This window comes from Talpa europaea (assembly GCF_964194135.1).
Source record: "Talpa europaea genome assembly, chromosome: 5".
NCBI lineage: Eukaryota > Metazoa > Chordata > Mammalia > Eulipotyphla > Talpidae > Talpa > Talpa europaea.
This window is the reverse complement of record NC_140071.1, coordinates 52,014,775-52,158,953: the sequence shown is the minus strand read 5'-3', so window position 1 is coordinate 52,158,953 and position 144,179 is coordinate 52,014,775. Positions and strand designations below refer to the sequence as shown.

The 144,179-nt window shown below is 38.4% G+C and overlaps 7 protein-coding genes across 10 annotated transcripts; 5 read left to right on the top strand and 2 right to left on the bottom strand.

Moving 5' to 3' along the window:
- Positions 1-10,047: 10,047 nt before the first annotated feature.
- Positions 10,048-40,898, top strand: SLC30A5 (solute carrier family 30 member 5; the record flags this gene model as incomplete). Its single annotated transcript, XM_084233081.1, has 16 exons — positions 10,048-10,245; positions 17,848-17,970; positions 19,357-19,423; positions 20,801-20,886; positions 24,299-24,386; positions 27,992-28,079; positions 29,294-29,370; positions 30,231-30,401; positions 30,928-31,216; positions 31,385-31,593; positions 32,228-32,385; positions 33,238-33,367; positions 34,150-34,348; positions 36,081-36,307; positions 39,457-39,585; positions 40,728-40,898. Exons 1-16 carry the CDS (start codon positions 10,157-10,159, stop codon positions 40,896-40,898), a joined length of 2,301 nt encoding a protein of 766 aa, XP_084089207.1. The 5' UTR covers positions 10,048-10,156.
- A 17,369-nt stretch (positions 40,899-58,267) lies between these two features.
- On the top strand, positions 58,268-65,051 carry CCNB1 (cyclin B1; the record flags this gene model as incomplete). Of its 3 annotated transcripts, XM_084232874.1 has the most annotated exons (9): positions 58,268-58,288; positions 58,878-59,048; positions 59,142-59,306; positions 61,460-61,642; positions 63,036-63,194; positions 63,382-63,618; positions 63,894-64,034; positions 64,680-64,790; positions 64,944-65,051. In XM_084232874.1, the coding sequence occupies 9 exons, from the start codon at positions 58,268-58,270 to the stop codon at positions 65,049-65,051; spliced, it is 1,296 nt and encodes a 431-aa protein (XP_084089000.1). The 3 variants fall into 3 exon arrangements, with proteins under 3 accessions (XP_084089000.1, XP_084089002.1, XP_084089001.1); XM_084232876.1 differs by lacking the exon at positions 63,036-63,194; XM_084232875.1 differs by lacking the exon at positions 64,680-64,790.
- A 6,133-nt stretch (positions 65,052-71,184) lies between these two features.
- On the top strand, positions 71,185-88,091 carry CENPH (centromere protein H; the record flags this gene model as incomplete). The annotated part of the gene is made up of 9 exons (XM_084232946.1): positions 71,185-71,309; positions 73,150-73,205; positions 78,722-78,770; positions 79,092-79,166; positions 80,437-80,493; positions 81,720-81,783; positions 82,098-82,149; positions 85,341-85,504; positions 87,999-88,091. 9 exons carry the CDS (start codon positions 71,185-71,187, stop codon positions 88,089-88,091), a joined length of 735 nt encoding a protein of 244 aa, XP_084089072.1.
- A 4,712-nt stretch (positions 88,092-92,803) lies between these two features.
- On the top strand, positions 92,804-100,329 carry KGD4 (alpha-ketoglutarate dehydrogenase subunit 4; the record flags this gene model as incomplete). 2 transcript variants are annotated; one of them, XM_084233222.1, is made up of 4 exons in its annotated part: positions 92,804-92,845; positions 98,358-98,421; positions 99,617-99,798; positions 100,312-100,329. In XM_084233222.1, the coding sequence occupies 4 exons, from the start codon at positions 92,804-92,806 to the stop codon at positions 100,327-100,329; spliced, it is 306 nt and encodes a 101-aa protein (XP_084089348.1). The 2 variants fall into 2 exon arrangements, with proteins under 2 accessions (XP_084089348.1, XP_084089347.1); XM_084233221.1 differs by having other exon boundaries at positions 99,611-99,798.
- A 2,976-nt stretch (positions 100,330-103,305) lies between these two features.
- LOC311170755 (ubiquitin-ribosomal protein eL40 fusion protein-like) lies at positions 103,306-103,683 on the bottom strand (the record flags this gene model as incomplete). The annotated part of the gene is made up of 1 exon (XM_084233181.1): positions 103,306-103,683. The coding sequence occupies one exon, from the start codon at positions 103,681-103,683 to the stop codon at positions 103,306-103,308; it is 378 nt and encodes a 125-aa protein (XP_084089307.1).
- A 1,574-nt stretch (positions 103,684-105,257) lies between these two features.
- CDK7 (cyclin dependent kinase 7) lies at positions 105,258-119,756 on the top strand (the record flags this gene model as incomplete). The annotated part of the gene is made up of 12 exons (XM_084234214.1): positions 105,258-105,326; positions 105,644-105,703; positions 107,680-107,713; positions 108,757-108,824; positions 109,307-109,375; positions 111,052-111,162; positions 112,930-113,048; positions 113,499-113,598; positions 114,122-114,208; positions 116,234-116,383; positions 119,174-119,321; positions 119,728-119,756. The coding sequence occupies exons 1-12, from the start codon at positions 105,261-105,263 to the stop codon at positions 119,754-119,756; spliced, it is 1,041 nt and encodes a 346-aa protein (XP_084090340.1). The 5' UTR covers positions 105,258-105,260.
- A 3,991-nt stretch (positions 119,757-123,747) lies between these two features.
- On the bottom strand, positions 123,748-143,382 carry CCDC125 (coiled-coil domain containing 125; the record flags this gene model as incomplete). The annotated part of the gene is made up of 11 exons (XM_084233622.1): positions 123,748-124,056; positions 124,912-125,042; positions 127,309-127,483; positions 128,569-128,676; positions 131,185-131,300; positions 131,888-131,970; positions 136,517-136,602; positions 137,493-137,570; positions 138,598-138,684; positions 139,845-139,903; positions 143,079-143,382. 11 exons carry the CDS (start codon positions 143,380-143,382, stop codon positions 123,748-123,750), a joined length of 1,536 nt encoding a protein of 511 aa, XP_084089748.1.
- Between the last annotated feature and the right edge of the window lie 797 nt (positions 143,383-144,179).

The following is a 144,179-nucleotide window of genomic DNA, read 5'->3' as shown; positions in this document are numbered from 1 at the left end:
TGTCATTCTGGGACAGTTGAATAAGTCATATGCCAAAGCAACTGCTTGTTCACATTCCAAATGTCCTGCCTCATTATACACAGTCTTTACACCAAGGTGCCTGAAGTGTGGGCCTCTATAAGCTTTATCCTACTTGATTTAAAAAATAATATAATAAGAACAAAAAAAATTTTTTCCAGCACAAGTTTAGACCAGTATCTCAAATATGATTATCTCTGTCTCTCCTTCCTTTTCCACATCTATGGGAGATTTATGCTTTATTCTTAAAAACCTAATTACTTAATATATAGCTCTTTCTGACAAATTTTGTCATTCATCAAAGTTGTATAATTTGATTTCTTTATTTCCCTTATCTGTTTCAGATTTATAAGGCCCACGGGGAAATAACTGCTTTTCACCAAGAAACATCTCCATCAATTTCATACCTCAGATGCTTTGCTCTTATATTCGGGCCTCAATTCCAGGAAAACTTCCTAACATTAGAAATCTATTAAACTTTCAAATCCACTCATTTTTGACATAAATTGCTTTGGAATTTTTCAACCCACTGATTTTTTTTATTCCAAATGCCATTCGTCCACCCAAAAGCCAAGACTGCCTTTTCTTTTTCTCATTCTTTTTTCTTTCTTTCCTTTTTTGATTAAAAAAAATAATAAAAATAATAAAAATAAATAAAAAAACTTGCAGATTGCCTTTTGACAATTTGTTGTCTAGACCCAACAAGTTGTAAACTAAGTGGGAAAAAACCCACACTCATTCTTTCAGTGACTATATTTTTCCATAGAAATGATTTCCTTAAGCCTCTACTCCAAGTATGTACCCTAAACTATGTTGGTGGGCTATTGGCACAGATCCCCAATCCCTGAGTGATTCTGGTTGCCCTGTTTATTTGTGTTATTTTCAGAAGTGTCCGCTATACTAACGTGATCTGAACTGAAGAATATGATACAGTAACTCACAACAGTTCCCGTCCATCCTCATTCTTCCTAGATACATCAACTCTCTAGACTTGCACTTTCTGTCCTTCTCTGAAAAGAACAGAAATAATTTATTTTCTATTTAGAGTTAATAAGCACTTATGGTAAGATCTTTGAATTGACTGTCTAACAGAAGGAAGGGGAGGAACTGCCTAGTTAGTCCTCCTACTAAATTATTTCTATGGTTTCAAAATTGTTCTCAGCATTTCCAACATCATGTGTGTGAGTGAATACTCATTCCACCCCCATGTCACGAAATGGAAAACTTTCCTTAGGTAGCTTATAAAACAGGAGGAGAGCAGTGCTCTACTGATCCTAGTAATCACGCAAAATTACAGAGGTTGTTGACAAGGGAAGAATTTAAACTTGGTGGATTCAGATTCAAATTCAGCATTTAAGCCCACATTTCAGCCAAATTCATTAAAGCTGTGATGAAACTGCGTTGGGCAACCCTCCGGATGAAATAAACCAATGTCCCTGTTTATATTTCATGCATTTCAAAAATAGATGTGGCTTGCATCACATCCAGGATGAAGGAACAGCTCCTAAAACTGATGAAAGAACTGCTCGAGAAAGCATAAAAGTTTTGGGTTTCTAAAGAAAAAAATAAAAACTTGAGCTTATACTTGTTTCAGAAAACTTGCAGTGAGATTTAAAAGAAACACCAAAAAAAAAAAATTAATGGATGCTTCAGAATTAGTTTCTCACTAGGGCATAAAGAAGGGTGCTACATGGCTCCAAAAATCTACTCAAAGAGACCTGTACAGATTTCCCCAATTTGTGACTATTATAATATGTTCATCTTCTGATGTTTACAGTAAAAATAAGGCCAGAATTATGAAGATAAGAACTTTGACTAAGGGCCTCCCTGGTGGCGCAGGCAGTTGAGTGCCGCACTATGAAACTGTCTGCAGCCTCTGCAGCGCGGGTTCGATCCCGGCCAGATGGCGATAATCCCACATAGCAATGCAGACCTCTCCTATCTCACCCGCTGCTCCCCTCAGCAGTGTATTTCTTCCAGTCTGCCTGTTCTGTTCCCTGCTCTGTCTCCTGTGAATCCTCTCACCCTCCCACGCATCTGGGCTGTACCCTGGTTCTTGTATAAAAATAAATAAATCTTTAAAAAAAAAAGAACTTTGACAAGACTTATATGAGATTACAGCATTCGAAGTATAATTTTATATAGTATTTTACATCATAATTTTATATAGTATTTATATAGTAAGTGTAAATTTATATAGTATACAGCCATATGGGTTGTTTGGTCAATTTACAAACAATTTTGACAACTTAATACTATACAAATATAGCTTTCTGAGTCACTTCTTTATATAGAATCAAGGTCCAAGGCAAGAGTATAATCCCCCAATTTTATTTTTGTTCCTATGAGAAGCTAAGATTCTGTTTGCTGTACATCAACTTAACAGAAACTTCCCAGTTCACACCCATCACAAGGATTTAACTTACATATTGTATATAAGTTAAAATAAGGCAAAGTAAACCAGAGTATCTGTGACTTAGGGCTGTGATGTCAAGGCAACTTCAGCTTACCTCAAGTACTGGGGAAATACTGTACATTACATAGAGAGTTAAGGAAAATAGGAATCTCGATGATACACAGTATGAAAAACAAACATAGGTAGAGTCAATTTAACACAGGGTGAGAGTTGTCCTTGTGGAAACTGTTTTCAGTATGCACTGGGCCAAAAGACCCTTGAACTGCGCCAAACAGCAATTCTTTCAAGAACACTTGAGAACCCAGCAGCAGAAGAGACAACCTGATCACAAAGACTGATGATTTATGTACTTTAGTCAGAGGACAGAATCAGTAACCAATTATGGATAGCCAAGAAGAGTTTAAGCTTGTTAATGCTAATTAACTCTTCTCTACTTACCTCACGAATCCCTTTGCTTCCCATAAAAATCCCCAACTTTTACCTCTTCTCAAGACACATTTCATAAGATTTCCACCTGAAAAGTGTATCACCCAAAATGCAATATTTTGATCCAAAATAAATGCTCAATTGCCTCTCACTTCAGCTTTTTATTTTTAGGGGGACAATGACCAGGAATCATAGGCACAGCTGAATTGGACAGCAGACGACAGCCCCTGGATGCAGTTACCAAACTGGAAGGCACCAAAGCAGCAGTGGTGATGAGGGACCCCAGATTGCTTTAGCAGCTCTTTTCACTGACATGCTATCGTTATGACTCAGCAACTCCCTTTTCCTGCTTCTCTAGCTCAACTGCCATCAACCAAACACCTCACTCTGAATATCTTTTCTCTACCTCATGGCTTGTTATTCATAGCTTCTGCTAGCTCGTGATTTCTACATCTTGGCATCTGTGTACTGCCCTCCATCTGCAGAGCCCAGATCTGCTTCCATTTCTCTCTTTCCCTTTGTCACCAGAACAAGTTCTTGAGAGAGAGCCCAATGGTTCTCAAATATGAATATGGAATCACCAGGAATACAATGCGATTAACTAATGTTACTTCAATAAAACTTTTTTTTTAGGGCCTCCCCGGTGGCAGAGCGGTTGAGCGCTGGGTTGCGAAGCTGCCCACAGCCTCTGCAGCGCAGCTTCGATCCCCGGCTGCTCCCCGGCCACCGGAGGAGGGTCCCACATGGCGCGCAGACCTCTCCTGCCGCCCGCTGCTCCCCTCAGCAGTGTACTTGGGTCCTTCTGCCTGCTCTGCTCCCTGCTCTGGCTCTGGTGAATTCTCTCACCCTCCCGCGCTTCTGACTGTACCCAGTGCTTATATAAATAAATAAATAAATCTTAAAAAAAATAAAAAAGAAAACTTTTTTTTTAGAATTAGTTATGAACTACTACAATTTCTAACTCTTGGCAAACCAAGGTATTTGATGATGAGAACAAGAGAGGCTCTCAAATCCAATTGCATGCAAAGGAGCAAGTAAATTTTCTCTGAAAAGCAGATGTGCTGGAGACAGGGAAAGCCAAGTACATACTGACTTTAGAAAAGGTCATATATAACTAGTCTGTAAAATGGGTGCTGTAAAGACTAGTACACACTATTGTTCTTGGCAGTAGAACCACAGAAGAGAAGACAACAAATCTGCTTCCTCCACTACTCATTCCATGTTGTGATGCTCCTCCTTCCTTTTTCTGCAGTTTTGCAACATGCACTGCCTAAATTTATGGTGGTTTGTGTTGTATTATATCGTCCTCTAGTGGTTTCAAAAATTTCTCCTCTTCCTTTTTTATCACAGTGCCCAACAAACACATGGAGCTTAGCAAATGTCTATTAGGTGGACTGAACTGAATGACAGAGATCCCATGTGATGAAGATGAATACGTGATAAGATCTGCCTCAGCTTCCCCAGGAGAATGTGTATTCAACTATCTTAAGCTCAGGCTACTTATGCCATCATTGAATTTCCTTTAAGGTATATAATGTAATAGAGTTTGCTGTTGTTTCTTACACAGTTTCAAGGAGCTTTTTTTGGGAATGCAAAAATTCCAAGTGATAACTATAAATTCAATATTAATAAGAACAAATATAGCAAGTTGAAGTGTTGAAAACTGATCACTGTTCCAGAATATTATGACCATAGGTAGTGCACAGTAAGCTTTCCATCTTAATAGTAACATATATGTTTTGGATATGTAGCTGTTCATTTGTAAACTTCTTTCAACTTTCTGTATGTTTGAAATTTATAATAAAATATTAGGGGAAAATAAAAACATGTAATCAAGAGACTTAAAATGTAAAACATTGTGATACAAACACTTATTATAACAAACTTATGAAATGTGTATCTATATAGATACTTTTAAAATGCAGTTGTACTTTTTTCCTGTAACAGGTTTACGGCCAGAGTACAGGTGTCATGAAAGCCACAGCTAAACTAAGCCAAAATGGGAAGGGAAAGGAAAGGAGTCATAGCAATATGATCATCATTGGAATGTTGACTGAGGCAAGTCTACCACTACAGGTCATCTGATCTACAAATGTGGTAGGACTGACGAAAGAACCATCAAAAAAAAAAAAATTGAATGGGAGGCTGCTGAATTAGAAAAGGGATCCTTCAATTATTCCTGGTTCTTGGATAAACTGAAAGCTAAATATGAGCATGGTATCACCATGATATCTCCCTGCACAAATTTAATACCAGTATATACTATGTAACTATCATTGATGTCCCAGGACATAGAAACTTACCAAAATATGGTGGCAGGTGCATCTCAGGCTGACTGTGCTGTCCTGTTTGTTGGTGCTGCTGTTGGTGAACTTGAAGCCTGTGCTTCCAAGAATGGGAAGACCCGTGAGCATGCCCTTCTGGATTACATATTGGGTGTGCAAGAACTAATTGATGGTGTTAGCAAAATGGATTCCACTGAGCCACCCTACAGCCAGAAGAGATATGAGGAAACAGTTAAGGAAGTCAGTATCTATATTAGGAAATTAGCTACAGAATTTAGGATATGCCTGTCAATTTTTCAAGAAGCCAGTTAGGAGTTTTGTAGGGATTGCACTGAATTTATAGAATAATTTGTATATTATTGATAATTTAATAATATTACATCATCTTACCAAAGGACAAAAGTTAACCAGTAATGAAACAATGTGGATTCGGATGTGATTCATTGAGAGGAATACGAAACCACTTCTGTGGTATTCCTGCCAAAAATGCATATCCTAAATTCAATAATTAGGAAACATCAGACAAACCTAAACTGATAGACATTTTACAAATAATTGTTCTGTTCTCTTAAAAAAAATGTCAAGGTCATGAAGAAAAAAGAGAGAGCAGGAACGGTTACAGATTAAAAAAAAAAACAACTCATGAGATATGGCAAGTAAATGCAACACTTGATCCTGTATTGACTCCTGAATCTATAAAAGACTTTAATGAGAGTGCCTCCCCAGTGGCGCAGCGGTTGAGCGCTGGGTTGTGAAGCTGCCTGAAGTATCCGAGACGCCGGTTCGATCCCCGGCTGCTCCCTGGCCACCGGAGGAGGATCCCGCATGGCGCGCAGACCTCTCCAGCCGCCCGCTGCTCCCCTCAGCAGTGTACTTCGGTCCTTCTGCCTGCTCTGCTCCCCGCTCTGGCTCTGGTGAATTCTCTCACCCTCCCACGCTTATGACTGTACCCAGTGCTTGTATAAATAAATAAATAAATCTTTAAAAAAAAAAAAAAAAAGACTTTAATGAGAAACCGTGTCAGCTCCAAAGGTCTCCAGGAGATACACTGAGACTTCTGTTAGACTACACCACTTATCAACTTCTCCCTCTGCCCAATTTTTGTTTCCTTTCTTTCCCTATATATTTGTTAGTCTCAAAAGCACACCTTTATAAATATCCACATACTAAACTATTTCAGCGTCTGCTTCACAGAGGACTCAACCTGTAACAAAAAAGAGCGAGCAGATTTCAATGAGCAAAGATTGAAGGCGGGGGAGAGCAGTAGTCTAGGCACGGAAAATAGTTTGAATTGTATTAGAATAGTATTAAAATATAAATAGCACAATTGAAGAAAAGGGGGCAACTAGAATCCAGAGATCACAGGGCAGCTTGATGTGAGGTAAAGCTGTAAAGACAAATTGGGGCAAGTCCAGGCAATATGTTGTTGACCATATTAATGACTTGAGTTTTTCTTTTTTTTTTTTTTTTTTTAAAGATTTATTAATTTATTTATACAAGCACTGGGTAGAGTCAGAAGTGCGGGAGGGCGAGAGAATTCACCAGAGCCAGAGCGGGGAGCAGAACAGGCAGAAGGACCGAACTACACTGCTGAGGGGAGCAGCGGGAGGCAGGAGAGGTCTGCGCGCCATGTGGGACCCTCCTCTGGTGGCCGGGGAGCAGCCGGGGATCGAGCCAGCGCTGCAGAGGCTGAGGGCAGCTTCACAACCCAGCGCTCAAACCGCTGGGCCACCGGGGAGGCCCGACTTGAGTTTTTCTTAATAGTAATAGAAAGCCACCAGAAAGTGGGAAGGTAGAGTTCAGCAGTCTAGAAGGGCAATAAGTGCATTGTAAGATTTTCACTTGAAAAATATTAATGTAGATGTGAGAAAGAGATTGGAGAAGGGAAAGAGTGAACTTGAAAAGACTAGTAATGAGATTAGATGGTAGCCTAGACTTGAGGGTGGTAATACAGATGGAAAATTTTAGATTGATTCAAGAAATATTGACAAGGTTTAAAAAAAATGACATGACTCAGTGGTGAACTGAATAGAGACCACTAGGAAGGGGAGGTATAAAGGATGATACGTAAATTTTTGGCTTACTAAACTGAATGGTGCCATCAATGAGATAGAAAACAGAAGAGGATCAGGGAAAGGCAAAGAGAGGATTAGGGGAGAGATCATGAGTTTACTTTTGGGCATAAAGAACTTACTTGAGCTTCCATTGAGACAACTGAAGGTGGGATTCTGAAAACCAAGGAAAGAAAAGGTTTCAAGACAAGCAAGGGGCCTCCCTGGTTGCGCGAGGGGTTAAGTCTCAGCACTACAAATCTATCCACAGCCACTGCAGGATAGAGTTTGAGCTCCCGGGCAGTTTGAGCTCCGGGAGCTGACCCACATGGCACTCCATATGGCACAGCAGACCTCTCCTGTCTTTCCCACTGCTCCCCTCAGCAGTATATTTCAGCAGATCTGCCTGTTCTACTCCCCACTCTGTCTCACTCTCTGCACCTCTTTTTTCTTTAAAGATTTATTTATATACGCATACAAGAACTAGGGTACAGGCCAGAGGTGTGGGAGTGGAGGGGGTGAGAGGATTCACCAGAGACAGAGTGGGGAGCAGAACAGGCAGACTGGCTGAAAATACACTGCTGAGGGGAAGAGCGGGCTACACAGGAGAGCTCTGCTGCGCCATGTGGATAGCCCCCTGGCTGGCCAGGGATCGAACTCCTGCTACAGAGGCTGCGGATAGCTTCACAGTGCTGTGCTTAACCCCTAGCACCACCAGGGAGGCCCAATAAATCCTTAACAAAAAGAAAAGAAGAAGAGCAAAATCAACTCTACTGAAACTACAGAAAGATGACGTTAACATATGGCTGAAAAATATCCCTGAGAGAGATGCTTCAGAGGAGGGATGAACATAGAACCCAAGCAGATTGGGATGAGGAGAGGAAGAAAAAAAAGCAGAGGTACTTCCACCACAAAAAAAAAAGTATGAAATGTACTTATATTGGCATAAACACACACATACACACAAAGTGGAGTTATCACTAAGTCAAAATTATCAGCTGAATTCAGGCTCCACTTGGATGAAATTTAATCTCAATAAATGTTATTTTACTAGTTCCCTGAACTCTGAAGGAATTAAGCTATCTCTGTGAAAAAACAATAGTTACTTCTTACAATGCCATTCTGATAGAAAACAACTCTACAAATAAATTGCTACCCAAAAATTTGCTACAAAAAAGTCCCTTGGTGAAAATGGGGAATGTTACCAGATCCACCCCCCCCCCCCACTTTGGACCAATGACTATCACATGAAGCAGGCAAACGATATGGATGTTTTAATACAAATTAAATAAACAAACATGCTATGAAAGATCCTGAATTAAAACCCCCCAAATAAAAGACTGTAAACCTGAAACCTCTATATTGTAAACTAATACTACTTCAATTTTTAAAAGTTTAATCAAAAACAATTAAGCCCACAAGACAGCTGCTGGAATATTATATCTTCACACTTATTTCCCTCAAATCTGGAAAAAAAAAATGTGTCTTCACCTTTTAAATACAGTATTCTACACAGGACACATAAGATGTGTCTACCCACAATGCCCTTCTCCCATGTCCAAAACCTTATCCAAGATCTAGGTCATATTTTATCTGCGAGTCTTCTGGTTATATCCATGTCACACCTTATTTGACCTTAGCCTTTGTGCCTTTCAAGTGTAATCTTAACAGCCAGGGCTTGCTCTCAAATTGCTAAATAATTTCTACAATAGATGATGAAGTTCCAGCAGAGACTGATTCCTCATTTTTTTACATGTTATTAAGACCCTCTGTGTATACTTTCATTAAGTATAATATTGCCAGGCCTCCCTGGTGGCCTAGGGATTAAGTCTCAGAGCTTCCACCACTATGGCCTGAGTTGGCTCCTGGCCAGGGAGCTAACACACATATGGCGCAGCAGATCTCTCCTGTCTCACCCGCTACTCCCATTACTAGTGTATTTCAGTAAATCCACTGTTCTGCTCCCCACTCTGTCTCTGGTGAATCCTCACCCCCTGCAACTCTCGCCTACACCCCAGTTCTTCTACTCAAAAAATAAATGTATAATATTGAAAACTAATCATCCTTTACACTGCTCAAAACATCATTTCATCCCGGCCCCCAAATTTCCCTATGAGTAATAAAAATAGCTAACATTTACTACGACATATCATTCATATTAACTTGTCATGTGTTAACATACATAATCCTCCCAACGACTTTATGATATAGGTATTACTCCTACTTTACAGCTAAGAAAATTAAAGCACATAAAGTCCAACCGACAGAATTAATAAGAGGCAGAGCCGGATTCAAATCAAGAGAAACAGGAGCCCACTTCCTAACTTTTTGGCAACAGAAAATAACCCTAACAGACCTGGGCCTACCTGGCCTGGTTTTGCAGACGTGCCTGGATTAAGCATCACAGTTTAGCAGGCAGAATTTAAAAGAAATGCTGTTCAAATTAATCATACATTGTGCATTTCTATGCCCCCACCTCTACGTTTCATGAACCCGCTGAGTCCCTGACCGCCTATAGGTGGCGCGGCAGGAACAGGTTTGTGCGCAGGCCTCTGCGTTAATGGGCGGGGCTATTGGGGGCGAGGATTCATTACGTCACCCCCGGTGGGAGGAGCCTAAGAAAGGGCAAAGAAAGGCGAGTAATTTGTCTTGCGCAGGCGCAGGGCTGGGCACTCCCCCGGGAGTGAAGGCTGCTGGGCCGATGACGTGGCCGGGCGACGTCTGCTGCTGTGCGCCTCCTGGGAACCCGGCGCTGCCGGAACTGCCCGCGGCCTAGTCGCGACGAGCGTGTGCTTGTGAGCGGGAGTCGGGGACAGCGGTGCTGCCGGTCCAACTTGGGGGGACCCTATGCTGCCATGGGGGAGTGACGCGCCTGCGCCTGCGCCCGCTGTTCCGCAGTAGCCGCGAGACATGAGGAGACCTCGCGGCACGGGCAGCAGCGGTGGCTCCTGAGCCCCGGGATGGAAGAGAAGTACGGCGGGGACGTGCTAGCCGGCCCCGCTGGTAGCGGTGGCGGGGGCCTCGGGCCGGTGGACGTGCCCAGTGCTCGGTAAGGGACCGATCGGCTCCCGCTTCCCGAGCTGCTCTCTTCCGCGCCTGCGCTCGTCGGCTCGCTCTCGGACCCGGACGGCCGCTGCCCGGGACTCCAGCCCGGTGCAGGTGGAGCCCGCATCCCTACCGTCCCCCTGACAGCGCGGAACGCCTGCTTGGTGCAGCTCGCGCCCCAGAACCCTCCGTCCTCATTCCCACTGCTTCCAGGCCGCCCGTAGCTTTCATTGGCTCATCTGTTGCCCGCTGCAGAATGAATCCTCCAGGTTCTACTTGAGGGTGTTTGGTTTTCAAGGCAAGGTTTCAAGGTTCTAAGGTTTCCAGCCATAGAACTGCCAGCCAGTTCACGGGAGAGCTTTTTCTGATCTATGAAAAATATTTCTGTTTTCTGTTTCTCCCTGAAATAGTTTGGTGGCTCCTTAACTTTTCTGACGCCTCTGCATGACTTAGGGATTAGTGTCATCATTGTCTCTTCTGGCAAAGAAACCAAAGTACAAACAGATGAGCTTCGATGGTCAGGTTAACCCCGCACATCAAGAATCCAGCCCATCTAATTTTCTTCTACTTTTTGGTTTTATTTTATTAATAAGAAACGTGGTGATTGTTAAAAAAAAAAATCAAACAGTCCAGAAATTGATAGAGTAGAAAAGTGAAAAGTCCCCTTTACCTCTCTCCACAATGCTCCCTTTAATCCACAAGAGGTAAGTACAGTGACCACTTTCAAATGTGTCCTTACTGATCTAATCCTGAGTTCTAAGGTAGTGTCAAAGATGCATAAAACATGGCCCAGAAATTTGGTTGGAACTGCTATTCATTGCTTTCACTTTTAATGAGGTGGTTTTCATCATTGAATACTTCCTTTGAAATTTAAAGATTATTTTGACAAAGGCATATCAGATATTATTTACTGAGAGCATGACAACTAAATGAAATAGGGATTCTGGTCTGGGTTTGGTAGTGCAGCAGATAAATTGCTAGAGGACATTACCAGGTCAATTGACAAAATTGGACTATGGACGATAGATTAGATTAAAGTCTTATCTATGTTAAATTCCTTGAAGTTGATAACTACTGACTTTTATAGGAGAATGTCCATGTCTTTAAGAAATACAAGTGTTTAGGGGTAAAGGAGCATGATGTATTTAGCTTACTCTTAAAGAGTTCAAGGAAAAAGTCTGTTTAGAAAGAAAGAAGGTAAATGGGATGATAGATTAAATAATTAGAGAATCTAGATAAAGGGTTCACTATTTCTGCAACTTTTTTATGAACTTGAAATTCCTTTAAAGTAGTTTAAAATTCTTTTTAAATTCTTTTTAATCAGCTTATTGTCTTTAGATGTGGTGTACAGTTCTTTGGCTACTTATTTGCATTGTGTGTTTAGTAGAACTGGCCTATTGTTCTTTGCAGTATCAAATTCAACTCAACTGATTTTTAATAGATTCCAGGTAGCAAGAGTTTTCCTTTATATGGATTAAAACTCAAATAGCAGTTATAATCTGCAACAAAACCTGACATGTCCCTTTACTGTGGATATTTTTATGCTTGTGTTCACAAATATGAATTGTTTTAAAATGCTTCTATTTTAGCTCTGTAAGTCCTCTTTGCAGTAAAGAGCAGAGGTGTTAGCCAGCATTTATTAAGCACCTCCTGTGTTACAAGAGCTTTGAGTACAGCATCTTACAATCATTACAACAGTGCTGTAGACCAAGATAGTGGCATCCTTATTTCCCACATCAGGAAACTGAGAAGTAGAAAAACTAAGTACATTTCCCAAGGTCTCACACCTGGTAACTGAACTAGGAATCAATAACCCTTTGCCTTGTGAATAGTGCCTTATATTTAGTAGACACTTGAATTTATTGAACGAGTTGAATTTGAGTTACAACATTGAATTTTTCCCCCTCAGGAAATGTGAGCTGTTGCAGTAGGCAAAAGCTAAGGAGGTTTGAACTTAAACCTGAATTCCATTACATCCAGAAGTTCAGTAAATTTCAGGTTCAGAGTACCAGAGATTTTCTAATCCTTCACAGAATAGACCAGTGACATTTTTGATGAAGCTAGTTAATGGAAAAAAATGATTTATAAATTGGGAAGGTGGGTTGGAACTGTAAGTCGCCCAGAAGGTCAGTAAGTTGCTGAGAGCCACTGCCCCTTAGTGATGGACCTTGCTCACCACCACCCCACCCCCACTCCCATCTTTTACTCCTAATAGTAAATGAAGATGTTCACTTTTTCTCTCTGCAGCATGAACTGGAAATGTCTATTGATTAGTATATGGTTACTTGACCTTAGATAGTGTTTCATCTTTAGCCCAACAGGAATACTTTAACTGGGACTTTAAAATCAAAGAATCCAACTTCTAACTAAATGTTAAAATAGTTTTCCTAACTTAATGATGGTAACAAATGATCATCAATATGTATTTGGTGAAAAATCACACCGCAATATTGAAATATGCCTACAATGATAAATGTGAATGTATCCAAAATATATGTATGTTCCTATGAAGAGATAAAGAGGGAGAGGTAAGGAAGGATATACCCAGTTGCTCACCTGTTAAGAAATTGGGAATGATTTTATTTAAAACTTTTTTTAAACAACCAACTACTTGGGAATTTTGTGATCTCTCAAAATTTAAAAAGGGGATAAAGATAGTAGTGTCAGAAAGATAATAGTAATGTTACCAGGAAGTATTTTACCAGTTGCATATGACTGAGTCTTGCCATTCTTCAGTGTCAACTTTCTTAGTTTTGTGATACTTTAACAAATATTATCTGGAAATAATTTTACATGTTGCTTCACCTTTTTTTAATGTAATTTACTCATTATAATGGCTTACTAGAGCATCACTTGGTGAACTGAACTTATATACAAGTCATTTCTTCAAAAACTTCCTAGTACTAGTATTTTGCATTTACTGCTCTCTGTAGTTTGACATACTCTTTCCTGGTTTCATAATTCCTGCTGCCTTTTTAATGCACAGCCATCTCAGATTCTGAAGATGACCTTCTTTTCCCAGGTTCAATTTAGTTGTTTCCATATCGATTCCTTTAGAACTCTAACCTGTGTCACATAAATACTTTTTGCCTGCTTTTCTTAAACCTCAAACTCTTTGAAGGCAAGATCTCTATTACATAGGTATTTAGTGTCTTGGATAGTGCTTAGAAATGTGTTTTGTTGTAAGTAACCAAATCAAGAGAACTTCAATAGGAACCTGGGCTTGCTACATAAAAGAAACGGGGGATTGTTGGTAATTGTTCCACCTCAAGGAACCAGATTCTTTGTCTTTGCTCTCTGCCCTTTGTCTGTATTGGCTTTCCTGAAAAAAAGTGTTAGGAATAAACTTAAAAGTGTCGTTATAGTAATTGCTATATAACACCTGAAATTTACTGAACTTCTGGATGTAATGGAATTCAGATTTAAGTTCAAACCTCCTTAGGGCTTGCCTAGTGCAACAGCTCACATTTCCTCAGGAGGAAAAAATTCAGTGTTGTAACTCAAATTCAACTCGTTCAATAAATTCAAGTGTCTACTAAATGTAAGACACTATTCACTGTTCAGGATTGTTATAAAATGAGTAACTTTTTCAGATGATGTTAACATTCCAAAAACATTTTTTAGATAAATTTTAGATAAAAGTTCTCCCTTAAAAGCAGAAAGAAGGCAGAAGTAGTAGTTCCAGCTGCAGTTTGCCCTTTTACCAGGAAGAGAGAAAGCATATCTGAATGTACCCTGTCAGGCTTCCCTTAGGTATCATTGACCGCATATGACATCTGGCATTTTATGTAAGTAAGCAAGGACAATTTGAAGAATTGCTAAATAACACCCTAGAGGATATACAAGACTCTTTGCTCACATCAAGAGTTCCTACAATGCTGTGATTTTTCATTTACTTCTATTTTTCCTGGTCTTTGTGTTTTGTTTCCCCATCTAGTTGATAGTGTTATTTTTTCTGTCCTTGAGTATATCCTGCTGCCTTATTTTTACACCTACTTAAGAGCTTAACAAGTAAATCGTGAGGTTTTGAGCTTCTCCCTTACTTACTTCATTCTTTTCTTTTATTATGAAGTCCTAACTGGACTGCTGCTAAGTCAAAATTGCCAGTAGCGGGCCTCCCCGGTGGCACAGTGGATTGAGCGCAGCATTGTGAGGCTGTCAGCAGCACGGGTTCAATTCCCGGCTGGCCAGGGAGATTCCCACATGGCGCAGGAGACCTCTCCTGTCTCGCCCGCTGCTTCCCTCATCAGTGTATTTCAGTCATTCTGCCTGTTCTGTTCCCCACTCTGTATCTGGTGAATCCTCTCACCTTCCCACACCTCTGGCCTGTACCCCAGCTATTTTATAAATTAAAAAAATAAATCTTTAAAAAAAAAATTGCCAGTAGCTTGTATGCCGCTGGTGTAGTATAATACTTTACTAGACATTACTATATTACACAAGTGTAATTAGAGTTAGCATTCTTTGGTAAACATTCTGAGCACAAAGTATGCAAGTCTCTATGTTAGGAACTGTTAAAGGATTTCTAGCTCAAATGTTATTTTTATTGTCTAATTATGAATTGCTGCCATCATCAGAATATTTGATGTGTTAATAAGTTAATGTATTTAGCTTCTATATGACTTTTTTCTCTAGCTTAAATTGGTCAAAATGTAAATTAACGTTAGGTTTAAATATGCATTTTGTCTTTCATATTTAAAGATGATTTTACTGTACATGTGGGTCAATGTGAATGCATAATTGGGAACAGTTTTGAAGATGGGAATCCTCAATGCCTCTTGGATGAACTTTGACTTTCTGTGTTACATATTAAGAACATACTTCAGAGATGTGTTTTTGAATCCAGCTAGTACTCTTGGGGTTCAACTGTGCAATCTGAGTGCAGGAATTGGGTTAGAGAAACTCTAAATGTTAAAAACTCTTAATGTTAGTGTTCCTTTTTTTTTTTTTTTTTTTTGTGGGACCCTCGCCGGCAGCTGGGGAACGAACCAGCACTGCAGAGGCTGCGGGCAGCCTCGCAGCCCAGCGCTCAACCACTGCGCCACCAGGGGAGGCCCAATGTTAGTGTTCCATTTTACTGGTACATATGTACATTTATTTTCATACCTAGACATTAGATAGGGATTTGGTAGATTTTCCATGTTGTAGATGTTCCATGTTGCATGTTTTTAGTCAGGGTACAGATAACAGAGAATCAAATAAACTTGATTGGGGGGGTACTATAATGACACTTTTAAGTTTATTTCTAACACTTTTTTCATTGAGATATATTTTACATGCAGTAAAATTCATAGATTTTAAAGGTACCAATTAGCACTTTTCACAAATGGATGCCTGTGTAACTTTCATTACAACTAAGCTCTAGTACATTTTCATCACCGCAAAAAATCTGCTTGATCTTTTAAACGGAAATTGTAATGAAGTTTATAATATTCTACAGGTGAGTTAAGTAATAATGTCTATGCTTCAGGATGTGACTCTGTTGTTCCACAGTAGCATTTTTATTAACTTCTAGGTGACTAATCACCACATCATTCAAATCCCCAGATTACACTATCAAAAGGCACCCCCAGATTATGTTCATAATTTTAAAAACTGTTTTGCACCAAATCTAATTTAATTTAGTATGACATTGTCCTGACTAAAATCAGAAATGATCCATCCTAGATTTCCTAGGAAATGAACCATCCTAAATTTCAAGGATTGAAATTTAATAGTTGCATCAAAATCTTCCTAAGGTACATGTAAACAAATTACTGTTTATTATAATTTAGCTCTCTCTTATCGACTGAGTACCATGGTCCTTGATGATTCACACTCATCAATTTTTATACCACCCTGTAAACATTGATGCCCCCATGGTGTATCAGATTGTGACTTTACTGTTTGACTTAGATTTTCTTCAAACTTATACATCTGCTTTTAATGTTTTTATCTCCCATTGGTAGAGACTTCTCATTCCTGTCAGTATATAGGCCTTGTATATCCTTTAAACCTCCTTTGTAGTGTATTACCATCTAGTTGATGTAAACTTAAAATGTGATCTGCTGAGTGGCTACACAAGATAATCTATGGGGAGGGGATATTAAACTTTCTCATCCTTTTAGCGTTCTTTTTAATATCTAATTTATGTTTGATAGCATCTGTAACAATATGGAACACATGTTTATAATGTACAGATAAGTAATGGGTCTCAAATATATTATTACTAGAGATATATGACCAAAGAAGACCAGTAAGCTAGAAAACAGATTGATGCTTCTCTATTTTCTAGTTTCACTTTTGGGAGCTCTTTTTTCTTTTCTTTTTATGGTAGCTTAATTTTTTCATGGATCTGATAATCTTATTTTTCAGAGTATTATTTATAGTTCTTTACCTATCATTTTCTGTTATCCCCTGAGATCTCTTTTAAATTGTTTGTTGTTGTGTTTTGTTTGCTTGGACTCTTATTAGGAACAGGATCTTGTTGATTCACCTTAAAGGATTAACCATGTTTGGCATTCATATTTGAGTGAGACCTAAGGAACTACTTACAAGACCTGTGGAGGACTTGTCCTCTTGTGGGCTTCTCCAAAGACAGGTTCTCCTGGATGTGAGAGCAATCTAGCTATGACATGTCACTCCACTGATCTCCAGGGTTGATTGGGCTGATCTTGCTGGCTAGGCCCCTTCGTCCCTCATGGCACCATGTGCATCCCTCACAAAGCTGCAGGCTGGAGCTGGGCACAAGAGGACTGCCTCCCTGGAACAGAGATGTTCCCGTTCCTTGGTCAAAGGTGTATGAGTAGCTATGCTCCTCTACTAGAACCTCCAATCAAGAAGGGTTCTCAAGAAGGGTTATCCTACAGGGAGATGGAAGCCTGACTGTTAGGATATCGGAGTTAAATGGGGGAAGGAGGTTAAGAAGGGAAACTTCTTTTAATCTCCATGATTTTAGCCCATTGCCTTACCCTCCCTTTCTTCTGTGCCTTGTGTCTAGATCTTGCCAGAGTAAGCCTCATGTCTTGTCATGATTGAAGAGGGATTGCTGATTGCTTCTGCTGGGTGGGAATCTGGAGATCTAACTACCTAGAATGATGATCTTTTCAGCTCCCCTTATGAGGTCCTTCCGATTCTTGAGTCTTTTCAGGACTGGCTGCTGTAAGGTTCTTGACTTTTCAGCGAGGACCCTCACTGCAATCACTTAGCAAAGCAAGAAGGAGCAAACCCAAGGCATTTAACATTCTAATGTCTTACTATAATGTCTTACTATTGTGTAATCTTTTAGGTTGGTTTCTGTTTTTTATTCTTTGTTTAGCATAAACGTTTAGATTAGAAAGCACATTACAAAATAGTCCAGGCAATTCAGTTAACCAAGAATATTTTTATTTTAGTTTGTCCTTTTTTTTTCAACAACTGTTTCTTTTATTATAGCGTTCATATGTACCAAAATGCTACTCAATGAGGATGGTGAATTTGCTTAGGTTTTTTTGTTTGTTTGTTTCATTTATTGTTTATATGAATTTATATTTCTATAGAGACTTACCTTACTTTTATGATAAGAAAAAAATTAGAGTGCTCTGTCATTTGAATGATATTGAAACTTGTTTCTGTTTTTATTTCACAGATTAACGAAATACATTGTATTACTATGTTTCACTAAATTTTTGAAGGCTGTGGGACTTTTTGAGTCATATGATCTCCTAAAAGTAGTTCACATAGTTCAGTTCATTTTTATATTAAAACTTGGGTAAGTGTGACATTCCCTTACTATTGTTTATTTCTTTGAAAATTCTATTTTAACTAAGTATCATTAGGAAACCTTATTTAGAATATTTTGTGCATTTTATTGCTCTGAACAAGTATTCGATACTTGTTTCTAAAAAAGTGATTACCTAAGGTTAAAGGTAAAAAGAAATTGATTTTAAAAATAATTGTTGTACTCGGGCCTCCCCTGGTGGCACAGCGGTTGAGCCCTGGGCTGCGAAGCTGCCCGCAGCCTCTGCAACGCTGGTTCGATCCCCGGCCGCCTGATGAGGGTCCCACATGGCGCACAGACCTCTCCTACCGCCCGCTGCTCCCCTCAGCAGTGTACTTCGGTCCTTCTGCCTGCTCTGCTCCCCGCTCTGGCTCTGGTGAATTCTCTCACCCTCCCGTGCTTCTGACTGTGCCCAGTGCTTGTATAAATAAATAAATCTTTAAAAAAAAAATTATTATTGTACTTTAATAGCTTGCCAAATATATAGTTTAGTTTGTGTTAATGAGATTTTTGCAAATTTATTTTAATTTCTGTCTTAATAGAAGATAGCTGGAGTCTCATAACTGCTTCAGTCTTATCTGTCACAGTGTGTCACATGAGCTGGCCTCTGAAAAGCTTCAATGTATACCCCTGAGAGCATAAGAGAGAAAAAGGCTAAGTGTGTTAGTTTTTTTATAAAAATAGTTTTGACCTCACAGACTCCCTAAAAAAGTCTTAGAGACTCTGGGGGTTCCCATACCGTACCACTGGTATAACCCAAACTTCCTGCAGGAATAGATTGTTGCCTGAAACTTGTTTGACACAGATATTCCTTATTTTCTAAGTTAAACCATGTCAGACTATGTCCACTATCTGTTCCCTTCATAACATAGTGTGCTCGTATAGTTCAAATTTTACATTATTCTGCATATAGTAAGAAATTTTATCTAAATAAGAATTCTCTGAATTTTGAGAATAACAGTGACAACCCTCTGTATTAATAAAAATCTGTTAAAGATTGATTTTAGTAATCATAGCTAGGAGATTTAGCATCAGTTTTTTGCATTTTTATATAACCATTTTGAGAATGTGAAATATAAGGACATATAATTCTTTCTATTTTAAGATTAGGTCTTACTAAATCTTGAAGAATTATTTTCTTTGGTATTTGACAGTATGAAAAATTATTTGTGTGTGGTTGTGAGGGCAGTTATAAGAGTTCCTAAAATGTTGCAATGAGGCCTTATTAAAATAAGTATAGTTCTCCAGTATGATTTCTTTAAAGGATAACATATTTCTCCAAGTTGTACTAAAAGGTGTTTAAGTGTTTTTAACTTAAAACCATACCCATATATGAGATTGATTAATATTAACATATTCATGTTTCAATATTTACAGGACTGCACTTCTTATGGTTTTGTTTCAAAAGCCATTTTCTTCTGGAAAAAGTCTTAGCAAACACCAGGTGAGTTTTTTGCATTCTTTTTTCTTCTAACAGCTTCCCACTCAGAGGATCTAGGATACAATGTTCTTTCTCTGATCAGGATTACTTACAGATTATCTAAGAACACAGCAGAGGATTTCCAGAGTTAACGTGCTCTTGACTTGTCCAGAATTGAGGCTTCAAGAATAAATTGGAATGTTTTAAAATGCAGAAAAAGGGTAGAAAAAACTTAAAGTATGCTTGTAATTGTTTCCTTTAATACAGGATCCTTATTCCAAAAGATGTACAAATCAGACATGGAAATATGCCCAAGAACCTATGTCAGAATGTCATTGGGAGACAATAAAGCATAGAGGTTAAATGAGACATCTAGAGTCAGACAAATTCATATGTTGTCAGTCCTCCTTATTAGCTCTTACTATGGCAAGTTACTTAATTTCTCTACCTTGATTTTCTCACCTGTAAATTGGAGATAGTAATACCTTCCTAATGGAGCTGTGGGGAATAAATAAATCAATACATAAATTTTTTTTTTTTAACAGCACCTGGCATTTAGTGAGTACATAGTACATATTAGCTGTCACCCTTATCATTATCACATTTCTCTTCAGGCACCTCAGGTTTAAGATTCCTAATGGAAATGTCCTACACAATTATCTCCCATTATCACCTCTTGAGACAGAAGCTACTTATACATATGATATTTTTGTTTTATGCCACAACTTAGAAATCAGTGCCAAGATTTTTTTAATTAGAATGGCAAATTTAAGAGGTGTCTGTTTTAGTGACCAAGAACATTTTTTAAAAAGATTACTGTTTTAAATCCCATCTTGGATGGTCTCACTTATAGCAGGGGGTGGGGGGGGACAGGGAGAGGAAGGACTAGAGTCAAAATAAGGGGGGGTGCAATTGTATGGGGAATATAACCATAATGAAAATGCATACATTGTGCAAAGATGAAAAATGATGTAAGAATTATAAAATAAAATATTTTTAATAATAAATAAATCAGTCCCATCTTGGCTTTTTTTCTCTCTTCAAATAAATGAAGCACTGAATATTCCTGATGAAAAAGAATTTAAAAAATAAAACATTGTTACTCGCTACCTAATGAGAAACCAATGGAAAAACAAAAAACACAGAAAAATGTACTTTATTTTAAAAGATTTCAAGTTCTAACAACAGATAAGAATATAAAAATGGAAAATAGAATACTGTCTTGCAACTCTAGACTTAGTCAATGGGATCTTAACATTTTCTATTTAATTTCAAAATATGTCATTATTTAGCCTTTAAAATATTTATGTTTCCATTAATATCTTTTCCTGTGTATCATTTGCGATGCTGAGCTATTGAGCAGAAGGTAACTGAAGTTTTATTTTTTGTTTCCATTTATAGTGGATCAAAATATTTAAACATGCAGTTGCTGGGTGTATCATTTCTCTCTTGTGGTTTTTTGGCCTTACTCTTTGTGGACCACTAAGGTAAATAAAAATACATATTTCAAAGGTTTATATGTCTTCATTTTGAATATTAGTTTTGTTCCACTAAATTTTATGTTCAATATTTATGTCAAATTGTGTACAAATGCTTCTATCACTTCTATAGCATTGGCTACAACACTTAAACAGAGAGAAAGAGATTTATTAGCTTATGGATTAGTTCTTTGGTGAATACCCTTAGTATATTATTTATGATATGTCACAGATATTTTTTTTTTTTTTTAATTTTCTAGAGGCATGTCTTATTTATTTATTTGTTTGGTTGGTTGGTTTATACATGCACTGGGTACAGTCAGAAGCCAGGAGGGTGAGAGAATTCACCAGAGCCAGAGCAGGGAGCACAACAGGCAGAAGGACCGAAGTACACTGCTGAGGGGAGCAGCGGGCGGCAGGAGAGGTCTGCGCGCCATGTGGGACCCTCCTCCGGTGGCCGGGGAGCAGCCGGGGATCGAACCGGCGCCGCAGAGGCCGCGGGCAGCTTCGCAACCCAGCGCTCAACCACTGCGCCACCTGGGAGGCCCTGTCACAGATATTTTACTAGTTTGAGTTGAGAGAGTTTGAGAAAACATTTGTCATAGTGGTGCTTTTTTGTTTTTTTAATCATTCGTAGGTGATCTTTTTAACAGCTGATTTTAGAAACTAAAAGTTCTACAATGGTAAACAGAATCAACAAATATGGAGGAGAACAAAATCTTTAACTTTTTTTTTTAAGGATACTTCTGAAAGTAGTCTTATACACATGGAAAATGATGAAAATACTTTGTTGTAAATAAGTGTGTTGGGAATGATATTTCAGTCATCAGATTAAGAATGATTCTACTAGATCTATGTAATCTTTGTTGTGTAAATGTGCCAATTCAGAGGAAGAAATGCTTAAGAGTCATTTAATATAATAAAAATTAATTGTAACATTTGCAACTATACATAATTATTCTTTTAATATTTCTATCTCTAAAGGGTTTTATTTATTAGATAAAAGTAAAAGAAAAAGTACCTTGTCATTGATGAGGAAGGAATATGAGGAGAGGTAAGGAGGAAGTTAAGGATATTCTAAAAATCTCTCTTAGAAAAAAAAAAATCTCATTCAGAATTCTGGAGAAGACAAAATAGAAAATGATAGGTAGGAAATACTGTATGAAAATTCCTTTCCCTTCTCAGAGGTAGTAAATTAGCTTCTGGGTTTGGGTCCCTTCAGCTTGTTAACCCTATACTTACTCAGACCCAGAGTATGCATAGTTCTAGATATCATATCCCTGTTTATGAAAGCAGCAATACCCTGTAGTAAAGGGAAAGCTGACTGGAATTTTTAAGCTTGGGAAGAGCTTTTTCAGTTTTTTCATGAACATGACTGAATGGTGTAGTATTTATTGCTTTTTATCTCTAATATTTTAAATTTCTTATTCATTAATTATGTCTTGGTTTGTATGTTATTAAATCGCTATTCCTACGTGTCAGGATAAGGAGGCGGGGGGGGCAATTCTACAATTCTTTTTTTTTTTTTAAGATTGATTGATTGATTGATTGATTGATTGATTAATACATACATACAAGCACTGGGTACAGTCAGAAGCACGGGAGGGTGAGAGAATTCACCAGAGCCAGAGCGGGGAGCAGAGCAGGCAGAAGGACCCAAGTACACTGCTGAGGGGAGCGGCAGGAGAGGTCTGCACGCCATGTGGGACCCTCCTATGGTGGCCGGGGAGCAGCCAGGATCGAACCTTCGCAACCAAGCGCTCAACCGCTGTGCCACCGAGGAGTCCCAATTCTACAATTCTTACTTGGCTCCATAGTCATCTTCCAGCTCTTGTAAATCCTCACTACCATCTGCTTCTCTGCCAATACTAACCCCTCTCATTCTTTTACTAAAACCATCATGCAAATTCTTGATTAAAAAGACTCATTTGGTGTTTCATAGCCTGTCTTATTTTATGTTAGTATTGCCCTGTTGACTTACTTATTTTCCTAAAATTATAATATCCCAAATATTAATAGGACTAAAGCTATCACTGTTGTCTTCTCATTAAACAAATTTTTGAGTAAAGAGTAAAAATGAAAATTTTTTCAACAAGTTGCTAAAAATCTTTGACTAGTTAGATCTATTAGCCCTTGACTAATAATTTTTTAACTTTTTCTAATATTTTATGTCTATAAAAGAGTAAACAAATATGTTTAAATAATAATAAACTGAACATTCATGCTTCCAACATCCAGCCCCCAAAATAAAACCATGTTTCTAAATAAAGATATGTTTGATTTTTATGGCAATTTTTTAAATATATAATTCATAAACTAACATTTAGTCTTTTGGTCTTAGACCATTTGAGCTGCTGTAACAAAAGTAACATACATTGGGTGACTTATAAACAATACAAATTTTTTCTCACAGTTCTGGTAGCTGGAAGATCCAAGATGAAAGTGAAGCAACTGGTGAGGGACCACTTCTTGGTTTAGAAATGACCATCTTTTTGTCATAACTTCACAAGGCTAAAGGGCAAAGTTGCTCTCTGTGGTCTGTTTTTTAAGGCTACTAATCCCATTCATGAAGACTCTACCTACATAACCCTAAAGCCCCACCTCCAAATATTGTTACATTCACAAGTGGATTCAACATATGAATTTAGAGAACAAGAAAACACAAACATTCAGCTACAGCATTTTTAAAGTGTACAATTCAGTACTTCTACAATAGTCCATCGAATGGCTACTCTGTATTATCAGTTCTCTTTTTTTTTTTTAATTTTTTTTTTTTATAGAGGCATGCTTTATTTATTTGTTTGCTGTTTTGTTTGTTTGTTTTGTTTATACATGCACTGGGTACAGTCAGAAGCGCGGGAGGGTGAGAGAATTCACCAGAGCCAGAGCGGGGAGCAAAGCAGGCAGAAGGACCCAAGTACACTGCTGAGGGGAGCAGCGGGCGGCAGGAGAGGTCTGCACGCCATGTGGGACCCTCCTCCGGTGGCCGGGGAGCAGCTGGGGATCGAACCAGCGCTGCAGAGGCCGCGGGCAGCTTCGCAACCCAGCGCTCAACCGCTGTGTCACCGGGGAGGCCCACGTATTATCAGTTCTCTTTACAGTGGACTTTTAGGTTGCTTCTGCTTTGGGGCTTCTGTAAACAGTGTGGCTATGGAGCAGTCTTTTATTTCCTGGCATACATATATAAGAAATCTGTACTGTATAATCCTGCAAGTTGTACTTTTGGGTGTTTTAGCCTCACCCTTTCTAGATAGATCATGCCAGTGTATTTTCCAAAGCAGTTATACCTATTTATTTTACAAATAATGTTTTATGAAATCAAAGAGAAATAATTTTATATTCTATAGTTGAATTAATGCTTCCTGATAAAGATCAGAGGAATAATAAAGACCTCATGAATAATAATGTCTTCTTTTTGTAGGACTTTGCTGCTGTTTGAACACAGTGATATTGTTGTCATCTCATTACTCAGTGTTTTGTTCACTAGTTCTGGAGGAGGACCAGCCAAGGTAGAATATTCCATTGTTGTTACTTGAAAATTGAAATTGTACATGTAAAATATTATCTGAAACAATTAAATAATATCTTTTAGCATTTAAAAGAATGCAGGAGCTATTTCTGCTAATTTCAGATTTTTCATGCAAACTTTTTTTTTAACTTTTAATTTTGAAATCATCATATAGTCCTCAAAAGTTGTAAAAATAGTTCAAAGAGATCCTGATCAAAGAGATCAGTTCAAACTGATCCGTTAGTTAGTTCAGTGGTAACTACTTACCCAGCTCAAGTAAACTATCAAAACCAAGAAATGAACATTGGTATATTCCATAGACCTTATTCAGATCTCACCAGTTTTATAGCATGTGTGTGTTTGTGTGTAGATTCATGCAATCACCACTTTATTCATGATAAAGAACTGATTTATCACCATAAAGATTTCCTTTATGCAGTACCCAAACCCCTCCGCTACCTCTTTTTTTTTTTTTTTGCTCCCACTCTTTTTTTTTTTTTTTTTTTTTAATTGAGACAATCTTGGTTACAACACGGTATATGAATTAGTGGTGTAGAATAACACCCTTCATTTCCGGGCCTCATTCTTAACCCCTGTTCATCATTTGTGAAAAATTCCTAAGAACTTGTTACTTTTATTGTCTGATAAACATTTATCCAACATTTTGCCAACTAGGCAACCCTGTTCACCTTAAGTAATTGAAGTATTATTCCTTTATGATAAATGAGTCAACCATCTGTAATTCTCAGTGCTTAAAATTCTAATATATCTATTTATAAAATTAAATGCTTTTTGTACATAGAGAATTGCCACAGTTACAGGGGAAAAGAGAAAGACAAATAAAATATAGAAGTCCCTGTTAATAAAAGGAGCTTTCAGGATACATAATAAAGGCCGACTTATAAAATGAACAAGATAGCATGTCTAGTAAGGCTGTGAGAAAACTACCCAGGTTATAGATTTCAAATTAGATCATTATTATTCAAGTATATACCTTGTTCATGGAGAGCTCCAAAATAAATGTCAAGTGAGTTGTTTTGTGGTGTTCAAAGATTAGTATATGTATACATAAAAAGATGAAATAAAATATACATGGATAATTGGTATCTTTTAGAAATGAACTTTCTGAACATAAAAATAGGCAGTGGGGGTGGGGGAAAGTCACATAGAAAACCCAGTACATTTGACTTCATAATGATTACAAGATTTTTGGGCCTCCCTGGTGGCCCAGCCGTTGAGCGCTGGGTTGCTAAGCTGCCCGCAGCCTCTGCAGCGCCGGTTTAATTTATTCTGCCTGTTCTGTTCTCCACCCTGGTTCTGGTGAATTCTCTCACCCTTACGCGCTTCTGACTGTACCCAGTCTTGTATAAATAAATCTTTAAAAAAAAAAAAGATTACAAGCATTCATATTACAGAAATCATTGGTACTAAACAAAAATTGTCACAAATTAAGTTTTACACTTCTTTTAAAATATGAATCTCTCGGGCCTCCCCAGTGGCGCAGCGGTTGAGCGCTGGGTTACGAAGCTGCCCGCGGCCTCTGTGGCGCCGGTTCGATCCCCGGCTGCTCCCCGGCCACCAGAGGAGGGTCCCACATGGCGCGCAGACCTCTCCTGCCGCCCGCTGCTCCCCTCAGCAGTGTACTTCGGTCCTTCTGCCTGCTCTGCTCCCCGCTCTGGCTCTGGTGAATTCTCTCGCCCTCCCGCGCTTCTGACTGTACCCAGTGCATGTATAAACAAACAAAACAAACAAACAAATAAATAAATAAATAAATAAAAACATGCCTCTATTAAAAAAAAAAATAAAAAATAAACCAAAAAAAAATAAAATATAAATCTCTCAACTTAATTAAAAATGATTATCCTCAATAGAAATAATCAAAGACAACTCACAAAAGAAATGCAGATGACTTTAAAACATTACAACAACAAAAATTTTGCTGCTCTGCTAATTCAGAAATTAGAGTATAGATCTTACATATCCTCTCATTGGTGTCAGTAATGAATCTGGACATCAATCTATGAATCAGTGTTTATTTCTGAAGCACTACAGAATTCTCAGTTGCCCTCTTAGTAAACAGATTACATTTTGCTCTACATATTTGAGTATAATTTATGTTGCCATATTCTAATTCTGTGAAAATTATAAAATTTAAATTGTGTGCTTACGCATACCAACTTGTCAGAATATCTACCACACTAGTGAAGAATTTACTAATATAGTGTAATCATGTAATATGTTCCTCACTTTTCATTTTAAATGTTTATGTACTGGAAGAATCTGGTATTATACTTATAAATTTGTAAATACAGAATATATTATAATGCTATTTAGACTACTTTTCTACCCATATTCTGAAGTATTTACACAAATTAGAATAGTATTTCCTTTCTAGAATTTTATTTTGTCAAAATACTTTCCTTGGAATAAGATCACAAACTTAAATAGCTTATCAGCATTTAAGTTATTTACTCTTTTACTAGACTTTACAAATGATTTTGTTAATTTCCTTAGCATTCCCTCTTAGCTCTTTTCCCCAAAAAGACTGGAGACTCGGATATTGATATTATTGTAAATTTACTGTCTTGTCAATCACTTGCATGTTGTAGAATAAATAAGTCCCTACTAATTATTCTTCAGCTACTTGGGCTTTTAAGCCCAGAAACAAAATAATATTTAAGATGATTAATTGTGGTATTTTTGTTTTAATAATTTAGCTGAGGTAACAATAGGATTCTCCACATCAGCTCCATATTGCACCTACCACAAAATAGTCCTCCATCATAGTCCATTGTGCTTCCTTCTTTATTCTTAATCCCACTCCACAAACATCCTCTTGGATGCTTCTGTTCTGTAGTCAGTTTTCAAGGATTAGTTTTAAAGCTTGTCTTTATCTGACCCTTGGTTTGGTTTCTCTATATTCCACATATTAATGACATCATCTGGTAGTATTTTTCTTCTTGTGACTTATTTCATTTAGCATTATCCCTTGTGTATGGTGACATGTCTGGCCATATTAGCAAGGAAACAATGGAAATTGCCATTATGTGTCTAAATGTCCTTAAAACATCCTGCAGAGGGCCTCCCCGGTGGCGCAGCGGTTGAGCGCTGGGTTGCGAAGCTGCCGGCGGCCTCTGCGGCGCTGGTTCAATCCCTGGCTGCTCCCCGGCCACCGGAGGAGGGTCCCACATGGCGCACAGACCTCTCCTGCCGCCCGCTGCTCCCCTCAGCAGTGTACTTCGGTCCTTCTGCCTGCTCTGCTCCCCGCTTTGGCTCTGGTGAATTCTCTCACCCTCCCGCGCTTCTGACTGTACCCAGTGCATGTATAAACAAACAAACAAACAAATAAATAAATAAATAAATAAATAAAACATGCCTCTAAAAAATAAAAATTAAAAAAATTTAAAAAAAAATCCTGCAGAATGTATTCTTTACTTTTATATCTGTTAGTACTATAAATGTATATTGCATAAGTTTTAATGTTAGATGTTATTTTTGTTTTAAATGTTTATTTGTAATAAAATAAACATTAGCGTTTAATATAGTCATGGTCTTAAAAATCAACTCTTGAAAAAGCCATCCTTAATATTATTTTCTTGTTTTCAGACAAGGGGGGCTGCTTTTTTCATTATCGCTGTCATCTGCCTATTGCTTTTTGACAATGATGATCTCATGGCTAAAATGGCTGAACACCGTATCCTTTTGCAATAAACTGGACTTAGGAATCTTGCAGAAAAAGACAATTGGCAGAATGGGAAAAGGAGTGAGTGAGTTAAACTGATAAAACATGGGTGAAATTGTCATACATTAATATGGGTATTCTAAATCAGTTTTCAAATAGTGAATAGATTAATTCTAAATTAAATGTTTTACAGCATCTTAATATCTTCTGTAGAACCCTAAATGTAGGGACAATAAAAGAATATTTTAGAATGTCCTGGTGGTAAAGAGAAACAATAAATGATTTGCCAGTCAATAAAATATATTTGTAATTTCGATGTTCACTTTAGTGATTATTGACTATAACCTTTGAGATTAAATAAACAACCTTTGGCATCTTCTTGCTTGAAACACAAAGTTCAGATTTCTTAGCCTAGTATTCACTCTTCTGTTCTAAATTATTTCCAGTTCATCCCTCACTCTTATCTTGTATAAATCAACTTTCCAGTCTAATATATCTATTCATTTTCCTTTGCAGATGTTCCATATTCTTTCCTCTTCACACATCTTTGCCCACTTTACTACTAAGTAATAGTAAGTGCCTTAAGTAAGTACTTACTAAGTACCTTAGTAAGTACTTACTAAGTATAGTAAGTGCCCACTTTACTACTAAGAATCCAGAAGACCATTTTAAGACTTCTGGTTACTAAAATACACTGCCCTAAAACCTAGTGGTTAATAATAATAATTTGTGAAAATGAAAGAGGGTAGCATAAGTTTGCTGAATCCCAGATTACTTGTGATACTATTCCCCACCCACTTTCCTGTGATTGCTCCTTCCTTGCTTTGCTGAACCTTATGTGGTCAACGACTTAGAAACAAATTTACAGCTGATTTTACGTGTCATTCTAAAAGGACTACCTTAATTCCATTGGGTAAGAGTCATCCAAGAAGGTTCCTTGCTTTTGTCTCTTTGTCCTATTTACAGTATGTATGTATATGTCTATTAGAGATGACATCTGTCGTTTAGGAGACAACAAAAGAAAAGCAGTCCATTATAACTTATAAATCTTGTCCTAAAATTAAATTTTAAATTATTTTGTTTCAAAAGGAAACTTACTGAGAATAGTCAGGTTTGGGACCCACAGACTAGTTTATAGTCAGCCCCAAATTATATAGCTAAAATTTCAAGACTTCTGGATTCAGAGTTAATATTTGGAATTTTATCCTATACTCCAACTCACTTAGCTGAAGGACATCATGACAGTGCTCTGACTCACATGCTTTACACAGCCATTGCCTTCCTAGGTGTGGCAGATCACAAGGTATGTTCATTTCTTTGTTGCTAACTTTTTTTTTTTTTTTTTTTTTTTTAAGATTTAGTTTTAGGGGCCTCCCTGGTGGCACAGTGGTTAAAGACAGCGCTATCAAGCTATTGCCAGCCACTGCAGCACAAGTTCGATCCCTAGCCGGCCAGGAAACAACCTACATGGCACAGCAGACCTCACCTGCCTCGCCCGGCTGCTCCCCTCAGCAGTGTATTTCAGTAGATCTGCCTGTTCTGCTTTCCACTCTGTCTCTGGTGAATCCTCTCACCCACTGCACCTCTGCCTTATACCTCAGTTCTTGTATGCGTAAATAAATAAATCTTTAAAAAAAATTAAAAATAAGATTTAGTTTATTTATGCTTACAAGAACTGGGGTGTATGCCAGAGGTGTAGGGTGTAAGAGGATTCACCAGAGACAGTAGGAGGCAGAACAGGCAGATCCACTGAAATACACTGCTGAGGGGAGCTGCAGGGGAGTCAGGAGTGGTCTGCTGCACATGTGGGTTAGCTTCCTGGCCAGGATCGAACTCTTGTGGGTTAGCTCCCTAGCCAGAATTGAACTCATGCCGCAGTGGCTGGTGATAGCTTGATAGCCCTGACACTTTTAACACCTGGGCCACCAGTGAGGCCCTCTTTGTTGCTAACTTGAAAAGATTCTGAGAAGTATAGCAAATAGAACTTTAAAAATGCATTTAAAAATAAGTAATCAGTAAATTACAGTTTTGCTTGCCATTTAAGTAATTCAATAATTTGGAATATGGGAAAAATTCTAGTTCCATTTCTCCAAATATTATGTATTTAAGGATTGAGTATTAGACTGTATGTTTCTAATGAGAGTTATCTAATTTTACTCATAGGGTGGAGTTTTGTTGCTTGTACTGGCTTTGTGTTGTAAAGTTGGTTTTCATACAGCTTCCAGAAAGCTCTCTATAGATGTTGGTGGAGCCAAACGTCTTCAAGCTTTATCCCATCTTGTTTCTGTGCTTCTCTTGTGCCCATGGGTCATTGTTCTTTCTATAACAACGGAGGTAAGAGCAGAAATTGATTGGTTGTCAGTAAAATGAATTGCTATTCCTTATAAATTTTAATTCAGTACATTATATCCTATTTCAATTTGAGGTTACATGTGTCTTAAATTATTTTTGGGTTTTCTTTGCAGTTTTTGAAAATTATTTGGCATTGAATATATTATTTATAGAAAATACAAATCAAGTACTATTACATTTATATATCCTTCCCTTTAGTATGGCCCAAAGAATCAGCTTTTTGAAAAAGCAGTTTAATACCTACTATATGTTAAGCACAATGATTTTGGTCACCTAGTATAAAATTATTAAACAATAATGCTTTTGTTTTTTTAATCACTTGGGACTATTGGGAAAATTCCAATATTTTACAGCTCTTATATTTTGGTATTTTAGAAATCATACTGAATCAAGAGAATATTTGCTTATATATAAAGGGATTAATCTAAGACATCTTATGAGATGTGAACTTTATACCCAAATAATATTGACAATTTCTGCTTTTTTTTTTTTTTTTTTTAATTTCTAGAGTAAAGTTGAATCTTGGTTTTCTCTCATTATGCCTTTCACAACGGTTATCTTTTTTGTCATGATCCTGGATTTCTATGTCGATTCCATTTGTTCAGTCAAAATGGAAGTTTCCAAATGTGCCCGCTATGGATCCTTTCCCATTTTTATTAGCGCTCTACTTTTTGGAAACTTTTGGACACATCCTATAACAGACCAGCTTCGAGCTATGAACAAAGCAGCACATCAGGAGAGCACTGAACACGTCTTGTCTGGAGGAGTGGTAGTAAGCGCAATATTCTTCATTTTGTGTAAGCGTTTTTCCCCTTAATTTCTTCTGTGAATTCCGATACTCAAATAATTTACTTAATTTTAAAATTTGTTCAATGCTTGCATTTTTGCTGACAGAAACTGTGTTGCGTTCTGGTAGCTTCAATTCTTAAAACTTTTGTAATAGTTTTTTTCCCTCCTCTTTTTAGCTGCCAACATCTTATCATCTCCCTCTAAGAGAGGACAGAAAGGTACCCTAATTGGATATTCTCCTGAAGGAACACCTCTTTATCACTTCATGGGTGATGCTTTTCAGCATAGCTCGCAATCGATCCCTAGATTTATTAAAGAATCACTAAAACAAATTCTTGAGGAGAATGATTCTAGGCAGATCTTTTACTTCTTGTGCTTGAATCTGGTAAGGATTTTAACTATTAATTGCCTATGTTAAAAGCTTAATCTTTTCATTTTGATAGTGCTAGCACAATTTTAGTAATTTCTAAATTTCTGATACAGAAAGTCTAAAATTACACTTTCTTTAAGTGCTGGAAAGATTGTAGGATCATGTTGAGAATATGTTAGCAAACAATGTTTGAGACATTTTGGAAGCATGCTTTATTATGCTATTTCATCAATAAATACAGTAATTTCTAAAGATAATCATCTATTCCTGAAGGAAATCCTCTTTATAACTCCATGGGTGAAGATTTTCAGCATAGCTGTCTATTGGAAAATAAACCTTTGAATCTCACTTCAGACCAAACTGCTAACATCTTATAGGCTGGTTTATTAAGTTGTATATTTAAATAAAACTATCTCCTTTTAAATAATTTATATGATGGATGTACCTAATTTAACTTTTTCGTTTCTTACAATTTATATGAAAAGATGTTTCTGGTATAAATGCTAGTTAAATAATTAAAGAAGCATATATACCTTAAAAAGGTTTGGGTGACCAAAGGTTAAAGTCCTCATGATTAAATTCTGGTAAATCTGTCTTGCAACAGTATTTCCCAACACACTCCTCCCCTATTTTTTTTTAAACATTTTAGCTTTTTACCTTTGTGGAATTATTCTATGGCGTGTTAACCAATAGTCTGGGTCTGATCTCAGATGGATTTCATATGCTCTTTGACTGCTCTGCTTTGGTCATGGGACTTTTTGCAGCTCTGATGAGTAGATGGAAAGCAACTCGAATTTTCTCCTATGGGTAGGTACACTAACTATCAAGGCAATGTAGCACAACAGAAAAATCTGAATTATAGATTCCATCCTATGGAATAAAATTTTATTACTTTTACTCTTAAGTTTTCAGCATTTCATTTTTTCTTAATCTGATGTGGATAAGAGGAACTGAACTAAGCATTTTGATAACTACTAAATGGTGGTAAGCTCAACATTATACCTCACAACAATAATCTTATGGGCAAGTAGTAAAAATCAGTTAAATATTGAGCTCTTTGCCCACCATGTTTCTTTGAATTGATGGAATGTGCATGGTCACTTACATCTTTAGATGTAAGAAGGAGTACTGTTAGGAGGAGTACTCAAAATTTGAAATAACTATACCTGAAGTAGATTTTCCCTGAGTGAATAATGCAGTTCAAATTTTAGAATCCCTGATTCTTGCAAGGTATTTTGATAAGATCTACCCTAAACAGACTGACAAATTCAGGACTTATTTTTAATTTTTATATTTTGAATGATGGATGAGCCAAAAATACAAAATAATTTTGGTACAAAGCAGAATCTGTATGCTATAACAAAAGATAAAAAAGTATATTAAGGGACGAAAGATAACTCTTTTTCAAAGGAGGGAGGAGAGAGAGAACTTCTTGCTAAAAAACTAGGAAAGATTTGTGTAGAGAGGAATGTTAAAAAAGAACTTTGATATTTAAAATTTCAACAAATATATATGTATGGAAGAATCATCCTGCATTAGATGTTTAAAATCATGATAATTAATTTTACTGTTTATGTAGTTGGATATCTTATTTCCTAAGTTTATTCTTTTAAAATATTTGCCATTTTTCTTTTTTAAAAGTATATTCTGCATTTTTAGGTATGGCCGAATAGAAATTCTTTCTGGATTTATTAATGGACTTTTTCTAATGGTAATAGCTTTCTTTGTGTTTATGGAGTCAGTGGCTAGATTAATTGATCCACCAGAATTGGACACACACATGTTAACAGTAAGTCTCTTTATTTTCCTTTTTGAGTTACATGTCATATAGCTTTTTCCATGCTACGGTTTAATTATTTGTTATTAATCCAGGAAGGTTTTATTTATTTAAACCAATATCCTATCTTATTGTCTTGCAACTGTTGAAATTTACCCTGTAATACAAAGGCAATTTTGGGTACAATTGATATTTGTTCTAGTAAGCAAAATAAACAAAAGAAAATCTTAACATTAATTGTCCCTAAGCCATCAACCAAGTACATTTTATTCTTAATCAATGAAAGCAGTTCAGATCCTGCTACTAGTCAACACTTTGATTTTTTTTTTTAGATTTATTTTATTTATGCATACAAGAGCTGGGGGGTGCAGCCAGAGGTGTGGGGGCAGGGGTGAGAGGATTCACCAGAGACAGAGTGGGAAACAGAACAGGCAGATCTACTAAAATACACTATTGAGGGGAGCAGCAGGCCAGACAGGAGAGGTCTGCTGCGCTGTGTGGGTCAGCTCCCTGGCCGGGCATGGAAGTCTGCTACAGTGGCTGCAGATAGCTTCATAGTGCTGAGATTTAACCCCTTGGCACCACCAGGGAGGCCTCAACACTTTGGTTTTTGAAAATTAAAGTGTTTCTTCTAAGAAACTATAAAATTAACACTTTTTAAATTTTGGGTTTACTTACTGAACTTAGATGGTTTTACTATAAACAGAAACCCATTTATGTGCTCTGTTAACTTTTAAATAGCAAATTTTTTTTTAATTACGAATTTAAAAGTTTTCTTTTCTCCCTTTTACTAGCCAGTCTCAGTTGGAGGACTGATAGTAAACCTTATTGGTATCTGTGCCTTTAGCCATGCCCATAACCATACCCATGGAGCTTCTCAAGGAAGCTGTCACTCTGATCACAGCCATTCACACCATATGCATGGACACAATGACCATGGGCATGGTCACAGCCACGGAGCTGCAGGAGGAGGCATGAATGCAAACATGAGAGGTGAGTCCTACCTTTCAGTAGTGTTCTAAATTGAAACTGTTCATTTGTATTAAATATTGGACTCCTGGTGCAATTTTATTTTTGAAAAACAATCTGGGGCTTTAAAAATGTGTAAAGTTACCAGTAAGAATGGCACATATCAAAAAAACAAGCAACAACAAATGTTGGTGAGGGTGTCGTGAAAAAGGAACTCTCCTACATTGCTGGTGGGAGTACAAACTGGTCCAACCACTATGGAAAGTTGTCTGGAGGTTCCTCAACCTACTAAAAATGAGCTACCATATGACCCAGCAATTCCACTCCTAGGGATCTCCCCAAAGGACACAAAAACATTGATTCAAAAGAGCACCTGTACACCTATGTTTATTGCAGCACTATTTATAATAGGTAAAACTTGGAAACAACCCATATGCCCAAAAATAGATGACTGGATCAAGAAGATGTGATATATATACAATATGGATTATTATTCAGCAATCAAAAAAGATAAACTCATGCCATTTGCAGCAACGTAGATGGAACTAGAAGGAATTATGCTCAGTGAAATAAGCCAAAAGGAAAAGAAAAATACTGAATGATTTCACTTATAACAGGAATATAGGGGAACCAAATAAGATATCAGTATAAAAAAAAATAACAACAACAGTACAAAACACAACAAAGCAAAAACAGACAATTATAAATCAGAGACATACTGCAGGGGGGAGGAAGGAGAGAGAGAGGAGCACAGGGGACTGTGGTAATGGTGCACAGGTGCCTTGAGGAAGGAAATTCTATGGGGACTCAATCTGAGGGGGTAGGGGGAAGAAAATATTGTTTAAAAATTTAAAAAATTTAAAAAATTAGAAAAAAGTAAAAAGGTGTAAAGTTATCAGTAATGGAAAATGCGCACATTCATAGATTTCAAATTTTTAATAAATTATTATAATGATAGAGTCCTTTTCATAGTCACATTTGCATAAATATTACTTGCAAGGAAAACACTGAGTGTGCCATTATGATCTTTCACTAAAAATGAACCAGGAAATTTTCATCGTTCCTTAAAAAAGGGGGGGGAGTATTTATCACTTACTATATTGAATTATTCTGGTTGTTTAATTTTTAATGTAAATTTTGGATAATGAGAAAACTTAACTCATGTATGGTTTCTCAGAGGCTCTGTCAGACAAACCACACCATCATAAAGCTTACCATACTGTGCTATGTGGTCACCCACGTCCTTGCCTTTTTACCATTATATTGTAACAACCTTGAGGACAGTGGTTGTATTTTAATCATTTTGAAGTACCGGCCCTTACAGAGTGCCACATACACAGTAGTATCAAGTAATTTTTTTTTTTTTTTTTTACAGAGGCATGCTTTATTTATTTGTTTGCTGGTTTGTTTGTTTGTTTTGTTTATACATGCACTGGGTACAGTCAGAAGCGCGGGAGGGTGAGAGAATTCACCAGAGCCAGAGCGGGGAGCAGAGCAGGCAGAAGGACCGAAGTACACTGCTGAGGGGAGCAGCGGGCGGCAGGAGAGGTCTGTGCGCCATGTGGGACCCTCCTCCGGTGGCCGGGGAGCAGCCGGGGATCGAACCGGCGTCGCAGAGGCCGCGGGCAGCTTCGCAACCCAGCGCTCAACCGCTGTGCCACCGGGGAGGCCCTCAAGTAATATTTATAGAATGGATAAAAGAACTAAATTAGAAGTGCTTTATTTAATTGTTAATATTTTTATTTTTCTCTTTTAGGTGTATTTCTACATGTTTTAGCAGACACACTTGGCAGTATTGGTGTGATCGTATCCACAATTCTCATAGAACAGTTTGGATGGTTCATTGCTGATCCCCTCTGTTCTCTTTTTATTGCTATATTAATATTCCTAAGTGTTGTTCCACTGATTAAAGATGCCTGTCAAGTTCTACTTCTGAGATTGCCACCAGAATGTGAAAAAGAACTACATATTGCTTTAGAAAAGGTACTTTGTATGATTTCTTCTGTGTGTAATTATTTTCTGTTTAAAATAGCATTTGAAACTGAGTATAGTTGTCCTAACATGAAATAAACAAGATATGAAGAAAATAAAGGTTTTTTTAAAGAACGTAAAATAGACACTGAATAAATAGAAACATTTTCTTTTTTTTTTCTTTTTTTTTTTTTTAAAGATTTATTTATTTATTTATACATACAAGCACTGGGTACAGTCAGAAGTGCGGGAGGGTGATAGAATTCACCAGAGCCAGAGCGGGGAGCAGAGCAGGCAGAAGGAGCGAAGTACACTGCTGAGGGGAGCAGCGGGCGGCAGGAGGTCTGCGCACCATGTGGGACCCTCCTCTGGTGGCCGGGGAGCAGCCGGGGATCGAACCAGCGCTGCAGAGGCTTCGGCAGCTTCGCAACCCAGCGCTCAACTGCTGCGCCACCGGGGAGGCCCAAATAGAAACATTTTCTTAGAGAGGAAACTGCATGGCTAAGATGGTGATTTTCTTTCATGTAAATCTTTATACACTTGCTTTCATTGGGATTTTTGTCTTGTTTTGTTTGTTTCTGTTTTGGGGGAGATTAGTAGTCCAGTATTGGAGGCTTATTTGGAAGAGTTAATGTTCAAGAATAAATAAAAACATAAAAATTTTACAGAATAAACTAGTTAGTAGAATTCTGTTTTGTCATTATAAAGTTGTGCACAACTAACCAACAAAGTTAACAGTTTTGGGGCCTCCCCGGTGGCGCAGTGGTTTGAACGCAGCACTGTGAAGCTGTCTACAGCCTCTGCAGCGTGGGTTCGATTCCTGGCCGGCCGGGGAGATACCCACATGGCAGACCTCTCCTGTCTCACCCACTGCTCCCGTCAGCAGTGTCTTCAGTCCATTTGTCTCCCTGCTTTGTCTCTGGTGAATCCTCTCTCACCCTCCTGAGCCTCTGCCCTGTACCCCGTTCTTGTATAAATAAAAATCTTTATTTTTTTTAAGATTTATTTATGCATACAAGAGTTGGGGTACAGGCCAGAGTTGGGGGGGAGGGGTTGAGAGGATTCACCAGAGACAGAGTGGGAAACAGAATATGCAGATTGAGGGGAGCAGCAGGCAAGTCAGGAGAGGTCAAGGTCTGCTGCATCATGTGGGTTGCTCCTTGGCTAGCTGAGGATCAAACTCTGCAGAGTTTGCTGCAGAGGTTGCGGATAGCTTCATAGGTTGCATCTTAACCCCTTGCACCACTAGGGAGGCCCAAAAATAAATCTTTTTAAAAAAAGGAAAAAAAAGCTAAGTTTTGTTCTTGTTCAGGAGTAAACACAAAAAATTGTTTTAAAAATAGGTTGTCAGGGGGGCCTCCCCGGTGGCGCAGCGGTTGAGCACTGGGTTGCGAAGCTGCCCGCGGCCTCTGCGGCGCCGGTTCGATCCCCGGCTGCTCCCCGGCCACCGGAGGAGGGTCCCACATGGCGCACAGACCTCTCCTGCCGCCCGCTGCTCCCCTCAGCAGTGTACTTCGGTCCTTCTGCCTGCTCTGCTCCCCGCTCTGGCTCTGGTGAATTCTCTCACCCTCCCGCGCTTCTGACTGTACCCAGTGCATGTATAAACAAAACAAACAAACAAACAAATAAAGAAAGAAAGAAAGAAAACATGCCTCTATTAAAAAAAAAAAAAAATAGGTTGTCAGGGAACTTAGAGAATTCATATATATATGTGTGTGTATATATGTGTGTGTATCTCTCAAAGATGGCATTTCAGATCCTAATCAGCATTTCCACTTGGTGGAGAAGCAAAACTATATCACTATACCATACCATATAAAAATATATTTCTAGTGGATTAAATATGTAAACAATAAAATTTATAAAACTGCTAAAAAGAAAGAATATTTTAGTAGAGAAAGTCTCTTTTTCATAAACTTAAAGTAAAACCAGAATGTAAAATGGAGGGGGAAAAAAATCTAAAGGTTTGGGCCTCCCTGGTGGCGCAGAGGGTTAAGACACAACCTATGAAGCTGTCCGTAGCCACTACATCATGAGTTCGCTCCCCAGTCCCCGGCCAGCCAGGGAGCAACCCACATGGCACAGCAAACCTCTCCTGACTCTCCCGCTGCTCCCCTCAGCAGTGTACTTCGGTCAGTCTGCCTGTTCTGTTCCCCACTCTGTCTCTGATGGATTCTCTCACCCCACACACGTTCTGGCCTGTACCCCAGCTCTTGTATGAATAAATAAATCTTTAAAAAAAAAAAAAAACTATAGGTTTGATAACTGAAAATTGCCATTGACAGAAGATTCTGTTGACAACTATAAACTACAAAGGCTAAAAGAAAATATTTGTATCACATATAAACAGGCAAAGACTTACTGTTCACTATCCTTTACATCAAGGAAAAAAAATTTATAGAAAAATGGACTGAGAATTTAAACAGACAAGTCATACTCAAATTCTGATCTTCTAGTGAAAAGTTGGTATCTTGAATGTTTAAGATACAGCATCTTTATCCACTGTTTCCATAATATGTTATTTTCTCAAGCCTTATCATTAATGAACGGTACATCCCACTAAAAAATATTTTATTTCATTACAGAAAACTTCAAATTAAGAAAAGTACCCCCCCCAAAAAAAAAAAAAAAAGATTACATATAATTCTACGGCCTGGAAAGAGACATTTTTTAAAGTTGTTTTTCTATATAATTTTTTTTAATAAAAACAAAAAAAACTGTTGTGCTGTTTTGTAAAAAGGCAATGACAAATTTCATTGTTTGGGTAGCCTATAAAATATGTTTAATCCCTTCTCTTTGATAATGGACACTGTCATTTGAACATGTTATCTCTGCATAGAAAGTAACATGAATGTGTGTATCAGCATACTATATCTAGTATTTCAAATAGGCAAAGTGAAAATGGATGTGCAGCTATTGAGTGTAAAGACATCTGTAATCCTATTCACTTCCCTGCCTTCCCTGGTAACATTCCCGACTCATAATATTTTACACAATTTTAGTTCAAGCTAGTTGTCCCCTTCCTATTCCTTTCTCACTTATGGGCTCTGTTTAGTTTAGTTTTAATCTACTTAATAGTGATTCCTAGATCAGAAAGATTACTTTGTGTTAAGTAAATTAGCCTTTAAGACCATTTATATCTCCCTCCCTTTATTTAACAGATACAAAAAATTGAAGGATTAATATCATACCGAGACTCCCATTTTTGGCGTCATTCTGCCAATATTGTGGCAGGAACAATTCATATACAGGTCACATCTGATGTGCTGGAACAAAGAATAGTACAGCAGGTAATAATCTTTTGTTTTTAAAGTAATTTTAATTGAAGTAATTCATGCATAACATTGCATACACTCTAAGTTCCATACCTTCAATTGTTATTTAACTGTTTAAAAACACCCATCTTTTAGCTAGCCAAAGATAACCTAACTTTTTACTTATATCATGATTTGTTTTATATTCTGAAATGGTTAAAATAAAGTCAAGTTGTAGAAATTAGAGGGCATGCTTAATTTACATTTTAAAAAAATTCATTTATGGGCCTCCCTGGTGGTACCAGGGGTTAAGTCTCAGCACTGTCAAGCTGCTCCAGCCACTGCAGTGTGAGTTAAATACCCACCAAGGGAGCTAACCCACATGGCACAGCAGACTCTCCTATCTGGCCCACTGCTCCCCTCAGCAGTGTATTTCAGAAGATCCACCTGTTCTGCTCCCCACTCCGGTGACTCCTCTTACCACCCCCTACCCTCTGCATCTGGCATACACCCCAGTTGTTGTATGCATAAATAAATAAAAATAAAATCTTTTTTTAAAATTTAATTGATGGGGCCTCCCTGGTGGCGCAGTGGGTTACGACGCAACTTATGAAGCTATCCTCAGCCACTGAACACGAGTTCAATCCCCAGCCAGGGAGCAACCCACATGGCGCAGCAAGACCTCTCCTGGCTCTCCTGCTGCTCCCCTTGGCAGTGTATTTCAGTCACTCTGTCTCTGGTGAATCATCTCACCCCCCGCTCCTGTGACCTGTACCCCAGTTCTTGTATGCATAAATAAATCTTAAAAAAAAAATTTTAATTGATGATCCATCTTGATTCCAAATAGGTTATCAATAAGTTATAATGATAGCCCTAAACTGATATAAATTTCTCAGGGTATGACAAATATGGTAAAGATTAAAATAGTTCCTGTATTACTATTCTTGACATACCGAATTAAGAACAATAGCTGTTTTCCTTTTCTGCTTTAAATGTTAGGTCAGTAATTTTACTGGACTTCTAAAATATCCTATCTAACATTTGACTAACTAAATAATAAACCTCACTTTAAGGATTCATCTTTGATTGTAGTTATATAAATATAATATCAATTAGTTAAGACATATGCACTGAATGTATTAATCTAAATTCTTCTAAATGTGTGTATTTTATAACAGGTTACAGGAATACTAAAAGATGCTGGAGTAAACAACTTAACAATTCAAGTGGAAAAAGAGGCATACTTTCAACATATGTCTGGCCTGAGTACTGGATTTCATGATGTTCTGGCAATGACAAAACAAATGGAGTCCATGAAATATTACAAAGATGGTACTTACATCATGTGAGATAACTTGAGAATTACACCTGGAATATGAACAATGAAGATTAATCGACCCAGTTATTTATAATATTGCCAGGAGGAAGAAAATTGCACATAATTGTACAGAAACATTTTGCTATATGTGAAAAAATTTTAACACTCCCTACCATTGGATCAGGAATATTTCTTAAAGGAAATTAAAATATAGAATGAAGCATTCATTGTACCAGTAAAAAATTATTTGAATGATGTGTATAGTAAGAATCTTAAAATTTGATGAACCTGATGTATTACATCATCTTTGAAAGTGAACATATAATGATGGATTTTAGTGAAGACCAAAATTACTTCTGTGTGTTTGCTTTGTTAGAAAGCACCTCCACTGTAAGTAATGTATTTACATGTTTATTACAAAGACCCAAATGAAAAATTTTTAGTAAATTTTTGCATAGTCCTAGAATAAAATAGGAATAAAGGTTCTATATTTATGGATTTTCTGTATATAAAACTGGTTTCTAATTATAACTTAAATCCATTCAGTAAGTCTGTATTGCCACTTTAAATGTAAACTAAATTATTTGGGAGAAACTTCAACCACTGATCTGAGATAAGCAGTAAAAATAGGGAATTATAATATTACAATTTTTTATGTATTATAAATCCAACCACTCTGTAAAATAAATTTTTTTTTTACTTTTGGTAATATTTGCAAATGAATAATTACTTTGTTAGGGTAAAGAACTTATACTAAAAGTTGTGTCCATGTTATTCATTTACCTTTCTCCTCTAAACCAGAATATTCCATTTCTTGTTTTGTATCTGGCATTCCAAGTTACTTATCATGCTGGTATCCAAGTAATGCTGGGCTTTTCATGTTTTCATTTAGCTCCATGTGTTATAGAACAGTAAGTGGACAAATTCAGTAATAATTGCCAGAATTGAATTTTCTGCTTAATAGATGAACTCTTTTTATTTTCTGGAACATGTAGATATGTGAGAAATATCAAAGAATAGGTAGTTACTTTTAACTTTAGTGAGTAAATCTTTTCTGGAGATACTTGAGCACCGTAAAATCAAGATACTTAGCCTCTAACTACTTTATGTAGTAATATCTAATTTATATTTTTTCATTTCCATTTTACACTGAATATATAGTCTGAAAGACTGATATATATATATATATATATATACAGTTTTATGAACACCAAAGAATGTTGTTCTAAAAGAAACTTTTGAATACCTATTTATAAGTATCTGAGTATTTTCATTCTTTTTGATAAGTAGGATGAATTCATTTAGTATGGGTACTATTTTCTTGTCTATACCATAATGACAAAATGTATTATAAATCATATTTTTGTCATACCAGTTTTAATATGTGAGAGGTTTTAGAAGTTTATTATAAGTTATTTTCTATGCCTTGTCTTCTCTTACATATTTTCTGGTTCAAAATCTTCAATACATATTAAAATTTTTGAGTGGTGGGAAAATAATTGCATATCGATATTTTATGCAGTATAAAATAGGTACAATAAGTATTGCACCATTAAAGTTGTCATTTCCCTTAGAAGGCATATGCACAGCAGGAAAATTAATATAATTGAGAGATTTCAAGATGAGAAAGAAAACAGAAGCAGAAGGTTAAAGTGGATGCAGGTGGGAACCAGGAAAGGTCAAGTATTGGAAGCCCCAGAAAGTTGACTCCAGCTCATACAAAATATTTAACTTTAGGTGAATTAGCCTCTCCGGGTTTTTTGTTTTTTCCTCACACATAAAATCAGAATAAAACCTCAAATTCACAAGGTTATGAAGAAGAAAAGGAATAATGTATATGAAAATGAAGTGAAAGTTAAAAAGGGCTAAATAAAGTTGAGGAATTATTTTAAACCTAACTTCAAATGTAGTTTTCATTAATCTGTCTTTTTTCTTTTAAAATCAGCATTCTAAGTCAATAATTATATACTAAGTGTACTAATAAGTCTAAATACTTAAAACAGAAGCCTATTTAATAGATCATTTCCCTCAAAAAGAGTGGCAGTTGTTAAACAGATTAATTTCTCTCCCTTTCTCTCCAACCATTAGTTTCTTTCATTACCAATTTGGAGCTGGTGATTTCCCCTTAGAATAAACTTTACATCTTTCATAATACAGATTTATTGTCCTTTTACATAATGATTTTGTTCTAAAATTTTCTTGTGCTGTCTTTATCTGGTTTTGGGTATTGTTAAATAGTACATCATAAAATGTACATCATAAAATGTACTAAGAAATGCTTCCTTATCTTAGGGCTTGTTTGTTCCTCTTTTTCAAGTTGCTTGAGGGATATTTATGCATACAATAACGAGTTTAGGCCAGAGGTGCAGAGGTTGACAGGATGCACCAAAGACAGAATGGGAAGCAGAACAGGCAGATGTATTGTAATACACTGCTGAAAGGAGAGGCAGGAGAGGCCTGCTGTGCCTTGTGGGTTGCACCCTGGCCAGTGGGGGATCAAACTCCTGCTCCAGTGGCTGGTGGTAGCTTGATAGCAATTTCTTTAACCCCTGCGCCACCAGGGAGGCCTGATTTTTTTCTTCTTTTTTTAAATTTTATTTTTTTATTATTTTTTTAATTTTATATATTTTTACATCATTTTTCATTTTTGCACAACGTGTGCATTTTCATCTTGATTATAGTCCCCTTACAATCCCCATTCCCCCCTTGTTTTGATCCTACTCCCTCTGCCCCACCCTGTAGTGTTTCTCTGGTTTATAGTTGCTTGTTGATTTTGATTTTTACTTTATTGTAATTAGTCTTTTTCCTGGTCCCTTATTTAGGTTTTCTAAATTCCTACTATGAGTGAGACATCTGGTATTTTTCTTTTTCTTTCTGGTTTATTTCGCTGAGCATGATCCCTTCCAGCTCCACCCATGTTGCCGCAAATGGCATGTGTTTATCTTTTTTGATTGCTAAGTAATATTCCATTGTGTATATGTACCACATCTTCTTGATCCAGTCATCTATTTTTGGGCATTTGGGTTGTTTCCATAGCTTAGCTATTTTAAATAATGCTGCTATAAACATAGGGGTGCAAGTGCCCTTTTGAATTAATGTTTCTGTGTCCTTTGGGTAAATACCTACAAGTGGAATTGCTGGATCATATGGAAGCTCCATCTTTAGCAGGTTGAGGAATCTCCACATAACTTTCCACAGTGATTGGACCAGTTTTGCACTCCCACCAGCAGTGCAGGAGAGTTCCTTTTTCTCCACATCCTCGCCAACATTTGTTGTTGCTAGTTTTTTTAATATGTGCCATTCTCACTGGTATAAGATGGTATCTCATTGTAGTTTTGATTTGTATTTCCCTAATTACAAATGATGTTGAACATTTTAGCTTCTGTACAGCGAAAGAGACAGTAACCAAAACTAAGAGGCACCCCACCAATTGGGAGAAAATTTTTGCACATAACACTAATGATAAAGGACTGAGCACAAAAATCTAACAAAGAGCTGATGAGACTCAACAAAAACAAAGTAAATAATCCAGTCAAAAAATGGGCAATATTTAGGGCATCCTTGGTGGCGCAAGAGGTTAAGCACAGCACTATGAAGCATTCCGCAGCCTTTGCAGCAAGAGTTCGATCCCTGGCCGGCCAGGGAGAAACCCACATGGCACAGCAGACCTCTCCTGCCTCACCCACTGCTCCCCTCAGCAGTGTATTTCAGTCACTCCGCCTGTTCTGCTCCTCACTCTGTTTCTGGTGAATCCTCTCACCCCCCTGCATCTCTGGCCTGTACCTTAGCTCTTGTATACATAAATAAATAAATCTTTTTTTAAAATGGGCAATATTTATTTATTTATGCATACAGAGCTAGGGTACAGGCCAGAGATGCGCGTGGCGAGAGGATTCACCAGACACAGAGTGAGGAACAGAACAGGCAGACTGACTGAAATACACCGCTGAGGGGAGCAGCCTGCGAGTCAGGAGAGGTCTGCTGCGTCATGTGGGTTGCTCCCTGGCTGGCCGGGGGATCAAACTCGTGCTGCAGTGGCTGCGGAGGCTGTGGATTGCTTCACAGTGCAGTGCTTAACCCCTTGCGCCACCAGGAAGTCCCAATTTTTTTTTCTTCTTAATGTGGACTTATATTGCTATTATTTTCTCTCTTAAGACTGCTTTTGCTGCATCCCATAGACTCTGGTAATGGTGTTCTCTTTTTCACTAGTCTCAAAGTAAGTTTTGATTATTTTATCTTCATTTTTAGTTGCTATTAGGCAGCATATTGCTTAGTGTTCATGTATTTTTAGTTTTACCTTGATTTTTTTTTTTTTTGTAGCTGATTCCTAGCTTTGTGGCATTATAGTCAGAATACTGTCCTTGTAGCTTTACTGACAACTGACTTGCGTCCCAACATATGATCCATTCTTGAAAATGTTCCATGTACATTTGAGAAAAATGTGTATACAGATTTTTTGGATGGAATGTTCTTTAGATACCTGTTAAATCTTTTTGGTTTAGCTCCACATTTAAGGCTGTTGTATATTTAAGGCTGTTGTTTATTTATTCTTTGTCTTGTTGATCTGTCCATGGTAATAAGTGGAGTATTAAAATCCTATAGTATTTGTTACCAATATCTCTCATTAGCTGCACTAATAATTGACAGATATCTTAGTCCTCTTTCAGTGTATATATTATATGAGTTATTTCATCCTATATTAGATCCTTATCACGTAATGTGCATCTTTTTTAATTGAATGTCTATTTTATCTGATATAAGAATAGCTTTTCTCGACTTTTTTTTAGATTTATTTATTTATGCATACAAGAACTGGGGTACAGGCCAGAGGTGTGGGAGGATGAGAGAATTCACCAGAGACACAGTGGGAATTGAACAGAGTGGGGACAGAACAGGAGGACTGACTGAAATACACTGCTGAGAGGAGCAATAGGTGAATCTGGAGGGGTCTGGGCCATGTGGGTCACCTTCCTGGCCGGGATTGAACTCTGCTGCAGTGGCTGTGGATAGCTTCATGGTGCTGCGTCCCTTACGCCACCAGGGAGGCCCCTTGACTTTTTTTTACCATTTGCTTACGGTGTTGTCTTACAACCTTTACCTCTAAGTCTGTGCCCATCTTTATTGGTAAGTTAAATATCTTGTAAACAGCAGACTGTTGGGCTTTGTTTTGAATCCATTCAGTCACCCAACACCTTTTGACTGGTGAATTCAGACTATATTTAAGTGATTTTTTTTTGAAGATTTATTTATCTATACAAACACTGGGGTACAGTCAGAAGCGCAGGAGGGTGAGAGAATTCACCAGAGCCAGAGCGGAGAGCAGAGCAGGCAGACTGACGAAGTACACTGCTAAGGGGAGTAGCGGGTGGTAGGAGAGGTCTGCGTGCCATGTGGGACCCTCACCTGTCGGCTGGGGATCGAACGGGCGTTGCAGAGGCTGCGGGCAGCTTCGCGACCCAGTGCTCAACCGCTGCGCCACCGGGGAGGCCCTATTTAAGTGATTATTGACACATAAGTGCTCATTGCCATTTTTGCTTTGTTTTGTTTAGTGTCTTTTCTTATTTTTCGGACCTTTTATGTTTTATTTAGGTTCAATTTCCATCATCTCATGTGTTTACTATTAATTTTTTTGTTTGAATACTACTGAGATTAGTTTATGAGGGACTGTTTTTGTGACACATTGGACAGTGAGTTCTCAAACTCATTCTGATTGGCCACATTGTTACTCTCCTCCTTTTCCATGTTATACAACATAGGTGCCTGTTATCACCATATTTGTTATCCTGTTGCTTTATAAATAGCCCCTTTAATTTCTTTCATATACAGCTTGGTGTTGATAAGTTCTTTTAGTTTTTCTGTGTCAGTATACCTCCATACCCTTCTTTCTATCTTGTATGTTATTTTCACTTCAATAAATGATTTTTAGACTGGAAATCTTTTTCATTAAATACTTTCAATATCTCTTGCCACTTCCTACTAGCAAGTAGTGTTTCTACTGAACAGCCTGCTGATAGTCTAATTGGTGTTTTCTTAATTATCCTTTTATGATGTTTTCGGAATTCTGTCCCTGTCATTGACTTTCAACGGTTTTATTACAATGTGTTCTTTTGTCTATTATTTTGTTTGGTACTCTTTGGGCTTCTTAGATCATGATGTCTGGTTTACTCCCAGACTGAGGTGGTTCTTGAGTATTATTTCTTTAAACATATTTTCTATACCTCTATCTTTCTCTTCTCCTCTGGGATCACATGATACAGATGTTACTTCTCTTTAGGTAGCCCAAAGGGCTCATACATCATTTTCATTTTTCTTAATTCTTTTTTTCTCTTTGCTTTTCTATTTGTGTGTTCTCCAACATTTTGTTTTCAAGCTCACCAGTTCTCTCCACTGCTTGCATTTGTCTGCTGTTGAGGCTCTCTACTTTGTTTTTTAATTCAGCTATGATATTTTTAAGAACCATTAGTCTATTTGTGACTATCTCATATCCTTTTGGTCTTTACTCTGTTCATGTTTTATATCACCCATTGTTTTTTCTATTTCTATGCTCTGCTACCCTGTACCCCTCCTCAGGCATAGTCTGTAGTTCTGCTGGACTGAGACTTCTCTGGGGGTTTTGTTGCACCATCATTTATAACATGTTTTCTGTCTCTTCGTTTTTAGTTTTTATAAATTTCAGATTGCTGCCTTTGTCTGAACATGATCAGAGAACTGATTGGAAAACATCTCAGTAAGAGATGACATGCAGAAAGAAACCGGGGTAGTACGTTACCAAAGGACTGTTCCAGTGAGCATCAGATACTCAAGTATCCTACTTGAGTTGTGTGATGGGGTTCCACAATGCTTACCTTCCTTTAGGCCAGTTCCTTGGTCTAAGTGTCTCATGTAATCTTATGTCAGCTTCCACTTTCAGGCTGCGGTTGAGCACTGAATGCAGTACGGTGCAGGAATTGCAGTGGAGAAGGGTTACAAGCCAGGAGTTTTCTTTTCCAGGGCAGAGCATTACCCTGGAGTGTTTGCTACTATTAACAGGTAGTTAAACTCAAGTTAGTGAAAATGTTCAATTCTTGTCTCAGTGTTAGCCTTAGGTAAGGGAATGGCTGGTGCTTTTAATATCCCAGCCTCAGGCTACAAGTAGTAGCATTCTCTATGAGGAGTAATAGGTGCTCAATCTGAGTCCCTCAGGTACAGATTACGGCTGTTTTATATTGGGAGCTTTCACTTCATCCCAATAATCATCACTCTGCACCCCTGCTCCTACAGGTATCCAATTGTGGACTCGGTCCTAAATGCCAACTCTCTGCACCTGCCTTATCCAGCACAGTGCCAGTTCTCCAAAGACCTTGATGTGGTTGTGTGCCCCTCAGTCAATAACTGTAGAGGCGCCCTGCGCAGCATCTGGCACTTCTTCCTATAGGTTCTACTTCCACAGTATTGCTATAAACACAGGTCAAACTTTTCCTGTCCCTTATTGCTGGAACATTGTTTCTGATGTGTGCTACCATTGCCATTTACCTCTCAGGGTTATTGATTTCCTTCTGATGCAAATTATTTATGACTGTAATGAGGAGGCACACAGGCATTTCCATTCTACCATCATCTTGCCAGACTCCTGACCTCATATAATAGTCTTTCTTTTTTAAGTGTTTTTATAGTTTGCTAATAATTATTTATTTGGAAGTTAGTACAGCTAGGCACTGTGTTAAATACCTTACATAATCACAGGGGCATTTTTTCTCCTACTACTCTGGTGTTATCAATTATTAAGTTTGTTTTAACCCAGCTACTTCAACAATGTGGTATAGTTGACTAGATTTTTTTCAAGAAAAAATCTTGAAAAATTCCATTCATGACTATGTTCCATTGATGACTATGTTTCATATCAATTTAAAGACCATAGAGGCCTGCAACAAAATACAATAGATACATCTGTTAATATTCAGTTACAGAAAGCCTACTTTTTAAAAAATAACAATTTAATAGCTTATTTATGGTTTTATAAATATTCAGTAAGTTCATTCATACTCAACAAAAACTTACTTAAGTCCTTTATACCAAGACACTGTTCTCTGGACCTCCCTGGTGGAGCAGTAGTTTAAGTCTCAGTGTTATCAAGCTATCGCCAGCCACGGCCGCATGAGTTCAATCCCTGGCCAGGGAGTTGACCCACATGGTGCAGCAGACCTCTCCTGTCTCATCCACAGCTCCCCTTAGCAGTGTATTTCAGTAGATCCCTCTGTTCTGCTCCCCCACTCTGTCTCTGGTGAACCCACTCAACCCCCAACACACACACACCTCTGGCCTACACCCCAGTTCTTGTATGCATAAATAAATCTTTTTTAAAAAAAGACACTGCTCTGGGATCCTAAGAATAAAATGATAATAAAGTCCTGCCTTGATGGGGCTGAGGTTTATTGTGATCAAGAGGAGGAGACAGACTAATCTATAAATTTTTTAGGTTGTAATAAGTATTACTATGTTCTAGATGAGCACTGTTCTCAGTAATAAACATGTATAATGATTTCCCCATTTTGCTGATGCAGAAACTGAGGCCAAAAAAGGCTAATTAACTTGCCCTAAATCACATAACTATTAAGTGACAAAGACAACTTTCCTAGCCAGACATTCTGATTTCAAGTGAGGCTCTCTATAGATTTTAGAACCGTGGTGGTGCAAGGGGTTAAGCACAGCACTGTGAAGCTGTCAGCAGCCTCTGCAGCACAAGTTCCATCCCTGGCCGGCCAGGGAGCCATCCACATGGCGCAGCAGACTTCTGTCTCTCCCACTGCCCCCCTCAGCAGTGCATTTCAGTCAATCCACCTGTTCTATTCCCCACTCTGTCTCTGGTGAATCCTCTCACCCCCCACACACACACCTCCAGCCTGTACCCCAGTTCTTGTATGTATAAATAAATAATTTTTAAAAAAAGATTTTACAACCCGATTTAAGTAAGGCAAACAGTGTCTAGTATCCTAGACCATACGCTACTAATGCCCACCTTTCTAAACGGAGAGAATATTAAGAGCAAAAGCATTTGATGCTCACCATGCTAGAAGAACAGCAAGAAAACGAGTGTGAGAGCAGCAAGATTAGACATATGGTATAACAGGACGCTGAAAGCCTGTAGAGGGATTTGAGTAAGGACCTAATTTGAGGTGATGAGTTTCAAAAGGATCAAGCTAGGAGACTGAGAGTAGGAACAGGAAAAAGTTGGAAGGATTTTGCCAAAACCCAAGTGAAAAAGGATGGTGTTTTAGACTAGAAACATTTTCTTTGCCTCTTATTTGTTCATTTGAGATGTAAGGTAAAAGATGAATTGGACACAGTCTCTCCCTTCAATATGCTTATTACCATAGGAAAGATATAAATAACTATAATTCAAGATTTAGAGAGATTTGGTGCCATAGGTGAGTGGCAAAATCAAGTAAATGGAGAGGATACTTTTAGCTGAAAAGGATGAGGTTTCACAGCTGAAGTGGCATTTGATAGATCTATTGAACTGGCAGGGTTGGAAATGCAATGGCAAGAAAATTAATTCCTTCTGGAATGAATTGAGTAAGCCCATTAGTAGCTCAGTTTTGCATAATCCTGGCTTTTGGGTAGGTGATTTATAAACCTATGATTAGGAAGGTTAAGAGCAGGGGAAGGAAGGTAGTAGAATACCAGGTTACAAATTAACCACAGGCCTGTAATCAGATGAAGGTTAATTGTCTAGCCTGTAAAAGTGCATCAGATCAGTGGTTCAAAAACATCAGGTCATCCATCATTTTCATGCTTTGGCTTGGAGGTGCCCCACTTAGAGCCCACCATACTTGCTGTTCTTACTCCAGCATGCACTGATTGCTCTCTAGATCTACAGAACAGTGCCAATAGAGCACATTCTAAGTCCTGGGAGTTCCCTTTTTCTTTCTTTTGTGTTTTTGAGAACACACATCTTTTTCTTCATTTTTTTTTAGATTTATTTATTTATGCATACAAGAACTAGGCTGTAGGCCAGAGGGGTGGGGGATGAGAGTGTTGTCGTTTTTGGAGTCTGTGGGTTTGGAGTGCGGGGTTCTTGAGTTTACTCTAGGAAAGGTTTCACCAGAGCTCCCATTTCAGCAGCACGTGGCGTTTCCCAGGCAAGTTTCTCCACGAGAAAGAGATGTCAGTCATATTTAAAGAGCAGGTTTATTAGGAAAAGAGACAGAAGAATAAAGACACTTTCATAGACACAAGCGGGCAGAAAGAGCTGCTCCGAAATGGACAGGTTTGCTGAGAGAGGCCCGCATGGTTGCAGGCGGGTGGCTTTGAGGAGAGCTGGCTCCTCTGAGGGGGTCAGTGAAAAGAAGCCCCGGCAGGTACAGGTCACAGGCAGGCAGGAGGCTGCTGCCCTGCAGAGGGAGAGAGCTGGTGAACTGAAGCACCTGTATAGTCACAGGTGGGCAGACAGAGTGCTGCCTGTTGTGAGGGCTGCATTAGGTTTTATCATCTTCAGGGAGGAACTCATCTTTGTGGGTGAATGGTTTGTGCTCCTACAGCAGTCTGAGAGTTTCTGGGTGTTGGGCCTTCTGATCTGGACGTTGATGCCTAAGGGTCTTGGTTTCTATAACTGGGTTAATGGATTATGCTAATCCCTTCTACCCCTACCTCCTTGTGTGAGTTAGGCTCTTCTCCTGTATTTCCTTTCCTCCATCAAGAGGATTCACCGAAGACAGAGTGGGGAGCAGAACAGGAGGATCCACTGAAATACACTGCTGAGGGGAGCAGCGGGCCAGACAGGAGGGGTCTATTGTGCCATGTAGGTCAGCTCCCTGGCTGGGATCAAACTCATGCTGCGGTGACTAGCAATAGCTTGATAGCGCTGAGAGACTTTAACCCCCGTGCCACCAAGAAGGCCCCTCTTTTTCTTAATTTTTACTCTTATTCTGAGAGACTATACATAGTCTGGGAGACTAATAGCTTCCTAAGAAAGAGTACATGGGAGATAAATTTTTAGACTTTGTAATAAATTTTAGACTTTGGATAAAATGTTAGACTTCATAAATCTGAAAATGCCTTCATGCTGTCTTTTTTGCCTGGCTGTTTGTTGGTTTGACAGAATTTTAAAGGTTGAAAATAATTTTCCCTTATAATCTTCTAGCTTACAACATTGCTGTTAAAAGTCCAATTCCATTTTTATTCCGGATCCTTTGTATTATTTCTGTTTTGTTTCCTATTATGAGTCTTTCGTTGATTTATTGTGCAGTGCACTCAGAGATAGAGTCATGAAAGGCATGTCCTTCAGTTCTGGGAAGTTTCCATGTTATTTCTTTAGTAATTTCTTCCCTGCATTACCTCTGATCTCTGAATTTTTTCCGGAATTCCTATTAGTTGTGTTTAACCTTTTGCAATGCTACTCTAATTTTCTTATCTGTTCTACAGTCTGTCTCTTTATCTTTTAGTCCATTTTTTTCTGGGAAATTTCCTTAACTTTCTCTTCCAAACCCGGTATTGCATTTTTAATGTTTGTGATCATCTTTTTAATGTCCCATAGCTCTTTTTAAAATTTTCTTATGGATCTGTTATTTCTCTGATGATATGATACCTTTTGTATATATTTTTTTAGCTTTTTTTCTCCTTGAATTGTTTTTTCATTTAGAGTTTCCTTTATGTTTGTTTGTTTTGCTCTCTTTCAAGTTGGAGGATTTCCTCAAATGTCTGGTGCTTCTTGGCTAGCTGTTAATAGTTGAGAGTCATATTCAAATATTGATTAGATGCTCTGGGTCAGGGTGCAAGCATGTCAAAGGAAGCATAACTTTAAGGTGACCTAATTATTTTGTTGGGCACCCTTCTTAACCATCAGTACTTTTAAAACTTTTCTTTAGAATTGGTCCATTTTCCAAAGAACCATGCTCCCCTCTCACTTAGAGTGTGAGTTAAATCCAGCTGCCAACATTTAGGAGACTGAATAGGAGAAAGGACTAGAGGTCTCACTATTTGGTGTGAAGGATTTCACTAATTCCCTGTTAGCTTGTCTGGGCTTTGAAACTCAGAGTTCCTTTAGTTTGGCTCTCCAGAAAAAAAAATCTCCAGTCATCTGCCAGGACCAAGAAGCAGCTACAATGTCAACTGTGTAGGGTATCAACCAACTCTTTTCAGCTTCACCTATACCACCACTGTCAGAAACATCACAGGCTGCTGGTGCCTCCAATTCCTGAGACTTGCTGGCGTCTATAACATGAATTAGTTTGCATCTTGGCTTTTCACTGCCAGCTTAGATTTCAGTTTTCTTGGTCTGATACTTTAGAAGCTTTCCTGCTTCTAAATGGGTGTCATTATTATCTCTTCTCCCATCCTTGAGAGTTTATGCTTTTTTAAAAATCCTTTTACAGTCTTAAAGAAAGATGAAACAGAAATGTGTATATTCAATCTGCCATGTTAAAACAGTATTCCCTATGTAAAATACTGCTTTTTTTTTTTTAAAGATTTATTTATTCGTGCATACAAGAACCCGGGTACAAGCCAGATGTGCGGGAGGGTGAGAGGATTCACAGAGACAGAACTGGGAACAGAACAGGCAGGCTGACTGAAATACACTGCTGAGGGGAGCAGCGGGCGAGACAGGAGAGGTCTGCTGCGCCATGTGGGATTCTCGCCGGCCGGCATCGAACCAGCTCTGCAGAGGCTGCTGACAGCTTCACAGCGCTGCACTCAAGCACCTGCACCACCAGGGGAAGCCCTGCTTGACTCTTGAGTCATCACAATTTGGCCTCCTATCTCTCTGGTGTTCTTGCACAATTTTCTTAACTGATTTTTCCCACTTTGTTTAATCTTTAAATATGAAGAGCCCTGGGTCTTGCTCCTGGACTTCTACTCTTCTTTACATTCCTTTTCTAGATGACCTCATCTGCATCATACTATTTAGAGCAAAAGGAAACTTTAGTTTTTTTGCTGACCTCTCTTAGGAGACCTCTCCTCTTGTATATCTCTAAATAATCCAAAGGTAGCAGAATTTTTATCTACTACCCAAGCCCTGCTACCCATTAAAAACTACTCCTCTCTTAGTCTTCTGTTTTATTATTCAAGTCAAAACCTAGGATTCATCCTAGATTCCTTTCTGTCATTCCAAGCATTCAAGCCATCAATACCCAGCAACTCTATCTCAAAATACAATCTGAACTCATCCCTTTTTGACTTTGTAAAAATAAAATGCCTTAAATATAATAAAATAAAAAGAATGCCTTCATTCTATGTTATTTGGCTGTTGGTTGGACAGAATTAAAAATTGAAAATAATTTTTTCCATCCTAGACATCATCTTTTGCCTGGGCTCCCAGGCAAAAGTGGTTCCCCTTGCTTCTCTTCTCCTGCAATCTATATGTATATATTCTCTCCACGTTACTAAGGTAATCTTTTTTAAAGATACAAGCATGCTACACCTTGCCTTAAAACTCTCCAAAGGCTTTCAATGGCCTTATTATGACCCAGACTCCTTATCTTGGTTTCCAAGGACTTACACAATCTTTCTCTTTCCTAGCTCTTTAATCTCCCTATATTCCTCCCTCTCTATACTACAGCCACACTGGTGTTTTTTTTTTTTTTTTTTTTGAAGACCTGACAAGATCATTTCTATCATTGGATTATCAGAGGCTTTTCCCCTTATTTGGAATATTCTCTTTCTTGTCATTAAAGCCTCAGCTTAAAAGTCACCTTCTCAGACCATCTCTGATCACCAAGTACTTACCAAGTCACTTTCTTTTCATTCCCTGTTTAGAACCTAAAAATATCTGATTTTTACTCATTTTATTTATACATTTACTTGTTTAGTCTGCTCTCTCCTACTGGAATATAAACTTTATGACAGCAGGGATCTCATCTGTTTGATCAGAGTTGTTTGTTCAGAGTTGTAGCCCTAGCACTTAGAACAGTCTCTGCTAGGTAATTGACACTATAAACTTGGCCAGGAGATACAGCAGACCTCTCCTGTCTCGTCTGCTGCTCCCCTCAGCAGTATATTTCAGTCAGTCTGCCTGTTCTGTTCCCCCCTCTGTCCCTGGTTAATCCTCTCACCCCCCTGCACCTCTGACCTGTACCCCAGTTCCTATATGCATAAATAAATAAATCTTAAAAAAAAAATAAACTTGGCCAGGAGAGGGAATACTGGTGAGGAGAAAAATCATACGTTTTTAAGCATTTTTAAAGAAAGGATATGATCTGTGACACTTATGCTAATTAAGTATAGGTTGCATTTTCAATAGAAATGAGTCCATAAGTATGGACATAGTTGGCAAAATTTTTCAAGCTTGGCACTATTGTACTATTAACTATTTACAATTCTTTGTGGTAGGGTTGGGGAGAAAGGATGGACTGACCAATGCATTATAGGATGTTTAGCAGCATTTCTGATCTTTACACACTAGATACCAGCAGCATCCTCCCAGTTGTGATAACCAAAAGTGTCTCTAGACATTGCCAAATGTCTCCATGGGACAAAACACTCCAGAGAACTATTGGCTTAAAAGAAGTTCCAGTGCTCAATGGTCAGAAAGGGATCTGCAATTAGGTCTCATAAAGGCCTGTCATCCTAGGGTCAATCAAAACTTGTGACTTTTTATTAACTAGATAAAGCCATGGCAATTAAACAATTTCAACAGCTTCTAAGCTAATGCTGCAATGAGTACATTGGAACCTAGGGGAAAATATGATGTGAAACTTGCTCTTAAAGTGTCTCCCCAAGAGAATGTATTAGTTGCTAGAAAAAAATAATAGCTAAAAAAAAGCGGAGAGGCCTCCCGGTGGCGCAGCGGTTTAAGCGCAGCACTGTGAAGCTGTCCATAGCCTCTGCAGTGCAGATTCGATTCCCGGCCGGCCAGGGAGATTCCCACATGGCCCGGCAGACCTCTCCTGTCACTCCCGCTGCTCCCCTCAGCAGTGCTTTCTGTCTGTCTACCTAATTCTGCTCCCCACTCTGTCTCTGGTGAATCCTCTCACCCTTCCGCGCCTCTGGCCTGTATCCCAGCTATTGTACAAATAAAAAAATAAATCTTTAAAAAAATAAATAAATAAATAAATCTTTTAAAAAAAAAAGTAGAGAAACCATGCAACTCTAAACCAAGTGATAAAATTAAGCTTACTTATGGCAGACAACTATCAAGTATTTGCAGATTTGATGCACAAGAAAAAGATGTAACAGCCAGAAATGCATAACCTCCATTTCAATCACAAGAAATCATACATTACGATTTAAATCATAAGAACCATCAAACAAACAAAAATAAGAAAATTCTATTTTTTAAATAGTAGAAAGGGTTACAGTATTCTTCCAAACATCAGTGTGATAAAAGACAAACTGGGAACCATTCCAGATTAAAGGAGGCTAAATAGACAGGATAAACAAATGTAACATCTGTCCTGAGATTGGATCATGTACTGGAGAAGGGAAAGTGCTATAAAGCACAGTGTTAGGTCAACTAACAAAACCGGAATATAAAGTAGGTCAAATAAAAAGTTTTAACAAGGGGGCCTCCCAGGTGGCGCAGGGGTTGAGCACTGGGTTGCGAAGCTGCCCACAGCCTCTGCAGCATCAGTTCGATCCCCGGCCGCCGGGCGAGGGTCCCACATGGCGTGCAGACCTCTCCTGAGGCCCGATGCTCCCCTCAGCAGTGCACTTCGGTCCTTCTGCCTGCTCTGCTCCCCGCTCTGGCTCTGGTGAATTCTCTCACCCTCCTCCGCTTCTGACTGTACCCAGTACTTGTATTAATTAGTTAATTAATTTAAAAAAAAAAACAGTATTTGCTGCAACCCAGATTCTTAAAAAAAAAAAAGTTTTAACAAGGGGCCTCCCTGGTGGCTCAAGGGGTTAAGACGCAATCTATAAAGCTATCTACAGCCACTGCAGCACAAGTTCAATCCCCGGCCAGGGAGCTACCCACATGGTGCAGCAGACCTCTCCTGTCTTGCCCACTGCTCCCCCCAGCAGTGTATTTCAGTAGATCTGCCTGTTCTGTGCCCCACTCTATCTCTGGTGAATCCTCTCACACATAGGCCCCACCTTTGGCCTGTACCCCAGTTCTTGTATGCATAAATCTTTTTTTAAAAAAAGTTTTAACAAAATAGGGCCTCCCTTGTAGCGCAGGCAGTTGAGCGCAGCACTGTGAAGCTGCCCACAGCCTCTGCAGTGCCTGTTCCATGCACGCCGGCTGGTGAGAATCCCACATGGCACTGCAGACCTCTCCTGTCTCACTGGCTGCTCCCCTCAGCAGCATATTTCAGTCAGTCTGTCTGTTCTGTTCCCCACTGTGTCTCTGGTGAATCCACTCACCCTCCTGCACATCTGGCCTGTACCCCAGATCTTGTATAAATAAATCTTAAAAACAAAAAGTTTTAACAAAATAGATTTATAAAGTTGATAACTATACTGTGATTATGTAAGGGACTATCTCTCTTAGGAAACACAGAAGAATTGATAAAGAGTCAAAATCTATCTCTCTAACCCTATATAATTTACTCTCAAATGAGGGGGGGGAAATTGTGTATAGTAGAGAGAGACTGATGCAATAAATGACAAAAACCAAAAGAACCAAAATGTAAGGATAGGTAAATCTGGGTTAAGCGTATATGTATGTTCCTTGTAATATTTTTGATTGCAACTTTCATCAGTCTGAAATTATTTTCAAATAAAAAGCTAAAACAAAAGGACTGACTTGGGGAAGCAATTTGGTTTACGGATCTGACAGGTTAGGAAGCTGGCAATAATTCTTAAAACAATTACTGTTGTAGAAACCTCACAGATGAAAATGCACAACCTCTGTCTAACCTGGGATCCTGGAAGGATACCCAAAGTTTCTCTGAACTTCAGTTCCTCCATCCCAGGTGCTTTTGAAAAGTATATCAAAGGCTCTTACATATATCAAATACCGCCGTGGAGAGGCCTAACAAAAGGCAAGACTACATTCATAACAACTTCACAGCCACCCAGCATAAACGCATCGCAAACTGCAGCTGCTTCACTGTCACCTTCCCGGGGCCACCTGGTTCTGAGGCTCAGGCGAAGCGCTCTCCGGGCGGGTCCAGCTGGGCGGCGCCTCTCCCGGGGGCCCCCGCAGCGGTCCAGAGAGCGCAGGCGCAGAGTTAGGTCACGTGACGTCCCGGCCCCGCGTCGCGCGGAGCAGCCTCGCTCTGCCCCGCCCCCTCTCGAATGTCGTCGCGGGATCGCCCTGGAAACGCATTCTCCGAGGAACCGGCAGCCGCCAATGGGAAGGGAGCGAGTGCCACGAACAGGCCAATAAGGAGGGAGCGGTTCGGGGTTTAAACCTAAGGCGGGGCGGCTGCTCCCGGCGTGCTGCGGAGGAACGGCTGTTGATCTGTGGGTGCAGGTCCTGGGCTGCTCTGGGGCTCCTGCTCTGTTTTCGCCGCTGAGCTGCTGCCCGGTGAAGAGGAAGCCATGGCGCTGCGGGTCACCAGGGTGAGCTGCCGCGGGCCGTGGGCAGCGCGGCCTTCCCCGCTCGCTGCGTGTTCTCTTGCCCTGTTTCGCCTGCTGTAGTCGCCCTCCCCCCGACCCGGGGTTGGAGCGGCCCGGGGAGGCGATTTGGGGGTGGGGGCTCTTCCATGGTGAGGGAATTTGGGGAACGGAGGAAGGTGGGAACGAGCTGCACCGGCCTGGGATAAATGTTGCGGGGGGCGGGAGGTGGATGGACGACGGGAAACCTTTTTAAAAAGGTGATGGAGGGCCAGGGGGAAGCTACCGGCTGCATGTCTCCCTTCCCTGAAAGAAGGTGCCAGCAATTGAAGGCTTTTTCGATTTCCTTTCAAATGCAAATGCGTGGTATTTTAGGGCCGGCGGGGACTAATCTGGCAATCTCATGCTGGCAAATGGGATAAAACTGACTGGCACTGCCGCGGCGAAGGTCTGGGGGGGGGGGTCCCCTGTTTCCCCTGGGAATTCCTTTACTGCTGGCTTTCCTCCCGGGGGCCTCCCTTACCTCGCCACAATTAACCCTTGGCTTACTCTAACCTTGCTGGGTCAGCTCTCAAAATGGTTTTGCTTATTTCAGAACACGAAAATTAATGGTGAAAATAAGGCGAAGATCAGTATGGCAGGCGCAAAGCGTGTGCCTGTGGCCTCTGCTGCAGCTTCCAAACCCGGGCTGAGGCCAAGAACAGCCCTTGGAGATATCGGAAACAAAGTCAGTGAACAGCCCCAGGGCAAAATGCCTCTGAAAAAGGTAATTATCATCCTGAGCCAACTTGTCTTTAAGCGTTCACTGTCAACAGTGACCCTTCATGGAGAAACATTCCATTCTCCCTTTCATCTACAGGAAACAAAAACTTTAGCGGCTGGGAAAGTGATGGCTAAAAAACTACCAAAACCTCTGGAAAAGGCACCTGTGCCTGTGGTGGAACCAGAGCCGGAATCTGAGCCTCATCCTGAACTGGAATCTGAGCCTGTTAAAGAAGAAAAACTTTCTCCTGAGCCTATTTTGGTAAATTTATTTATCCTTTTAGAGGCTATTATAACTATTTCCTTCCATCATTTCTTTGATGCATAGAATAACATTTGAATAAATAGTAATAATAGAACATTGTTTGCTTTGCCATGCAGCAGGCACTGCCCAGCACTTTTACCTGCATTAAATCCCATGGTATTTACAGACACTTTTTTTTTTTAAAGATTTATTTATTTATGCATACAAGAACTGGGGTATAGGCCAGAGGAGCTGGGGAGGTGAGAGGATTCACCAGAGACAGAGTGGGGAACATAGCAGGCAGATTGACTGAAATACACTGCTGAGGGGAGCAGAAGGCGAGTCAGGAGAGGTCTGCACCATGTGGGTAGCTCCCTGGCTGGGGTTTGAACTTGTGTTGCAGTGCTGGAGAGAGCATCATAGGTTGCTTCTTAACCCCTTGCGCCACCAGGGAGCCCTTATATACACTCTTTTTAGCTAGTATTATTCCTCCACCTTTTAGATAATGGCTTAGAGAAGTATTTTTTCTAAAGTCACATATCTAATAAGTGGTACATTGTTTCAAACCCAAGTTGTCTGACTTTGGAACCTATGCTTTTAATTTGTCCCCTTTGTCTAATGGTGTTGATTAGTAACTGCTTTAAACAAAGATTTAGTTGTCTTTGGTATAAGCTATCACTACCCAGAATTTTTTTTTTTTTTTTTTACCAATAATTGTCTTTTGCCATCTACCCAGAATTTAACTGAAACAGTTTGTTCTCTTTGAGTTTTTAACTCTAACGTGACCACTGAATAGTAAACCTATAATATTGGAAAATATGAAGATGTAAAGGAGAAAGGAAATGTAGCTCTTCTAACAGCAGGTGAGATGAGTTAACAGCCTCAAAACACACTACTTTTTATTAAATATCAGGTATACAAATGTATTTAACCCTGTGAAGGAAAAACAGGTCATCTGGAAGAGGCTATTTTGCTAAAATTGGAATGACATGTATTCTGAACCTCTAATTTTAATAGTTTTGTTAAAACTGGTTATAAAAGTCATTCACTGAAGAACAAAGATACGTAAGGATTTTTTACATAAGGATAAGAGATTTGAAGCTGGTGTTTAGCATTGACCTGGACATAACTCATGAAACCTGTACTACGTGCAATCTTTAATCAGCCATATCAAACTACCTGAGATTTCCTTAAAAAGCCCTATACTAATTCTTACCTTTGTATCCCCTTTTATTCAGAATGCCATTATCCCCACCTTCTCTTATGTTTAGCTAATAATCTTTTCATCCTTTAAAACAGCTCAATCATCAACTACTAAAACTTTAACTTCATGCATACCTGCCATTGTTTCTAGAATTAATGGCCTTTACTTCATTTATTATCTCTTTTAAATGCAAGGCCCCTTGAGGACACCATAAAGCCAGTGCCTGGCATAGAGCTTGACTTGAAGATGTTCAGAAAATGTTTGAACATTAAGGTAAAGGGAGCATCTTGCAGGATATAATGAATGATAACAAAGTCAGTGTTTAGGGCCTCCCCTGGTGGCGCAGGTGGTTGAGCGCCACACTGTGAAGCTGCCTGCAGCCTCTATAGCACCAGTTTGATCCCGGCCAGCCAGCAAGGGTCCCACATGGCGTCATCACTCTGCCTGTTCTGTCCCCCACTCTGTCTCAGGTGAATCCTCTCAACTGCCCGCGCATCTGGCCTGTACCCCAGTTCTTGTATAAATAAATCTTTAAAAAATAAATAAGTCAGTGTTTAGAAATCAGGACAGAACTTATGTTTTCCTGAGCGGTGAGAAGTGCATACTTTGAAATAAAGACTAAAGACTGACTTTCATTCAATTGAATTAAATTTACATGATGCTGACAGATTCATTACCTAGCGTTTCCTTTAGAACAGCTTGAATAGAAATGTATTTGCTTTGTTTTTTATCTGTGAGTGCTTCGGTTCTGTTGAATTCAAACTGGCTCACTTTAAGTTGACATTTCACTTTCATAGTAATCATTTCCTGAAGAGAAATAAAATAAATTGGACAAGAAGGTACTTTTCCTTTGTGGTCTTTTCAGCAGATAGTCTCTTGAGTTGGTATCATTGATCTCATCTTCACTTCCAAACTACAGTGAACATTCCACTTTGCTGTTGTTTTGAGATATCACTCTGTTTTCAAGGTTGATACTCCCTCTCCAAGTCCAATGGAAACATCTGGATGTGCCCCTGCAGAAGAGTATCTGTGTCAGGCTTTCTCTGATGTAATTCTTGCAGTAAATGATGTGGATGCAGAAGATGGAGCTGATCCAAACCTTTGTAGTGAATATGTGAAAGATATCTATGCTTATCTGAGACAACTTGAGGTCAGTGTTACTACTTGAGTCTTGTTTTTGTCTAAACTGCATCTGGCGTTACTAAGAATATTTTCCATTCACAGTTTATAATTCAAGTAGGACATGAGCAGCTTTCCACTTTTAAGTTCTCCTTCATTGATTACCAAAAACAAAGTCACATGACAAATAGTAAAGTCTTTGTCCTTTAGTAAAGGGAACATTCAAAGTGAGATTCGGGGATGTGAGAGCCATCTGGCTGCGACATCTGTCACCCCATTGATATCCAGGGTTGATTGGGTGGGTGTCCCCTTCCTCCCTCACCACTCCATGTGTGTCCCTCTCAAAGCTAAGAGCTCGGTAGAAGAGAATTACCTTCCCTGAATAGAGAGGACCCTTCTTCAGTTAAGGGTATATAGTAGTTGTGCTCCCCTGTTAGAACCTCCAAATAAGCTTTCAAAGTGAGAGATGGTACTACCATGGCTCTTTCTAATAGAAAGTCCACAGATTGAATGATGTGTTTATATCCACCACAGTTTGGGTTTAAGGAGGATAATACCCAGGAGGTAGATAGTAGTGGAGAAAATGCTGAAAAATTATATTCACCTCCATCACAATGCATTGTGGGTCAATATGGATGATTTCTATGTGACATCAAGAGAATAATTCCTTGTGTCTTAGAGAACACTCAAAACGTAAGGTATTGGTTTTCTTCCATTTAATCCCATTTCTGAAATTTACTAGAAGCTAACAACAAACTATGTAGTTATTATCAAATTTACCCAATTGTTTGTTTATAATGCATTCATACCTCAGCATTCAGTTAACATCTTCAGTGTCTTGCCTGGTTCTTTCAGGCATCTTCATTTTTCTATAGGATTATCCTGCAAATAAGACTTCTTGCTAGCAGCACTAGTCAGCTTAGGGTTTCACTCCCTTTCTGGTGCTTTTTGAAATTTGTGTTCTAACTTCAGAAGAGTGTATGTATGTGTTGGTCCTTAATGGTTCTTAGCTATGGTGTTTTTAGGATTTGTACCTTGGAGCAGGAATGTGGCAAGGATGTCTGGCGGCTGCTGCTGTTTTCTCTGCTTCATAAAACCACAGGGTTTGGGCTTAGAGTCTTAACTGAAAAGATTTGAGATGATCATAAAGTGTCTTTATTGGAGCAAGTGGAAATAGGGTGTGTGCCAGCAGGAGCTCTGGTGAGTTCTGCCAATATGAAACACCTGTCACACTGTTCTGTTTAATACTTGCTTTCTTTTTCTCCTCAGTGATGAAGCTGTTTGTAGTGAACATAGGAATATGTATGGATTTAAAAATTGGTTGATCATAAATGCTGCAGAGCTATTGTGTAGGGACTATTATTTCTGGTCAGAAATGTGACATGGAGTCTTGCTGCAAAGAATAATCAACATTTCTTTTGCAGGAGGAGCAAGCCATTAGACCAAAATACCTACTAGGTCGTGAAGTCACTGGAAACATGAGAGCCATCCTAATTGACTGGCTGGTACAGGTTCAGATGAAATTCAGGTTGCTGCAGGAGACTATGTACATGACTGTTTCCATTATTGATCGGTTCATGCAGGTGAGCATAATTCAGTAATTGATGATTCTCACTTCTAGGGTCCTAGCTGAAAATCTGTCTTAGAGGATAGGGTATCATAAATTGAGATTTTGCTATGGAAGTGCCTTCCCCCCTCCTTCAGTGTTTTTATGTATGCTTTATCAAATACATATTACTTATTCTCGTACAATTGAAATTTACATTGCAGAATAATTGTGTACCCAAGAAGATGCTGCAGCTGGTTGGTGTTACTGCCATGTTTATAGCAAGCAAATACGAAGAAATGTACCCTCCAGAAATTGGAGATTTTGCCTTTGTGACTGACAACACTTACACTAAGCACCAAATTAGACAGATGGAAATGAAGATTTTAAGAGCTTTAAATTTTGGCTTGGGTCGCCCTCTGCCTCTGCACTTCCTTCGGAGAGCTTCTAAGATTGGAGAGGTATAGATTTCTTGAGAAACTCTTGGTATGGTACATTTAAGGAATACTGCTGGCCAAACCAATCAAATTTAACTAGCTAACCACATGAGGAAGTATAAAAATAATTGTTGTTTTTAGTCAAGTTGCATATTAATATTATTTTTAAGTCTTCCCATGGGGAATTGCATTAGAGAGTTAGTAGTCAAACATTTGTTTAAATATAGGCATACTATACTGCTTATTGCCAATAAGGAATTTTCTGAAAGTAGCTCAGTGACCTGTGGATTTTCTTCCAGGTTGATGTTGAGCAACATACTTTGGCCAAATACCTGATGGAATTAACTATGTTGGATTATGATATGGTGCACTTTCCTCCTTCTCAAATTGCAGCAGGAGCTTTTTGCTTAGCTCTGAAAATTCTTGACAATGGTGAATGGGTAAGCTCTGTCACACAGGAATAGGTCACCATAAGCTTTTACATTATAAAATGTGTTTGCCTGATTACAGAACTTTTTTTCATTAAATTACAATTTAAATGTCTCCTAAATATGGAATCTCGCCAGTGAATGATTAAAAATGGTATCTTAATTGTGATGTCTTTCAGTATAAAGTGTTTATATTTGATTACCTAATTTCATCTTTGAATACTGCTTTGAGAAAACAGCAACTGCTAGTCCTCATAGTTGGAGACACCCGTATTACTCAAATAACATCTTTAGAAGTTCATTCATATTCATGGGTTTAACCAATTCTCTTACCTGTCGTGTGCTACTGAGGCATGAAACTGAATGAGAGAGTTTGCCTCAGGTAACTTAAGATTCTAGCTTTGGGGTAGACAAATGAGCAATTACTATAGTGCAATTAGGTTTGAGCATTAGTTTATAATAGGTTTAAGCAGGGGATCCAGAGAAACAAGGAAAAAAGAGGACCTGGGATAGAAGGGAGTCTTAAGTTCAATTTGTCTTGAAGTTGAATTATAGTGAGTCATCCATAATTTAGCTCCCTACCCTATTGAATAACATGGAGGAATTTTATGAAAACTATTGTTAATGAGCATTTTTAACATTAACGTTTGTTTTTAGACACCAACTCTACAACACTACCTGTCATACACTGAAGAATCCCTTCTTCTTGTGATGCAGCACCTGGCTAAGAATATAGTCATGGTGAATCGTGGACTTACAAAGCACATGGTAAGTCAGTCAGCTGTGTACTGTAGAATGTTGGAAAAGGTGAAAATAATTGGCTTTTGCCTGCAAATGCGTATATTATTAAGTTGATATTTTAAGTGAATATAATTAGATCTTATGTTTTTTTCCATTAATTAGTATGCCTTTCTCTTTCAGACAATTAAGAACAAGTATGCGACATCTAAGCATGCCAAAGTCAGCACTCTGGCACAGTTGAATTCTGTAATAGTTCAAGATTTAGCTAAAGCTGTAGCAAAAGTGTAACTTGTGACTTGACTTGGGAGTACTATATCTTAACTTAACTTGACTTGGGAGTACTATGTCTGCAAATAAAATTGGCACCATGTGCTATCTGTACATATTATGTTCATTTACTTTTAATAAAGTTTGTGGTCCTTTTTACCTATACCTTTACTCATGGCTACTTCCTACTCTAGAATAAATCTAAAAGTTATCTTAAAGGTATGGTGGGGGGATCTAAAAAATGCTTTCAGTTTACCTGGGAATGCAACAAATGTATATAACTGTTGCTTATGTATTTGGCTCTTGTTTCTTGTTGTATGTATCTTGGTATTAATGATTGAGATGAACACACTAAAAACACTTATTCCCATAGGGCATATTGCCTATTAGCCCAGTCATTTTGGAGAATCTGCTGCTTAGTTCTACTTAGTAAATGTCTACCACTTGATCCCTAATGCTGCCTGTTTCATTTCTCTTGGTGCTTGCTGCCATAATTCTAAATGCGTTGTTGCCACTAATTTTCACATTTAGCTATTACCAACTTTTTCACTAGAAAAAAATTCTATATTCAAAATTTAGTTAACTTTTTGTTGGTTAAGAAAATAAAATGGGGCCTCCCCTGGTCGCACAGGTGGTTGAGCACAGCACTGTGAAGCAGCCTCTGCAGCACGGGTTTGATCCCAGCTGGCCGCAGAGATACCCAGATGGTGCGGCAGACCTCTCCTGTCTCACCCGCTGTTCCCCTCAGCAGTGTATTTCAGTCAATCTGCCTGTTCTGTTCCCTGCTCTGTCTCTGGTGAATCACCCTCTCACACATCTGGCCTGTACCCTGGTTCTTGTAGGCATAAATAAATCTTTAAAAAAATCCTCAAAACAAATGCAAAAGTATCTAAAAGTTTGTTTGCCACTCATAACTTTGTCAACCTGCACACTAGAAAGGATATCAATTGTTTAATGTATCCTTCCATGCCTTCTATAAACAGACATGCATATAAATTGCTTACAGAGATATAAAAAAATGGTATTCCAGGGCCTCCCTGGTGGCTCATCAATTGAGCGCTGGGCTGCGAAGCTGCCAGCAACCTCTGCAGCGCCGGTGAGATCCCGTGCCAAAGGCGAGGGTCCCACATGGCATGACAGATCTCTCCTGCCATGCCGGCTGCTCGCCTCAGCAGTGTATTTCATATTTCTGCCTGTTCTGCTCCCCACTCTGGCTCTGGTGAAGAGATCACCCTCCCGCGCTTCTGACTGTACCCAGTGCTTGTGTAAATAAATCTTTAAAAAAAAAAATGGTATTCTGTATACTTAGTGGTTCATGTCAATGTGTATGTGTTTGGGTATTACATTTCATGGTATGGATATACTATTAAAGCATTCCACCATTTCCCTGTTGATGGTTACATTTTCTCCAAAGTTTCAGCAGGTACTACTAGCAGATAACAAATCAACAATATATAAAAGTGCTAAATTTTCTCTGCATCTTTGCCAGAACTTAAGGTAGTCATTTTCTTGAATTTCTGTGAATTTGGCCAAGAATTGCCTAATTTATTTGCTGTTTTAGTTAATACTTTTGATGGCTATTTGAATAAATTGTTGACTTACCAACACATTAGCCATTCCTATTTTGTAATTTGTCCTTTGACTTTGTTATCTTTTTATATTTGCATTTTAAGTGTTTATATTATCAAATCTACTTATTGTAGTTCTTTGCTTCTTTTCAATTTTAACATGAACTTTAGCCATAAACATCTAAATTCTAGGTTTTTCCTATTTATATCTAAAATTCTCAGTACATTTGATAGGGGGTATATAAGGTAAGATTCTTATCCATTTACACCAATACCACATGAAAGTGACAAGTTCGTTAAAAGAGAGGCCTGCATAGTTCCCAGCAGGCAGCCTTGGAGGAGAGCTGCCTCTAAAAGCATCCTTTTCCAAATAATTTGAAACATCAATGGGCATCAGATCTACTGAAATACTCTGTTGAGGGGAACAGCAGGCAACACATGTCACAGTGGCTGGCAATAGATGATAACACTGAGACTTTAACCCTTGCGACACCAGGGAGGCCCTCTGAGCTGTTATTTCTTTAGTACATTGACCATTATTTTTGCCATTAGTCTAAGTGATCTGTATTTTAGCTATTTTTCCATATTGTTCGGCATTGTTAAATAGCAAAGCTATGGAATTTCATTTACTTTTTTTTTTTAAGATTGATTTATTTATGCATACAAAGCTGGGTTACAGGCCAGAGGTGTTGGGGGGTGAGAGAATTCACCAGAGACGGAGTGGGGAACAGAACAGGCAGATTGACCAATGTAACTGCTGAGTGGAGCAGCCAGCAAGTCAGGAGAGGTCTGCTCCATGTGGGTTCCGCCTGGCTCTCTGGGGGATCCAGCTTATGCTTCAGAGGCTGCGGACAGCTTCATAGGTTGTGTCTTAACCCTTTGCGCAACCAAGGAGGCCCTCATTTTAAGGTTGTGATTTCATGGTCCTGTTTTTAATCTGATAATATTCCATATTAGAGGTTTTTTTAGAGTGGAGTAAGTAGCTCCTCATGGTATATAGATTGAATATGCTAATGTTTCATTTAGAAAACTTGCACATGTAGGAAATGGGCACAGTTTTTGTTGATAGTGTTTTTCTGGTTTTTGGCCAATTTTTAAGTTTTAAGGTGGATAAAGGTTTTCATCTTCGTGTCTTATAATTTGAAATCTTTATACATTGAAAACCAATTAAGTTAAACTACAAGGTCATTTGTCCTGGGACTTCTTAAAATTGTAATTTTCTATGGTTTTTGTGATATTTAGGGATTTTCTCCCCTATTCATAGAAAAAAATCTGTTTTAGAATTTTTTGGTTCACTGTAGATCTAATTCATGCTATAATTCATCTCTACTGTATTACAGCTTCATTTTTGTTCTGGATATCAAATAATTTATTTAGTGATCAGGCTTGCACAGCGGTTCTTTTATTCATGAAAACAATCAGTTTTGGGGGCTATTTTTATCTTTATAGTTTTAGCTTCTACATTCTCACCATTTGCTTTCCTTTGGATTTTTTAAAACAAAATATTTAATGAACATAATGGAAGTGTGCACACAATTCAGATTCATACTTAATGATACATGAAATATTGGCAAAAATTGTACATGTACTAAATTCTAGAATATTCTCAACAAATTTCAAAGAATACTTACCCACATTCTGAGTACAATTCATTGAAGTTAAAAGTCAATTACAAAAAGGTAGTAAGAAACATCTTAAATTTCATTGATTTGCCATTTGTTTAAAAAAATTAATTTTAGTAGTTTCACACCCTGAGATGTGTATATGCTTCAACTCTTATTTTCTAGTTTAAAAAATTTTCTGTATTTTAGTAATAAAAACCCAAATAGTATACATTCTTCTCAGATACTTTGTTTCTGAACTCTTTTGTCAATTTTGGTTGTCATAATTAATCTTTTTCTCAGGCGCTATTATGTTAGTCATTTAAAGTCATTAGGGGTGTGGGCTATAAAAATGCCTTTTTTTAAGATGCATACAAGAGCAGGGGTACAGGCCAGAGATGCGGGGGTTGAGAGGATTCACCAAAGACAGAGTGGAGGGCAGAACAGGCAGATCCACTGAAATACACTGCTGAGAGGAGCAGCGGGTGAGACAGGAGAGGTCTGTAGCACCATATGAGTTTCTCCCTGGCTGGCCAGGGATCGAACTCGTGCTGCAGAAGCTGCAGATTACTTCATAATGCGGTGCTTAACCCCTAGCACCACCAGGGAGGCCCAAAAATGCCTTTTTGAAATTTAGTTTTATTTGTAGTAAAGTATTTGATGACTTCTGTAAATATTTAATAGGAGCAAAGTAGTAGTGATTTATAATAATATTAAACATATATATACTTAAGCTAAGAAAATATGGAGTAACTGTTAATCACACCAATACGTATATGTACACAAGCTCCTTTTCTTTTTCAAAGCCATTTGAAAGTAAAATTCAGCTGTCAAGATAATTTCACCTTCAAACTTCAAGAATCAAGATTATTTTTCTAAATAACCAATATCTCTATCACACTAGGAAAATATATAATATGCAAAACGTATTCAAATTTCCTCAATGCAATGGTTCAAAAAATGTTAGGAGGAGTTGTCCAGATTATTGTCTATAGTTCTTGTGTGATTGTTTCTTCATAGTTACCTTTGACTAGAACATAGGTGATGTGTACTTAATGCATGGTATTGGAGTCATCAGATTGTTAGACTACTGGTGATACCAAGTTTGATCATCTTGTTAAGTGATAATCACCAGATACATCTTTGCTGTGAAGTTGCTGCTTTCATTCTCTGCTTTGAATCATTTATCTCACAGGAGTAACATGATGGTAGTTATCATCCCATCTATAGTAATGGACATTTTCTTTAAAGAAACGCTCCTCACTCTCCCCTCACTTTTTTTGCTTTACTCTGTAATTTAAAAAATTTGTTAAAATATATTAATAGAATGATTCTCGAAGTGTCGCCCCTAGTCAGCAACAGCAATATCATATGAAAACTTAATAGAACGCAAATCAGCAACTTATGAGGCATCTAGCAATTTTTTAACCATCCTCCCATGATTTTTTTAGATTTATTTATTTATGCATACAAGAGCTGGGGGTGCAGGCCAGAGGTAAAGGGGGGGTGAGAGGATTCACCAGAGACAGAGTAGGGAACAGAACAGGCAGATCCACCGAGGTACACTACTGAGGGGAGAGGCAGGTGAGCCAGAAGAGGTCTGCTGCGCCATGTGTGTTGTTCCCTGGCCCACCAGGGATCCAACTCAGGCTGCAGAGGCTGCAGATTGCTTCATACTGCTGTGTTTAATTAATCCCTTGTGCCACCAGGGAGGCCCACCCTCCCATGATTTTGATGCATGCTCAGACTGGAGAACTATTGCATTGTCTTTTTCCCATATTTGACCAGTAGACACCTGATAAACGACCTGTTGAAAGGAAGAGATTGATAGGAGATGCTAAAGGCATTCCAGAAAAAGTAGTAAAAGTTAAAAAAGAACTATGAGGTCACTTCTTTGAAAACAAAAAAGAAATCCGGACTGATTGAGCTTGTGCTGCAAGGACAGCGTCCTTTACACTACCGACCAAAAGGAAAAACGACAAATGCATCAATTGTTTATGGTTCCCTGCATTTTCTCCATTACCCCAATCACCGCACAGCTGGTAAAGTTCAATTATAACCAGCTGAAACTACAGGTTGACACTTGGGGGCACACGGGATTTCACGCTGGAAGTCAGGTTCAAGTGTCAATACTGCTTGGTACTTGAGAGGCCACAGATGTCTCTGAACTGAACCCCTTGTTTCTCCGCCAAATGAGGGGGTCTAGCCCTGAGTTCAGGTCAAATGTCACCTTAAAGAACCCACCAATGTTTCTCCAATACCAGCCTTCAATACACACCCATTTTCCAAGGTGAAGATCTAGAACATGTGCCAAAATGGGCAAAAAAACTTGTACTGCAGGTCTCACAGTCCAGACTAAGGCCATTTTTGACCCGTCTTCCCCACCAGGCGCGGTTCCCGATACCCTAGGAGAGGCTTAAATGGTTGCAGGCCTGTGGCTAGTTCCGTAGAGCTAGCGCTTCTGGTTCTTTGAACTTTTTTTTTTTAATTATTTATGCATACAGGAACTGGGGTATAGGCCAGTGGTGCAGGGGGTGAAAGGATTCACCAGAGACAGGGTCGGGAACAGAACATACAGATTGAATGAAACACACTGCTTAGGGGAGCAGCAGGCGAGCCAGGAGAGGTCTGCTACACCATCTGGGTAGCTCCCTGGCTGGGGATCGAACTCGTGCTGCAGTAGCTGCGGTTAGCTTCATAGGTTGCATCTTGACCCCTTGCGCCACCAGGGAGGCCCCCAGTTCTTTGAACTTTTCATTAGCGGCCTGCAACGATTTCAACCAGTGCAGCCTGGACAACAGGAAGTGCTACACTGCAATCCCTGCAATCCCAGACCGTGGCGGAAAGACGTGACCGTGGGGCGGAAGGGGCGTGACCTGAGTGCTGGTCCCCGCCCCTTCCGGGAGTCAGTTTTGTGGCGGGAAAAACAACTTCGCTGTGGCGTGTTGTGCAGGCCCGGGAGGGCCGCTTTTCGCGCCCGCTAGAATGGACGAGCAAGCTGAGGATCATGCAGTCTCCGAGCCCGCGGACTCCGGCGCTGAAGGCGGATCCCCACAGGTCGCCGGCGCCCGAGAGACGTCCCCCGAGGACCGTGTGACCCTGCTTCTCAGGTCGTTCCCAGTGGCCCGAGGGCGGAGGCCAAGTGGGCGTGGTGGTTCAGCTCTGCCCTTTGTTTATCCGGTGTCGGGATTCTGGTCACCGGTAGCTGTGTGACTGCAGCATTCACTCCGACGACTTACGATCCTTCCCAAGGGAGAGGAAAATGACACCCTCCTAGTAGAGTCGTTATGGGAATTAATTAAATGACACCCTCCGGGGCAAGCGTTTAGCGTAGGGTCTTTTGGGTCTGTAATCGCCCTGTTCCTTCCCCCTTGCGCCCCAGGGTGCGGATTTTCAAACAGGTGGACTGTATCCAAGACCCGAGCTATGCAACGGAGGTTACCTTGCCCCCTTTCTCCTGTATCTACGACCCTTTTCAGTGCAGAAGAATAATGGGTATTAATGAAAATATTCATATTTTCCTATCGAGACTGCAGTGTTTACATTTTTCCACTAAGCAGTACCTAGGGGAAGATTTGATAAGGGACGTCAATCTTCTGATCCCGTGAACTGAGAGGCCTTGAGCTAAATTCATCTTGCCGCCTGTTTTTGTGTGGCCCCCGGAGCTAAGAATAGTTTTCATGTAAAAAATCAAAATCAACAAGCAACTACAAACCAGAGACACGGGGGGGGGGGGGGGGGGGAGAGGGAGAGAGGAGGGATAAGGGTTAAAATAAGGGGGGTGCAATTGTATGGGGAATATAACCAAGATGAAAATGCATACATTGTGCAAAAAAGAAAAATACTGTAAGAATTATAAAATAAAATATAAATAAAATAAATAATGATATAAGGAAAATATAACCAACAAAAGAAATAAATGGTTAGGGGGTAAAATTACAAAAATATTTAATAACATGAAATTCAAATTTCAGTATCCTTAAATTTTTATTGGAACACAGCTTTCCTAATACAAGGACTCATGAGTGATTACAACTGACACTATATGACTAACGACACTATATGACACTATAAGTCTAAAGTATTTACTATTTGCTCCTTTACAGAAAAAAATTTGCAGCCTTACCATCTAAATTTTATGGGGGGAAAATTAGGATTGGGAGAGATAAGGCTTATAACCGTATTTTAGCTTTAGAAGGCCTTGACTAATAATAAACCTCCTTTTAAAAATTCTGTTCTACCTACAATATGAAATACTAAAATATTAATGACGAACGAGTCCCATTTCCATCTCTGCCTAGAAAGAAAATATTCTTTCAGTTGTCTTGTTCACCTATTTAACCTGTCCTTTTAATTTAAGATTTTGAAACATAAGGAACTGGCTATGGAGCTTTAAAAAAATTTGTTCCGTGTTTCTTAGCTACTTAAATAGGTCTCCAAATAAAGTTTCAGCTTTATGAAACTGCCATGTAAGTTGGAAGCAACCCTTAAGTACAACTTAATAACTAATTGCCACTTTACCCATAGCTTTTCTTTGTTTATGTATGATTTTGGATTCAGTATATCATAGGACAATTTTGAGGCAGCAAAATCCAAGGAATAGAGAATCTGTAACACAGTGTTTGTAGGTTTCACCATTTTGATTTATTTCTTTGCATAGCAGTTTTCATGGAGGCCCATTTGGGTGTGGCTCATTAAGAATATATTGAGAATCACATTTTTAATGTCTTCATAGATACTGTTTTTCCCCACTATATTCCATTTTGTGCTTCCGCTGAATCCTTAAAACTCTTTATGTCCATTTTAAGTAAAATAAGCTCAATTGGAAGACTTTAATGTTTAGTTTATTTGTACACATTTAGTTGCATCTGCTTCCCAAAAAAATAGGAGTTAGGTTATAATACAGTGGTGAATAAAACCTGAAAAAACATCACTTTCTCTTCTTTTCAGACTGAGAACACAGACAAAACAACAACTCTTGGAATATAAATCAATGGTTGATGCAAGTAAGTATTTTCATTTTCAGGTAAAGTTGTGTAAATTTGGTGGTGAACAAAACTTTGGGGAAAAGAAAATCAGCTTTACAAAAAATTATTTAGGGAATAGGAGGGGTTAGCAAAATGCAATACTATATACCATGTAGGAAGACTGAAAGCAGGCTTACTCAAGCCCTCAGGAACTGGTTAGGGATTTAGAAAAAAATATTTTAAACAGCCAAATAACAATGCAGGGCATTTACATTCTTTTGGTCAGAGTTGTGAAATCCCTTGGGCTGAAGGGATCATAGAACAAGTTCTATCAACAACTTGAAAATCAAATTGGCAAACCCAATTAAGTAAGTGATGTGAGACCAGTACTTGGAGAAATATTGGATTATAGAAATGATAGGCAGAAGAGAGGTCAACTTAAAGTTGTAAGTGGCAGTTTCTTATTCTAAACACAGAAAAATTAAAATTTTCCTTTGAAAATCATGAATCAAAAAATCTCAGGAACCAAGAAAATAATAAAATAGTGGAATTACATCTTCTGACCATCTGTTGCCCTTGATTTATAAGCCCATGGTCACAAATATTCTAAAGTCATTTTGTTGAAAAAGAAAAAAAAAAGTGCTATAAAGTGGGCCCCCTGGCATCTTTTCTGCTTACTATAAAAATAGGAATTGTAGAACTGGTATTTAAACCTGACCTTCTTATCTCCAAAGCTCTGACCTTTGCATTATATCAGTAATGCTTACCTCAGAAATGTCTGTTGGTCACTTTTCTCCCCTTGAAACAACTGGTGGTCTCTGGTCTCCTTGTTCCCAAAGCTAATGTTTCTTGTATTAAATTAATGTTTATCTCAGAGATGAGAGGTAGGAAATGGCCAGTGCTTTTCTTGACATTTAAAGGATAATCCATTTAAAGGATAATCTTTATCCTTGGAGAACAGGGTATAAAGAAAAGGTTTTTTCAAAATTTGGACCATTGTGGAATTATCTTTATAGGTATTCTTTTTTTTTTTTTTAAAGGTTTATTTATTTATGCATACAAGAGCTGGGGTACAGGCCAGAGGTGTGGGGGGGTGAGAGGATTCCCCAGAGACAGAGTGGGGAACAGAACAAGCAGATTGACTGAAGTACAGTGCTGAGGGGAGCAGCAGATGAGTCAGGAGAGGTCTGCGCCATGTGGGTTGCTCCCTGACTTGCCGGGGGATCAAACTCGTGCTGCAGAGGCTGGGGACTGCTTCATAGGCTGTGTCTTAACCCCTTGCGCCACTAGGGAGGCCCTATAGGTATTCTTATATTCACTTCTGAGTGTTTAATATGTCCCTGCCACCATGTTAGGCATAGAGATGTGATGTTGAACAAGATTTTGCCCTTATGGAGTTCACATTCTAATATAGCAAAGCAGGTAAAGAAATATGCAAGGTGATTATGAAGCAAGGTAGAATAAAGATGCTTCTCTGAAGGTTACATTAGAGCTAAAATCCAAGTAATTAAAGAATCTACAACCTCCTAAAATCTTTATTTTCCCTATATGGAAAATTCCATTTAAAAAAAAAATTTATTTATTTATTTATACAAGCACTGGGTACAGTCAGAAGTGCAGGAGGGTGAGAGAATTCACCAGAGCCAGAGTGGGGAGCAGAACACACAGACTGATGAAGTACACTGCTGAGGGGAGCAGCGGGCGTGGCAGGAGAAGTCTACGTGCCATGTGGGACCCTTGCAGGTGGCCGGGGATGGAACCGGTGCTGTAGAGGCTGTGGGCAGCTTCAAAGCCCAGTGCTCAACCTCTGTGCCACCAGGGGAGGCCTAGAAAATTCCATTTTTTAAAGGATTGTGACATCTGAAAATGTGGGTAGATTTAATAATCCACACCCCGCAACTGAGGGAGAAGACAGATTTAAAAGCAGGTCACAAGAAATTGGAGAAGATATTTATCTAAAATTGACAATTCTACTGTTAAAATATATATTACTGAGATTTTGTTGCTGAGTTGTTGGTTTTTTTTTTTTTTTTAAACAGTGAGAGTATACTTTTTATGAGTGCAATTTGTCTTCTAAAATTGTTCAGTCCACCTGCACCCCTATGTTTATAGCAGCACTATTTACAATAGCTAAGCTTTGGAAACAGCCCAAATGCCCAAAAATAGATGACTGGATCAAGAAGATGTGGTACATATACACCATGGAATATTACTCAGCATTCAAAAAAGATAAACACATGCAATTTGCAGCAACATGGATGGCGCTGGAAGGGATCATGCTCAGCGAAATAAGCCAAAAAGAAAAAGAAAAATACCAGATGGTCTCACTCATAGCAGGAATCTAGAAAACTTAAATAAGGGACCAGGAAAATGAATATAAGAAAGTGAAAATCAAAATCAACAAAAAACTATGAACCAGAGACACTTTTTGGGGGGTGGGGGGCGGGAGGGGAGGGATTGGGGTCAGAATGGGGTGTTTGCAATTGTATGGGGGAATATAAAAATAAAATTTATTATTTAAAAAAATAAATAAAAAAAAATAAAATTGTTCAGTCTAATACAGTGGCTACCAGCTACATGTAATCTTCAAAGTTAAATTAATTAAAATTAAATAACTTAAAAGTTCCCTTTTTCGGTTGCACTGGTCACATATCTAATGCTTAATCATGGATGGACTTTAAGGGCATTATGCTAATCTCTAATATGGGGAATCTTAAAAACAAACCAAAAGACAAGCTCATTAATACAGAGAATTGATTGGTGGTTACCTGTGTTTGAGAAGTGGGTGAAATGGATTAATGGGTTAAAAGAGAAACTTCCAGTTATAAAGTAAGTCCTGGGGATGTATAACATGGTGACTTTAGTTATAATATTCTATCACATATTTGAAAATTGCAAAGATAATCTTAAAAGTTCTCAACAGCAGCAGCAGCATTACTCCCTGCCTGTTATTATGCAGGTGTTTCTTCACCAACAGTCTCATTTTGCAAAGCAGCAGATACAGCTCTCCTCCTAAGTCTGCCCTTCTGTGACTGTGTAGGCCTTTCCTTTAACAAATTTGTACCTTTCATTGGCAACTCTTTCTGCCCGCTTGTGTCTGTGCAACCATCCTTTACTTCCCTTTTTATAATGAATCTGCCCTTTTAAAGGTAAAAAAAAGTTCTCAGCATGAGAAAAAATACCTGTGGAACATACACTAGCTAAACTTAGTTGTAGTGGTCATTTTGTAAAATGTATACAAATATCAAATTAGTATGTTGTACACCAGAAACTAATATGTTATATATCAATTATATCTTAATAAAAAAATTTTCAGATTAAATTGTGCAGAGAACTGGCATGATCTATCAGTATGCCATATTACATCCTATAAACTCTAAACTGTACCAAAAATAATTCTGAGAGTTGTTGCTTTTCTGTATCTTTGGTTCATACAGAAACTTTTTATTTTTTATTTTTTTTTTTTATAAATTTTATTGTTATATTCCCCATACAATTGCAGCCCCCCATTCTGACCCCAATCCCTCCCCTCCCGCCCCCGCCCCCCTAAAAGTGTCTCTGGTTCATAGTTTTTTGTTGATTTTGATTTTCACTTTCTTATAGTTATTCATTTTCCTGGTCCCTTATTTAAGTTTTCTAGATTCCTGCTATGAGTGAGACCATCCGGTATTTTTCTTTTTCTTTTTGGCTTATTTCGCTGAGCATGATCCCTTCCAGCACCATCCATGTTGCAGCAAATTGCATGTGTTTATCTTTTTTGAATGCTGAGTAATATTCCATGGTATATATGTACCACATCTTCTTGATCCAGTCATCTATTTTTGGGCATTTGGGTTGTTTCCAAAGCTTAGCTATTGTAAACAGTGCTGCTATAAACATAGGGGTGCAGGTGTTCTTTGGAATTGATGTTTCCATACAGAAACTTTTTAAAGTGAAACCACCTCCTATTAATTTTTTTCTAAAACAATATGAAAGCAGTTTGCTTTGATCTGAAAAGCAAATAGTAAGCTTCTTAACTAATTTTATTCTCATTCGGGGGAAAAAAATCCTACCACTAGTTTTCAATTGGATTGTTGCCTTACCGATTTTGCATTCTTATTTATATATAAATCAAGTCCCTTTTCAGATAAATGTGTATTTAGTGTGGATATTTTCTCCCAGTTTGTTGCTTGCTTTTTTATTTTCTTAACAGTGTCTTTTGAGGAATAGAGGGTTTTAATTTTGATGATGTACAATTTATCATTTATTTTTCTTCTGTGGTTTGTAATTTTTGAGTTTATATAAGAAATCTCTGGCTACCTCAATGTCACAACGGCTTTCTCCTATGTTTTGTTAAAGAATTTTTATGCTTTTTTGTTTTAATATTCAGGTCTGTGATCCTTTTTGTGTTAATTTTTTTTAAAAGATTTATTTATTTATTTATACAAGCACTGGGTACAGTCAGAAGTGCGGGAGGGTGAGAGAATTCACCAGAGCCAAAGAAGGGAACAGAATAGGCAGAGTGATGAAATACACTGCTGAGGGGAGCAGCGGGCACTGCAGGAAGGGTCTGTCGCAGCATGTGGGAACCCCACCAGCTGCTGGAAGCCATTTTTGTGTTAATTTTTGTGTGTGGTGTAAGGTCAGGCTAAAGATTCATTTTTCTCATATAGAAATCCAATTTTACAGAACAATTTGTTGAAAAGAGTTACTTTTCTCCATTGTGTCTCTATATAACCCTGTTTCTGGACTCTTCTCTGTTCTCTTCAGATATTTGTCTTTCCAGTAAACCTTAATGTAGCTTTATAGTTAATCTTGATAAAGGTTATTCTGTGTTCTTCAACTTTGCTCTCCTTTGTCAAAATCACTTTGTTCCAGGTCCTTGGCATTTCTGTGGATTTTAAAATCAGCTTATAAATTCCTATAGAAGAAAAAAAAGCCTTAATAAAATTTTGATTAAGATTTGATTGGGGCCTGTAAATTAATATGAGAAAATTATTATATTAGCAATATTGATTCTCCAATACTTGTACATGGTGTATCTTTCCATTTCAGTATTTGGTAGTTTTCATTGTAGAGGTCATACACTTTTATTTTGTTAAATTCACCCTTACATAGTTCAGGGTTTTAGATGCATTTGTACATGGTACTTAAAACTTTTTCGTTCTAATTGCTAATGTATGGACATTTCACAGTGAAAAAGTATTTGCTTTTACTCCCTTTTATCTCCTCCTAAAATTGTCTTGTCCAGTATGGTAGTTACTAATTCCATGTGACTGATTAACACTTGAAATCTGGTTAGTCCTCCTTGGGAAGAGTTTTAAATGTAAAATACACACATTAAAAATTATTATGAAATATTTCACTAGTAATTTTAAATTAATTACATGTCAAAATGATAATATTTTGGGTCTATTGTGTTGAATAAGCTATATTAAAATTGTCTTCAGTTGTTTCATAGTGTGAAAACTAAATGCAAACATTTGATTTGCATTTATGGCTTAAATTTTGTTTCTGTTTGACAAAACAAAATTGTTGTAAAATGTTACTAAATTCAAAACACTATTTATTTGTAGATGAAGAAAAAACTCCAGAACAAATCATGCAGGAAAAGCAAATTGAAGGGTACGTCATTTTTTTAAGTTTTATTTGTGGTAATCACTAAGATAGCATATTGCCCCTCTTGTAACATTGCTTTTCATTTTCGTTTCCTTTACTTTTCCAAATAATTTGTCACGCATCTGTTGACTAGTTGTTAGTATGAGATATATACTTATATGTATGTGAATGGCTTTATTAGTACTTTCTGACATCCTCCTTATCAAGAAACTTAACATAGTGTATATATCTCAGAAGGTCCTAGTTTACCAAAGGTTTACTTTATACAATTCAGTAATGGCTTTTTCTGATGTTGCTGAAATTCTTTTGTCCATGCTTCTTTGATAGTAAAATTGAAGACCTGGAAAATGAAATTGAAAAGGTGAAAACAGCTTTTGAAATGAAAAAACTTGCATTGGACAGGTAATTATTGTAAAATGGGTATAGCTAATGTGTGGAGGGTTTATTTTAACAGGTCACAATGAATTAATCAAGAAGAATGATGATTAGATAATAGGCACACAATTCTGAGCTCTGGAAGGCAAATTATATCTTTCATTAATTAATATCTTCATTTGATGAAGTTACATAATACAGGGTTAAGAAGGAAATCTCAATCAACACAGTAAACACCTATATAAGATTAAATCCCATTTAGTATTTGAAAGGGTTACATGGATTCATTGATCTAGTTACTGTTAATCATGTAAAAGAATTGCCCTTTGAGTTTAATATATTTTAATTATAGCTTTTGCATCTATATTTTGATATTCTATCAACAAAATTGTTTACTGTGTCCTGGTTACTGTGCTAGGTTCTGGTATACAACTGTTAATAATATGAACATTGTCTGTTATAGACTTGTGGTCTGAATAATCTCAAGTAACTGAATGACTTGTAATTGCTTCCTTGTATTTCTGGGCTCCTTAAATGAATTTCTTAATATATTTAGTTGAAAAGTAGCTAAAGCCCTTTTAATTGCTTCTAGCAGTGAACTTTTTTCCCTCATATCATGCTGGGTCATTTTATATTGATAGATCATATTTTTTAACTCAGGTGACTTTAAAGCTATTAAGATATTTTAATTTCATGAATTGAACTTTATTTGCCTTTAAATAAGTTAAAAGTTCGCTTTTAATATCATTAGCTTAATATCATTAGCTTTTTGAATTTAAAAGTAAATTATGTTTGTTTTTCAGTAGGCGTATTTTAAAGTTTACAGTCACTTGTGACTTTGTATTCCCTAGCTTTTTCCACTTGAAACCCATGTTAATCTCTGTAGTGCCTTAAAGCTTCCTCCCAACCCTGTACCAAGGTAGATAGCTTGGAGAGCAAAGCTCAACCCCTCAGCTGGGCAATGTACAGCCATATTCAACAGCCCATCCATCTTGGTTTTATAGATCTATGATTTATTTATAAAAGTATTGCCCATACCATGCTGCTTAAAAACCTATTTATGTTTTATGTTATATTTAAAAGGAAATCATGGTGATGGATGTTTAGCAAATTTAGTGTGGTGATCATTTTGCAATGTATGCATATATTGAATCATTGTTATACAATAAAACTACAGTTATATGTCAGTTGTAACTCAAAAGAAAAGAGAAATCAATCTTTAACTTGTCATATATTTTTTTCAATGTACCATAAATGTTATCTATATTTTATTATGCAAGTTTTTTCCCTTTCATAGGATGCAACTTTCGACTGCACTTAAAAAAAATCTGGAGAAAGTTGACACCAAGACAAGGTATGTTTTTTGTTTCGTCTTTTTTTTTTTTCCTGTACTTAGTAAAAGTGGCATCTGCACTTTGATTTTGTGTTTTTGTTTTTCTTTTTAAGATTTGTTTATTTATGGGGCCTCCCCAGTGGCGCAGCAGTTGAGCGCTGGGTTGCGAAGCTGCCCGCGGCCTCTGCGGCGCCGGTTCGATCCCCGGCTGCTCCCTGGTCACCGGAGGAGGGTCCCACATGGTGCGCAGACCTCTCCTGCTGCCCGCTGCTCCCCTCAGCGGTGTACTTCGGTCCTTCTGCCTGTTCTGCTCCCCGCTCTGGCTCTGGTGAATTTTCTCACCCTCCCGCGCTTCTGACTGTACCCAGTGCATGTATAAACCAAACAAATAAACAAATAATAAATAAATAAGACATGCCTCTAGAAAAAATTAAAAAAAAAAGATTTATTTATTTATGCATATAAGAACTGGGGTACAGGCCAGAGGTGTGGGGGGTGAGAGGATTCACCGGAGACAGAGTAGGGAACAGGCAGACTAACTGAAATACACTACTGAGGGGAGCAGCGGGTGAGTCAGGAGAGGTCTGCTGAGCCATGTGGGTTTCTCTTTGGCCATCCGGGGATCAAACTCATGCTACAGAGGCTGCGGATTGCTTCATAGTGCGGTGCTTAATCCCTTGAGCCACCAGGGAGGCCCACGTGTAGTTATACTTTTGTCAATAGCCCTAGACTGTACACCAAGAATTAACCCTCATGTGAATTGAACTATGGACTTTGGGTGATAATGATGTTTCAAATGTAGGTTCATGTTTTGTAACAAGTGGACCACTCTGGCGTGGGATTTTGATAGTGGGAAGGCTGTACAGTTGGGGGGGGGCAGAATATGGATTTATCTTGCCCTCAGTTTTACTGTGAACCTAAAACTATTCCGAGAAATAAAGTGTATATCAAAAATAAAGGGCAATTTAGCAAATTAGAGTTTTTCTCCCCTAAATATGAGATTTTTTTAAAAAATGTTCCTATATGCCTAAGTTTTATATTTTTTATTATCTGTGACCAAAAACTTTTCTAGGGAAAGGCATGTCTAATTTTAAACAAATTTAGTTTACATCAAACTTTTCTAAAATTTATCTTGTTAAATGATGACTTTCAATTGACATGTACATTGGATACAATGAAATATATGCTAATTCATTAATGAAATTTTTTTAAGTAGGATTAATAGGCTTTTTAAAATTCTTTTTCAGTGTGCTCATAGATAACATGAAACACATATTAAAGCTAAATAATTTAATAATGAAATCACAGCAGGTAAGTTTGCATGTTAAGTTGCCTTTGCATTCTCATGATTTTGGTAACAACTTATTGATTAAATGGTATCTCCTAAAGTTACTGCTAGGGTTGGAATTCACTGTCCTTAAGTTTTCTCTTTTTCATAACTCTATAATTTCTGACTAAGCAAATAAACTTTACTAATTATGTACTTACTATGTTATTGTTCTCTCTCTTTTGCTATGTGGAAATAGAAGATTTAAAGACTGCAGCTTTAGAAAAAACAAATATATAATGTTCAATGATATGTATTCCAGGTTTGTGCATTTTAACCTTTACATTTCTAATAACAGGTATCTTGGGATTTGGAGGAAAAACTGCTTGATGTTAGAAAGAAGAGATTACGTATGTAGAGCACTATTTTTTTTTATACAACATATTTCACTTACAATGGAGATTGATAAGACCAGATCACTCAGCTACTGAGAATTATTTTTCCTTTTTTAAAGAATTCAACTGCTATTGTGGGGCATCCATGGTGGCGCAGCTGGTTGAGCGCAGCATCCGCAGCCTCTGCAGTGCGGGTTTGATGCCCACCTGGCCAGGGAGATACCCACATGGTGCGGCAGACCTCTCCTGTCTCACCCGCTGCTCCCCTCAGCAGTGCTTTTGGTCCATCTGCCTGTTCAGCTCCCTGCTGTGACTCTGGTGAATCCTCTCATGCTCCCACGCCTCTGGCCTGTACCCCAGCTCTTGTATAAATAAATAAATCTTGGGCCTCCCCGGTGGCGCAGCGGTTGAGCGCTGGGTTGCGAAGCTGCCCGCGGCCTCTGCAGCGCCGGCTCGATCCCCGGCTGCTCCCCGGCCACAGGAGGAGGGTCCCACATGGCGCGCAGACCTCTCCTGCCGCCCGCTGCTCCCCTCAGCAGTGTACGTCGGTCCTTCTGCCTGCTCTGCTCCCCGCTCTGGCTCTGGTGAATTCTCTCACCCTCCTGTGCTTCTGACTGTTCCCAGTGCATGTATAAACAAAAACAAACAAACAAACAAACAAATAAATAAAAGCATGCCTCTATTAAAAAAAAAAAATTTTTTCTTTAATAAATAAATAAATAAATCTTAAAAAAAAAAAAAAAGAATTCAGGGCCTCCCCTGGTGGCGCAGCAGTCGAGCACTGGGTTGCAAAGCTTCCCCGCAGCCTCTGTAGCACTGGTTCGATCCCCGGCCACCGGGTGAGGGTCCCACATGGCGCACAGACCTCTCCTGCCACCCGCTGCTCCCCTCAGCAGTGTACTTCATCAGTCTGCCTGCTCTGCTCTCCCCTCTGGCTCTGGTAAATTCTCTTACCCTCCCACACTTCTGACTGTACCCAGTGCTTATATAAATAAATAAAAAAATCTTTTTTTTAAAAAAAAAAGAATTCAACTGCTATTGTAATGCAAGACTTTTCTTAAAAATAGAAATTTCTTAATTTTCTTAATATTTTGTACACAGCAATTTTCCCCCAAATTTTACTGATTTATCGGTTATTTACACAACTATATAATTTTGAGAGTCCAACTTCACACCGTGGTATGTGCACCTGCCTCACTCCCAAAGCTCCAAAGCTCACCCAAAGCTCCAGTGGGGACATGGCAATTTAAAAAAGTATACAAAATATGTATTATTTATTTTTGTTGTTTTAGACCTTCAAATTACAAATGAATAGTTTCTCAGTGGGGAAAAATCAGTTGATAGAGAAAAGTATAATGTAAATGCCATGTCTCTCTTTTTTTTTTTAAAGATTTATTTATTCATACATACAAGAACCAGGGTACAGGTTAGAATGCGGGAGGGTGAGAGGATTCACCAGAGACAAAGCAGAAACAGAACAAGCAGACTGAAATACCCTGCAGAGGGGAGCAGCAGGCGAAACAGGAGAGGTGTGCCACGCCATGTGGGTTTCTCGCGGGCTGGCTGGAATCGAACCTGCACTACAGAGGCTGCGGATAGCTTCACAGCGTTGCACTCAACCACCTACACCACCAGGGGAGGCCCTCATGTCTCTTTTTTGTGTGGGCAAAGTTAGGCATGTATCATTCCAGGCTGCTTTCTATGTCCATATAAACGTATTTATAAATGTATGATTTTTATTGATATTTTATTTTTTAAAGATTTATTTATACAAGAACTGGGGTACAGGCCATATGTGTGAGAGGGTAAGAGGATTCACCAGAGACAGAGCGGGGAACAGAATAGGCAGACTGACGAAGAACACTGCTTAGGGGAGCAGCAGGCGAGACAGGAGAGGTCTGCTGTTGCCATATGGGTTTCTCCCCGGCCAGCTGGGATCGAACCCACGCTGCAGAGGCTGCGGACATCTTCACAGTGCAGCGCTCGGCCGCCTGCGCCACCAGGGAGGCCCAATGTATGATTTTTAAATGATCAAAGTGATATATGTGTTTCTGTGCTTTTCAACTTAATGAACATGAGATGCCTTTTGCTTTGAAATTATTGAAATACTTACTACAAAAGTAACATTCTCAGTAGAAAATTTGGAAAAAGCGTATTTATGAAAAGTGCTTAATTTGGATAAAGGAAAATTGGTCTCATTTTATTTTATGTTGTAAACTACTTTTTTTTTTTTTTAATTTTCTAGAGGCATGCCTTATTTATTTATTTATTTATTATTTGTTTGTTTGGTTTATACAAGCACTGAGTACAGTCAGAAGCGCGGGAGGGCGAGAGAATTCACCAGAGCCAGAGCGGGGAGCAGAGCAGGCAGAAGGACCGAAGTACACTGCTGAGGGGAGCAGCGGGCGGCAGGAGAGGTCTGCACACCATGTGGGACCCTCCTCCAGTGGCCGGGGAGCAGCCGGGGATCGAACCAGCGCCGCAAAGGCTGCGGGCAGCTTCGCAACCCAGCGCTCAACCGCTGCGCCACCAGGGAGGCCCGATTAATTGCTTTTAAATATACAGATTTGTAGGTAATCTCAGAGTTGGAAATAGTCTTGGTCATCTAATCTAATCACCATTTATTTTAATTTTTTCCCTCAAATTTCATTTGTCAGTTATTCATTTAGCTATTAATTAGAAGTTTAATTTTTTCATTACATCCCAACCTGCTTTTGATACATTAATTAATGTTAAGGAATCAAACTCTTCAGACACATCCATTTGCAATTTTCAAATACTTTTAATTCTTAAATGTTTTGGGAAATAAAACAAAAAAAGAGAATGGAATCTTTTTTGAAAATGTATCTTGTTTGGTATATTAGTTTTTTTAATAAAGGAGAGGAAGTATTTCCTTTTATATTTATATCTTGCCAACCCAGAGTATGTCCTCCTTGGCATTATGCTATTTCAAACATTTGTAGATTGCTGTCATTATCACAGATGCATACCTTGAACATTTCACCAAGGGTACAGCTAAGTAGAAAATTAATGGATTTTGCCCTCAGGAAGTTATTTTCAGATCAAAATGCAAACAACCTAAACGCTGCTCATTTAAAATTTTTCTTCACTGAAATAACCAGGAACTATTCTGCTTCATAATTTTTCAAGGTACTTGTTTATAAAGTTATTATTTATAATAAATTGTTTTATTTTTAATTTTATAGAATTAAAACAAGCCTCAGAAAGTAAGCTTTTAGAAATACAGACTGAGAAGAACAAACAGAAAGATGGTTTGGACAGTATGGAAAATTCAGACAAGATAAAGACCATACAACAAAACCTACAGACGGAAATACAAATTACTACAGTTATTCAACATGTGTTTCAGGTAACACTTTTATAAATTAGGAAGGGAGTTAAACAATTTTTTTTTAATGATAGATTTTGTTACATTATTAACTTCCAGTTTTTGATCTTGACAATATTATTTACTGAATATTATTGTTTTGACATATCTGGGATTCATCTATCTTTTAAAGTTTAAGTCTTTGATTTTTCATTATGGTTCTACCTTAAGCATTTATAAATGGAAAGATTTTAGCAGCTCTGAGCAAGTAGAATGATGCAATACACAGAGCATCAAGCTCCAAATTAGAAATTGGGGGAAGACATGGATAATGTGATAGGAAGATGAAGTTGAGATTCTGACTGCTACTTTACTAGTTGCTAAATCTTGAGCAAATTATTTAAATTTCCTAAGCATCAGTTTCCTTATTAGAGAGAGTGCATATGAAAGCCAAGGAAAATAATTCATGCTAATGTGGTAGCATGGTGTCTGGTTTGAGTAAATTCTCAATAAATAGCACAGTTATATCAGTTTTTAAGTTTTGTTAATTTGGGGCTTTGTTTATTTTGCATTTTAAAATGATGGGTAGGAAAAGGAGAAAGGAAAAGAGCGGTGAGGGGCACCTGCATAGTCACAGGCAGGCAGAGATCCGCCCAGTTTTTAAGCTTTATGTATTTCTTCTGGGGGTTGTTTTTAAAGTTATAAAATATCTCTGGAACTATTGATATGAAACACCTAAATTGCCATTGTTCAGTTAAGAAAATTTATGGTTCCATGCTGCCTATTATGTGTAAAACAAATGCCTACTGTGTATAAAGCATATCCTTGTAGAATGTGAGCTCATATATCTCACCATAAAAAATTCTTCCCTATATTTTGCACCTCCTATTTTAGTAGTAATTGGTGATTGCATTAGGAGTGACCAAATCCCCTACTCTAACCTGGAGTGGATGATTGTATCATAAATACAGAATCATTTTAACTTCCTTTGACACTGTTTCCTTCATACTGCTTTCACAGTTATTTTGAGTTTAATTTTTATTCATATCTAAATTACTATTTTTTTTTTAGATTTATTTATTCATGCATACAGGAACCGGGGTACAGGCCAAATGTGTGGGAGGGTGAGAGGATTCTCCAGAGACAGAGTGGGGGGAACAGAACAGGCAGACTGACCACATGGGCTAGGTTCCTGGATGTTGGGGATCAAACTCATGCTGTGCTGTAGTGGCTATGGATAGCTTCATAGTATTGAGACTGAACCCCTTGCACCACCAGGGAGGCCCCTTAGAATATTTTTATAGACAATGGAGGAATGCTTAGAATCATAATTAATTAAAATTCTGATCATTCTTTGAAAATCTATGGCTCAAGATACAGTTACTACTTGAAATGCTATTGAAAACGGATTTGAAGTGTTATATTACTATCTATAGAAATATTTAAAACTTTGGCCTGTATTAAGCACATTGTTATAAAAATATGAAAGGTCTAGTATATGTAAATCTAGTCAAATTTACAAAGACAGTTGGAAGTGTGCATTCAAACATGACTAAATCCTCTAGTTGAACTCAAGAACAAGAGACTCCTAAAGTAGGCCAAAACTGTGTCCTGCTTAACAAAGCAATGACCTCACTGAATCAAAATTAATAGTAATTTAGGGGCCTCCCCTGGTGGCGCAGGCGGTTGAGCGCAGTGCTATGAAGCTCTCAGCAGCCTCTGCAGCGCAGGTTCGATCCCGGCCAGCTGGTGAGAAACCCACATGGCTTGCCCGCTGCTCCCGTCAGCAATGTATTTCAGTCGATCCACCTGTTCTATTTCCCACTCTGTCTCTGGTGAATCCTCTCACCCCCCACATCTCTGGCCTATACCCCAGTTCTTGTATGCATAAATAAATATATCTTTTTTAAAAAAATATTCTAAGCATTTTTCAGGGTCTTAAAACTGCAAGGACTGAGAATGAAACTTTTGTCTATTCTTAAAATAGGGCTTATTATTTACTCTTAAATTACTGGTTTTTAATCATGGAAGTAGGAAGTAAATTCTTGACCATAGCTAGTCTTTTTCCTTTAATATAGCATGCACTGCAAATATCCTGAATAAGTAAAAACTAGCCACAAAAACTGATAAAGCATTAAAAAACTGTTGTAAATAAGGGTACCAGAAGGGAAGGTGGGTAAATCATATAAAGTGGGTCAATTGTATTGTGGTAGATGGAATCTAGACTTTTGATAATGAATATAATGCTAAATTATATTGATGTTAAATTATAATGCTGTATACCTGGAATCTATAAACATTACTCAATTAAAAACACATTTTAAATATGGTAAGTATTCCCTGACATTGTGGGGATCAAGACTAAAGCTTTACTGAAATTAGAAATGAAAAAAAATTAATGCTTTTTCTCATGATCACAGTAAATGTGCATATCTAGTAAATGTTCACTATTTGATAAGATTAGTGAACAAAGATTTTTTTTTATCATGTTAAATTCTAGAAAGTGTTTATAACTTTAATTTTTTTTAAATTTTAGAACCTCATTTTGGGGAGTAAAGCCAATTGGGCAGAGGATTCTGCTCTTAAGGAAACTGTTCTGCAACTTGAGAAGAATCTCACCATGATCTAATAAGAATTCTCTTTTGGCATTTCTTTGTTCTTATCTTTGATATGTCATTTATAAAGCAAATTTCAGTTGAAGTATATTTTCAGTGTTTTTGAATCTATTCTAATACTGTTTTGTTTTTTTTAATTTTTAGTTAACACTATAACTTGGGCTCTATTATTTTAAATATAATTGTTAAAATGACTGGCATACTCCTAAAAGAGTCTGAAAATATTAGCCTAAAATACATCAATACCAGCTTTCCACTGTACGTGGATGTTTTCCCTATAACATTTCTGGCATTCCCAACTTTCCTTAGGAATACTTATATGGGTTTGTTTGTCAGCCAGAACATTAGAAAAGTATATTCACTTCTTTGAATAGAGACCTAAATAAAGCATTTCAACCTTGAAAAAGAGAGAAAGAAAAGCATATCTGAAATGTTAACAGTTACATAAGGGGGATTGTGTCTTTTCTGTATTTCTATATTTAGCATGCTTTACTTCTGTAAACTAAAAAATAAAAAGAATGTTACTCGTCTTTTTACAAAATAAAACTTGCCACCTTTCATATCACCCCATTTCATTTTTAAAAGCTATAATTTTACCTTTTATTAATTTGGAACTGTTGTGATCACTTTTATAATTTTTTTTTTTAAGATTTATTTATTTATACAAGCACTGGGTACAGTCAGAAGAACGGGAGGGTGAGAGAATTCACCAGAGCCAGAGCAGGGAACAGAACAGGCAGACCGGCGAAATACACTGCTGAGGGAAGAAGCAGGTGCGGCAGGAGAGGTCTGCGCGCAATGCGGGACCCTGATCGGCGGCCAGGAATCGAACTGGTGCTGCAAAGGCTGCGGGCAGCTTCGCAGCCTCGCAGCCCAGCGCTCAACTGCTACGCCACCATGGGAGGCCCTATAATGTATTTTTAAGTGTTCTTTTTGTAAGATCTTTAAATTTGAAAATCTGTACTGCAGCAAATGACAGCATTTGAAATTTGTTCTCTTGATCAAAAAAAAAAAAGTATGATTTGCCTGAAATTTAATTCTGAACATTCTTTGGAATAGAGTTTTCATCTAATTTGGTAAGTAATAATTTCTGTAGTTTTATTCTTTTCAATACAGTATATTCTTGGAAATCATCTGAATAATTGTGAGACAAGTTCTGTTTTTCTTATAGAAAAAAATTCTTGAGCCTTTGTGACAGCCTAGGGGTTAAATCTCAGCACTCTCACTACAAAGGCCTGAGTTTGATCCCCCACCAGGGAGTTAACCCACATACTGCGCAGCAGACATTTCCTGTCTTGCCTGCTGCTCCCCTTAGCAGTGTATTTCAGTAAATAACACCTGATCTGCTCCCCACTCTTTCTCTGGTGAATCCTTTCATCCATGTACCCATCCCCCCTTACCTACATTCCAGTTCTTTTACTCAATTAAAAAAAGAACAGTCTTGAAAATATCTTTTTAGTCCATAGATATAGCAGAAAGTAAATCATACTGATAAATGTGCATTTTATTAGTGTGTCCCAATCCAAGGAATTATCAGCAACATCTGAAAAATTTTTTGCATTTTCCTGGGATTTTGTTGTCTTTTGGATCGCCGCTTAAAGCTCAATGCTGAGAGAGAAAATGTATTAGTCTGCTTTTCCTAAAATTGTGTTGAATAATCCCTAAATCTCAGTGGCTTATGGCAGCTGCTACTTTCTTGGATCCGTGGTTTGACTGATCTTTCTGGGATCTAGACTGAGCAGCCACTGTCTGAAACAATGTCTTATGAGGCCAAATCAAATTATACAAGCACAGTTAGTTTCTACTCAGAAGAGATGTATAATTATTTCTACCCAGGTTCCACTGATCAAGCCCCACATCATTGGGACTGGAAAAGTGTACTCTTGCAGTAAGGGAGTGCTTGGTTTCAGAGGAGAGGGAAGAAAATAGATATTTGCTGAAAAGAATATGTAGCATGGTGACCTGGGGGTCTTAGTAACAACCTTTTGCTCAGTTCCTGGTATGCAACTTAGTTCCTGGTATGAATCTTGCTTCATGTTAAACCATGCATGGCCATGAGAAGAATGGAACTTGGGTGGGAGGTCCCATGACTACTGACCCTTTACTCCTTTGTATGCAACTATACAACTCACTTCTTGGCATATAGCCATGGCATATCTGACCATGTACAGCTGCCAATGCAAACCCAACCAGAACCCTATAAAACTAAAAGTGTATATAAGCCATGACTCCTACAAACGGGACTCAGCCTTTGGATGCACATCTGCTGAGTCAGCACCGGTACAATAAACTTTGTTAACCCTGGTGTCCAAGTTTCCTTTGTGCCACAGTCTCCTATCTTGGTCTAAAATAGTAACTTGCCTTCTGCATGTAAAAGACACACCCCTCCACAAGAAGGATAAACTACCACTATGTTCAATTACAACAGTTCTGAGGTTCAGAGTTTCACTATCATCTTTGATATCACATCCAAAAGTGGCTCTTCTTGATCTGGAGACCTGTGAATTAAAAGGACAAGTTATATTTGCTTCACAGGTCTGCAACAATTCTGAAATACTGTTTGAGGAAAAATAGGATCCTTTGGTTAGATCTAGTCACATGATTTTACAACCTAACCAGTTTAGAAATAATACTCCCAGTTTGGGAATATTAGAACTAAATCTGTCACATTTCCTGGTTCTTACACAGGTAGAATTGACTATGAATGCATTATTTTTACTCCTATCTTAAAAGATAATACACTGCATTCTTCTGTACCTTAGCTTTCACACAACCCACACCCAAGAGAGTTTTCCATATCACATAAGTTCTTCACAAAATAAACAGTTGGGTCTACCTGGTGGTGCAAGGGGTTAAGACGCAGCACTATGAAGCTATCTGCAGCCACCGTAGCACGAATTCAATCCCCAGCCAGGGAGGTGATCCACATGGGGCAGCAGACCTCTCCTGATTCACCTGCTGCTCCCCTCAGCAGTGTATTTCAGTCTGCCTGTTCCCCACTCTGTCTCTGGTGATTCCTCTCACTCCCCACCCCTGGCCTGTACCTCAGTTCTTGTATGCATAAATAATTTTTTTAAGATTTATTTATTTGTTTATACAAGCACTGGGTAGTCAGAAGAGTGGGAGGGTGAGAGAATTCACCAGAGCCAGAGGGAGGAACAGAACAGGCAGACCGACGAAATACACTGCTGAGGGGTGCAGCGGGCGCGGCAGGAGAGGTCTGTTGCACCATGTGGGACCCTCGCCGGCAGCCGGGGACCGAACTGGCGTTGCAGAGGCTTCAGGCAGCTTCTCAGCCCAGCGCTCAACTGCTGTGCCACCAGGGGAGGCCCCATAAATAAATCTTTAAATTTTTTTTTCTTGAAATAATTGAGGTTGATTGCCTTTTAATATTTTAAAGAGCCACTTGTATTTCCTTTTCTGTGATTTGCCTGATTGTGTCCTTTGTCCAATTTTAGAATATATGCCACTAAAACAAGTTCTGACAGTTTTTTTTTTTTTAAGATTTATTTATTTATACAAGCACAGGGTACAGTCAGGAATGCGGGAGGGTGAGAGAATTCACCATAGCCAGTGTGAGGAACAGAAGAGGCAGACTGACGAAATACACTGCTGTGGGGAGCAGCGGGTGCAGCAGGAGAGGTCTGCACACCATGTGGGACCCTCGCCCTGTGTCCGAGGATCGAACCGGAGCTGCGGAGGCTGTGGGCAGTTTCGCAGCCTAGCGTTCAACCGCTGCATCACCAGGGGAGGCTCTGAAAGCTTTTTAATACATAGATCTTTGGGCACCTCCACAGATACATTGAATCAATATTTGGACTCATAATTTATACCTTTTTACATTTAATTTTAAATAGAGGGGTTTTTAAAACTTATTTATGCATACATGAACTCGGCTGTAGGCCAGAGGTGGGTGGGGGGTGGTGGTGGTGAGAGGATTCACCAGAGAGAGTGGGGAGCAGAACAGGCAGATCGACTGAAATACACTGCTGAGGGGAGCAGGGTGCAATGCAGGCGAGGTCTGCTGCCCCCTGTGGGTTAGCTCTCGGGCTGGGGATCCAGCTCATGCTGCAGTGGCTGTTGATGGCTTGATAGCGCTGAGACTTCATCCCTGCACCATCAGTGAAACCCTAACACTCAAGTTTTAACAAGATTTAATTTTTCTTTAATTTTTAAAAGGATTTATTTATTTATACAAGAACCTAGGTACAGGCCAGAAGCGCGGGAGGGTGAAAGAATTCACTAGAGACAGAGCAGGGACCAGAACAGGCAGAATGACGAAATACACTTTTGAGGGGAGCAGCGGGAGAGACATGACAGGTCTGCCGAGCCATGTGGGGCTCGCCCTGGCCGGCCGGGAATCGAACCTGCACAAGAGTTCATATTATGTATTTGGTTTCCGATCAACTTTTGGAACACACTGAAATTAGTAAGTACCCATCGGAAGAGGAAATGGCGGTAGGCTGAGGAGCAAAATAACCAACATCCCAAAACTTTGCAAAACGGAACAATGGGAGACCCGCCAGTGCGTACGGGGGCGGGGAAGTGGGCGGGGCGATGAGGCTTCGGGGGCGGGGCTCGCCGCCCAGTGGGAGGAGGGGCCTGCGGCGTGCCCGCTCGCTCCTCCTCTGAGACGTCACGTCCAGGGTTCGCCCTCTGCCGCCCAAGACTTGGTTCTCGCTGCGGCACGCGCGCGCGCCCCGGAAGCTGCCCCTACTCGGGGGTCATGATGGGCAGCAAAATGGCGTCCGCCAGCAGGGTCGTTCAGGTAAAGAGATTCGGTCGCCTTCCCGTAACGTGGGCGGTAGGGATGGTGCCCAGTAGAGTAACCGCGCTGGGGAAGAAAGGCGGTGGCGTAACGGCGGCCTTTAGTCGGGCCAGATGCGGTGCCTGGGGGTGTGTGTGAGAATTGGAAGTTGAACGCATTGGGTAGGGCGATGAGCCGGGAGCTGGAGTTGAGGGTTCGAGCGCGGCCACGGAAGTACCTCATCTCAGCAGGTAGGCATATAGCTGCCCCGGGGTCCCTGTATTATCCTCCGCCAAGATATTAGTGCCCTTAGGAGTCTGCGGGCTGGGCTGCCCTGGCAATGGTGCGGCCAATCGTCTTCTAGTATCGTCTGTGATGTGTCTGATCAGCCAATCGGGAGGAAGGCGGTAGCAGGGAGTCAAAGGAAGCAAACCCCACTTCTGACCCAGTGTCCCTTCAAGGTCTTGCGAGTGACCGGAGAGCTGGCCCTGAAGGATGCGAACTCGGCCGCGGCCGGTTCTTCCCTGCCAGGTCAAGTGTCCCTCTACAAGGCTGTATGGGGAGAATAGATTGAGAAGATAGTATTTACGTTTTTGTGGGATATACGTCTTAATGTCGGTCTCCGAAGCCTTTTTTTTTGAGTTTGGATAAACTTCCCCAGGGGCCACGTTTTTAATCCACATATCAATCGCCAGCTCTTGACAGCTTGTGTATTTGCTTCTCCAGCTGTAGTCACAAGCTTAAGTAGGAGAGGTAAAAATGGTATGTATGAACATGGACATAGATGTGCTTGGCTTATTTGGTCGTTTTCAACTCTAGACTTCATTATTGTACGATGAATGTTTCACTTTCATATGAGAAGTGCATTTCTCTTTATACAAGTATATCTCTCAAAAGACCTTTTCCTAATGATAGTCTGAATGATAATCCTAGATCCCAGTCTTCGGTGCCATTGCAATGAGTGATCCTCACTTATTCAGTGGATAGTTAATGAACATTAACTAATTAAAGATTTTGTAAGCACAAGGAGAACATCTGACAAAAAACTGGTATCCATAATACATAACCCACTTTAATAGCCCACATATATATATATATCATTAAAAATATAAATAGCCCAATTTAAAAATAGACAAGTAGGTTTTAAAAATTGGTAATGCATTAAAAAAGATATCCAAAATCATCTGCAAACCTGTGAAAAGATACTTACCAGGAAAATACAAATAAAAACCAGGAAGTACTACTGTACCCACCAAAATTATTAAAATTAAAAAGACTGTAAATACCAAATGGCAATGAGAATGTGAGCACCTAAAATCCTCATAAATTGTTGGGAGAATAAAATAGTACAGCCAGATGGTAGGTATACCTACCCAGTGATCTGACAGTTCTGCTCACAGTTTTACAAGGGAAAAGAATGCACTTAACCTATAAAAATACTTGTAAAAACATTCATAGCTGCTTTATTACTAATAACCCCCTAACTAGATATCATCCAAATGTCCATTAGCAGGATAAAAAGCTGTGGTAGATTTTTAAAGTGAAAAAATTCACATAGTAATAAAGAAGTAACTACTGATACATGAAAGAAAAATGAATGTGAGATATACAATAAAAACTGTTCTGTCTCCTAAGATACAAAAACCTGTACTCACATTCATAATATTATTAGCAATATTGCTAAGATTATATAATAATTACCTATTATATATTTTTTTTAAAGATTGATTTTTATTTATGCATACATTTTCTGGTAGGCCAGAGGTGCTGGGGATGCATGAGAGGATTCACCAGACGTAGAATGGGGAACAGAACAGGCGGATCCACTGAAATAAACTGCTGAGGGGGATAGCGGGCGAGACAGAAGCGGTCTACTGCATCATATGTGGGCTATCTCCCTGGCCGGGGATCAAACTCTTGCCATAGTGGCTGGTGATAGCTTGATAGTGCTGAGAGTTAACCCCTGCGCCACCAGGGAGGCCCAATTACCTATTAGCAAAATTTCTTGAGTACCTCTGTGCCAGGCCTATACTCAGTACTGGGACTGCTGTGCCAACAAGACAGGCACAGTGCCTCCATTGAGGAGAGTTTGGCCATTCATCAGTAGTTTGCAGAAAGAGTAGTATTTCAATAGACTGGCATAGAAATTTACAAAGCATGGTCTCAACATTGAGAAATTTGGCTGTACTACAGGTTTTCTAGAATTTATTTTACAAGAGTAAGTTACAGTTAATAAGTAAATATCTGCTGAATGCCAAAAAATATGTATTTGATTGGTTTGGACCATTGTGAGAGCAAAAGGTGGTAGCTTATCGTTTATGAAGTGATTTAACTACATGAGACACAGGGTGAGAAGATGGGTGGTTGGATTAATTCAGGGTTTGCGATTTCCTCCCTCCAGCAAAGAAGTTTAGAATGCAGATAAAACAATATTGAATGTACTGCAGGTTTCAATATAGATTCAAAAGAAAGTCAGGATGAGACCAATTAATTGTGAGGAAAGAGAACAATTTTGGAAATGGGGGGCTTGATGAAATTGATAAGAGGAAGAAGAGAAAAGAGAGTTATAGGTTAAAAAGTTGTAATTTTTGATATTAGGTTGAGATTTTAGCTACAGCTCTGAACTTAATTCAGAATTCAGAATGAAAAAAGAAACTTTCAGAAGTAAACAGTAAGCTAGAAGGAATAGAGGGTAAATAAGCAAATCAGAAATTATACTAAAGGAGAGGGTGATAAAAAGAGAAAAATGGGGGGGAAATAGTAAAGAGATTAAAGGATTTAGAGAAAGTGATTAAAATAGGCAAAGACAAGACACAATTTTTGTATTAGTCTCTAAAAAAGAAAAAGCATCTCCAAACCTATACTTTTAATAAAATTTCCCTGATAAAAAAAGAAAACAAACTTAATGCTTTGTACTTAAGAGAATTGACTCAGTATGGTTGACAAATGGGTATAGTCTAGTAAAATAGATTTTGAAGAAAAAAAATTCTTTGGTGATCTAGACAAGAACAAGCACTTACAAGAGAAGAAGAGTTATCAGCGTTTTCAGTGATAATACTTCATAGAAGAGGGCATGTGAATAAAATAATTTAGGTAATTGAAGAAGAATAATTTAAGTAGTTAAAAAAATGTGAGCCAAAGATTTATCTAGCTACACTGACCTTCAAGTGCACAGACCATAAACCCTTCTAAACCTTTAATAAATCTGGGAATATTGTTCCCTGGAACCTTTCTAGATATCCTACAGAAAAAGCTTCAGAATAGTTTCTTTCTCTGCAGTGTATGTGCATTTGTGTAAGTGTGTATATATATTCGTACATACCTATACAATTAGTCCTAACTTCAAAAACAGTCTCTTCATTTACTGAGTAAATGTTTGCTGAGCATTTGCTATGTACCAAGCACTACTGCAGAAATGCTTAATTTTCTGCCTTTCCAGGATTTTAGCTCTCCTGTAATCACTGGCTGAATCAACTGCCCACTGTAGAATATTCTTCGATGTTCAGGATGTCATTGAAACACTAAAGAGGAATTTTTACATCAAATTTTGGAAACTGCTTAGAGAGGAATGACATTTGTGTTGTTTTGAAAAATAAGCAGTCAGGTGGAAGAGGAGGCATGTGAGTGGAATGGAATTGGGGAGAGATTTCTTTACAATGGACCCAAACTCTACATTGAGCGGGGATGGAAGTGGCATGATGAAATAGGGAAATGACAGGTTCTTCAGAACACAGGGTACATAAGACAGTGATGAGGACTGAGGGAGGGAAAGACAAGATGAGGATCATAGCAGGCCTTGTGAGTTTAAAATCCAAGTTTTTTAATTGATTCAGAAAACTCTTCGACATTTTAAAAACTTTAAAATGGGGTTGGGACAGTAAGATAAATAGACATTCTTTTAAGAAAGTTGACTGTGAAAAGGAAGAAATAGTTACTAGAGGGAGAGAGTTTTGTTTTTTTAACATGAAAGACTTGAGCATGCTCTTATGCTGAGGTAAAGAACCATATTCTGGGCCTCCCCGGTGGCGCAGCGGTTGAGCCCTGGGTTGCGAAGCTGCCCGCAGCCTCTGCGACGCCGGTTCGATCCCCGGCTGCTCCCCGGCCACCGGAGGAGGGTCCCGCATGGCGCGCAGACCTCTCCTGCCGCCCGCTGCTCCCCTCAGCAGTGTACTTCGGTCCTTCTGCCTGCTCTGCTCCCCGCTCTGGCTCTGGTGAATTCTCTCACCCTCCCGCGCTTCTGACTGTACCCAGTGCATGTATAAACAAAACAAACAAACAAACAAACAAATAAAAAAAAAAAAAAAGAACCATATTCTGGTATTTTCTCACAGTAGCAGAATTATAGTCGTAATTTTTAGGCAAGTCCCAACAAACCTATTTATTTCAGAACTCTTAAAAATGTATAATATGTAGTATGTAATATACAAAGGCATTGCAGATAAACACATATCTAGATATAATAAAACTACGTATTATTACTTTATTATTAATTTTTAAATTATTTATTTATTTATTTATACAAGCACTGGGTACAGTCAGAAGCGTGGGAGGGTGAGAGAATTCACCAGAGCCAGAGTGGAGAACAGAACAGGCAGACTGACGAAATACACTGCTGAGGGGAGCAGTGGGCACCAGGAGAGGTCTGTCGCGCCATGTGGGACCCTCGCCAGAGGCTGGGGATCGAACCGATGCTGCAGAGGCTGTGGGCAGCTTCCCAGCCCAACGCTCAACCCCTGCGCCACCGGGGAGGCCCCGTATTATTACTTTAAATGTGAATAGTACTCTGTTGTGTTGTATAATGTCTTAGTGTATATGCTGAAGATTATATATTGGAAGGTCCACATTACCTGGGATTTCAGGAATATGTTATAAAAACATTCAAGTATATGTTATAAAAACATTCTAAAAATACATATTTCTGTGGTATAGTAAAAAAGGCTAAAATAGAGGACTATCAGATGTTTTAATCGGTCTTAATCTGGTTAGGGTATTAACATTTTCTTTGTGCTTTCCTGCATATAAAATTCCCCCCCACACACACACAATCTTTTTATATAGGACATGTGTCACTTTTGTAGTCAGAAAATGTATTTTTTTTAAATATCTAATTTTTGGAAGCTTTTGTAAGCCTACTCAGTTGCTCGGTATTGAGGTAATAGGGAAATAACACTTAAGTCAGGAAACTTACTGGAATTGGAAACTTCCAATTCTTACAGGTCAGTACAGCTATATATAAGTAATGCAATATAAAATCCATGCCATCATCTTCAAACGGTTGTTTTAAGGTCAGTTGATAGTAAATGTCTTGTGATGTATAAAGTACAAAGTTATGAATAGCAGATAAGCTAAACAAGTTAATGATTCCTCAACCAGCTTTCCTGTTGAGGAAGAATGAAATAATACAATAAAAAGTTAGAGTGAAATATTTTATTTTTACTAAGGTATCTGTTTATGAGGTTTAGTAGATTGTTTCAAAAAGTTAACATATTATTTTAGTGCATTGTCTTTTTTTCATGCATTTTATTTACTTTAGGTAGTCAAGCCACATACTCCACTAATAAGATTCCCAGATAGAAGAGACAATCCGAAACCCAATGGTAAGTTGTACTATGTTTAGAATTTTCAAAAATGTATATGTGCATTTATATGAGTACTATGTACAGTATTTCTCACTCTAAATAAGGTAGACTAATGTAGCTGCGATCAAAGTAGTGCCTTAGGTTGCATGCAAGTAGAAATTAACTTTTTATTACCTCCAGTTTAAAAGGTAGTCACTCAACAGTAGATGTCTCTGAAATTTTTAATGATACTGAGTTTGTATAGGAGAATTTTTGTTCTACTTCTTTCTTCTGTCCTTAGAAGAATTTTTCATACACATTTGCAAACATTATGAAAATAGTAGCCATTCCTATATTTCTCTCCCAGCTAACCTTTTCTTTCATTCACTCGTTTATTCACTCAGTCAGTAAATATTTCTTAGATTGCCTTAGTACTTAGCAATTATCTTCCATTTTTATCAGACCGTTTGTCCCTGTCTTTATTATTACATATATCCTTAATCTTTTATTCAAGGAAAATTTCAACAAACTTATTATAATAACTCTTACAGAATTAAGATAAAATTATAAAGATATTGAGAAAACTGAAATCTACATTTACCAACTCTCATATTTTCCATTTTGTAAAATATTATATCTAAACTCCACCATCTGACAAAACTTGCATAGGTTATCTATAGAGGTCAAACTCCACTATTTAGAAGTTTTAATTATTTTACAAACTTGTTCAATTTAATAATTCACTTAAAATTACTTTATTTGTTTTATTTTTTTAAAGATTTATTTATTTATGCATAGAAGAACTGGGGTACATGCCAGAGGTGTGGGGGGTGAGAGACTTCACTAGAGACAGAGTGGGGAACAGAACAGGCAGATTGACTGAAATACACTGCTGAGGGGAGCAGCGGGTGAGTCAGGAGAGGTCTGTTGCACCATGGGGGTATCTCCCTGGTTGGGGATTGAACTTGTGCTGCATTGGGTGCGGATAGCTTCATAAGTTGTGTCTAACCCCCTTGCGCCCCACCAGAGAGGCCCGGCCCACTTCATTTGTTTTAAAAAGAACTTTTTGAAAATATATATAGTTACCCAACTAAGTCATTCTGTAATACATACCTCTTAAAATGGTAATACTTCTCATTTTAAGAATTACTTGATTTTTTCAATAATAGATAAAATAGTATGTTAAGATACTTCAACAATTGCTCTAATAACTTTTTTTTTTCCCCAGTATCAGAAGCTTTGGGATCAGCAGGACTACCGTCTCACTCTTCTTCAATTTCACAACATTCTAAAGGAAGTAAATCACCAGATTGGCTGATGTATCAGGGCCCACCAGACACTGCAGAAATAATAAAAACATTACCTCAGAAATATAGAAGGAAACTTGTATCTCAGGAAGAAATGGAATTTATCCAGGTATGCTATTGTGTTTTATCACAAAATTGTCTAAAACACCTTAACATTTTTGGGTTTTGGAATTTTACATGTTGATTTATATTCTCTACCAACTATCTTGTCAAGGTTTGTTCAAAAGTAAGAGATAGATAGTCTTTTGGGCCAGTAATAAACTTGTCGGAGCCCTCAAAAAATGTGCATGAAGAATATATATATGTAGAATTATAATATGTTAAATAACAATAGATAAAACCACATGAGAAAAAGCTCTAGGGTCCTCAATAAATTTCAGAGTGTGAAGGGTTTCTGAAACCAAGAAATTTTTGGATCACTGAGGTAGGTCAGTCTTACTTTCCATATCATAAATGATGTTTATAACATAGATATGAGTATCCAAAAGTGGTAAAAATTCAAAATTGTTTTTGAAAAATAAAGGTCACTTGCTTAAAATGGTGTAAATGCATATAGTGCCATGAAAACATTTCTTATATATTTTTATCACTCAAACTTATTGTTTTATTTTTTCCTTTTCAGCGTGGAGGTCCAGAATAATCACTTACAGTGGGGCTGCAGTTTGTCATCAGGCAAATGAATAGTCTTTACAATAAAGGACTTCCAAAATGACAAATGAGAAATTGTATATTAAACAACTTTAATAAATATTCTGTAAAAAGAAAAGAAAAGAAATATAGAAAATTTACATGGACACTTGTATCTCCTAATTTATGTACCTGGTCAGCTTCTCCATAAGCTTACCTATTGTTTATATATTATCTACTTATTAAAGTATACATTTTTAAATGTTAGCCTATTAATTTACTCTTGATTATCAAGTATTACCAGTGTTGAACTATGAAAAGCACACAAATGTCTAGTAAACCTACATAGGTTTCCCAGAATTTCACTTTTCTTTCAGTTTCTGTGTAGACATAAAAAAATTTATTAGGCAGAATTGCTGCTTTTGGGAAGAGATTTTCCTAAAGAGGAGGATCAGTGAAATAATGACTCCATTATATGTTCTTAATTCTCTTACTATATTTTCATTCACAAAGTTTCTCAAACTTTATGGCTTAATAAGTATATTTTATGTAAATGATAAAAATATAGCCAAGGTAAAAACAGGTGACTTTGTGATATTAAGACTGGAGAGTTAACAAATAAGATTATTTGTAACCTGTGTTTAGAAATGAATGTCAGAAAATAAGAGGTCAAAAGAATATAGCATAGGAATAAATGTTTGACTAGAAATTACAACTTAATTATATTTTGAGACGTGTTAAGTCTAATTCTTTGGTTTAGTTTACCATTTTGATTATGTTGTATGCAAATCCTGATAATCCCTAATTTTCTCAAACTTTCAATGTCTGAAACTTGCATTAAATCAGTCTACATTTTTACCTTATTAAGGCAATTTATGAAACTTTAATAGGGTTTTCCTGTGCCAAGAGCATGTATTACTGTGAAAGTAAAGTCTTATGAAGCTAATAAATTCTCTTCCCTATGTTTAATGGTTTCTAGAATATGCTTTTAAAAAGTCACTCCTAATTGTAAGAGTAGCTCATGAGCACTAGACAGGGTAGAATTGTTGAGTATGTTTTTATATTTTCTGGTTCCCTATGGGTTCATATTCACCTTAACCCATAGTAATGAGCTAATTAGTTCTCTCTTCAGAAGAAGAGTGGATCTGCTGCTTTTGTAAATTCTGTGATATGGCCTGGTATAAATGTTGCCCAATTCAAATATGAGATAGAGGTTTGGTGCTAACAATAAACTATTCTGATGACTCATGAAAATTACATGATTCATGACATTTTACTATTTTAAAATTTTATTTGAAAAATTTTCTTTAAAACTAGCACTGTTCTTTTTTTTTAATCCTTAGTTTTCTCATTTCAGTAAAAGGTAGCCTAGGGCAATTCTTTTTCTCTCAGAAATAGTGGAATTAGGTAATGAAGAGTAGCTTGAATAGTACTTGAATAGTACAATAGTACAAAACCCCAGTTCTGGAGGGGTTTCTTTACTAGATCTGTTGCTATGAAAGTCACAATGGGGAAAAAAATAACACTTTTACAGAATTTTTGAGTATTGGTATGGCAAAAATTGGGAATTGCTGTTTTCTGATGGGCTCCCAAGAAGGGTGTTGTCATAGAAAGAATCCTGATTAGGCTTAGAGTAAATAGCCTGCATTTTGCTTGGGGTTAGGCACTTAAGTATATGTAACTATTATGAAATTGCTTACTTTGTTCAAGTTTTATTTTCCTTTCTAGTGTTATACAGTGTGACAGGCAGGATCATATTAGTGTATTGCCTTTTGTAACAAATCGCCACAGAATATAATGGTTAAAAACAACAATAATCACATAATAACTGTGGTTTCTCTGAGTAAGGAATTCAGTTTGGCTAGCATTTATCTCAGTATGACTCATGAGATTGCAATCAGATGCTACCTGGGGCTGAAGTTATCTGAAGGCTTGAAATGGAGCTGGATAATTCACTTGCATCCAAGATGTCTCACTCACAAGGCTGAAAGTTGATGCTGGCAGTTCACAGGAGACCTCAGACATGATGACTGACTTTCCCTAAAGTAGATGCTCCAAGTGTGCAATGTTAGAAGCATCAAGGCTTTTTAAGATGTAGCCTCACAAATTACACTCATTCTGTATATTCTGCTGACCATACAGAACTCTATTTCGTTGGAGGAGATTATACAAATGCTTTAATACCAAAAAGTGAAGGCCCCTTGGGGCCATCTTGGAAACTGACTACTTCTGATTTGTGAAGTGCTTTGTAAACTGTAAAATGCTACACAGATGCTGAATGGTATTTAGGTTACTGTTACAGAGATGTCTTTCAAAAAGAGCTGTGACCTAAGTCATGTGATACCACTTTTAAGAGAGATAGGTGATAAAGACTGTTTCTGCAACATGTGAAAATTTTGCCTACCAACAAAATAAAACTTGATAAAGATCCAAGTAGTGACAAAGATATGGATGGCCACCAATATTAGTTTTGTAATGGCTAATATAAAGAGTATTATCAGAAGTGTGAAGTCATTTAAGTCATGCAGCAAATATATTTGTTGGTCCTATGCACAGGAGAAATCTAAAAACAGGTTAAATAATTTGCCCAGATCATATATCTAGAGACTGAATACTAGTAGGGCCAGTATTTAAAAGCAGGTAATCTAGATCCAAACTATTCACTGTAATACTTTAATTATGATCCTTGGTATTCTGCTGCCTTCTTAAACATTCATTTGAAAATCAGGATTTTCAACTTTTAGAAATACCAAATGATTAAGCTTAAAAACTTGGAATTTTCCTTCCCACACCTCTACAACCCATATGTAGCATGTTAGCAAATCCTATTGGCTGGAGGCCAAATTGCTGTCACTAAAAACAGCCATATTATTTACTACAATAATTTTTTTTTTTAACTGCTTCAGTCAGTGAAAGGGAAACTTTATTGAGGGCCCAGAGTCATGGGGCTTGGGCAGGAGGTTGTCTGCAGGCAAAGGAAGGAAGGGTCTTATTTGACCTTCTTCTTGGGGTGCAGGTTGTTGGTATGGCCACACTTCTTGCGGCAGTTGACAGCGCGGGGGTGCAGGCGAGCATAACACTTGCGGCAGATCATCTTGTCACAGTCATATTTCTGGGCCAGCTGGCGGAGGGAAGGTTCAATGATGCCACCCCAAAGGCGCAATACCAGGTGCAGGGTAGACTGAATAGTGTAGTCTGAGAGAGTGTGACCATCTTCCAGCTGTTTGCCAGCAAAAATCAGACGCTGCTGGTCAGGTGGGATGCCCACCTTGTCTTGGATTTTGGCTTTGACATTTTCAATGGTGTCACTAGGCTCTACCTTGAGGGTGATGGTCTTGCCTGTCAGGGTCTTCACAAAGATCTGCATTTCTGCGACTGCCGCTCGGCCGCCTCGTTGAAGAGAAAGAGGGCCGTGGAACCTGAAATCCCCAGTTAACTACAATAATTTTTTGACTAGCAATCTAGCTTTTTCTTGCCCCTTTAAGTCTATTTGTTTCTCATTACAGCAATGAACCTTTTAAAAATATTACATCAGATCATACAACTTGTCCAGAACTGCAGTGGCTTTTCAGCGATGGCTTTCCTGTACCACCCTATTTAAAACTGCAGACACTATTATCTCTATAGCACTTATCACTGTGTATCAAAACATAATTTACTTGTGTCAACAGGAGAGAAGCAACCAGGTTATACAATCAGGAAGAACTTTATTTGAGATTAGAAAACAATTCAGATGCATGACCAAGGGGCAAATTCAAAGTGTGTACTATCAGGGTCAGGGTACGGGAATTTTAAAGGATCAAGCAGGGAAGTGGTCTGAGGTTAGGTCATTTGTTGCGAAACTTTCTAGATTGGCTCTTGAGTTCACTTGTCAATGATTGGTGCATAGACAGTCTTCAGACAAAAGGGGGTTTTGCTGGACTAAACAGGAGATGTCTCCTGTTTGTTGTAGTCATGGAATTGCTTAATCAGTCTGTTTAATTTTCACCTAGAAGTCTCAACATGGCAGTTTAGAGACAAGATGAAGTCTGTTTGCCATAAAGCAGGCTCTGCAATTACTGTTACCTTCCATTGGAAGGCAAGGATCTTTGTCTTTTTCTTCTGCTTATTAGTCTACAAGAGACTGGCACATAGTAAGCACTTAATGTATATTTGTTGAATCATGCTCTTAATTTGTTGATTTGTATAAAATTTTATAAAGACTCAAGAAGTTAGATACTGATCACAGCACTTAATTGAGCACATACTGTGTCTAAACTTGCTGCATCGGTCTTTAATCACCACAATGATGATTATGATGTAGGCTATTATTTCCGTTCATAAAGAGTAGAAAAAACTGATGACCAGCACATAATTCTTCAGTTGACTAGGATTTTGTTTCCCTGGAAATACTTCTTAATAAAGGAATTGGGCTGAAAATCTCATCAGCAGACCTTTAAAGGCTTTGAGCACGCTTAAGTAACCTGACATTGCAAGGCAAGGGGTCCACAGTAACCATGGAAACAAGACGCGCCTTAGCAAGCACCAGGAAACTGTATCATGGACAAGTCCAAGCCCTCTATATTCATACACGCCTATTAAATATCTAATTCAGAATATCGTATCGGAAGGCTGGCCGGTCCCCGGTACTGAAGAAATTAACAGGTAACTGGGTGACACAGACTCCAGCAAACACACTCCTCTTCCGGGTGCCAAAGATAGATCACGTGATAGGGCGGGGCGTGCGCAGACTGCCAACCAACCCTGCCTGTCGCAGCTACCGTGGGGCGGGCGCCGACCGAACTGATTTAACATCACCCCGCCCATGCCGGAAGTGGGGGCGGAGCTAACAAAGCGTCGGCGCCCAGTGAACGGAAGTGGCTGTTGGAGGCTTTACCACAGCTTTAAATTCCTGCTGTCTGGAAGGCTCACTCCTTTCAGCTGGACTCGGGCTTCGTGCGCCGGATGGCTGTGGACGTGAAGTCACGAGCAAAACGTTATGAAAAACTGGACTTTCTCGGGGAGGGACAGGTGAGGCGCTCGGGCGGGATTCGAGGGCCCAGAGCGGAGAGCGCCCGGTAGCCTCACCTCGCAGGTTTTCTCGCGGAAGCCCGAGGACTGTCCCGGCTGCTCGCTCTCCTTGAGCGCGGCCCCCCTTCTGTTCACACTGGAGGGGAGCCTGAGAGGACTCTCCTTTCTGAAGATAAGCCTGGAACAGGACGAGGATTGCCTCACCACCTTTCAGGCACCCAGGAGTCGGCTCCGAGAACCCTGGGTTCTTTGCCTCCTGTAAATCGATGAGTAGAAAGGCGTGCACAAACTTAAGTTATTCCTGTTTTTCTCTCCAGTTTGCCACGGTTTACAAGGCCAGAGACAAGAACACCAACCAAATTGTCGCCATTAAGAAAGTGAGTTATAGTTTATTCTTTTTTCCAGTGGTCTGAATGCTGGCCTCATGAATTGATTGCTAGACAGCTGTCGTACTGCTTTAAACCGTCCTCTGCTAATAGTTTTATGTATCATTTTCAAAGAAAGATAGAATTATTTTCTTATGTTCCAAGAGCCAGTTTTTTATTCCATTCATTGAAGTCGAAATGAAGAAACTGCTAGATTTGTTTCATAAACTCGGACGTTGGCTAAGGCAGCAAGTCTCATCTGTTGGGACCTCACAACTATTTAATTTCAAGAACTTCACAGACCACTTTCTTTCTCACCTGTCCCTCTATGTGGCCTATCTACATTTGCTGTGAACAGATTTACCATGAAATGCTTTCACCAGCTTTAACAACGTTAATGTGGTGCATTATTTTAAATGATTTAAAAAATTTTTTTAAAGATTTATTTTTATTTATACAAGAACTGGGGTACAGGCCAGAGGTGCGGGAGGGTGAGAGAATTCACCAGAGACAGAGCGGGGAGCAGAACAGGCAGATTTACTGAAATACACTCACTGCTGCGGGGAGCAGCAGGCGAGACAGGAGAGGTCTGCTGCACCATGTGGAATTCTCGCTCGCTGGCCAGGTTGAACCCGCGCTGGAGAAACAGCTTCACAGCGCTGCACTCAACCCGCTGCGCCACCAGGGAGGCCCTGTTTCAAATGATTTGAGTAGCTTTTTTGTTGCATTTATTTAAGAAACTAGCTAATTTTCTACATGCTGGGCATTTTCACCTCCATTTTGTCACTTAAGCCTCATGCCACCCTCGTGAAGAAGGTGAAATTAGTATTCCTGTTTTACACTTGAGGTGTCTGAGGATAAGAGATATTACGTGACTTGTCAAGGTGCCACAGCTAGTAATTATTAAAGATAGGCTTTAGGGCCTCCCTGGTGGCGCAGTCAATTGGGATGCAACCTGTGAAGCTGTCCGCAGCCTCTGCAGCACGAGTTTGATCCCTGTCCGACCTCTCCTAACTGGCCTGCTGCTACCCCTAGCAGCATATTTCTGTCAGTCTGCCTGTTCTGTTCCCTACTCTGTCTCTGGTGAATCCTCTCACCCCCCTGCACCTCTGGCCTGTACCCCAGCTCTTGTATGCATAAATAAATAAAACTTTAAAAAAAATAAAAATAAAGGTAGGCTTTAAATCCAGGTGTCCTGCTGCCCGGTTACTTGCTTTTTCCTATACTGCTGAAGTCAGTATCTCTCAGAAAGGCTGTTTTTTTCCACCTATCTCAGGTCTTTTGGGTGGGCAGGTGACCTCCTCCTTCCTATAGTTCCTGTTGCTTCTTTGTTTCTCCTTCAAAATCCCTAGCTCCTCTGACATTTACCTTCTCATTCACTTAACACCAGGCTCCCTCTCTCCCTCTCAACAAAAGTTCCTGCCATTGTCATCTTTTTTAATTTTTCTGACTTCTCTATTGCCCTGGCTTTCCAGCTTTTGTTCTATAATTACCTCTATGGCTATGCCTTATTAAATAATCTTGTAAAGATAAAGGAGGCATATGTTAAGTTCTTAATTCCATTATTTGTGCAATTCAAAAACTAAAAGGCAAGAAATGGGAGGCACTTGTCCCTCTTTTATGTTATTAATTTTGCCTTTTTTTTTTAAAGATTTATTTATTTATGCATACAAGAACTGGGGTACAGGCCAGGGGTAGAGTGTGGGTGAGTATGCCATGTGGGTAGCTCCCTGGCCACAGTGGATTGAACTTGTGCTGCAGAGGCTGCAGAGAGCTTCATAGTGCCGTGCTTAACCCCTTGCGCCACCAGGGAGGCCCTAATTTTGCCTTTCTGATTCATGATACCTATCCCCGTCATACCTACCAACACTAGCTACATGAGTTTTTACATATTTTAACTGTGGCTAACTTTTTAAAGTTTTAATATATTATGTATTAAATCTAAATTATTTAACACATTTTAAATATATTTCTTTTTCCTCCACTAGATCAAGCTTGGACATAGATCAGAAGCTAAAGATGGTAAGTATTTCATGTAAACTGACAGAACAGGAAATGTTTTTATTCTTACTGAGGAAATGAACAAAGTGTTAATTAGAGTTACCAAGGGTTGTAGATAGTTATTGCAGAGTCCCAGAGAATAAAGATAATTCTCAGGATGGAGACAGGATATTTGTGATTTCTACCCTTTGGTGCTCAGAGGAACATTCAAGTCACCTAAGTAAATGGAAGGTAGCAGGTTATTATTGGCTTATCTTGCTGTCTTTCTTCATTACTGTGTTAGGTGGTATTACAGTCATTGTTTTTCTCATCTTCTGATTACTTAGTGTATTCAGGATACACCTTCATGGAAGTCCACAAGCTCAGTATGGGGCATAAGATTTCTTTATCTCCCAAAGCCTTGTTTGCTAGAATATTAAATCCTGCTTAGTCATCAAAAAAAATTCCTGTATCTACTACTACTAGATCTTAATTTTGGATTCTATCCTTTGTTTTGGAAGAGATAATATCTTACTGCTAATTCACTGTTAGCATTAATAATCTGCTAATATCCATAGGGCAAGATTTAATTAGTTTACCACCTATATGCTACATACTTTATGCATTTTATTCCAGTAGTCTTCAGATCTGATTTGCTATTTAAGCTATTTTAAAAATAAAGCAAGGTTGACCTCCCTGGTGGCCGAGTGGTTAAGTCTCATTGCTGTCACTGCTACAGCCCTAGTACTATCCCAGCCAGGAAGCTGACCCACATGATGCTACCGACCTCTCCTATCTTGTCTGCTGTTCCCTCAGCAGTGTATTTCAGTAGATCTGCCTGTTCTGCTCCCTACTCTGTCTCTGGTGAATCCTTTCACCCTCTGCACCTCTGGCCTACACCCCAGATCTTGTATGCAAAAAATAAAAACTAAAGCAATGTAAGAGAAAAACAGACATGTCGTAAAATTTGTCTGTAGAATATCATTGCTATTTCCTGAGATATTAACAGTATCTGTCCCAAAAATATTGTTTGTAAGGCTTGAAATTTTAGATTTTTCACTTTTTGCTTTGTCTTTTTAATGTAGGTATAAACAGAACAGCCTTAAGAGAAATAAAATTATTACAGGAGCTAAGTCATCCAAATATAATTGGTGTGAGTATGCTCTAGGTTGTTTCTGGGATTTGGAACTCTGCCTCTTTCCTGAATGTGATAGATATTGATCAAAATATCAGCAAGATGAGTTGTTCTAGATAAGCTTTGCAGAAAAGCTTAAAAATTTATAAAGTGAAATATATTTTCCATCCTAATTATTCCTGTAAGCAGTGTCTGAAACTGTACAAATGAGGAAATAAGTATAGGCATATGGGCTAATTTAGTCAGAAATCATTTTGAAGCCTAAAAAGCTCTATCATATGTAAATCATGACCAAGTTTCTTAACTCTGTTCTATATTTTCTACTTTATTGGGCTATTATGATACTAGCAAAAGAGAATAAATGACAAATTTAATTAAATTATTTAAGCTTTATAGAGAATTATCAGCCGTCCAAATACTTATTTAATATTTAAAGATGTTTCACTTGACGTAGTACTGTCAAGAATCACATTTTGATGTTTTAAAATTCTACTTTGCAGCTTCTTGATGCTTTTGGACACAAATCTAATATAAGCCTTGTCTTTGATTTTATGGAAACTGATTTAGAGGTAAGACTAAGATTCCAAGAGGAATATTTTTTCTGTTTATCAAGAGAATCAAGTATTTATTTTCTTCACACGAAGATACTGATAGTGAAAAGTGCTTAATTTTGTTGAGATCTGGCTATATACTGATGTCAAAGTTCTTCTGAGTTCTTTCTTCTAAAGAACTATATTCCTAGTATTATATACAAAGATTTGGATTTAATTGTTCTTAAAGAAATGAATATTTGGCCTTTTAGATTCAGAGTTACTGTTCCATAGTACCATCCTTTTGAAACTGCATTTCTTTTTGAGAAAAATAAGACATTGTTTTGTTTTTTTATTAATATTAATCGAATCTCAAAAACTGATATCCAAGGACGTGGAGCAGCTGGAATTCTCATTTACGGCCAGTGTAAAGGCAAAATGGTACAGCCATTTTGGAAAACAATTTCACAGTTTCTTATATATTGATAGTTAAACATACACTTAAGGTATGATCTAGCAATACCACTGCTAGGTGTCTATCCAAGAGAAACAAAAACATGTCTATACAGAAATCAGATGGTACACAAATATTTAGTTTTATTTATAATTACCCAACCTGAAAACAGCTCAAATATCCTTCATCTAGTGAGGGTGTAAAGAAACGTCCATAAAAAGAGCACTATTTGGGAATAGAAAGAAACAACCTATTATTTGATGCAACAGTATAATTGTGATTCTGAAACACATCATACTAAATAAAAGAAGCCAGGCTCAAAAGACTATATTTTATGGTTTCCATTTGTATGATATTTCTAGAAAAGGCAAAAGTAAAGGAAGTCAGATCAATATTGTTGCTGGTGCTGGGAATAAAAGGAAAGATTGAGAATAGAAGGGAACTATGGGAATTTTGAGAGGTTATTAAACTAATATTTTAATTATGGTGGTGGTTATACAACTAGATGTGGTTGTCAAAACTCACGGCACTGTGCATCTAAACCTGATTTTTACAAAAAGAAATGAGAATTTGTACCATATTAGGACAAGACTAGGGATAAATGCCTTTAGGCATCGGTTACAAATAATGTCATCAATACTCAGTCTTGAGTTTATAAGTTGTCTCTATTTTCTTCTCTGTTGCCATCATCTATGGGAATAATATCTCAGTCGTACTCCTGTACTTCCAGGCTTATATCCTTAGACCTTAAGAATCCCTGAAGAAAATAAATGCTTAAATCCTTGGATTCTAGCACAGGTACTTAAATTGATTGACTGACTTGACACAAGTCCTCCCCCAAGCTAGTCTCCTAGCCAACAGTCTTGCAGTGTGGTAATAGGCTGTGGCCTGGTTCATGTGTCTGCCTCTAGAGGCAAGGTGGTGGTCAGTCCTGTATTAACCATATGGACTGAGCAGGGAGTAGGTGGTTCTGGAAGGAATGTTCAATATTCTTATCAGAAGAGGCTGGCTTTAGTGGGGCAAGCAGAAACAACATATGTTTGCTGCATTTCATGCTTTAAAAGAAAGCAGTAGGAGACAAAGCACTGCTTTTTTTTAACCCCGAACCAAGGATAATTTCCCTAACCATATAACCACATCTGACAATGCTTCTAAGGAGGGTTAGGCAACCTGTCATGAGATTCTTCTCTATGAATAAATTTATGTCTACAAATGATTTGTTTGGTGGAATTTACCTATGCTTTATATACCTACTAAACAGGTTATAATAAAGGATAATAGTCTTGTGCTGACACCATCACACATCAAAGCCTACATGTTAATGACTCTTCAAGGGTTAGAATATCTACATCAACATTGGATTCTACATAGGGTAAGGTGTTAACCAAATATGATTGTTTCTTTATGTTGTAGGCAAATTTTCTGTAGTAAGTTTACTACATAAAAGCCCTAACATGTAAATTATTGTTTTTGTGGGGTTTTTCTTTAATATGTAAATTATTGAAATAAAGATATAGTTGGGCCATTTCAATCCAACTGCTTCCTTTTCCCTTCCACTGTTCCATCAGATGGTGCTGGGAGAACTCTAAATTACTAAGTGAAATTTGGAAATGGGAGTGGTCTAACCCTTCATTTTTTTCATAGATGAAAAACTAAGTTGCAAAATGACCTCAACAAGGTTATATTATTTTTCAAGGTCAGTAGCTGATAACTGACAGGGTTAGAATGTGTATCTTTTGGCTTTAATTCAAGTGTTCTTTGTGCTATACTGTTTTTTTTGGGGGGGGAGAATTATGATGAGAGGATGGATTAAACTATACAATGCTAAAATACTTTTCGAAGAGTATTTCTAGTAGCTCTAAAATTCTATAAAGTAATGAAATAAAATTTCTGAAATGGCTGAGTCTTTGTTAGGAATTTTTAGTTGCTGGAACAAAGCTAATAATTTAGATAAGTGGATCTTCTTAGATAACTCAGCTTGTATAATTTTTAGTTAGTAATTCTCATAGATTAAACTTGGAATCCATTTTGGGTTTTTGTTACTACCTTTTTCATATTAGATTTTGAAGAATACGTTCCTCATCCTTTCTCAATGTGTTGTGTTGTTCATATATGTTGTTCTTATTAAATTAATAGTATCAGGGCCTCCCCGGTGGTGCAGTGGTTGAGCGCTGGGTTGCAAAGCTGCCCGCGGCCTCTGCAGCGCCGGTTCAATCCCCGGCTGCTCCCCGGCCACTGGAGGAGGGTCCCACATGGCGCGCAGACCTCTCCTGCTGCCCGCTGCTCCCCTCAGCAGTGTACTTCGGTCCTTCTGCCTGCTCTGCTCCCCGCTCTGGCTCTGGTGAATTCTCTCACCCTCCCGCGCTTCTGACTGTACCCAGTGCATGTATAAACAAAACAAACAAACAAATAAATAAATAAAAAACATGCCTCTATTTAAAAAAAAAATTATTAAAAAAAATTAATAGTATCAACCATTTATTGGGTGCTTACTATGAGTCAGTCATTACACTAGGCTCTTTACAAAAAGCATTAATCCGGGCCTCCCTGGTGGCGCAGCGATTGAGCTCTGGGCTGCGAAGCTGCCCTCAGCCTCTGCAGCGCGGGTTGGATCCCCAGCCTCCAGCGAGGGTCCTACATGGCGCAACAGACCTTTCCTGTCTCGCCCCCTGTTTCCCTCAGCAGTGTATTTCGTCAGTCTGCCTGTTCTGTTCCCTGCTCTGGCTCTGGTGAATTCTCTCACCCTTCCGCACTTCTGACTGTACCCAGTGCTTGTATAAATAAAAATAAATAAATCTTTAAAAAAAAAAAAAGCCAAAATTCTACCTATTTAAAAAAAAAAAAATTAATCCTCACAGCAATTCTGTGAAGAATGTAATTGTAGTTTAAATCTAGGTTCTGACATTATCAGTTATCAGCTACTAAACTTGAAATTAGTTACCCTTGACTCAAGGTATCACTAAGTAGTAATATGATCAATATTTTGCAGTGATAGCATTTTACATCAATTAAAAAAATACTGATTATTGTTTAAATTTGAGGTATCACTCTATTGTTGCTAAGTTTAAAGTTAAGCCAACTTAACATGATATTCTCCCTCACCCTGCTTACTTGGTTGTTTAAAACCTCTATGATACAGGATCTAAAACCAAACAACTTGTTACTTGATGAAAATGGAGTTTTAAAACTGGCAGATTTTGGCCTGGCCAAATCTTTTGGGAGCCCCAATAGAATTTATACACATCAAGTTGTAACCAGGTAAGAATCTCTTAAATTACTAAAAGTTTCTTTTGTACAGATTATTAATCACAAATGAACATCAAATTGCTTTTCTGAAATACCTTGGCACAATTCTGGAATCATTGTTTTGTTAAAAGTAGAACTCGTCTGGGCCTCCACAGTGGTGCAGTGGGCTGAGCGCAAGCGCTGTGAAGCTGTCCACAGCCTCTGCACGCTGGTTCGATTCCTGGCCGGCTGGGGAGAAACCCACATGGCGTGGCAGACCTCTCCTGCCTCTCCTGCTGCTCCCCTCAGCACTGTCTTTGGTCCTTCTGCCTGTTCTGTCCCCCGCTCTGTCTCTGGTGAATCCTCTCACCCTCTCGCACATCTGGCCTGTACCCCAGTTCTTGTATGCATAAATAAATCAATCTTTAAAAAAAAAGAAATACTGATACATTCTAAAATGATAATTTTTTTTTTGTTCTTTAGGTGGTATCGGGCCCCTGAGTTACTATTTGGAGCTAGAATGTATGGTGTAGGTGTGGACATGTGGGCTGTTGGCTGTATATTAGCAGAGTTGCTTCTAAGGGTAAGACTTAAACTGATGTTCACAATTCAGTAGTGTTATATGTATTTTCATAAAAATTATGTCAGAGTTATCTTTCTAGAGAAGATTTCCAGAGAGGAGCACCATTCTTAACAAAAAGCCAACAAACAAAGGGTTAAAAAAAAAAAAAAACCTCCTCCAAATGCTAATATCAGATGAAAAGACTTCCCATTATCATCAATATGGAGATCAGGTGCTAGTGGCTTGGCAGGAGGTTGGTCTACAGTACTCTGTCATCCACCCCAGGGGATAGCCCTAGGCATAGCACAGTGCCTGTTAAATGGTAAAGTTTTATTGAATTTAAGATTTGCAGAGTGTATAAAGTGGTAGGTGTGTTACTGTTTACTTGGTTAACAGTGGCAATCTAATCCATATGCAGCATATGTCAGACTACGTTTTATCTTTGTTCATTTTTTAGTTGTTCTTATTAATTTTATAGTATTTTTCACTATATAACAGCTATCACAAATTATGTTTGAAATATCTGCCTCTTGCTTTCTTTCAGGTTCCTTTCTTGCCAGGAGATTCAGACCTTGATCAACTAACGAGAATATTTGAAACTCTGGGAACACCAACCGAGGAACAGTGGCCTGTAAGACTTCATATATTCTCTTTGAAATTTAGTTGGCATTCTGTAAAGTTATTCACTATGTAATGAAATTATCTGAAGTTGAAATTAAGTGTATGGAATTTCTTTTGTGCTATTCCTCAGCTGTCTATTCAAAAGTTTGTTATGTATTCTAACTGTAAAATATACCCTGGTACTGTCATTTATTAAGTACTTTTCTATATGCTGTTCATGGTAGGCATTTCATAAATTATATTTAATTCCTGCAACAATCCTATTAAGTGGTTACCATTTCTCCTATTTTACAGATGAGATGACTGAGTCTTAGTGAGGTTAAGTAACTTACCCAAGGATACTGCCCAGGGTCATAACCAGGACTGCATTCTAGGTCTTCAGACTCCAGAGCCTATGTTGATAATATTTATTCTGTCCTTTTCTCTTTCATATAATTTGCTAAACATTTCTAAACATTTGCTAAACATGGTTAACAGTAATCATTGTATCAGTTAAAATACTGCACTGACATTTAAAAAGATTAAACTTCTTTGAGATTTACATGTAGTTGTAAGAAATAGTATTATAGATTTACATGTAATTGAAAGAGAATATATCTCTTATGTGCATTACTCAGCTTCCCAGAATGATATCTTGTAAAATTAGCACATCACATTCATGGTGTTGACATTGATGATATTGAGAAATAGTACATCATCCCAAAGACCCCTTAAGTTGCCCTTTTATAGCAATACCCCTTATTCTTCCACCCCCACCTTCTTAATTCCCAGCAACCATTAATCTGTTCTTCATTACTATGGTTTTGTCATTTCAATAATACTAGAAATGGAATCATAATGCGTAACTTTGGGGATTGACCTTTTTCACAGTCAGCATAATTCTCTGTAGATTCATTAGGTTGTATGAATCTTCATGTCTTTTGCTTATTTTTTTAACTGGATTGTTTGTTTTTTTGACTGTTGAGTATTGAACTCCTTTTACTTTTTGGATACTAGTCCTCTTTTGCATATGTCCCCCCGTGCTATACCTTGTCTTTTCATCCTTTGCATTTTTTTCAGAGTAAAAGTTTTTAATTTTGATGTCTATTTCATTGATTTTTTTTTCTTTTTATGAATCATGCTTTTGTTGTCAAGGTAAAGAACTCTGCTTAACAGAGAAATTTCCTGATGATTTTCTTGTGTTTTTTTTCCTAAAAAGTTTCGTAGTTTTACATTTAAGTCCATTACCCCTTTTCAGTTAATTTTTATGTGATGTTAGAAACTTATTTTAAGCATTCTTTTTTTGCCTGTTTATGTTCAGCTATTCCAGCACCATTTGTTGAAAAGATTATTCATTGAATTACTTCTGCAAATCTGTCAGAAATCAGTTGCACATATTTGTGTGGATCTAGTTCTGTATTTTCTGTTGTGTTCCAGTAATCTGTCTATCCTTCTGCCAGTACTGCAGATTAATTCAAATAGTTATCTATTAAGACTCCAAATCAAGTAGACTGATTCCACTAACTTGTTTTTTTAGAGTTGTTTTAGCTATTCTAGTTTCTTTGCTTTTTCATATAAATTTTATAATTATAATTTGTCAGAATTTTGATAAGAATTATGTTAAACCTATTTATCAGTTTGAGACTTGACATCTTTGCGGTGTTGAATCTCCCAGTCCATGAACATAAGTGTCATTTTTTGTTTAGAACTTTTATTTCATCAGTGTTGTATAACTTTCATTGCACAAGTAAAACATATTGTTAGATTTTCACCTAAGTATTTCATTGTCCTTTTTGAATGATTTAAAATGGCTATTATTAAGTTCATTGTCAACAGGTAATCATTGTCACTATGTAGAACTAAATTCACTTTTATGTACCAATCTTATATCCTGCAAACTGACTCTGATCACTACTTGTAGAAGTTTCAAAATAGATTTCTTGGGACTTTCTGCTTAGATCATCATTTTCATATGACTCTTTTATTTTACTTCATTTGAGTTCTCTGTACCTCTAAACCTTTTACTTAAATTTGAAATATAAAAATATTTTTACAGGACATGTGTAGTCTTCCGGATTTCGTGACATTCAAGAGTTTCCCTGGAATCCCGTTACAGCACATCTTCATTGCAGCAGGAGATGACTTGCTAGATCTCATACAAGGCTTATTCTTATTTAATCCATGTACTCGAATTACAGCCACACAGGTATTTTAGTGTATGTTTCTTATACTAGGAAATGGGATAATCTTAACTAAAGCACTCATAAAATGAGAATTTCATAAGATTTCTACATATTTTAAGTATTGGAAAGATGTGTTTTAAGGAATAGTAATTTTTTCTTTTTCCCCAAACTATAAGGACTATTCAGACTTATATTAAATTATATAATGTTGGGCCTCCCCGGTGGCGCAGTGGTTGAGCGCTGGGTTGCAAAGCTGCCCGCGGCCTCTGCGGTGCCGGTTCGATCCCCGGCTGCTCCCCGGTCCCCGGAGGAGGGTCCCACATGGCGCGCAGTCCTCTCCTGCCGCCCACTGCTCCCCTCAGCAGTGTACTTCGGTCCTTCTGCCTCTGCTCCCCGCTCTGGCTCTGGTGAATTCTCTCACCCTCTCGTGCTTCTGACTGTACCCAGTGCATGTATAAACAAAACAAACAAACAAACAAATAAAAACATGCCTCTATAAAAAAAAAAAAAATTCAAAAATAAATAAATAAATTATATAATGCACAAACAATTATACGGGAGTTTACACTTGGTTTTGAAAATATAAATATATGTCTATATCATTAATTGGTTTTAAAAGTGGTGTTTATGTAGAAAGGGGTTTCTGTATTTGTTAAGACACTGATATGTTTCAGTTAAACTCTTTTTTCTTTTTTTTTTTTTTTTAAAGATTTATTTATTTATTTATATAAGCACTGGGTACAGTCAGAAGCACAGGAGGGTGAGAGAATTCACCAGAGCCAGAGCAGGGAACAGAATAGGCAGACTGACGAAATATACCGCTGAGGGGAGCAGCGGGCGTGACAGGAGAGGTCTGTCGTGCCGTGTGGGACCCTCGCTGGTGGCCAGGAATCAAACCGGCGCTGCAGAGGCTGCGGGCAACTTCTCAGCCCAGCACTCAACCACTGTGCCACCAAGGGAGGCCCGTTTCAGTTAAACTCATATATTAATTTAAATCTTGTACCAAGCCTTATACCAAAAGTGTTTTTGTTATATTTCCCATAAAAGGGAACTTAGATATTGCATATTGGTCATTGTCACAGTCAGCTTGAGTTCGATCCCCGGCCGGCCAGGGAGCAACCCACATGGCGAGGCAAACATCTCCTGTCTCGTCCGCTGCTCCCCTCAGCAGTGTATTTCAGTAGATCTGCCTGTTCTGTTCCCCAATCTGTCTCTGGTGAATTCTCTAACCCCCCGCATCTCTGGCCTGCACCGCAGCTCTTGTATGCATAAATAAATAAAAATAAAATAATCTTTACTTTAAAAAAATATTTATGCATACAAGAACTGGGGTACAGGCCAGAGGTGTAGGGGGTGGTGAGAGGATTCACCAGAGACAGAGTGGGAAACAGAACAGGCGGATCGACTGAAATACACTGCTGAGGGGAGCAGTGGGCGAGTCAGGAGAGGTCTGCTGTGCCATGTGCCTAACAAAACATGTTAATGCACAATATATCAAGGCTAAAAAGTGAATTATCCAAAAGGAAATTTCTTAAATTATTGTGGCTAGTGAATATTACTACAATGCAAATAAAGTATGAATTTGTCATTTAAAATAAAATATTTTTATTGGAATTTTAGACTGAAGTAAAGAAATACCAAATTATAGGACACTAGATTTGAAGATTTATGTATGTATGTATGTATGTATGTATGCATGTATTTATACAAGCAGTGGGGACAGTCAGAAGCTCGGGAGGGTGAGAGAATTCACCAGAGCGGGGAGCAGAGCAGGCAGAAGGACCAAAGTACACTGCTGAGGGGAGCAGCGGGCTGCAGGAGAGGTCTGTGCGCCATGCAGGACCTTCCTCCGGTGGCCGGGGAGCAGCCAGGGATTGAACCGGCACTGCAGAGGCTGCGGGCAGCTTCGCAACCTAGCACTCAACCGCTGCGCCACCGGGGAGGCCCAGGACACTAGATTTGTAGTAATAGAACAAACCTCGGACAAAGCCTTTCAAGTGAAACTTCTGTCAATTTGCAGTGAATTGTTAGGTTTTAGCTCGTTTCCAACAGCCCGTTTCCGCATCTTTTTAGAAGTTTTAGTCTCATGAATTTATATGATTTGGAATTATATGATTTGGAATATATATTCAAATATATATATATATATATATATATCTGTATGTGACATGAATTTAAGTTACCTTTAAGCAAGTTTCTCTCTTTAAATTTTATAGAGATGTGTAGAGAGCTGAATTATCCAATGTCTAACTAAGAATATTTTATATAGACTTTTTTTTTTTTAAAGATTTATTTATTTATTTATACAAGCACTGGGTATAGTCATAAGTGCAGGAGGGTGAGAGAATTCGCCAGAGCAAGAGCGGAGAGCAGAACAGGCAGACTGATGAAGTACACTGCTGAGGGGAGCAGTGGGCGTGGCAGGAGAGGTCTGCATGCCATGTGGGACCCTTGCCCGTGGCCGGGGATCGAACCCGCACTGCAGAGGCTGCGGGCAGCTTCACAGCCCAGCGCTCAACTGCTGCACCACCGGGGAGGCCCTCATGTAGACTATTTTAACTATGGAAAAATTAGAAGATGATGTCGTTTTCTTAGCCAGTGTTATGCTGCTAGATATTTATTTGTAATAATTTGCATGTTCAAATGCTTGAAATTAATTTTGTTTTGGGAAAAGGGTTCTTCACATAATATACTTAGGCTCCCAATAGTTTTGGAGCTTTGATTTTCTTAAACACAGTTCATATTCCAACTTAAAAATCTTTTTTTTTTTTTTTTTTTTTTTTGCGGGGGGGGGGTGTTTTTTCTTTTAAAAGGCATTGAAAACTAAATATTTTAGTAACCGGCCAGGACCAACACCTGGATGTCAGCTGCCACGACCAAACTGTCCAGTGGAAACTTTAAAGGAGCAGTCAAATCCAGGTGTGGCAACAAAGCGGAAGAGAACAGAGGCCTTGGAACAAGGTAAAAACTCTATTTTCATAAGGAATGAAATGAAGTCAGAAAACTCCACTAATATATAGTGACAGAAGGCCAGCTAAGAAATGTAGATTGTGAGTTATTTGCTTTTTTAAATTTAAATGATAAAAAAGTAAATAAATTTTAAATCATGAGTAGACACAAGCCTTATTTACTTCCATTGAGAATGTTTAATAGCATGCTCTAGAGAGGGACATGGACACTTATGAGTATACCTCATAATTATGAGGTATATTGTTCTTGTCATGAACTCCTAATGGTACACTGTTTGCTTATGTTTCATAAGTGCTTTGGAAAATCAAATCAAGTAAATAAGTATAGGTGGGATGCAATGACTGTTTAAAATTGCCATAAGATTACCTGTGAACCACCTCATTTTTTTCCCCCCCAGGCGTATTACCCAAGAAGCTAATTTTTTAGTTACAGAGAACACTGGACAGTATTTTACTACTGAAGAAAATAGTCCAAAATACAAATAATGGAAAAATAGTAAATGTTAAGTAAATGCTGTAGAAGGAATCTGTAAATATTCTACACATGTAAAATATATAAACTGTTATTTTTATTAAATATATTTTAAAACAAACAATTCTGATTTCTCTGATTGGAGTACAAAGGTAAGACAGGCTCAGTTCTCTGAAATGTTGAATTGAAAATGCATTAAGAAAACTTTAATAAAAATAATTATCAGTTGTTCTGATGATCTGGTCTATACAGCATCACAAATTTGACTAGGAGTAGTATTTAAAAGTAGAAAAATAGTAGTAATGTAGCAAACACTTGCCTCTACTACCCAGACTTAACAAATGTTAATATATGAAATAGGAAAAAAAGAAAACATTATAGCTAAAACTGAGGTCCTCTAATATGTCCTTCTGTTCTATAGCCTCCCTTTTACCCTCATCAAATAGAAGACTGTCAGGAAATGAGTGTCCTCCCATGATTTTATACTGCTCTATATACTGCTTCAGTGCATGTAGTAATAGTAATATTACTAAATACTAGTATACTATAAAATATTATAGCAATGTTTTGGATCTTAAAATTTTATATGAATTATAGGCTATAATTTTTTTGTTTACTCAAAACTTTAGTTTCTTCCATGTTAATGCATGTAAATCTATTTAACTCCATATAATATATAATAATATACTTTATGTATTCAATGCTATTTACCCATGCTCTATTTACAGACTGCTCTTTTTCTTTTGCTGAGTAAAATAAATATCGTAAAGCAGCTTAAAGTAACACAGTTTATTACTCAATTCTGTAGGTCAGCTATCTGGCATGGCTCACTATTTTTTGCATGGGCCAAAATCTTATGAGGCCATAATGAAGGTGTCAGTCAGACTGGGCTCCTTCCTGAAATTCTAGGAAAGCATTTGCTTGCAAGCTTATTCAGTTCTTGCAGGTTTTTGTTTTGTTTTATTTTGTTTTTAAAGATTTATTTATATAAGAACTGAGGTACAGTCAGAGGCGTGGGAGGGTGAGAGAATTCACCAGAGACAGAGTGGGGAGCAGAACAGTCAGACAGTCGGAAGACACTGATGAGGGGAGCAGCTGGCAAGGCAGGAGAGGTCTATCGCATCATGTGGGTTTCTCCCTGGCCAGCAGGGAATCGAACACGCACTGCAGAGGCTGCGGACAGCTTCACAGCGCGGTGCTCAATCCACTGAGACACCAGGAGTTCTTACAGTTTTAATGCATGTGCCACCTTTACTTGCTGGGTCACCCAGGAGCCTCACTCAGTTTCTCAAGACAGTCCAAATGACTTGTCACCTGCTGCTCCATCTGCAAGCCAGCCACAATGTGTCAAGTCACCCATATCTTGCTTTGAAATCTACTACCAAGAGAGAAAATTGTTATTTCTTTTCTTTCCTTCTTTTAAAGAAGAGCCCTCCTTTGATTGGGTCATCCTTATATTAAGGTCAAGTCACTCAGTTACATCCTTACAATTCCTTCACAGCAGTACCTAGATTAGTGCTTAGAATGGGAACCTTGAGAGGGCCACCTTTCAAATTCTGCCACAATGACATTTAGATTTTGTATTTTTTTCACAACTATAAATGGAATATTTATATACATATGCGATTTATTTATTTATATAAGCACTGGGTATAGTCAGAAGCGTGGAAGGGTGAGAGAATTCACCAGAGCCAGAGGGGAGACCAGAGCAGGCAGAATGGCGAAGTACACTGCTGAGGGGAGCAGCGGGTGGCAGGAGAGGTCTGCGCACCTTGTGGGACCCTCACCCGGTGGCCGGGGATCGAACCGGCGCTGCAGAGGCTGCAGGCAGCTTCGCAACCCAGCGCTCAACTGCTGCACCACCAGGGAGGCCCAAATTATACATTTTCTTTTCTTTTTAAAGATTTATTTATTTATATAAGAATCGGGGTACAGGCCAGATGCACGGGAGAGTGAGAGGATTACCAGAGACAGAGTGGGTAACAACAGGCAGACTGACGAAATACACTGCTGAGGGGAGCAGTGGGCAAGACAGGAGAGGTCTACTTCGCCATGTGGGATTCTTGCCGTCTGGCTGGGATCGAACCCTCACTGCAGAGGCTGTGGACAGCTTCACAGTGTGGCGCTCAACTGCCTGCTCCACCAAGGAGGCCCAAAATTACACATTTTCAATCAATGTTGATTTGCCATTCTTCTCCAAAGTAGTATCAATTCATACTCCCAGTAGCTGTCAGTTGTTCTTAAAAATGAAGAAAGCCCTTTACTTTAGAGAATATGCAAAAATTAACTCAAAATGGATCAAAGACCTGTAAGACCAATAACTATAATAAACCTTAGAAGAAAAACACAGGGTGGGAAGAAGCTTCATGATATTAGGTTTGGCAAGGGCTTCTGGGCACCAAAAGCATAGGCAACTAAAGTAAAAATAGAAAAACTGGACTATGTCAAAAACAACAAAAAAAACCTTATGCATCAAAGGACATGAAATCAGCAGTGAAAAATGCACCCTACTGAATGAGAGAAAATATTTGCAAATCATATATCTGACAAAGTGTTACTATCCAGAATATATGAAGAACTCAGCTTATCAGTTTAAAAAAATCTGATTTAAAAATTGACAAAAGATTTGAATAGACATCGTACTGATGATGATATAGAAATGGCCAACAAGCATAGGAAAAGATGCTCTGTATCACTGATCAGTAGGGAAATGCAAGTGAAAACCATGAAAACATACCATATCATATCCAAGTGTTTGCAAAGATGTCAGGAAAGTTGGAACATTTGTGCACCATTGATGGGAATGTAAAATTGTGCAATCACTATTTTAACACTTTAATTTTGGTATTGTAAATAATCCCAGGACTTTCATTTCCTTACCTTTTAGCTTATATAAAATTATTATATATATTAGATCTGTTTATGTTATTTACACCCTATTCCATTGATCTGCTGGTACCACGTTACAAGCTTTATATTACTAGCAGAATAATATATTTTTGATGACTGGTAATAGTACTTCCTCATTCCTCATCAAAATTTATCTGTGAATTTTTAGCTTTTACTATTAATGCCTAATACAATTATAACACAATTATAAATGGCTAATATTGTTATCTTATTACCCTATTGTCATATTGTCATCTCACCTATTTAAATAGTAGTGTAACCATCTTTTTTTTTCTGACTAGAAATTCTAGCACGCAAAATTTTTATTGCAACTTAATTTAATGCATTTGCTTTGACATAATATAGCAATATTCCTAACAGGTATTACAGATTATTGCTATGTAATATTTGTAGAAAGAAAAAATTAAATGGCCTAAAGTACACCATCAAAACCAAGGACTTAGTTCAGAATTGTTTGAGGGCCAGAATTCAGTGAAGATATTGCCAAAATGTCATCAATCCATCAAGATGAGAAATTATGATGGTAGCTAGCAATAACTTTGAAGTTACTTCTACCAGAAACCCATCATTATATATATTTATATATATATATATATATTGTAGTTAACCTTTATAAGATAAATGAAATATTCTGAAAAACAAAAGACATACATCTTTCAAAAATTAACACTCAGTCACTTCTATACATTCTTAATTTTTGTAGCGCATCAGTGTACATTATATTGTTGCTTTAGCTGGAGATCCCTATAGTCAATCTAGGTAGTTAAATAATTTCTTGTTTTTTTCAATATCACTCTTTTAAGATGTTGGCAAATACTGACAACTTCATTATATATAATAATACAATTTATAAATAAAATACATGAATACCAAATACTAAATTTCTTACAGACAACATAAGTATTTAAGTTGCCTCCTAAAGTTTAGAAATACCAGAAAACATCCAACTTGTCAAGATGTAGCAAAATTTATACAATCCTTTTTTTGAGTATCTTGATATAAACACGTCTCACTTCTAATTTCAAATGGTTTAACTTCAAAACATGATACTTGAAGGTAAAGAACAGGATCTTTTAAGAGTTCTCGTATGGTTTTGATCTGTATGAAGGTGCTGGACGGAACAAATGCAGCTCATAGAATTAAAACTTTGAACACTTGAATGTACAGGATCACATAAAACAGAGAGTTCTGAAATATTCTGACAGAGGGGTTTTAATGGAAAAATTTCTCTTAGAGAATTTTTTTCTTCATTCTCTTTTGAGGAGGTCTCTTTGTTTTCCAGTGCCCGAGCAAGCATGTAGCTAACTTTTCTTTGATGAGCCAGAGCTTCTTCTTTATCATTCAACTGCATATGCAGAAATTTAAAATTTAAAATCTATTAGCATCTTAAAAATTAAAAATTTCAAATTTAAATTACATACCAAAAGTCAATACAATGTTAAAGAGCTGTATTAAGAGAAAAAAGTATTTTATCAAAATGTCAAGTCTGTCAAGTCAATCAGTACGAATAAATTAGCTAGGTGTCCACAATTCCCAAGCATTACACTACATATTAAGGATTTTTCTTAAAGGAAGAACAGAAAACAGCATTCCTTCTCATAATTTTAACTCATCTGATGAGATGGGGCAGTGGAATATGTATGTGTGTGTATACATATATACATACATATACACACAATGGAAGACCTATAAATAAATATCAACCTACCTAAAAGAATGTTAAAGTTACATATAATTGTTTCATCTATTTACATGCAAATTAACACTTCTAGAGACAAGTACATTCATATTATATGTCTTAGTTTAGTCATTTGTGAAATGGGGTAACAGGACTGATTTCATGGATGAGGAAATGATTCAAGGATATCATGTAGTAAGTGCCTTACATACCTTAAAAATTCCTGAATAAATATAAGAACACATCATGAACAGTATAAGAGCAGATGGCAGAGGTTCCTGGATTTAATTAGGGGGAGCCCCCTCTTTCCAAAGGTGGACCTTTAAACTTGCACAGGAAGAACGTGAAAGGGAGAAGTGCAAAAGAGCATACAGGGAGTTCAAGGAGATGAAATTCCTAAATCTGGAAGAAGGTACCTCAGCTGGGAAAAGGGCATACAAGGCAAGAGTGATAAAGAGTTGAATTAATAGGAAGCAAAAAGATAAACATCTCTAACAAAAAAAAACAAGCAAAGATACTAACCAAATCTATTAGCATCTTAAAGACTTCTTGAGGATTATCCTGGTCTTCAGTCTTCTTAGAACTGTAATCTGAAGGGAGCATACCCAACAGTTTCTGTCTTAAGGTATTTTTACTCCTTTGTGATGACAGTTCTAAAATTGAACATGAAAATCCAGCTGAGACATAAAAATACACTCCCTGATAAACTCCAGAAAAAGAGGTAAGTGTGAACCAACGCTAAGTCATTCCTAAGTCATTCAGAAGGTTATCCTCTTCAGGAAATCTTTAGCAGGAGTGAGTTAGGTAACCGTGAGTGGAAAATACAGACTGTTAGAGCTGGGACCATGAAGCAGTTGAGAGGGCTGCTATGTGGTAACCCAGAGCGCACCCTTGCTGCTCTGTCTCATCACACAGATGCACCTCAGCTCCCAACAACAGCTGTCCTGGAGAAATGCAGCCCTTGTAACGACATCATCTCAGTCTTCCAGCCATGAAATCTTCCCGTTTAAAATGTCAGCCACTTAACCTACTTTGAGAATACTGCAGACTCAACAAAACATGGCTGCAGGCCACAGGATGCCTCTGAACCGTGTAATCTGCTTTAAAGCCAGAAAGACTTGTACTCAAATTCTCATTTAGCCACTTAACTATGACCTTGGATGAGTTCTCTGAGCTTCATTTCCTTATCTCTAAAATGAAAATAATAGTACCTAATCCTCAGGTTTGCTGGTGCAATTAAATAATATAGCACAGGGGCTGGGGGAGGAGAGTGGACAATTAGTGTTTCATGAGTCCTGCGTTTCTTTTGGGGAAGATGAAAAAGTTCTGGAGATACATTGTGATAGTTACATAACAATGTGAATGTACTTATGTCCCTTAAAAATGATGAAAATGGTAACTTTTATATATATTTTACCACAATAATAAAAATACAGTTGTGAAAGGGCCTAGCCTAGGTACTGGCATAATATTTAAACTCCACATCCTGAAATATGCACACTGATGTTCTTCAAATGTAAATAGGAGGCAGTTTATTGTAGAAGGTACAAAATTTTTGTATTTTTATACAAAGAAAAAATTCAAGATTGTTTTTAAATTGCCCTGCAAATGGTCTGATGGAAAACAGAGCAGCTAAAGGACAATCCTCTTTCTACCCAGTCCTTATAAGCCAAATTGATGGGCTCCCACTATCCTGACCTCTCCCTCAAGCAACTGGGACAAAGGGGAAATGCCAGATCAGCTGACTCACTCCTCAACTTTGTGAGTGGAACAAACTGTTTTTGTTTTCTACAACAAAAAATCTTCTCACCATCTATCTTTGAGAATTTGTCTCAGCTGCCGTATCAAGAAAAATTGATACCCTAAGTGTTAACCACACATAAAAAAATGACTTTCTAACAGTCATCCCACATCCCTTCAGATTATTGAAATGACACTGATGAAATGAATCAAAGTCATCACTTAAGAACTGAAGTGAGAAAGAGGTACTGAAATGTGTATGGAACTGTAAAAGCTTTTCACAGATAAATCAATATTTTAAATTCTACTCCAGTCTCGCTCAGTGAATGCTTTAATGGAGCAAAGATTAGGGGACTATACTTCTCAAGGATATTTTCTATGTAAAATTTCCTTAAGTTTGTTAACAGCTAGGAAAAACAGGATTTCTCGAAGTTAGTAAGAACACACAACAACATGATGAAATGAATATGAATGTATGTCTTGAGGAAAACCTACATAGCACTCTCATGGCCACCATCCTTGCACAATGGAGGGGACCTTCCAAGCAAGTGACAATGTCACAGGCTTTCTTAAGATTACTTAAACTCTTTATGCCCATTATTCTTTTTACTCTTTTCTCTGCCTTCCATCCAAACAAGATCAGATTTCCAAAGGGATTTGCCTTCAGTTAACAACATAAAACATCAAGCCATGGAAGAGTATAACTGAAAATATTGCATTCCAGCTCCATGGAAGGCCTAGCCTAGAAAGGTGCCTGAGGAAGACACCTACACATTTGTTGTCCATGGTAGAACTAAGTATGATTAATGTTTTTATTCACTTCCTAAAAGGTTAAATACATGGAACATGTTAGCTTATTTCCCTTGAGAGTTTCCCTTTAATTATCTAGTGCTCTTAAATTTTTTTCTACTAAATATGGTCTGTTTACATGAAGTAAAAAAAAGTACTTGAATAAGAGTTCCTGTTCTTTCATATTTTGCTAATCCCAATAGCTCATCTGTGTATGTAATAGCCAATGAGTCCTCTTACCCATAGTGGCTAAAATTTTAAGTAAATTACACAACTAAATGTGACATTTCAACCATATTCTCCCACATCAATTAACCATGCTTAACTTTCATTTTAAGCAAAAAAAACCTCAAATTACACCTGATTATTGCCATTATAATTCATATTTACCATCCTCTTTAAGGTGCTTCCAATTTACCCGTTTTGTTGCTTTTTTACACATTTTATCCATTTGTGTCAATCTTAGGGCCTGGTCATTTTTCCTCATTAATTGTTGTTCAAACGCAATTCTGAATGCATCTGCCATTATGTAAGCTTCTTCTTTACTCTTCTGCAAAAGTTCCAACTGGTTTAAAAAAAAAGTTTGGGAGGTGTTAGAGACAAAACCAGAACCATTCTTAACTGAATTGAACTGATTAACAAAGGCAATCTCCCTGCCTCACATGGGTCTACTGCCTGTTTAAACTAATTAGTAGTTGCCAGTCTTCTCCTGCAGTAGCTGCCCACAATGTCCAGAAGTTATCCTTGTGATGCCCATCAGCTCCCTGCTGATTCAATTCTTGACCTCTCTACCCTAAATGAGCTCTGTATGTGCCCTACCCAATAAGGAAAAAGGGAAGGTGCCAAGGTTGTCTCAATTTTGCCTTGAGCCATTACAAATAATACCTCCAAAAATAATTTTGAATGTCACCTTTCAAATGCTACCCATAGCTGAGCCTAACTCTGATGTATGTAATTGATGCTTTTCCTATGAATTGCTAATGTTTAGGTGGTCACTTTCCTACATACTCTGAAGACTTTAAATTCCATACTGTCAATGAAGGTAAACTTTTAAAAATTTCATTGTTACTGAAGTCAACTATAATGGCAGCTATCATTTGAGGTAAATGTCAGGTTCACAGCACTGCATGAAACATGTCACTTCCTCTATTTCTCACAACAACCCTCTACATTCCCCTCTACTTAACATGTGTCCAAAGCTAGCAGCTAGAAAATAATGGAGCTAAGACTGAGGCCTACCTCTGGTGGGTACAAAGGTTCCTTCCATTGTGCCTTGCAACTTTCTAACATATTTATCTCCCCATTATTCAGTGTTGCAGAGCCTAGTGATTTTAAGTGTTAAGTGCACCTTTTCCTCTAACATATAGTATTAGAGCCACATATATACAAAAGAAGTAAGAATTTAGCAGTAACTACAAACTTAGGTAAGCAAATTTACATGGCTAACATATAGTGCCAAGTACTAATTATATTTTGGAGCCACGTAAACAAAATTAAATTTATTTACAAGTGAGACTATCATAAAATTAAGCAAAAGTTCCATAATCAGTGACTACTAAAATGAAGCTAATTATTGCATATACTGGTTCCATGATTTGACTACTGCTTGGGAAGCAAACCAAAGCTTTTAGTGTGCTGATAGTACAGTACCTCTTGTTTGAGCTGAAGAAGCATCTTTCGAGTGGATGCTGCCATTTTGGCACAGGAACAGGGGCTCCCTCTGGGACCACGACAAAGGCAGGCGCCAAGGACTGCAAGCTTTAAAACCAAAAGCATTAGGGCCTCCCCGGTGGCGCAGGGGTTGAGCGCTGGGTTGCGAGGCTGCCCACAGCCTCTGCAGCACCAGTTTGATCCCAGGATGCTCCCCGGCCACCAGAGGAGGGTCCCACATGGCGCGCAGACCTCTCCTGCCGCCCGCTGCTCCCCTCAGCAGTGTACTTCGGTCCTTCTGCCTGCTCTGCTCCCTGCTCTGGCTCTGGTGAATTCTCTCACCCTCCCGCTCTTCTGACTTGTATAAATAAATAAATTAATTTAATTAAATTAATCTTTAAAAAAAAAAGCATTAATCCTGTTACTGTCACATTGGTTAGCTGCCTGCAAAGGGCACACACACACATATGCACATTTCTTTTCAATCACCTGATTCAAAGAAACTGAAAAGGAAAACAAAAATTGAAGAAAGCTGAAGATCAGGATTTCAGGTTCCAGATGGAATTTTTTTTAAAAAGACAGGAATCCTACCTTCTTATCAATCTCTAAAACCTTTATCCTGGCACCAATTTCCTATAGAAATTAGGCATTGGCAAGGACTTGATCTAATGAGGTAAATGTTAACATCCACAATGTGGATTTCCTGTGACTGGGCGTGGCCTTGCTGCCCAGCCTTCACTGCTGCCAGGTCCTGGCAGGGAGCATTGCATGCTCAAAAATGATGAGTGAATTTTTTTTTTTAAGATTTATTTATTTATGCACACAAGAACTGGGGTACAGGCCAGAGATGTGGGGGGTGAAAGGACTCACCAGAGACAGAGTGGGGAAAAGAACAGGCAAACTGACTGAAATACACTGCTGAGAGGAGCAGCGTGCAAGTCAGGAGAGGTCTGCTGTGCCATGTGGGTCACCTCCCTGGCTGGGGATCGAACTCGTGCTGCAGTGGCTGCGGACAGCTTCATAGATTGCGTCTTAACCCATTGCGCCACCAGGGAGGCCCATGATGAGTGAATTTTAATGTCAACGAGGAAAATAATCATTCCTCTATGCCAAGAAAATACGTCATTATATAACATATATTTAAGTATTTCTTCACTCATGCGTTGTTCTGGAATTAGATGTGGGCCTGCTCTCTCAACACCATTCTGTGCAACACAATGAAGAAAATAGTCCACAAAATGGGTCATTTCTGACTGACCACTGTAGCTACTAGAAAAGTAAGAATTACATTTTTTACACCCAGTTTGGCAACTAGCCACACATTCCTCGCCCAACATATTCCAATAAGCATCAACTTAATGGTGGCAGTCTGTAACAAAATGTGAGGTATCTTTAAAGTTTCATGTGGAACTTAATATAAAATTGTTGTCTAAGTTTCCTATTGCTGTAAATTTCACGTGGATGAGTGGCTTAAATCAACTGACTCCTTTAGTGTGAAGGCTATTTCAAAAATCTTTTCTATATCAAAGATAATTGTGAAGCATGTAGCTTTTAGTTGACTAGAGTGTACAAATGGTGGCCACGGCAGATTGGTGATTTCCCTTCTCGTTTTCCTGCTCCCAATAACTGCCCCTGTGAAAGCTGCCAGAAGCAACTTAAGCTTAAGACCTGGGGAAGGCCAATATAAAAATGCTAAGTTTTTGCAAGGACCTCTGAATCCTAATTCTACTTCCTTACTTGGTCTCATGGCCCATTTACAATAATTTTTTTAAAGATTTATTTATTTATGCATACAAGAGCTGGGGTACAGGCCAGAGATGCGGGGTAGGGGGGAAGGTGAGAGGATTCACCAGAGACAGAGTGGGGAACAGAACAGGCAGACTGACCGAAATACACTGCTCAGGGGAGCAGCAGGCGAGACAGGAGAGGTCTGCTGTGCCCTGTGGGTTGCTCCCTGGTCGGAGATCGAACTCATGCTGCAGTGGATGTGGATTGCTTCATTGTGCTGTGTCTTAACCCCTTGCGCCGCCAGGGAGGCCCCTACTTTTCCTTTTTACTAGTACACCAGTTTTCCACCCACGCAGTAAAGCATGGTATGTGGAAGCACAGTTTCTAAAGTCAGTCTACTTGGGTACAAATCCTAGCAAATCACTTAGTAGTTGTGTGACTTTGCCAAATTAGTTAACCCCGCAGTGCCTCTGTTACCTCATTTGTAAAACAGGGATTACAATAGTACTAACCTTACGGGGTATGGAGTAGTGGCAAGAATTAAATGTGTAAAACTATGTAAAGCACTTAGAACAATATTTGACAATTACTCAGGATAGCTGTAAGTGTTAAAAGTTAAAGTACTCTAGCACTGTAGGCCTCTCCCCAGGTTAGCTACTAACATAACCTCTACTACAATTATTTAAAAAAAGCAGGGTGTGTGCAGAAAGTGGCTAGTACCTCCCTTGATGTCATATCAGCAGGATGAAGAACTGGTCTGTACCTCTTTTACTCAGTCACACATTACTAAGTGCAGTATTAACTTAGAACATGTGGCAGGTGAGGGTGTGAAAAGAAAAGTAGAAAATGTCTCTCTCTCCTGTTCAACTTTCACACCTGCTTACCTACCTCGAGACCTGAAACCTCTGTGAAGCCACTATTATCTTGGCACATGTTTTCCTGAACTATCTTCTGTTGTTTGATATCAAGCATGGCGAGGGCCTCCAAATACTGTTGATTTAAAACTAGGAAGGACCAAATAAAAAAGCATTAGCAATGAGGTCTAACTCTAGCCCTGCCTGACCTAGTTACACCAACATCTTATACTTCTTATAAACTGCAGAGAGGGAGATAATACGTATGTAACACTAGATAAAATGTTACTTTTAACATGGAAGTAACATAACTTTGCAATCAAAGTCTGGTCTTTATTTGCTCTTAAAAATTTGTTGGATTTTTAAAAAGAGAACTTATAACAGGAAATTATTCACAATCTTTGTGTATGAGAGGATAAGACCTCATAGACTGTATTATTGTCAAATGTACCAGCTATTTGAATTCTCTCCAATTTTTCTAGTGAAGAGTTACCACAAGAGGTTTTCAAACCAAACAGAACTGGAAGAGTCCTTCTCGCTACTGGAGAGCAGAAAACTGCCACCTCAAAAGAATTTTATATTAAAAAACTAAATGATGCATTTCTATTATACTTGAAATATATCACTACACATTACTATTGATACTGATAATATCTAAATCGATATGTGTGTTCTTAACATAGGACACTCTAAATTTAATATTATTTTTGAAAAATCATCAAAATAGCACTACTTACTTGCATTTTTAGACATTAGCATTTTAACTTCTTCTGTTTTCAGTTTCAAAGTTTCCTTCAGGACTGTATTTTCACAATTTAGCCTAGAAAAAAGTATTCTCTAAATCACTAAAAAATTCACATTTGATGGTTAAGTGAGAATATTTTTATCCCAAAATCAGAATACAAAACCCCAAATATAATTTTCCTACTTGAAAACCATCTAGAGTTTTATGTTTGTATAAAATAATTTAGAGAAATGTGATAAGATTTTTTTTTTAAGATTTATTTATTTATACAAGCACTGGGCACAGTCAGAAGCGCGGGAGGGTGAGAGAATTCACCAGAGCCAGAACAGAACAGGCAGACTGACAAAATATACTGCTGAGGGGAGCAGTGGGCGGCAGGAGAGGTCTGCATGCCATACTAGCAGCCGGGGACCGAACCAGCACTGCAGAGGCTGTGGGCAGCTTCACAGCCCCAGCACTCAACCGCTGCGCCACCAGGGGAGGCCCTGTGATAGGATTTTGAATATACTCTTAATCCTTCTTAGTCAAAAAACAATCAGAAGCCGAAGTACCTATAAAGCACCCATTTTGAGTACTTACTCTCTTTACTAAAGTTTTAATTTAGGGCCTTACTGGTGGTGCAAGGGGTTGAGACACAACCTATGAAGCAATCCGCAGCCTCTGCAGCACGAGTTCGATCCCCGGCCGGCCAGGGAGCAAGCCACGTGGCACAGCAGACCTCTTCTGACTCTCCCACTGCTCCCCTCAGCAGTGTATTTCAGTCAGTCTACCTGTTTTGTTCCCCACTCTCTCTCTGGTGAATCCTCTTACCCTCCTGCACATCTGGCCTGTACCCCAGTTTTTGTATGCATAAATATATGAATCTCTAAGGAAAAAACCTTAAGTTTTAATTCAACTTAACCATTTAAACACCAACAAAATGCTTAGTCCACCTTCAAAAAACGTGCCTAAAAGATAAATAGGAAGCTCTATTTATTGAATAAAAATTGGAATGACTTATAAGATTCCTGAATTGCCCAGCACCAGAGGATTAAAAAAAAATCTTTTTTTTTTTGTAATTAAAAACAGTAGCCAGATCATCCTGTCAGTTTATAACTTTATATAAAATCCTCATAATGACATGTTGTTATGATGTTTGTGGGGAATGTTACATGCTCTTCTCAGGATTGGCCTTGGAGCATTAGAAGAATGGTTATAAGCGTCTCAATTACTAATGAAATATAAGCAAAGGCATTCCCTTTCCATATATTATTTAATACATTAATAAAATGTAAAATTTGTTTCTCAAGCAAGACCAATAGCCCTTGGAGAATCAAGAACCTATGTTAATGCTTCCTAAGTTTCTAAGTCAGTTTTTTTAAATTCAATTCTGAAGAACTTTAACATTATGAAGAAATTCTTCAGATGCTCACAAATGGTTTGTCATCTTTTTTTCACAAATGTTTTATTAGATCAACTTAACCTACTTTATATATACTGTAATTATATAAAACAAGTTAATTCATCGAGTACATTAACTATTTTCATGCACACCTTATAATAAGGCATTTTCTGCAAGCTCTATTAACTGAAGAGTGTACTAAAAGGGAATCTGTTCACCATGTGTAAATCTGTGTATGTGAATCAGAATTTTTTGGGTTCTCTGCAACCAAAACAAAACACAAAAATAACCCAAGTAGGATAAATAATACTATCAAAAAATTTTAAATGTATGACACATTTTTTTGATGAGACTGTGGAGAAACAGGCATTCTCATGCATTGCTGCTAGAAATGCAAACTGATACCAGCCTTATTGAGGGGAATTTGGTAATAGGTAATAAATCTAGATAAACATCTTCCTTTTGATTCAGCAATTCTACTTCTAAGAATTTACCCTGAAGATAACTCCAACAATACAAAAGTATAAATCTTAAAGTTATTTTTTGCAGAAATGTTTATAATTGGAAAATACTAGAAACAATCTAAGTTTCCAAATATGAATGATTAAGCACATTTAATCATTATATATTTACACAATGGAATGATTGTGTGACATATTTACACAATGGAATGATTTCCAGAATCTCTGCTAAATGAAAAAACAAAGTATAAGGGAGTATCTATAATCATATATAAGAAAGAAGAAATAAGAAAACATACATTTTCCTGCCCATTTGTGAAAAGAGAAACACATGAAGGATAAATCAGAAAATAAGATGGGTTATCTACAGATGATGAGGGGGAAAGGTGGCAGGAGGCTGGGAATGGGGCAGAGGTCATGGGGGGAGGACACTTTTTTGAGTATACTTTACTGACTAGTTCTGACTTGGAAGCATGTCATTGTTTTAGGAAGTAAAAGATAAATAAGTCAATCATAAAGAATCATGAAAAAGTTCTCAGGATACAAATAAGAACAAATGAACTTAAATGAATAGCATAGCCATACTGGGTGTGGGGCGGGGGGATGGATTGACAAGTAACTTTTGAACCCTGTATTTGGACTATATACCCTCAGGCTGAAAAACAAAACTGTAAACAAATATTAAACTCTAGATTGTAAATTTGATTTTCACATTAGTATATATTAGTAATTCTAAAGCTATGTTCAACATATTCTTTTTTTTTTAAGATTTATTTATTTATGCATACAAGAGCTGGGGTACAGGCCAGAGGTGCGGGGGTGAGAGGATTCACCAGAGACAGAGTGAGGAACAGAACAGGCAGGCTGACTGAGATACACTGCTGAGGGGAGCAGTGGGCGAGACAGGAGAGGTCTGCTGCGCCATGTGGGTCACCTCCCTGGCTGGGGATCAAACTCGTGCTGCAGAGGCTGCAGACAGGTTTAAATATACTGGATAAAAGGAGCCAGGTCTCTCACTATGGGAGTTACAAATGTGGAAAGAGGCAAGACTAAAATGAACCCCATGGTGGTAGAATTGGCAGCATGGGCATGAACTCAAGGTTTTTAATAGATTGATGATTTATAGTAGGTACATAACTCATAAGTAGATGACAGATTGATAGATGATTGATAGGTAGGTAAAGATGGATAGATTATTGATAATAACATTGAAATGACAGATCAAGAGGGGTGGGAGTGTGTGCGCGTGTGTATGTATTTTCCAGTTCTGTCCTTACATAGCAATGATTCCCCAGTATCAGTGAACATACCTAGTGAACAGATCTTGATTTCTATACACCATTCCCCAACAAAAAGATCTCAACCGAGCTTCTTGAAGAAATATTGTTATCATATTGACCTAGAATATCTTGTACAAAAGAGCAAGAACGTGCTCAAAGAATAATGGGAAGGTGTCAAAAAGCCACAGGAGCCAGCTTCATAGGGTTCCCACTGACCAAAGTTAGAAAATTTTATGGATCAAAGGAAATTAGCAATGATGTAAAAAATAAATAAATTTTTTAAAAAAGAAATTGGGTATAAAAATCATCTCTAACCCCAGATAGCAAATCAACTTCTCAATGATTGACTTCATAATAACAGCATAATTTAAAATTATTAAATTAACACTAATTTAAAAATTGCCCAAAAGATTTGAGGAAAATTTACCAGTGCTAAAGTAACTTGAAAATCATGTGTCTTCTACCATACGATCCATAGGGATCTACCCAAAGGACACAAAAACATTGATTCAAAAGAACAACTGTACCCCTATGTTTATTGCAGCACTATTTACAATAGGTAATACCTGGAAACAACCCAAATGCCCAAAAATAGATTATTGGATCAAGAAGATTTGGCATATGTACACCATGGAATATTATGAACTAGAAGGAATTATGCTCAGTAAAATAAGCCAGAAGGAAAAATAAAAATATCAGATGGTTTCACTTATTGCAGAAATATAGGGGAATCCAATAAGATATCAGTGCAGGGCCTCCCCTGGTGGCACAGCGGTTGAGCTCTGGGCTGCGAAGCTGCCCGCAGCCTCTGTAGTGCCGGTTTGATCCCCGGCCGTCGGTGAGGGTCCCACATGGCGCGCAGATCTCTCCTGCCATGCCCGCTGCTCCCCTCAGCAGTGTATTTCGTCAGTCTGCCTGTTCTGTTCCTCTCTCTGGTTCTGGTGAATTCTCTCACCCTCCCACGCTTCTGACTATACCCAGTGCTTGTATAAGTAAAATAAATAAAAAAAGATACCAGTGTAAAAAAATAATAACAGTACAAAACACAACAGAGCAGAAACGGAAATTATAAATCAGAGACATACTGCAGAGAAGGAGGAGGGAGAGGGATCAGAGGGAGGGAAGGAGGAGCACAGGGGACTGAGGTGATGGTGCACGGGTGCATTGGGGAAGGAAATTCTATGGGACTACTCCTGAGGGGGTGGAGGGAAGCAAATATTGTTTAAAAATGAACAATGATGTAAAAAATAAAAAGAAAAAATAATAATAAAGAAAGAAAAAAGAAAAGAAAATTATGGCTCTTACCCTATATTTGGAAATACAGTTTATACTACACTTTTTTAATTAATACTAACAAAAATATGTGGACTGACAAATAAGCAGTAAGATTAAGAATTTTATATTTAGAGTTAGCTCAAAGAAGAAAAAATAAGCTACATCTGAATTATACACATTTTAAGGCTTTCCAAAGAAAAGTTATGGAATAATAATATACAAACCGGTCATATTTTTGGATCCAAGATTCCTCTACATTTTTAAATCTATTCTGATCAAATTCTATTTTCCACTGCAAGGTATTTATTTCCTGTAGAAAGAAAAGAGCACTTTCATGAAAAATTACTACAAATAAGTCACTTCAAGACTTGAGTAGCCAAAATAAACCATTTAAGCACTTTAAAGAAATAGGTTAAAGAGGAAAAAACTAATTATTTCTCCGAGTCTACGACATTTGTAAACACATATAACATGCCTCTTTAGCACTAAAAAAACTTTGCTAAAGTGTACTTAATGTAGCAAAAATTTCATATTGTTAAGCTTCAGATTTACTGACCTGAGCTAGATTTCTCATTGCTGCCAACCCCTGCAGACCCCCAAGTAAAATACACTCCACTGAGTCTGAGCCCAGGATCCTCCCAGCAAGGGAGGCTACAAAGGCACAGGCACCTGAGCAGCTAAGGTGATTGATTCCTAGCTGCCTTTTAGTGAAGATGAGATGGTGGGAACGAAGCAGGTTCTGCCACCCAAACAGAGGAAAGAATAAATGAAGAATGGACTTCCCTGGGAGTGCAGGGGTTAAAGTCTCAGCGCTGTCAGTCTGTGGCCAGCCATTGCATGAGTTTGATCCCTGGCCAGGTTGCTCCCCTCAGCAGTGTATTTCAGTAGATCCACCTGTTTTGTTCTCCACTCTGTCTCTGGTGAATCCTCTCACCCCTCACACTTCTGGCCTACACCCCAGTTCTTGTACACACACACACACACAAAAATGACCTTAAAATGAGGAAATAAAAGCCTGAATTATTTGCCCACATGACAATCTGTTTTAGACTATAAATTTCAAAAGGCAAGAGACTGTAAGAAGTTGATGCACATCTAGCAGGTGTATACAAATGACATGTCCATTAGTAGGGTGATTTTTAAGGAAGTTCTATTTGAAACCTTATCAGATTGAACAAGTAGCATAACAGTGGCAAATACCTTCTCCAAGGATCTCTTTTGTTCCACAGTCTTTTGAAGTGCTGCCTGGGTATGACTTGTGGCTTTTTCAAATACTGCCTAAGGAAAATAAAAATCATGTCGGTATAAATTAAATTTCTAATCACTTCTGTGTGTATGGCAAAGTTCACATTTTTAATTTAAAGCAACAAAATTAACTAAATATGAGAATTTCCACAGAGAACACCTTTTGTGGAGAGTTTGACAGTTTAAAAGTCAAAAGATCTTAGTCTGGCTCTTTCCCAACAAATGTGAGAATGAATAAATGGATTTCCCACACAAAGAGTTGTACAGGAATGTTCCTAGCAATATTATTTATAATAGCCAATATCTACCAAATGGTTGAATGGATCAACAAAATGTGATATATCCATATAATGGACTATTATTTGGAAATAAAAAATAAGATGCTATTGCATGCATGAACCTCAAAAACACGCTAGCTAGAAGAATGCAGATGCAACAGAATTCAGACATATGTTGTATGATTCTGCTTACATGAAACATATGCTGTATGATTCTGCTTATATGAAACAAAAAAAGAAAATCTACAAAGTAGATGATTGGTTGTCTTGGAATGGAGATGAGAATGGGGAGTGACTGCTGTTATGTACAGGTTCCTTTTTTGGGGTGATGAAAATGTTCTGAAATTAGATTGTGGTGATGGTTGCACAACTCTCTGTTTCGTAAAAAATCAATTACATTCTTCAAATAAGAGAAATTCATGGCATGTAAATTTTATCTAATAAAATTGTAAAATTGTAAAAAACAAATCTGTACCTCAAAAACAATGCACAATTATATTAGGCCCTCCTGCTTTTGTTTCATTTTATTATTATTTTTTAATGAGGTAACAATGGCTTACAACTCTGTATGTTGTTTCAAGAGTACAGGTTTCCAGCTCTTCAGGTGTAAGTTATCACACCACAATCACCACTGAAGGGCCAATAACCATCTACCACAATCTACTGGGGGCCCCTATCCTTTGCTGCTGCTTTTGTTTTAAAAGTTGAAACCATTACCTTTTAAAAATACCCTGGAATGTGTAAGTGATGAAAACTTCAAATACTTCAAAAAATTTTCTTACCATACTTTGAAGAATTTTCAATGCTTCTTCTTTACCTTCAAGTTTTTTTTTAACTGTCTCAAGTTCAGTTTTTAAAATTTCTACTTCCTGAGGACAGAAATAAAATTACTTTTCCTATCTGTAACATATGGAACTCAAATTGATCAGTCTGGTTAGTCTGCATTTAAACTCAACATACACTTCAACTCAAAGCTCTTTGACTTTACAGTGAAATCAGAAACTCCTTTAGATGTGGATCAAACAGGTTAACATTGCAAGCCTAAATATCAGGTGCCAGGTATGACAAAAAGCCCAAATCTTTTGCTTTGCTTTCACTTTCACATACAGTTAATAATTTGAAAAGAAAACATTAGATTATGTAAAATAAACATAGTCATTCACACAGCTACCTTACCTGTTGCAGCTTGAGTTATGACCCCAAAAAGCTATGTTCAAATCTTACTGTGAATTTGACTTTATTTGGAAACAAGATCTTTGCAGAGGTAATCAAGTCAAGATGAGGTTATACTGGATTAGAGTAGGTGACAATCCAATGTCTGGTGTCCTCATTAATGGGGGGGATGTTTGCACAAAGATACAGGGGAGAAGGCCACGTGATAATAGAAGCAGAAAACCGGACGATGCAGCTCCACGCTGAGGAAAGCCAAGGATTATCAAAGCAACCTCCAGAAGATGGAAGAGGCAAAGAAGGTTCCCCCTGTAGACCCTTCAGAGGAATAATGACCCACTGACACCTGGTTTCAGATTTCTAGGCTCCAGAAATGAGAGAGAGAAAATTTGTTGTTTTAAGATGCTTGTTGGAGTAATTTCTTGCAATTGTACTGGAAGTCAAATCTTTAGTTTTTACCAGTTGAGTCACAAACACTCAGATGGGCTTCCAGTTTCCCAAAGGATAGGCATCCCTCACAGAAAATCCTAATCCCAGCAGAAGGACAGCTTCTCAAACCTCCTGGTTACTTGCTGATCTTCTGACTTCAAGAAGTCAAATTAAATCCATTTATTTCAAACCGTTCATACAAGAAAAGTAGATGGAAGATTAAAAAAGTAAGGCCACCTTCAAGTAAATAGATCTCTGAGAGATGAGAAGAAACCGAAGAGGTCAGTTGAAAGATAAGAGCTTTAGATTGTTGCTCATTGAGAAAAATTGAAAAGCCAGTATTTGCCTTCTAGACAGTTTTAGTATTACTCAAGCAAAATATCTATCAGTAAACTTTATTCACATGAGAATTTTTAGCCAAAATACCTACCTCTAAAGTTTCGTGAAGATGTTGCCTTAATTCTATATTTGACAATTCTGAATTGGAATCTATTAGGGAAAAAAAGAATATTTTCTTTAAATACAGGACATTTGTTTATGAAATAGCAAATACAGATTTCTCCTAAGTTGCAAAGAGAAAATAACTGTAATAGACCAAATACTGATAAAAATTGGTAATTTAAACATTTTGCAAATGAAAAAACACATGTTTGAATAGAAAGTCTCCCCCAAAAGGACTCTAAAGTAAAACCTATACTAATGAAATGATTAATGACTGTATCCAAACACAATATTAAAAAACATGAACGGGCCTCCCTGGTGGCACAAGGGGTTAAGACGCAACCTATGAAGCTATCTGCAGCCACCGCAGCATGAGTTCAATCCCTGGCCAGGGAGCTACCCACATGGCGTAGCAGACCTGTCCTGACTCACCCGCTGATCCCCTCAGCAGTGTATTTCAATCTGTCTGTTCTGTTAAATCCTCTGTCTCTGGTAAATCCTCTCACCAGCCCCCCACACCTCTGGCCTGTACCCCAGTTCTTGTATGCATAAATAAATAATTTTTTTAGTTTAAAAATAAATAAAAAATAAAAATCATGAATGTTGTTGAGTAAAATAAGTATGTTCTGGTGTTTGCTTAAGTTTTATCAATATGAGGAGATGAATATCTAAGAAATAACATGAGTTTCTTTCCAAGGAGAATGACTAGAAGCCTCTGTAATTGCACTGAATCTCTCCTTACTATGATCGATTGAGACATTATACTGCGTTTCCCAGGAGCTTCATTTTCATTGTGATCTCTCTGGCAATAAAGAAGCAGTCAGGTGGTAAATTACAAAAGGATAAGAAATAAAAGGAAGAGATTTCTAGAAAGAATATTTTGAGGGACATTAAACATTTCTCCATTTGCTATTCTGAATTTTCATCAATATGAACATCCAAGAAGAAACCTAAATCATGTTTTCACTCTGATGAGAGAGGGTTCTTGGAGGGACAGAGTGAGTTGGGTTGGCCATGACAATTTCCGTCCCACTAACACCTGTGGTAGGCAGAGTGATGGCCCCCCCAAGATGTTCACATCCTAATCCCCAGAGTCCATGAAAACATGGCAAAAAGGATTTTTGTGGATAAAATTAAGAATATTTAGAGAGGAAATTAACCAGGTCGGCTCATCCTTACAAATGAAATGGGAAGGCCAGAGAGCCAGTGTCAGGATGCTGTGAGAAAGACTGGAGCAGCCATTGCTGGCTTTGAAGACAGAGGAAGGTGCCCTGGGCCAAGGGAAGCACTCACCTCAACAAGCTGGCAAAGGTCAGAGAACAGATTCTCCCTAGAAGCTCAAGAAGGAATGCAGCCCTGCAAACACCTTGATTTTAGTGCAGGGAATCCAGTTTGGGAAGTTTGAGCTCTGAATTATAATACATTTGTGTTGTTTTAGGGCATTAAATTTGTGGCAATTTAGAAAGTACCTATACGAAATAGGAAACTAATACAATATCCTTATCTAGGATCAGGCCAACACTGATAAAAAGACAGGAGTCCATAACCTAAAAAAACAGGAGCACATACTATTATTGTTACTACCCTAGTGGTTTTCCTTGTGTGTTTATAAAGGCACATTAGTACCATGTACATTTTTTGACATCTTGCTTGCAAAACAGTATCCCTCTTCTTTACATGATAAGGAACAGGAAGGAAAATAAAGAAAAAAATCCCATTGTAATTTCAAGATGGATTTTGAAAAGTGGGGATACATTCGCAGTGGCGACATGGCTTTTGTAAATCTGAAATCATGTTTCTTAAATTATTTTCCTCTTGTTTTAACTTGTGTTTGTTGCATTTGGATGGGGAGGTTTTACAAGGTGAACTACAAAAGATTCAGCCACCCATGATGTTTATAAGTGATTTGTGAAAAAAGGGGAGGAGGCACCGTCTCCCCTTCTGTCACTAGCTCAAATACAAAACCTCTGTCAATTGTTTCTGCACAGAAATAGCAAATAAGCTCAGTGGTGCTGGAGGAAACACTTGAGAGCCTTGAGCCCCAAAGTGAAGGGCTGTGATAGGGTCTTAGTGGAAGCCTATGACCGAGGTTCCCCATTATTTTGGAGTTGTAACACAGTGTGCTTCTGAATCTGGTTCTTTACTTAATGTATAGCATAATGTGGCTTTGATTATGATAAGATCATAAAATTAATCTTACAGCAAAATTAGTTCTGTTTTGAGAATTTCATTATATCCCTAGAATCTCTGGAGGCATATGTGTTCTACATGAAACTCTCCTTTCCCAGAAAAGCACCAGGTTGGCTCCTCTATTCATTCTGGGATTTGAATGTTACTCCTCAGAGAGGTGTCCCCCGACCCGGGGCTGAACAAAGCAGTGCCCAAGCCATTCCAGCCAATCCCTAATCCCCATACCTTTACTTACTTGCTGTTAAAGATGCGTAGATTTATTTTCTGTCTCCTCTACTATAGTGTGAACTGTATGACAATAGGACTACTTTATTTATTGGGCACCTAACAGGCACCCAATATATATTAGCTAATAAGAAAAAAGTTGCGGTGAGACACTGTATACCTGAAACCTATAGAGTGTTGTAAACTAATATTACTTCAATAAAAAGAAAAAGGAGAAAGAGAAAAAAAGGGGGCCTGAATGAAGCATGTCACCTGACCAAAAAAGCAAGGGAGGTAACCACCAACTGATATCACTAGCAAACGTATCAATGTGGAATAACTATGGCACTTCACAATTGTACAATACTTGGAAATAGAAACACGAATTACTCCTGTACTCTCACCAACCCCAAGAGATGAGTAAAGATGACTTTCTAAAATTCACCGTAGTGGGCCTTCCTGGTGGTGCAAGGGGTTGAGCACCGCACTGTGAAGCAATCCGCAGCCTCTGCAGCACGAGTTTGATTACAAGTTTGATCCCCCGCTGGCCAGGGAGCAACCCACATGGCGCAGCAGACCTCTCCTGACTCGCCCACTGCTCCCCTCAGCAGTGTATTTCAGTAGATCTGCCTGTTCTGCTCCCCGCTCTGTCTCTGGTGAATCCTCTCACCCCCCGCATCTCTGGCCTGTACCCTAGCTCTTGTATGCATAATAAATAAATATTTTTTTAAAAATTCACCATAGTGACTTATTTCCATGTGTTGGAAGAGTAACACATTGATAAAAATCAGGGGAGAAGGAGGAAAGAGAAAACTCTGGGGGTTCTTACCAGAGCTACTTTGCCGGCTGTACAGGGAAATTCTGGATGCTGCAGGGTCTTGCAAGCTCGGAGGCTTGGGATATTGAAAAATGGCATCATTTCTCCCTTCTTCCTCTCTTGGAAGTGGGGGAGGGCTAAAGTTCTTTCCATCTGATCTTCTTCTAGACTTCAATAAATGTGAAACTTGTACTTCATAAACACCACCGGGCCTTCTTCCAAGGCCATACCCTAAATCGCCTTCTGCCATGTCATCGTCCCCTGGGCCCCAGGCCTGCACCTCTGCCTCACTCGGTGTCCTCAGCGCTCTGCTCATCACAGGTGCCGTCTTTACCATAAGGAAAACAGGTTATCTGTAGTCAAGAAAAATGGTAGTTAAAAAGCCATCGGGTGGTGGGGGGTGGCACAGCGGTTGAGCGCTGGGTTGCGAAGCTGCCCGCGGCCTCTTCAGCGCCGGTTCGATCCCCGGCTGCTCCCCGGCCACCAGAGGAGAGTCCCACATGGCGTGCAGACCTCTCCTGCCGCCCACTGCTCCCCTCAGCAGTGTACTTCGGTCCTTCTGCCTGCTCTGCTCCCCGCTCTGGCTCTGGTGAATTCTCTCACCCTCCCGCGCTTCTGACTGTACCCAGTGCATGTATAAACAAACAAACAAACAAATAAATAAATAAAACATGCCTTTATTAAAATTAAAAAAAAAAAAAGCCATCGGGGGCCTCCCTGGTGGTGCAAGGGGTTAAGACGCAAGCTATGAAACTGTCTGCAGCCACTGCAGGGCAAATTCAATCCCCAGCTGGCCAGGGAGCTACTCACATGGCGCAGCAGACCTCTCCTGACTGGCCCGCTGATCCCCTCAGCAGTGTATTTCAGTAGATCTGCCTGTTCTGTTCCCCACTCTGTCTCTGATGAATCCTCTCACCCCCCACACCTCTGGCCTGAACCCCAGTTCTTGTACGCATCAATAAATAAATCTTTAAAAAATAAAAGCCATCAGTATGATAAAGTTGGGTTTCCCGGAAAGAAAATTTCTTTTCTGTATTCAATGATGCAGGCGTGGCTATCCTAGCGTGCACTGCCACACTGGGCCCCGTGCAAAAAAATAGCTCACATTTCAGG